Here is a 126,104-nt window from a genome sequence, read left to right on the forward strand (position 1 = left end):
GAAATCAAGCGTTGTAATTATTGTGTTTGACAATTAAAACATAGTCAGGAAAAAAAATATATGCAATGTTTAGTAAAACGGACTACGCGAATATCGTGGACCAATACTGTACAACGCATGGTAGCATCGCCATGTCGTGGTTACTGCAGTAAGCACCTGTATGCGGCACTGATCGTAGTCGCGCTTGGGGGGGGAGGTGGTGGCGGTGGTCGAGGTGGGTGGCTCGCTGGTGGCAGGGGGCGCTGCAGTCCCCGCGGCGGGGACCGCCTCCGCTCCAGTCGTCTCTCCGAACTGCGCGGCGACAGCGACGGTGTCGACGTTTACGCAGCACACTCGAGAGCCAACGATCGACGACAACCACCCTGCAGACTCCTACATCTCCTTGCCTTCCTCTCTCAAAGCTCACCTATTCTCTGTTGCCTATTCTCTTCCTCTTCCCTCCCCTCCTTCCCGTCCCTCCCCTACCCCTTTGTGATCCCCAAGTACTTGTGGGTAGTTTTAGGGAGTGGTGGCGCAGCGGTTGGTGAGCTGCGCTATGAACCTGACAGAACGAGTTTCATTCCCGCCCATGGCCAGCACCAGGGACAATTATCTGAACTGGTCTTGGGCCTCCCCGAGGTCGACTCGGCCTCAAACGAGTAGCTAGTAGGGTGTGTCAACATCGCCACTCGGGTGACGTGCTGGTCTTCATAGGTGTTCGCTAATAGCACTTGCCCCTACAGTCTAAGGGGATCTTGGTCTTTGTACAATCTGTTCTCCTATAATGTGGTAGTTTTGTTCCTGAACGCTGCGTTATCGAAAAATCGCGTTAAAATAAATAATAAATAGGGTAAAGCACAGTCCGCGATAACACGAGATGTGTATGCAGGCTGAAGAAAGACCGAAGTGCATGGGTAGCATCTAGAAGCATCCAGCAGCACCTCGCCTTGTGTGATGCTATGCCGAGGCAGCCGTACAACCACTTGATCCTACTCGCGCGACATAGGTACGTTTACTCAATAGCGTTTTATCCAATTTGCATCCGAGTTGTAAAAATGTGTTCCCTAATACATTCGTCGCGTGAAATACAATTCGCGTTATAAAAACATGTTTCATAGGAGAACAGACTGTATGTGTGTGTACATATGCAATTCTATTCCGCAAAATCAAGTCCACGAAGATGCCGCCACCGCAGAGCTCACCTTCCTGGCTCTCTCTTCCCTGTCGCGAGCGATCTTCTCCCGCACTCGCTCCCTAACAAAACACAGCAGCAGCGATCTCATCATCAGCAAACAAGCAGCGACGCACTCGCCGCTCTCACGGATAGGCAGGTGGCATAGTAAAGGCAACACAGGTACACGGTGAAGGGGAAAAAGAAACAAACTCAGGTTTAAATCTCCCGGCCTCAATGGGCGAGTAAAAATAACAATAATGATTTGCAGGCTTTGTCAATCCATTGCTAGATAAAGCGGGCTGTTTAATCATACTTCACCACGCTGGTCAGTGCGGTTGGTGAAGGCGGAGAGCATATGCATGAAAACAACAATGGATTTTGCGACAATGCCCTCTGACTCATTTAAGAGTGACCTTTGAACCTGGTAAGCAGCTGCCCCACACAGCGATGACCGTGGCACGCTGGGCCTGTGCGTGTGCTCGCGTGTATCTGGGTACACTGGGGAGTCAGCCATCTCAGCCAGTCGGCCCACAACACCTGGGTCTGTCCCGTTCCCTCCCTACCAGCCGCGAGGCTTCCACACTTCACACGAATGCTTTCAAGTGAATCTGTCCTGGGACAAGCGCTGTGGTGACACTGCCATCACTTCGCGGTGAATGGTGGCCATTGCCATTGTGTGGGGGCACGTCTGTGTGTGCGCGCTTGTGTGCACGTGTGAGTGCGTGCATGTGTGCGCACGTGTGAGTGCGTGCGTGCGTGTGTGCACGTGTGTGCACGTGTGAGTGCGTGCGTGTGTGGGGGGAGCGGGAGTATAGTAGTTAGCGCACTGTGCTACGAACCCGGTGAACCGAGTTCGATTCCCGCTCATGGCCAACACCAATGACGATTATCTGAACAAGTCCTGGGCCTCCCCTAAGTCCACTTAAGTACCAGATGCAGTGTGCAAAATCATCGCCTTGGGGGAGACAACAGCGGCCGAGCATGGTTCTGGCTACCCAGCCCCTCGTGTGCCATGCCGGCCTAAAAGCACTTGTCCCAACAGTCTATTAAGGCTATACGGAGGATCTTTGTCTTTTGTGCACGTGTGTGCACGTGTGTGCACGTGTGTGCACGTGTGTGCACGTGTGTGCACGTGTGTGCACGTGTGTGCACGTGTGTGCACGTGTGTGTCTGTGCGCACGAGGGCCGCTCTCACTTCGCCATCCTCTCCTCGTCCTTCTCGCGCTTTCGCTCCTCCACCAGCTTGCGCATCTCCTCCTCCTGCATGCGCGTGCGGATGCTCGCCAGCTCCTGGCCGTGCTTGCGCCGCTGCTTCTCGCGCTCGATCTCCTCCTGCCGCTCCTTCTCCTCGCGCTCCAGACGCTTCTGCCGCAGCTTCTCTTCGAGTCTGTGGCGTGGTGGCATTACGGATGTCAACGTACGTGCGTGGCGCTCAAGGCGTGTCACAATTACCCCCCCCCCAACCCCCTGGCAATCTGATACTATCCTCACGATTCAGGGTTGCGATTCCCTTTAATAATTAGTTTTTGTCTCCAAAATACTTCCTAGTTTGCTTCGTGTCAGTTTTGCTGTCTCAGTTATACAGCCTCAATCGCTTCACTTCCTTAAATGTAGCAGCAGCAAATCATGTACACACGTTTGCATACATCGCAAATACTACATTTTTCCACGTGCACTAATATTCATGTAAAGCGTGTACCGTGAGCTCAAGAACCTGACCTTCCTTTTTAAGTTAAAATTGTTCGAGCGTTGAAATCGCTGCTGCACATAGAGAGATGCCGCCATCTACAGCTACCTCCTCCATAAGTGGAGAGTCGAGGTGTCTCCTTGGACCGAGGTGAATGCAACCATCACTCACTGACCACTGCTCAAAACGCACACTGGGACTCCACAAAGCAACATCACTCCCGACTGGCAGGCTGTCCGTCTGGGAAACATAGCGCCTTCGTGATTGCACTACGCTTTAAGAATTGTAAAAATGTACTCAATTATAATTATTATTATAAACTCGTTATGTCGTTTTTCAAATGCCGCACGAAAGCAGAACACCACCTCTGCAGCTGCTGCTGGCGCTCCTCCTCGGTGAGCATCTTCTTAGGCTCCTGTCCCTCGGCACCGTCCTCGGACTCTGTGGTTCAGGCATATTCACCACACCGTGGGGACGCTGCGAGACGTTGCACCGGCACCGCGCTTGGACCGCACCGCGTGGTGCAGCCGGGCAGCTCGGGGGTTTAGGCCGGCACCGCCAAGACGATTGGAATCGAATCCGGTCGAGGCAAAGGACCCGATCTCGTGCACCCTGCTGCACCGTGCGCCGATTTGGGGAGTGCAGCGTTCCTCAACTCTAATCCACTCAACTCCCCCCCCGCCATTCACCGTTTCGTGATGACCAATCTTTTCTGTTCTTATATTCAACCTGGCATTGTCCCCACTGTGGCAGGTCTGCCTTCCCAACCCTTTTCCTGCACTCCCTCCCATCCTGCGGTCATCCCCATGTCTACTCCACAGTTATTCACATATCAGTGCCGAAACTGCCCAGGTAGGACTGGAGGAGTCACGGCGCGATTCACCCTCGTCTACCGGTGAACCGTAAAATATTCGGCGAGAAATTAAGCCCCGGTAAACCATGGAAAGCTTCACCGTGGGGAATCCCAAGAGGGTGTCATTAAAGGGGCTCATTAGAGGGCTCGTTAGAGGGCTCGTTAGAGGTGGTCATTCGAGGGCTCATGAAGAGGGGATCCTTAGATGGCTCGTGTGAGTGCTCGTTAGAGTCGTGGTCAATACCTCCGGGATCCCCGTCCCCCTCTTGGCGCTGGGCGGCGAGTGCCGACTCGGTGGACAGGCTGAGTGTGGGCGGCGTGGCCGCCGCCGCCGCCGCGGGGTCCACGACATTCCCCTGCGGCGGAACGTACGGCTCGTCGATGTCCGCGTCCTCCGAGTGCTCAAACAGCCTTGGGGGGGAAACGAGCGCGGTAAAGGTGCAGCCCTGCAACTGCTCGCTCGCGCCACTGCTGGTGGAAGGTCCTCTAGCGATTCCCCTCTCGGGGGTTATTGGCCTGCTTTTCCATGCTAGAGGAGTAGCTCGTCTTGGAAGAAGTGCGAGTCCCACAGTTTACTCCACCACACGCGACCTGCCGATTGCCTGCGGTGAACCAATTTACACTGTTGGGTGGACAAAGGGCAGAGCATTTAAGAAACTTGCGTCATTGTTTCTACTGCCGCGCCGGGAGATCAAACCGGCAACGTCCGGATTGCAAGTCCAGTGTGCTAACCAATACCCCACGACAGCCTCCTGGGGAACGCACAAAGACAAATATCCTCCATAAAGCCCTCAAGAGACAAGTGGGGCAAATAGTGCCGTTTGTCTTCTTTCCTCTTCCAAGCCACGCATACCCAATTATTGCAAGAGGCACAGAATACAGGAACATGGCCCCAGGTGTGGTTAAACAAATGTGACAAACCACTGGGACAACAGCAGTGGAGTTTGTGCTGTGTTTCGGTGTTGTTCGGCACGCTGTCGGACACCGTGCCGAACTGTCAGAATCTTTATTTATGCTGGAGGAATCCGATGACCTATGAAGCTCTTTTTCACAGATGTCCAGCAGGGGCTGTCAGCAAGTTACAACAACAGCAAACAATACAACAACACGCGTGGAAAACCAGAAAACACATCAGAGGGCTACTCGGCACAACCGCGAAAACCCATGCAGCAGCATTACAGCAGTGGATTACTCGTGGCTGATGATGACAATGGTTTTGCGCGACGTACCAGTCCATGGCGAGATTCACTCCTTGGTTTCCGGTCACCGCCAGTGCTTTCTCTCTGCACAAACATCGACAAGTCGTTATCCCAGATTGTCGTCCTCTTCTCTGCGGTCACAGCACTCCACTGGCAAGCCGACAGGCTCACGAACAAATCCAGAGCGCGGGTCGACTCGCCCAGTATTCATTCGGGTCTGATAAAATAGCTACCACTTTAAAGGAAATCACCAGCAAAATCACGAAGCACAACACCAATTTAAAATGGAAGTGGCCAATAACACATAGAGCAAATTCTATGGGTCTCCATGCGAGTCTCTATTTGAGTCTCTGGGGCTCTATGCAAGTCAATTGGTCTCTATGCGAGTCTGTCCGTCTCTATGTTGGTAAATAAGTCTCGTGCGAGTCTGCGAGTCAATATGTGAGTGTACGGATCTCTGTGCGATTCTACGGGTCCCTACGTGTGTCAATATAATGCAATGTGGATTTATAGAGCGTATAAATGTGACCACACCTCGAGACGCTGTACAGGAGCATTGTTATTTTGTAGAGAGAAGCAGAGGAATAATTGGGGAGGTCTTGAGTTTGGGCTTCAACGGGGGATTGGAGTCCACAGCTTGGAGGGCGTGGGGAAATTCATTTAAAACCTCGATTTAAAGCGTTCGTGACTGCAGGGATTCATCTTCTTGGTTCTTTCGGTAAAGTCACGTAGAAGGGAAATAATAAAATTAAAACATAATAGCGGCTGCTTGCGTTGTGGCCGAAACGTCGTGAGAATTATTTTATTATGTTGTATTTTTATTATTTTATTATTTCCCTTCTACGTGACTTTACCGAAAGAACCAAGAAGATAATTTAAAACCTAATCACGCGGCCGGGTTCGCGAGGGGGAGATTTGCCAGGAGAGGAGTTTCCACTGCCTGCAGGGTGCCCAGGTGAAACAAAAACTAAACTATAGTACAGTAATCCCTCGCCACTTCGCGGTTCAAGTTTCGCGGCCTCAGTGCATCGCGGATTTTTCGAACTGATTTAAAGGCCTCATTATACCTGTGCAGTAACACCATCATCATCATCATTCATCATCACATTCATCGAACTGCACAGTTCTGTCATCGTCGTCATTGTCATTGTCATCGTCGTCGTCGTCATTACTGGAGTCAAGTCTCAAGATACTACTGTCATTGGTGAGTGTAGAACACCATAATACGTATCGTATGAGAGAGAGAGAGAATGTATAATATTAAGGTTTTATAATTAAATACATTTAAGTAAAATATATATATAAAGTATAAATATACATATTTTAAACATTCTGGTACCCACACACACACATATACGGAAATTCCTAGGTGGCCAATCCTACTTCGCGGATTTTCACCTATCGCGAGGGGTTCCGGTCCCCATTAACCGCGATAAACGAGGGATCACTGTATAGTTTTTATTGACCAGGTAAGAACCACTGATTTATACAGCTCTGTTTCAGAAGCGACCTGGTCACAATTGATAGCTCAACGAAAGTGGCTTATCATGTGGAAATCTATAGCAGTCAAACACTCTAGATGCACGCGGATTCTAAATTTTAGAAGGACAAACCAGAAGACCCGGAGAAACATCCACATGACCACGGGGAGAACATGCAAACTCAAAATATACAGCAGGCGTCAGGGTCGGGATCGAAACCACGACCCCCTGTATACCAGGCATGGGATTTAATATTTCTTCTTTGGTTCTTTCGGTTAAGTCACGTCTAAAGATAAAATAATAAATTAAATAATAGCATATTACGACGTTTCGATTGCAACACAAGCAATCATCATCAGGCATAAAAGAAATAGCAACAAAAATCTAACTAGAAAACTATAGACAGACATACAAGCTCCAAAATTAAGATTTAACATTTCGCCACCAGGTGAGTGGAGGGTGTGGGGGGAGGCTCACGCGCGGTTCCTGGGGAACCCCATCTCCATGAGGCTGTCCAGGGACGTGGTGTCACACATGGTGCCGGGATCTCAGCGCCCACCCCGGGGGGGGGGGGGGGGGTGCAGTCCAACACGCTGCTAGGCCCTGCTGGTGAAAGCGACACGGGGGCATGGAGCAGCGTCAAACAATTGGACATTCTGAGCAGTGATATACGAGAGGGTTAAGAGGCCCGGCCTTGCAACGACTTGCCACTGCTGGTACAAGGGGCCTCCGCTAAAGGAGGTTCTAGAAAGCCCTCCCGTCCCGCCTCTAGAGGGTACTTGGTCTACTCTTCAACATTGGCCAAACGAACTGGAAGAGGTACCCACATGTGTATCTTACCAGGCGCGACCTGCCGATCGAGTGTGGTGAACCCATTCACACTGCTGGCTGGACATGCGCGGGTGGGTGGGAGTGGGGAGATTAAAGAAACGCAACCAAAGGATCGAACAAACGACCTCTGGATCGCGAGTGGAGTGTGCCCCGACTATGGCACCGCTGTGGCAGCATCCCCCGGGGCACCACAAATACACGAGCTGGTTTCGATGCGTTAACAACACAGCAATCCACCCGGCGACGGCCTACAAACCAGAGCCGCTTTCACCGTTCCATCTCCACGGTGGACGTAATCCCACCACAGTACACGTGTGTCTTACTCCTCGGCTGCTCACTCCATCGTTGATGTTGTCATTATGATTGACTCTTGACCATCCAAGGCATCACCGCTCCCCGGCCTAACCCCGCTCATCGTTTCGAGAGAGTTTAAACAACTGCAGTGCACGTGGCGGCACGAAGCTTCTGTTCCATTTTCCTCTCAGACCCCGAGACCGATCGGACCGAACATAAACTCGCGCGGGGAGAAGAAGGAGAGGGAGGGGGGACGAGGCCTTCATGTGAAGTGGCGAACAAGAGTTCGGGCGGCGGTGACAATTCCACGTTTATATGGCAAGAACCAGTCCATCCATAAGGCCAACACGTCACCTCCACACCTGGTGTCCCGGGAAACCCCCCGGCGCGTCTTGCTCACCTCACTGCGGTATCCTCCTCGTCGTCGTCGTCGCAGTCGTCACGAACAGATGAGGTGGTACCGACCCTGCTGATGATCCCACAGATGACGATGAACAATGACGGTGATGAGGAGAGGCGCGAGGTCGGAACACGAAGAGCCCGGTGCTCGGTTCCGCACGCGTTTCCAGCCGGATGGGGAAGCGCGGAGGACCCGCGGGGGAGTGGGGGGGTGAGATCTCGCGAGACTCCGCGCGAGACGACGCAGTCGCGCTTCGTGACGTCATCGATGTAACCAGAGGACGCGATGACATCGGTGTAATCAGAGGCGCGTTTATGACGTCACCCCCCGTGTTCGGTCCCGTCTGCGACACCGCACAATGACGTTGGCCAAGATGACGTCATCGCTCGATTGCGCGTCCGTCCAAATATTCAACAGGACCCTTCAAATAAATGTTAACACTTACATGGGACTATCGTTTTTAATGGTTAAATAACGTATTATAATACACTATAACATGATAACAAATGTATGTTAATAGCTTCAAAGAGTCTCACACTTACATTTTTATTTAAAGCTTTCGTGACTGCAGGGATTCATATTATTGGTTCGTTTGGTAAAGTCACGTAGAAGTGAAATAATAAAATAATGAAAATACAAAACAATTAAATTCTCGCAAATATTTTTTAAAATAATTTTATTGTTTTCCTTCTACGTGACTTTACCGAAAGAACCAAGAATATAAGTCTCCCACTTGTTCACCATTAGCAGCACATTTCTCGTGGTATTGTTGCAAAATTCTCAGAAGTGTTAACTTTGTTTTTTAAGCACCCTGCACAAAGCGCAAGTGTCCGTCAGACGCGTGTACAGCCAACAATGATTTATCTATATGCTTTGGGTCTTTCGGTAAAGTCACGGATATAGTTCAAAGAAAATAACAAAAAAACTCCTTTTAAAAAGTTTTTTTTTTAAACAACGATTTTATTTTAGAGTGCACTAAAAAGTAAATAACTCGATTGGACAAGGGGGGAGTGGGCGACTTATTGGTTACAAGCGACCCTCGCTCTGGTGAGGGTTGGTTCAAGTTCAAGTTCATTTATTAGGTTTAGCCCTGTGAGCCATTCGGCTCTTGGGTGAGTGTTGGAAGCCTCCCCCCTTTGCCACTTGGAGGCGCCACATAGTCGGGCAAGGAGGAGACACAGACCACGGCGTGGGGGGAGGGGGGTGAGAGCCGTGACGCTAACGTCGGTGGCAAGTGATAGCTGGGTCTCCCCTAGGTCGACTTAGCCATAAATGAGTACCTCGTGCAATGTATAAAACCTCAGCACTGGGGAGACAAAAATGCGGCCGTTCGTTGTTTTCCGGCCACACCACCTTCTCGTGCGCCGTCCCTACTTTCAGCCGACAGCACTTGTCCCCAACAGTCAATTGCAGGCTACATGGGGGAACTTTGTCTTCTGTGCCATGATAATGTCTAATAATTCTATTTGTTTATCTAGGAGAGCATCATTGAGTCTCAAGACTCTTTATATTCACAGTAGGGAGCGGTGGTGCCGCGTGTGCGATCCCAATTGAGTGATTTGTGGGGTGTAAATGTTTCATAATTGGGAATGTTTTGGCAGTACCAGTTCCACTGTGTGTGTGTGTGGGTTTAACTATAACGATAATCCGCGTGTGCATACTGACCCCCAGCAATGCAATTATCAGGATCTGGAGAGAAACAAACATTAAAGAATCGACATTTTGCTGTCTCTATTGTACAGTTTTGTTCGCCCCATCGCCCTAAGTGGAACAGAATGTGATCCGCATATCACCATCACATTCGGCCGTGATCCATCCACTGCTGGATGAAGGCCTCCTCCCCAAGCCGCCGCCATCTCTCACGGTGCCGTGGCGATGTAACGATCCACCAAGCACCAAGCTGCACACGAGCGGATTTCATCGGTGGATTGCCTCCTGGGCAGCCTCTCGTCGCGATATATCCTCCTGCCTGAGCGCACTCTTCCTAGATGTCTCACCTGTGTATACTCTCTAAATCCACGTCTTTCAAAGCGATTTTGCCCCAAAGCAATGGGAGCAAGAAATTGTCCGCGAGATGGGGTTCCCGCAATAACATTACATTTTCACCATTGGAACCTCATTTGCCAGTAGCAAACGATGATAATTGGTTTTTTACCCTTTTATCTGGCAACAAAACTGACACCTTTTTTCATCGCTCCATCTTCCTCGGAGGATGGCCTCATGGACAACCTCTCGTCGCGATATATCCTCTTCTTCCTAGATGTCTCACCTGTGTATACTCCCTAAATCCACGTCTTTAAAAGCGATTCCGGGGATGTCGCTCTCTATGCCCTCCTCGCGCACCGTCACAGCTTTTGTTCCATTTTCTTATTTTAAGTGTCCGTGTTTCTGACACATCATCGGACGTATGCACTGATTACAATCTTTGCCGTGCATAAATAAATTGACACCTCCCGTCTCCAAGTTCACTCCCCTCTCGGCTCACCCACCCGCTCAGCTCACTCCTCACACCTCACTGAAGTGAGCAAGTTGTGGTTTTTCAAATTTGTTCTTTCCGAGACCGACTCAAATTGGCAAAACAATCCAAATTAGCCGCTCCGGCTGCAGGAAAGTGCGTGTCCGCGCGTGCGTGTGTGTGCGGTGGGTGAGCGTGGTCGTGTAAAGTCACCAAAATGCGTGGTCCGATTCTAATAAGTTTATTTTCAGGAACATTTTTTTGCAGAACTTGTTATGACGCCGCGACCACCTGCGGAAATGTTTCTCGTTCGCGTGGAAATGTTTAACAGCGCCTGGACGGAGAGACAGTCTCATGCGAGCTTTGGGTCTCCGACTCTTAAGAGGGATTTGAGTCTGGATGGGGCTTGGATGGTGAATCGCGTGTGTTTTCTGCGGGTGTTCAATTGTCCTTCTGCCACGTGTACACTAAACATTCATCATACATTGGCCGAAACACATTTAAAAATAAACACCCCAATCGAAGTCTGGACCGCACCGCCCTAATCATTAAACCACCGCTCCCCCGAACGTACACACGTACACGTGCGCACTGCGCGCAGTGACGCAATCGCAACGCGGATTTTTCCAGGAGATCCGAGACTCGTCGGGCGTTTGGTCACTTTTACGGAAGAGACTCTGACTCTACGGAACACTCCACATGAGCGGTCCCCATAGGCAGACTTCAGCAGTGACTATGCTGTACTACTGATGAGTCATAATGACGACGAAACCGCTCCACAGTTATCCGGCTCCAACAAATGCTGCCTGTCAGTCGGTCACATTTGTTAGAATGTATGTTTATGGTGATTTGAGGCAAGAGGATAACAATCCAGTTCTTCAGGAATCGCTGACGTCTTCTTGGTTCTTTCGGTAAAGTCACGTAGAAGGGAAGTAATAAAATAATAAAAATATAATAAAATAATTCTCGCGGTGAGAATTATTTTATTATGTTTTAATTGTATTATTTTATTACTTCCCTTCTACGTGACTTTACCGAAAGAACCAAGAAGATGAATCCCTGCAGTCACGAAAGCTTTAAATCGAAATTTGAATCGCTGACGTTTGTGTTGTTTGCATAATGCCCCAAGGCTGAGTGCAGTTCGCACGGTGTCGAGCACCAGCAGCCTCAAGAGTCGCAGCTATCAGAATCAGATTCTTTATTTAGACTGGAGAAGGAATCCGATGATCTATGAAGCTCTTTTTCACAGATGTCCAGTAGGGACAGCTGAGAAAGTTACAACAACAAACAGTACAATACGGACAGCAAGGGGCACATTCGACAGCAGCAGCTGCTCCACCGGGACGGGGCCATCGCCTCCGCCGAGACGCGAGCTCCAAAGTCCACATCGGCCGCTTCTGGGCAGCAATTAAAGTCACTCGCTCAGTCCCTTTAGTCCAGGCCAGGTGTAGAACCCACTGCGTGGGGGAAGGGGGGGGGCGGAGTGATTAGCGCGCTCCGCTATGAACCCAGCGACCATGCTTCTGAGTTCGAGTAAGTGGCGAGTAAAATATAAAGATATGCTACTCTTGCCTTGTGTGATGATGATGATGGCAGCAGCAGCGGTGTTGTGGTTCAGGAGCTCGATGCCAACAATGTCGAAGTCTGCTGCTAATGCTGGCCACGACGGGAGGGCTTCAGCAGAGAGAGAGTGTTCGTGTTGTTTTGCTTTTCCTCCTCCTCAGTGTTTTTGTGAAGCTCTGAACAAGATTTTCCCCCTCCCCCTCCGCGAACAACAGCAACAAAAAGCCAAACAAATAACCCTGGCCAGATGCGCCTGTCATCTGGCGCTTTGGAGGCGAGGGTTGGTGGATCAAGCAGAGATTTGTGAAACTCCCTAAACCTCGCCGGGCTGCGAGATGGCCAAAAGAAGTACAGTACAACAGCTGCATTGATTGATTCCATCTGTGCGGATATCTCGAGTGTGTTCCCCTCGTATTTGTAGTGAGGTGTTCTCTATGACAGGGCTCTCGCGATGAACGAAGCTCGCCCGTTATTGTATCGGGCTCGTCGAAGGGCATCGCTTTTCCAATATCGTTGCCGTTGAAATTCCGCGCAGGGAACGCAGCGAGGTCGGAGATGTCTCGACGTGTCGAGCGCGTCTCAGCCGAGAGCCAGACGAGACGCGCATACGAGGCGACGTCACCGATGAATGAATCACCCCCCCCCCCCACGTTGACGCAGGCGCTTGGAGGCCCCGGGGCGCGCCAACTCGCTCACTAATCTCCTTGTCCCGCACGCAGCAAAAAAGCTCGTTCAACACGGCCTCGTTCATCAACACGCTCAACAGCCTTCATCATCAGCAGCAGCAGTGCATTGATTATAATGGAACGCCATAGGCTTCATCATCATCGTCCAGACCACCACCTTCATCATCACCAACGCCGCCACTTCATCATCCAAGACAAAAATCCCCCGTATAGCCATTTAAATGACTCTTGGAGCTAACGCTGTTGGCGTGCACCTATGAAGGCCGGAAGGGCACACCACGCCCGGCCGCCTTTGCCTCCCCAGTGGTCATGTTTACACACCATACCAAATATTCATTTGAGCCTGAGCCGACCTAGGGGAAGGCCCAGGAACGGATCAAATAATCGTCACTGGTGTTGGCCGTGAGCGGGAATCAAACTCGGGTTGCTGGGGGGGGGGAAAGGGAACTATCGCTCCCGACATCATCATCATCAACAACCTCACCACAACCCACAACCTCCATCACAGCAGACACCACCATCACGCCGCTGCCCACTACATGTGTTCTCTCGCCGCTATCACCGCGCGCCAGGGGTCACGACGGCATAGGGGTGGGGGCGGGGGGGCACGGGGAGGTGGGGGGTAGGAAAGAGAGGAGGGGTGGATGTGGAACAAGGGGGGAGAGGGGGGGGGGAGAAGCGGTGGCGGGGGGAGGGGGGCACGGGGCAGTACAGAGGAAGGGGAGAGAGCGGTGGTTGGGAGGGCCCCGGTAATCCCCGGGGATCGCTGCCTCACATCGCTCCCAGAGGATTATGGCGGTGGGGGGGGGGTGCAGCCGGGCATGGAATGGCAGTCCAGGGGAGGGGAGGGCAGCGCAAGGCAGGGGAGGGTACAGGAGGGCAGTGCGGAGGAGGGCAGCAGGGTCCGCGTCTTGGAAATGCGGCCAAGTGTTGCGGGAAATGACGCAACATCGGCGTCTTTCCATCACACCCACATCACCACCCACATCACTCCCATCACCCTCATCACTTACATCACCCACATCACCCACCACCCCCCATCACCAACGACCCCCATCATCACCCATCACCCCCCATCACCCACCATGTCCATCACGCGCATCGCCCACCACCCCCATCACCCACCACCCCCATCATCCCCATCACCCACCATCCCCATCATCCCCACCACCGCCTCGCCCATCCAGCGTTTCCACGCCGCGAACTCAGGCACCCCCTCCTCCGCACAATAGTTCCCCGCCTCATGTCAACCCCCCACCCTCACCGACCCCCACCCTCACCCCCCCACCCTGACACTCCCACCCTCACTCCCCCCCACCCTCACCCCCCCACCCTCACCCCCCCACCCTCACCCCACCCCCTACTCACCCCCCCCACCCTCACCCCACCACCCTGACACTCCCACCCTCATTCCTCCCACCCTCACCCCCCCACCCTCACCCCACCCCCTACCCTCACCCCACCACCATGACACTCCCACCCTCACTCCCCCCACCCTCACCCCCCCACCCTCACCCACCCCCTACTCACCCCCCAACACCAACACCCCCACTCCCCCACCCTCAAACCCCCGCCCACCCCGTACTTACCCCCACCCTCACCCCCCCACCCTCACTCCTCACCCCCACCCACCCCATGCCTTCCTCCCCCGCCCCCTCCTCCCCGTACACGAGCACGTGATGTTCCCTTGTGCGTGAGCGCACGCCAACAGCAAACACGCGCGCGTACGTACACACACACACAGACATACGCACACAGACACACGCACACAGACACACACACACAGACACACACACACAGACACACGCACACAGACACACACATAAAGACACACACACACAGACACACACAGACACACGCACAGACACACACAGACACACACACACAGACACACACACAGACACACAGACACACATAAAGACAAAGACCCCCCGCCGTGTAGCCTTTAACAGACTGTTGGGGCAAGTGCTGTTAGCGAGCACCTTTATGAAGGCCAAGACGGGCACACGAGGGAATGTGTTGCCAAAAGTACCACGCCAACCCGCCTTTCTCTCTCACTTGATACAGTAAATCTGGCTGTGACGGTCCCACCTGATGACGGAGACTTGTGTTGCCTCCGAAACGTCGTGATTTATTATTTTATTTTTATTATTGCTTTTATTAATGTAAAAAAATTTACCTACGTGACTTTACCGAAAAAACAAGAGTATTTCTCTCTCCAGTTGCTGAAGTTTACTCATTTAAGGCTGAGTCGAACTAGGGCAGGCCCAGGGACCGGTTAAAGATATTCGTCACCGATGTCAGCCACGCACACATAGACACACATACAGACATAGAGACATTCGGAAAGACACGCACACGGAATTAAACACACGGACACGCTCAGATACGAACAGACACACGGAGACACACACACACAACGATCGTTTAGACATTTGAGCGCAAGTGCTGTTAACGAGCACTCATAAAGGTCGGAATGGCGCACTAGGGTCTGGTGTGACCAGCCCCCCCACGCCGGATCACCTAAAGTCTTAAGAGAATGTTGGGGCAAGTGCTGTTAGCGAGCACCTTTGAAGGCCGCCACGGCACACGAGCGGGTGGGTGGCCAGCATCACACCCGGCCGCCTTTGTCTCCCCAGTGGCGATGTTTACACACATCAGGTGCTCGTTTGAGGCTGAGCGGACCTAGGGGAGGGCCAAGACCGTTCTAGATAATCGCCCTTGGTGCTGGCCGCGAATGTGAAAAGCTCGGGTCGCCGGGTTCGTAGCGCAGCGCGCTAATCGTTGCTCTACCGCTCCCGGCACAACGCACTCATCCAATCACACAACTCACATTCACGGACGGTAACACACAATGGCACACACACATGACGTCCGGGTCAAGGTGGTCAACGTCGCTCACGACTCCTCCCCCATCACCCTCACCCAGTTGCTGCGGCGCCGACACCGCCCCAAGAACAAAACACAAATGTCGAGCCACCAGCTGGCCCCTGACTTGCTCCGCTTCCAACAATTCGACTTTAAACTTTCGTGACTGCAGGAATTCATATTATTTTGTTCTTTCGGTAAATTCACGTAGATAGAAAAGATAATGTCAAAAGCAAAATAACTTTTTTTATTATTTTTTTCATTATTTTTTTCTATCTACGTGTCTTTACCGAAAGAACCAAATAATATGAATTCGACTCTTAATTCGCCCGGCGCCTATATGGCGTCCACCTCGCTGCCACCCCCCTACACACCCCCTGTGCAGGGGAAACTTTCTCTTTCCCCTCCACTCGCCCCGCTTACGGGAACCCCCTAACGGGGCACGGGGGCGGGCGGGTGGGTGGGGGGGTCGAGAGAGTTTATTATGGTGATCAAGTCTCCAGATTCTCCTCCTTGCTTCGCAACCCCCCCCACCCTCTCCGTTTCCACCGGGGTAGAGAATCCAAACGCACACTCAACGGTGCCTTATGTCTGCGCGATATTTTACGATGTACCGCGTTGACGCAGTTGTTTTTGTGCTGATTTATATTCGCTTAATTGCTGTGGTTTATTTGTTTTGATTTTTGTCATTTTGGGTGACTCAGGTCACCGTTTGCAATCGAGACTCCTCTATCCCTGGTCTCGTGAGTTCTCACCCTGGGTCAACAAAAGCAACTTGAAATCTGGAACAAACCTCCACTCGGCATCCGCCTTCCATCACCAAACGAACTGTTAACCGCCTCGCCTGGTATGCAGGAGGTCGTGGATTCAATCCCGACCTGATGCCTACGTAATCACGACCTGACACACTTCTCTTGAGATGGCACACTGCAACACCCCTAAGTCTCCCGCGTATCTCCCTTATATATAAACCGAGCCCACGCCTCCCTTCTCGATCATTCTCGCAGACTCTGGCCGCTCGCTCCACCGGAAGACTCCACCGTCCTCTTCCGTCACCTGACCACGCTCCCTTCTCGATCATTCCCGTAGCCACCAGTCCCTTCGCACTCACAACTAATACCCCTGTCATTACCTCCCGTGGCCACGAGTGCATTCGTATTGTCGGCTGACCTCCCTGTCATTAGCTCTCGTGGCCACTAGTCCCCTCGCTCCGCATGCAGGCTCTCCTGTCATCACACCTGTATATTTGTAGTTTGCATGTTCTCCCCGTGGTCAAGTGGATTTTTCTCCGGGTCCTCCGGTATTTTTTCCCTACTATAAATTTTCACGTGATAAGCCAGTTCGTTGAGCTATCATTTGTGGCCAGGTCGCTTCTGAAAAAGTAGCTATATAGCTCAGTGGGCCTTAGCTGGTAAAATAAAAAAAACAATTAAAGTTTTAACTCTTCTAGCGCGTGATGGCAACATCAATATGTTCAGGAACTCGACGAGGTCTGCTCGCCATGACGAGAGGGCTTCATGAGAGAGAGAGAGCGCGTAATTTTACTGCTCCTCCTCCGTTGAAGCAGCGCAGGCCACAATGGTTTATTTACTCTATGGTCCAAATTTTGGGTTGCACGGCCCACACTGTTGTTGTGCCATTAATTTTCCATTGATGACGGGATGTGTGGTGTAGAATCGGGCTGCTGATGTTTTCGTGAGGTTGATGGTTACAACAGTGTCTTTGAAGAGGAGGAATGTCAAAGCCAGGAGGTTGCGGCGATGTTTGGGTCTCGAATGAGGAGGGGTTTATTATTATCGACGTCCGCGTTGGTGTTCCACTCTGTTTACGCAGCAGCAGCGTTCTTCCGGATCTGGGTGGTGACATTCTCGGATGGTGACAGCAGCAGCAGCAGCGGCGGCGCAATCCCAGAAGGGTATGCGATCTGGACTTGAGTAGGCGGCGACGAGGTGGCATTGTTGAGGTCTTGGTTGATGGTGAGGTGGTTGTCATTGGCAAGTAACTGTGTGTACTTCCGCGCGGTATCAGACTAGCTGGAACCCTATGGAGGATACATTTTGGCGCGGTAAAGTTAATGATTGCCCAGAACCCGACCCCTCCCCCACGCGGGGGGGGGGGGTCTTACACGCAAACAGAACTGTGACCATTAATCCCGCGAGATTGAGGCTCACGCGAGCCTCAAACTGACACCTTACAGCACGAGCTACGATGCCGTGATAGGCGCCCACGACTCTGCTGGTTGTCAGCCACTGACGCAGCAGCAGCTGAAGCAGCAGTAGCTGCAGCCGTAGCTGCAGCAGGTCCACGCGTGTGAATTTGTCGGCTTATGCTACAGCTGGGGGATGGAGGGCTTCATCTAGTAGTGGATTGACAATGGCTGCTGATGACGACCCATATATTCATACAGAGACCCATAGACCCACACAGAGACTCATAGACTCACAAAAAACCCCATATACTGACACAGATACCCATAGACACTCCGGGCATGTATCTTTGTTCATGTCACACACACCTAAAATCCCATCTCTTCACAAAGTTTTGGAGTTACTCTCCCATCTCAAGCACAATGTGATGCTGAGCAGCCGATTCTTTACGATAACTTCACTTGCGATTACATTTGACTCGTGTGTCACTTGTTTGTTTACATATTCGGACTATAGTCGCCCTATTTCTGGTTAATGTCCAATGTTTCTGTGGCTTGGCCCGGTAACTTGTGCCCTGTTCAACCTGGAGGTCATCTACCCGAGTCGAAATGCGCTGCAGGGAATTCGTGTCTGTACACTCTTCTCAATTCCTCATCGTGTAGCGCAGCAGCAGCAGCAGTTGTGTTTTGTTCAGATTTTTTCATTCGTTTTTTTGCTGTTGTCATTTTTGGTGAACCGGGTCACTCCCACAAACGAGACTCGTCTCCTGGTCTATTGAGTTCTCACCTGGTTCAACAAACGGCTCTTGGTACTTGAACTCACCCACCACTCAGTCCCTAATCCACCCAATCACTCACCTGCATGCCCACTTACCCACTCACCAACTCACCAACCCACTCATCAACTCAGAGCACTTGAACCCTCACGGATAAGAGTCTTGAACCTCGGTAAGCATTTTCTGGACAATGCGTGGCATTATAAACTACTTTTGTATTAAATAGCGGCACCAAAATAGTTGTGGAACATAAAAAAAACTTGATTTGAAGCTTTCGTGACTGCAGGAATCCATACTCTTTGGTTCTTTCGGTGAGTCACTCACTCCCACCTGAAGACGGTTGCTTGTGTGGCGATCGAAACGTCGTGATCTATTAATATTTTTCTTTTACCTACGTGACTTTACCGAAAGAACCGAAGAGTACATTATATTAAAATTAACGATTCGTTAGTTGACCCAGGAAAGCCATCCTGAGTATCAAGACACAGGAGGTTCCTGTTCATCATGCCCGGTCACGTCCTGATTTGTCTCCACACGTGGCTGGGATGGCCAGTCATTTTTTTGTCGATCGATACATCGCAGAATCTCGAGGGATGGCAGCGGCTTGGGGAAGCTTTGAATCGAGCAATGGATTGTTCATGGCGATCGTGATGATTTGAATATTTCGAACACGTGGCCGGAGAAAACTCACACGCACGTATGGGTGGGGTCATAACTCCACTTTCGTAATCGGTGCTGCATGGTGGCGGTGGGTGGTGGCGGTGGTGGTGATCATACTTTTCCAATGGGACAGACGCACACGCACTGCTGCGTACACGGTCCGTGACCAATCAGGAGATGTCACAGTCCAATCAGAACCCCCTCACCCTCCACGCGGAGGTGGCTACGGACGTGGCTGAACGTCATTCGTGGCGCGTGACCTGCCCCCCCCGCCACCTGCGTTTCTAATTACCATGGCCGTAACCTCTAGAGAGGACGGGGTCACGAGTCATATGCAGCGGCAGCTCACTCGTCACGGATATTTGGCATTTTTGCCGACCACCCCCCAGCACTTCAAATGTCATTCCACTCGCGCTATCGGCCTCGTGTGTCACGAGAGGAAGTCAGGAAGTAGCATTCGGACCTATCGCGTCACCCTGCTTCAGGGAACGGCCCGCGGAAGCAGATATTACAGAACTAGTTCGGAGATTCCTCCCAGTGACCTCTTATCTGTCTACACTGAGAGATGGTCATCATGTTTAAACGGAAATGTTTTATTATATTTTTTTGCAACAGTTACACATGAGTTACATCTCGCGAAAGGGAAACATTTCATGCCGTGCTGGTTTTGTGCAGTCACTGGCGGCCGGGCGGAGACCGTGAACTCACTGCGGTCGAGTCACGTGCGACCCAAACGCGGGGTCGAACCCACGTCTTCAGAGTTGCCGGCTCACTGCTCATACCGCTGAGCCACCCAGCCTCCTGGCGTTTGTTGTTTACTCGTCATCAGCAGACATGATCTATCCACTGCTGGACGAAAGCCTCCCCGAGCCGCTACCATCTCTCACGGCCATGCGTTAATAGACGCGATTGGAATGAAGATCGATATCTCATGTGTTCCGTGTACGTGCGTGTACACGTGTCCCACGTGACGCCGGCAGCGTTAATCGCTCAGCACGCCACGCGGGACGTCTTTAACAATTATCGTGCAGCGTGAAACGAGTTAATTTTGTATTTGAATGGGGAGGAGAAAATTGGTAAACGCAGAGAGACCTGGTTGCGTGGTGGTGGGCCCTGAGGACTTGAGTTTGGGGGGGGGGGGGGTATTCTACCCCATTGGCTCTCTGGACCCCCCCAATATTACCTTCCTCATGCCCCACAAGAATAAGAAGAATATATTATCGATTAATTCTAGATTTGAAGCTTTCGTGACTGCAAGGATTCATACTCTTAGTTCTTTCGGTAAAGTCACGTAGGTAAAAAAATGAAATAAAATTTAATAAAAAATAAAATAATAATGATTGTATTACTTTATTTTTATTAAATGTAAAAAAAAAATGAAATAAAATGTAATAAAAAATAAAGTAATAATGATTTTATTACTTTATTTTTATTAAATGTAATTTAATTTTTTTACCTACGTGACTTTACCGAAAGAACTAAGAGTATATTATCGATTAGCCATTAGCATTTGTTCCGAGCGAGCGACGTCAAAATTGGCTCTATTTCTTCACGAGCACAAACTTTGCCAACGTCATTCCTAATTCCGTGGGTCTAAACATAGTCTCGCTCTCATTCCGGAGTGGGAGCTACATCTGGAGGATGTTATCTGCAGCAAAAACAACCGCGCACGCGGCGCACACGAGCCTCGTTTGATCCATAATAGAGGTTTTGGTTGTTGTTGTTGCGCGTGTGTTATTTGTGAGGAAACTATTTAAATGAGCATTCTTGCTGTGTGACGAGCCTTCTAATTTAGTCACTCGTTCTCGATATAGCCCGGCCGGAGCACAAACAGCCGAAGCACCGCCCCCCCCCTCGCTATTTATGTCCCCGAGCGAGGCGGGGAGGGTGCACGGTGCCAGTCTGGCCCCAACGCACGGGCCTCTCACTGCGCCCATTCATCGCCTCGCTCCCTTCGCGGCCCAAATTAACCCCCTTCTTTCTTTTTCCCTGCGAATGTGACTCACAGCCCAATCTTCTTGGTTCTTTCGGTAAAGTCACGTAGAATGGAAATAATAAAATAATAAAAATAAAATATCATAAAATAATTCTCACGACGTTTCGGCCACAACGCAAGTGGCCGTCTTCAGGTGGAGAACAGGTCTGTCGAGGAGACAGAGTCTGAATGAGTCATGTTTATTTTTATGATTTTATTCTTTCCATTCTACGTGACTTTACCGAAAGAACCAAGAAGATGAATCCCCGCAGTCACGAAAGTTTTAAATCGAAATTTCACAGCCCAATGTTATTTGTCCCAATTATTAATTACGTATGTTTCATAATCACCACTATCATCATCATCATCACTCACGTGGCCTGTGACGAACTGTTATCAAGTTAAGTTGTGCGTAAGCTAAATTATAATAATTCACAATTCCCTGAATTCTCTGGAATTTAAGACGAAACGGAAACTAAGACGCACCCACAACCCTAACTTGTGTCCGGTGGTGTTGATGGAGTTCGATACAGATCAGGTCACCAGATCTACTCAGAGGCACGGATCGCGAGACCTCCCGAGTGGGGTGTGTCAAGGTGTTATAAATAGAGCACCCCCCCCGCCCCCTACATTCATCCCAATAAACATCCAGCGTGAAATTCTATTTATCAATGAAACATCAATTTCCGGCATCTCAACGGCGATCGGCCCCTATACACCCTCTGCCACACCTCCCCTCCTTGGATCCACCACCGCTCCTACCGGATTATAAGACACACACCCAATGTTTGGAGCGATACAAAAATGATAGAACACACACACGCGCGTGCGTGCGTGCGCGATGATAACCACACAATGATGGGTGCTGATGAGAGCGGGCGGGCGAGAACAAGGGCGGAGTGGCAGACAGAGAAGGAAATGCGTCCACGGGGTTTGGTCGCCACGGAGACGGAGCGATGAAATCGGCACCCACGTGCAGGTGCCCCGGTGACGAATGGCGGCGTGGGGAGGAGACCTTCATTCAGCAGTGGATTGACCATGACGCTAAGAGACGCTGCCGTGGCGAGATGTTAACTACCTCGCCTGGTTTATGGGAGGTCGTGGGTTCGATCCCGACCCTGACGCCTGCTGCTGTATATTTGGAGTTGGATGTTTTTGTCCGGGTCTTCAGGTTTTCTTCCTCCACATTCACAATCAACGTGCGTTTAGAGTATTTGGCTGCTATAAATGTCCCCGTGATGAGCCCACTTCGTTGAGCTATCCTTTGTAATAGCCAGGTCGCTTCTGAAAAACATATCTACACACCTCAGTCGGTGCCTTACGTGGTAACATTGAAACAAATATAGTTTCTTTTAGATCTTCTTGGTTCTTTCGGTAAAGTCACGTAGAATGGAAAAAAAAAATTAAACATAATAAAATAAGCAGCCGTCCTCAGGTGAAGAACAGGTCTGTCGAGACCTGTTCTTCACCTGAGGACGGCTGCTTGCGTTGTGGCCGAAACGTCGTGAGAATTATTTTATTATGTTTTATTTTTATTATTTTATTATTTTATTATTTTATTATTTCCATTCTACTTGACTTTACCGAAAGAACCAAGAAGATGAATCCCTGCAGTCACGAAAGCTTTAAATCGAAATTTAATTTAGATCGTCACCCAACCCCAGGATGTCGCGGGGGTTCCTGTGGTGGATTGTGCGGGACTCGTTCTCTCGCGTCGCTAGGAAATCCCTGCGCGCGTCCACGCGCGCGCGCGTGTCCGTGCGCGCGCCGCGCATACCCACGCCTAATATGGGCACGTACGTCACCGTTTCCGGGCGGACCCCTCGTCTCTTAAAGGGGGCAATGGGGGGGGGCGACACGTGGGCGTGGGGTCTTACTGCGTTTTACACGAAGGTTATATAAGCGCACACAAGGCAAAGGCGGAGACGCGCCGCGTATAGCCTCAGCATAGTGTCGGGGCAAGTGCCGTTCGCGAGTACCGATGAGGGTCGGCACGGCACGTACGACGGGGGTTGGGGGTGGCCAGAAGCACGCCCGGCCGTCTTTGTCTCCCTCGCGGCGATGTTTACGCACCGCACCAGGTACTCGTTTGAGGCTGAGTCTACCTAGGGGATGCACAAGACTGATTCAGACAAAAACGCTGCACTGCCGCTCTCCACAGTCATTTGCACTCACACGAGACGCTCAGACACAGGCAAACACACACACATTGAGACGTGGGTACACACACAACCACGCCCCTACAGACACACCCAAACACACTTAAAGTCAACGACACAACTTCCAACAACACAGACACACACGCAACCACCCACACTCAGTTACACAAAGACAACCGTAGAGAGACGCTTGGGATCAAGTGTTGTTAGCGAGCGCCTATTAAGGCCGGACGCGGGGGGGGGGCCTCCACTGCTACACCAACAACACAATCACGTAGGCAACTCACACACAGACACCAAGACAAACACTTGGACACTCAGATTCCCACCCCTGCCAGGCACACAGATACATGTTCCCGTATTACCCGAACAGACTGTTGTGAACAGACTCTTGTTAGCGAGCACCTATTAACAGACGCTTGTTAGCGAGTGGCACCTATGAAGGCCAGAAGGGTACACGATCGGGATGGGGATGTCTACACACCGCACCAAGTACTCATGTGAGGCTGAGTCGACCTCGGAGAGGCCCAGCACCGGATCAGATAATCGACACTGGTGATGACCGTGAGCGGGAATCGAACTCGGGTTCGCCGGGTTCGTAGTGCAGCGCGCTAACCGCTACCCTACCGCTCCCCACGGACACGGCTGGGCCGTGAAAGCCACCCCCAACTCCCCCATTTGCGTCATAGGAGCGGGGCCCCGCCTCCCCCCTCGGTTGACGTTTGAACAAAAACCCGCGCCCATTCCTCGAGCCTGAATCACTCCTCGCTCGCTGCTCGCGCACGCGCCGGAGGAGGAGGTGTGACGGCGTGGCTCGGTCCAGGAACTCGCGGCGAAATTTTGTGGATTCCGTGGCCTCGGGACTCGGAGACTCGTGACCCACGGGCGGACCGGCTCAGGTTCACGAAGCGGGCTGCCGGCACGCGGTCAAAGCCGAGAGGATTCGGGGATTAAGCCTCCGGCTGACGCCTTCACCTGGAGGCTAAGTCGCACCTTGACAGGTAGGGAGAGAGAGAGAGAACGGGGTAGGTGGAATGAGTGAGCTGAAGGAGAGCGAGTGCAGGAGGGTTGGCTCACCGCTCACCTGCTGCACCTGGTAGGGGGGGGGGTCGAGATCGTCGTAGAGGAAGGGAGAGAGGAGATAGAGAGAGAACCTGACGTCTCACCTGCGCGCAGGTGTGAGCGCGGTCATGTTCCGGGACTCGGCGAGGGAGCGCGAGAGTTCGTGCAGCGGCTCGCCGGCAGCGTCGCCATACCTGTCCCCCGCCTCCAGCTCCTCCTCCAGCTCCTCCTTCTCCTGCAGCCCCGCCCTCCCACAAGGCGCACAGGTGAGACCCCCCCTCCCCCCCGTTGTAAACGTATCACTGTCTTACAATCGAACTGTATTAGGTGCCAACGTTTCGGGCAATGGCCATTGTTTGCAGGTATCGAAACCGGGCCCACGTTTACGGTCCAGGCTGACCCCTGTTCCATCACCCACGTGGCCTAACTGATGTACTAACGACCTGGCAGCTGATTCGATTTTTGTCACGATTCGATGTTGTAGTTACGTGTTCTTGCCTTTAAATGCCTTATTCGTTTGTTTAGTCTTTCGGAAAAAATATCGAAAAATATCAATAATCGATTTTGCCGCGCGTGATGCCATGCGTGTCGACTACCTCTGGCAGCTGTTGCTGCTGCTCCCTCTGTCTCTGACTCACATCGCCAGGCCGCGTGGCAGAGCGTGCTCGCTACGCGCGTTCCATTCCCATCATCCCCCGGGGACCGATAAAATAACGCACCACAATGAGAAGAATGTTGTCTGAACAGGTGGAATTCCGTACATCTCACTACCGCGAAGCTCTCGGTAGGGTTGGGCTGGTTCCTCTGCCTGTTGTTCGGCACGCAGTCCGACGTTTCGCTGCACGTGCTGGGAGCGTATTCAGCAACCGAGATAACAACTACACAGAGCAGATACACAGGGCAGGACACGGATCGCCACGATTTACGCAATAATATCGGGCGCTACGTTTGTGAATTGGATAAATGATCCAGCACGTGGTGGAGCGAAACGTCGGCCACGCGGTACAACCCGCATATACACACGGCAGCGTCTCGACGCGCACGGGCATGGTCGACATCTCGTGGTGTTGTTCCGTGGTAGGGGGTGGTGGACGCGGGGAGAAATTCGGGGCCGTGGTTCGGCTCGGCTCGACCCACCAAGGCTCTCTGCGTGTATCTCGGAGCCAGAGGTTCTAGCAACGGAAATATCCGGCTGTGGAGTTCGGTTCACGCGACGGCGAGCAGTGGGGCGGGGGGGGTAAGAGGCGGAGCACGTGGGTGGAGGAACAGGGGTCGCCGTGACCTGCGGCTCGGCCCTGGCATGGAGGGGTTGGCGGGGACTGCCGGGTGTGGTCACGGCTCCCGAGTGTTGAGTGGTAACCGGGTGTAGCGTGGTGTAGGTGTTGTGTATCGGTGGTGCGGTAGTTTGACGTGGTGGTTGTGGTGGTGGTGGTGTGCTGGTGGTGTCGAGTGGTGTGCGGTTTAGTGCGGAGCCTGATGGACTGGGTTAGCTGTCGGGGTAGCGTGGGTGTGCTTATGTGGAGCGTGGTGCAATGCGAGGCGTGGTGCAGGGGTGTGGTGATGTGGTTTTGGGATAATTAGGGGGTTGGTTCCGGGTGGAGTAGTGGGGTAGTACGAAGGGTGTCGTGGTGTAGCGGCGTTACCGTCGGGGGGTGTCAGCCGTAGTTGCGGTGGAGCGCTGCGCGGCCCAAATCCTAATGCACATACTTCACCTCGTGGGAGAAGAGGATCAGTGTTCAGTATTAGACGGAGGGTTGGGTGGGGGGTGGTCACCGAACCTAGGGAATGCGGGGGAGTGAACGGGATCTGTACCCCGCTCTGAGCGAAACTTCACCACCCACGCTCACCCGGTGGTGAGCAACCCGGCTCAAGGACGCGCCCCCCCCCACCTCCGCCAGGTGCATCCGACCCCCCCTCCCCAGGTGGGTCCTCTTCCTATGACAACTTCCCCCGCGCCTCCCAGCGAATCTCAATAACGGTCTCACTCCGGGCGCCCATGGGGGCACTGATTATTCATTCATCAGCAGCCATGCTCGATTCACCGCTGGATGAAGGCTTTCTCCCCTAGCCGCCGCCACTGTTCATTCATTCGCGTCCGTTACCCATCGCGGAGGTGGGGGGGGGGGCAGCCGAGGGCTGATGGGGCTAGGGCAGGGTACGCGTCTCGCGGCCAGAGGGGGTCGATGGGCATCGGACAAGAGTTCTCAGGAGGGAGTGAACGACAAGAAGGAATGGGACGGCGCAGGATCGTGAGATGTGGCGACGGCGTTGGGGAGCTGTTCACCCAGCAGCTGATTGATGATGGCTGATGATGGCTATGAAGTGCTTCTGTGTCCCCACGTGTATGTCTCACCGCCTTCAACAACCCGCACTGACCGGCGTGGTGAAGTATGGTCAAATTCCCACGACCCGCACGGCGTGTGGAAGCATCCAGCAGTGGAGTGACTCGCGGTTACCGGTTCGCAATTCCACCAGTGGCCGCCGCCTCCCAGATAACGGTTATCGATTAAAACATCGATAACATTGCGGCGAGTGTAGCGACCTCCAGTGGCTGGGGGATCACGTGACCCTATTACATACAACACATTCGCATCGCGACGAAAAAAACCCATTCGATTCTTGCTCGAGCACGTGATTCGAACGCGAAGCTCGTCGTGAGGTCCAATAATCGATAATTAATTGATAATCGATGCTTCGATGCACCGGGACACACAGCGCAACGCGGTGGACACGTGTCCGATGACGGTGATGAACTGGCGGTTACGCAACTGTCGGGTGCTCGTCGGCAAAGAACACGGCAGGCTCTCTCAGCCCACTTTGCATGTGCGGGTGACGTCACAATTAGACACACAGAGTCTTGCGGTCGGCGCCACCAGAACAATCTCCCCCACCCACCAGCCCCCTCCCCCCCTCGAGTGCCCCCTACCCACACCACCCCTCGCCTCCGCACTGGGCCCGTCCTGGCAGCTAGCAGCTTCAGGGTCGGGGCCGAACATCCGCGAGCACATCTCTGGAATGTCATAAAGCGACTTGCGCAATGGACTGTGGTCGCGGCTTGGACCACGTGCGCGCGAGTGGCGGGGCGGTGGGCAAACATCGCCGCTCGGGACACGGAGGTTGGCCCGGCGTGGTGCTGGCCGGCCACAACCTTCGTGTGCGCCGTGTCGTCTTTCATAGGTGCTCGCTAACAGCACTTCGTCGCAAAAAAAGTTTGTTTTAGGCTACACGGGGGATCTTTTTCTTTGGTGTGTAAACATCGCCACGAGGAAAACAAGGGTGGCCGGGCGTGGTGCTGGGCACCCATCCCCTCCTGTGCCATGCCGGCCTTTATAGGTGCTCGCTAACAGCACTTATCCCAACTGACTGTTAAAAACTTTACGGGGGATCTTTGTGTGAGTGATTGGGGGTGTGTGATGGCACCTGGGTCTGTCCCGTGAACACACTTCACGTGGCGTCAATGTGCACCTAGCCTGGCACAAGCGCCTTGGTGACGTCACTGCCACTTAGTAACGAATGCCAGTTGTTTTGTGATGGGGTGAGTGTTGGGTGTATGTTGTGATTCGATGTGTGATGGGGTGAGCTGCATGATGTGGTGTCTGTTCTGTATGTGTAGGAAACTGTAGGATGGGGTGTGTGTGATGACGTGTGTGTGTGCCAACTGCTGTTGGCACAGTAGGGAACACAGGTGGTGCATCGGCCAGTCATCTCAGTCAGTCGACCCGTGGCACCTGGGTTTGTCCCGTGACCTCCTTGCCAGCGGACGTTCGACACTTCACGTGGCCTTAACGTGCACGTAGCCTGGCACAGGCGCCGTGGTGACGTCAACGCCACTTAGTGGCGAATGGCGTTTGCTGTGTTCATTACTGTGCATATCTCTGGGTGTTTTGATGTCGATGTACGTGTTGAGGGTGTGTATGTGTGCGTGTTTATAAGAGTGTGTGGGAGTGTCTGCGAGTGTAAACATGTTTTGATCGTGTGTGCATGTGTATGGGGAGTGGTGGCGCAGTGGTCGGCGCGCTACGGTACGAACCCAGGAACCCAAGTTCGATTCCCATTTCTGACAAACGAATATCTGATCCGGTCCTAGGCCTCCCCTATGTTGACTCAGCCTTAAATGAGTACCTGGCGCGGTGAGTAAACATCAGCACTAGGGAGACAAAGGCGGTCGGCCGTGGTGCTGATCACCCATCCGCTCGTGTGCTGTGCCGACCTGCCTTAATAGGTGCTCGCTAACAGCACTTGCCCCAACGGCCCGTGTAGGCTATACGGGGGACCTTTGTGTGTACATGTGTGTGAGCACGTGCTCCATGGTTGTGTAATGAGGGGTGCGGTTGGTCGCGTCACGCCCTGCACGTAATCATCAGTAAATACACAAAGGCAACGAACCCCCGTATAGCCTTGACAGACTTTGGGAGCGAGTGCCATTAGCGATCACCTGTGAAGGCCGGCATGGCTCACGGGGGTTGGCCCACACCACGCCTGGCCGCCCTATTTCTCCCTAGTGCTGATGTTTACAGACCGCGCCAGGTACTCATTTGAGGCTGAGTCGACCTAGAGGAGGCCCAGGACCGGTTCAGATAATCGTCACCGGTGTTGGCCGTGAGCGGGAATACTCAATAACCTGGAGGGGGGAGGAGGCCTCGGACCGGCTCAGATGAATGTCGCTGATGTTGGCCGTGAGCGGCAATCAAACTCGTGTCGCCGGGTTCGTAGCGCTAAACTACCACATCCACACACAGACACGCACCCCCCCACCCACACGTCGAGACAGACTGACACATGGACACAACGCAGACTGCTGTGAATTCTGGCAGAACTCCTTGCGGTCCGCACGGCGAGACGTGGGAGGTGGTGGCGGTGGTGGGAGGTGGTGGGAGGTGGTGGAGGTGGTGGGAGGTGGTGGTGGCGGTGGTGGGAGGTGGGGGTGCGAGATGAGCAACTGCAGCGCCTGTCCCGGACGCTGTTCTGGCGACGGACTCCGTAAGCCCGGAGTTGAGCTCTCGCTGGAACCGTTCGGGGTGGCTCACCACCCGCCCCCTCTCCACAGCGGTTCCGATTTCTCTGCTGGTGGCCAATGGGCAGTGAATTGTGTGGTGACCCGTCTTTAAAATTATTGAGTTTTTTTTGTTTTACCATTTCGACATTTATTTGGCCGTTAAAAATACGGCGCGACTAAAGTTCCTTGGTTTAGATGGTGCGTGAATAGTCCTGTGGAGTTACCAGCAGAGACGCTGGCGAGACAAGTCAGCGTGGAACTCACAAAGAGAATTGTTCCTCATCTCCCTCTAGGACTTCTCGCTGCCCTTCGTGCCGACCCTCACCGCCGTGGCGAGCAGCCCCGACCTCCGCTGGATGGTCCAGCCCAGCGTCATCACCTCCGCGGCGCGGCCCCCCGGGCCCCCCATGGGCTACGCGCATCATCAGCCTCGTCAACATCAGCAGCCTCATCATCATCAGCCTCATCATCATCATCATCAGCAGCAGCAGCAGCAGCTGCAACACGCTCTGCAGGGGGTTCCATCGCGTCCGGGTGTCATCCGCATCGTGGCCTCGGCGCCCACGCGGAGAAAGAGGCCCGCAGAGGAGGTGAGTGTGGGACAATGCTGTCTGCTGTGTGAATAATAGAGATGTGACAATGCGCTCAATCCCTCCCTGTCCCGCCGTCCCACGATTCTATTTAGTAATCGGTGTAATTTTTGTGTAATTGTTACCATTTAGTTTTTTGTCCGTGATATTACCCAATCGCCAAGACGTCGCCGCGTTATGTGTTTCCCAGAAGTAGCTCTGTGATGTCCACTTCAGCGGTACGTTTGCTAACTCGAGCGGGTTGCGCTGCTCTGCGAGAGTTCTGCAATCGATTCTTCCGTCCCGTGACATAACACCAGTGACACAGCCTCATCATCAGCCATGGGCAATCCACTGCTGGATGAAGGCCTCCCCGAGGCACTGCCATCTCGCGATCCTGCGATGCGACCGATTGCAACAACTGTCATAATTGTAGATTCATCGATGCATCGTTACGCGCCACATTGGGTAGTCCTCGATGTTTTATAAACGCACGCGTGAGCGACCCGCCACGTGGTGTGAGAAGATTGCTGGCAAGTGGAGGGGGTTGCACAACACTGACCGAGGGTTGCGCAATGGCAGCGTGGGTGTTTGTGCAAGGAGAGGGGAGGGAGCCTCCTGCGGTGTTACTGGAATCTCTGGAGTCTTGCATCACCTCCTCCCTTCCGAGCACCTGTGGCCTCATACGAACAACAACACCAACACCACCACCACATCCTCCACGTCAATGCTCACCAACACACTCACCGGCTTCATCTATCACACTCACCACACGCACACACTCACCATTCACATACACTCAATAACCAAGACAAAGATCCCCCGTATAGCCTTAACAGACTGGAGGGGCAAGCGCTGTTAGCGAGCACCTATGAAGGCTGGAACGGTACACGAGGGGGTGGGTGGCCATCACCACGCCCGACCGCCTTTGTCTCCCTAGTGGCGATGTTTACACACCGCACCAGGTATTCATTTCAGGCTGAGTCGACCTAGGGGAGGCCCAGGACCGGTTCAGATAATCGTCACTGGTGTTGGCCGTGAGCGGGAATACTCAATAACCACGCACAAACTCTCCCGCACTCCTCGCCCTCTGCTTCCGTACTGCGGCGCCGACACCGACCCACCAAAAAAAAATAGTCGCCAGATTCGACTGTTTGCTGCGCATTGCCGCTGCCGACTCGGGCAGCGCATCCCTCTCCCGCCCCCTAGGAAAGGGCCACCGGGGGGTCCCCATCCACCACCACCCTTGCTAGACCGATATCACTCACGTCACAGACGTCACACTCGCACGACCCCACACCTCAACCCTTACCCCTCACCCTAACGCTCACCCTAACACTCACCCTTCTCCTTCAACCCTCTCCCTTCGCCTGCCCAGCTCAACCCCGAGGAGGACGAGAAGCGGAGAGTGCGGAGGGAGCGGAACAAACAAGCGGCGGCGAAATGTAGACATCGGCGTCGTGAGCTCACGGACACCTTGCAGGCGGTAAGTGGACCCCTGCTCCCTGCACTGCCTACACCCTGCTCCCTACACCCCTGCACTCCCTAAACCCTGTTCCCTGCACACCCTACACCCTAGTCCATGCACTCCCTAAACCCTGTTCCCTGCACTCCCTACAGTTTGCTCCCAGCACTCCCGACACCCTGCTCCTTACACCCTAGCCCATGCACTCCCTAAACCCTGTTCCCTGCACTCCCTACAGCTTGCTCCCAGCACTCCCGACACCCTGCTCCTTACACCCTAGCCCATGCACTCCCTACACCCTGTTCCTTACACCCTGCACTCCCTAAACCCTGTTCCCTGTACTCCCTACACCCTGATCCCTGCACTCCCTAAACCCTGTTCCTTACACCCTACACTTCCTACACCCTGCTCCCTGCACTTCCTACACCCTACACTTCCTACACCCTGCTCCCTGTACTCCCTACACCTTACACTTCCTACACCTTGCTCCCTGCACTTCCTACACCCTACACTTCCTACACCTTGCTCCCTGCACTTCCTACACCCTACACTTCCTACACCTTGCTCCCTGTACTCCCTACACCCTACACTTCCTACACCTTGCTCCCTGCACTTCCTACACCCTACACTTCCTACACCGTGCGCTCCCTACTGCATCCCTACAATCCCCTACATGCTGTCGCGTGCTCCACCTTGGAGCTCACTGAGTTGGGGGGGTCCCTGTGCCCCCTCGCAGGAGGCCGACAAGCTGGAGGAGGAGCGCTCGGCGCTGCAGTCCGACATCCGCCTCCTGCAGAAGGAGCGCGAGGACCTGGAGAGCGTCCTCAGCGCACACCGCGCGCTCTGCCGCCTGCCCCCCTCCACCGAGGAACCCGACAGCTCCCCGACTCCTGCAGGAGACCCCCAGGACCTCCTGGAAGAGCAGCGGCAGCAGGAGCGGCGGCGGCGGCGAGGGGATACCCCCCGGGGTCCCGACCCGACTCCGCTCGTCGCCGTGAAGCTGGAGCCCACGCAACTTGCGGATGAGGTGGCGAGGAACCGCGCGTCGCGTCTCTCCTCGCCCGAGCACCCGGGCGGGGAGTCCCACTCGTGCGCCACCTCCTACCGGCGCGGCAGCGCGGGTGGCGGCCAGGGCAGCCTGAGGAGAGCCGGTCGGGGCGAAGCGGCGGCGGGCGCGCTTGGCTCGCGAACGCTGATGGCGCTCTAGCGAGGAGAGGGGGGGGGGTACACGGGGGGGGGGGGGAGGTGTCGCGTTTACACGAGTGCAGCAGGGCTTCTTAGCTTCAGCCGGGGCGGAGCTGCGGAAAATATTTCATGAGAAATGAAGCCTTTGCCTGGATGTGTGGTGGTGATGATGATGATGGCGTGGTGGTGTTGGCTGTCGTGGTTTTATAATAGAGACGAATTATTGAGAAGTGTGGGGGGGGGGGGACGGGGGGGCAAAGTGCATCCTCGCTCGAAGTCGGGGCCGGCGGTCGAGATGCGTGACGATGTGGCAGCCGAGGGATGAAACGCGTCAGAGAGGATCTACCACTGAGGAGGAGATGGAGCGATGAAATCCCCCCCCTCCCCTCCTCCGTTGTGGGTGGCTCTTGGTGGATTGTTACATCGCCGGATCGTGAGAGGTGGGGACGGCAGCTCGGGGGAGGCGTTCATCCAGCGGTGGATTGAACATGGCCGGTGATTATTTGCTGTAACAATCACAATCACGCGTCGCCGTCTGTTTGTAAAGCTAAAAGGGAGAACGCATTCCAAAGGCCAAACTTCTGACCTGTTCGTGCAGTGCGTGTGCGCGTTTGTTTTCTATGTAATAAGTTATGTAGTGTACGCTTAATTTGCTTACAAGCGGGGAGGGAGAGAGGTGGGGGGGGGGTCATAATCTTTATTGAATGAATGATGGCGGCAATGAGTCTCGTGCTGATTGGAGTGAATTAGTCATCCGTGCGTAGGAGATAGCGCAGCGATTCTAGGGGCGCGTGCTGAGTCAGCGGGGCTGACGCCGTTTCGCCTGGAAGACGGACGGGATAGTGGTGGGGGACCGTTGCGTATGATGATTACCGTATTCTCTACCGTATAAAGACCCCCCCCTGTATTTGCAAGCAAACGCTGGGGGTGCGTCTTGTAATACGGTAGCTGTGTATAAGACCACGTTTGTGGAACGGTAATGGCACCGAGGGACACAGGTTTGGAGTGCGTCTCACTTTTTCGGCGACTCTTGTAATGCAGAGAACACGATCATTCTTAGGCACGTTCACGATGTGGCAATTGATCGATTGGAATCGATTCGCGGGATACGTGGAACCGAATGGCGCGAATGTAGAATGTCTTAAAGAGCGTGCAGTGTTTGGAATGTCTGCGGATGTCATTTCTGATGCTACGTAGTATACAGTTCTCGTGCAAGCGGATGAGTCCCCGGTGAGACTTGATTTACAGAGAAAAATGCAAACGAGACGATACGAAACGAGTCCGGGAAACGACCCCACGCGCAGTTGGCGGAGTGGGCGAAGAGGCTGTTGCAATTGAGCGCTTCTATTAAATAGCTCTTCTGAGATTTGATTTACAGCGAGATGTTTTTCACACGTATTAAAAATGTATATTTTTTTGTTCTCATATATATACTGTACACATTTGTTCGGGCCTCCGCACCGTCAAACAGGACGAGTTTGGGAACTCCTGGACAGGCAGTGGCTTGGATGCTAATTACAAAAAAAAAGTACAATATTTGTCTTGACAGCACAGCCTGGTGACCGACGGGCAAGGTCCCAGGCCTCGAGAACAGCCCCGCGATCCGCCTCTCCACGATTGCCGATGTTGCTCCATGATCTACCATCTGAGTCGTAACGCGCCGTACGCGCCTGATGGTCTCTGTCCGCCCCCACCCCCCGCGTGGCATAAAAAACAGCGTTAATTAGGAGAGCTCGCGTGGAGTAAATTAGCGCCCTCCTGGTATACACCGGGGCGTCTCGGCTCCTCTCAACACATTTGAAAGGGAACCCCCATTGGCAGCTGTCCCTGTGCGCCACAAGGCGACTCGGCACCAGACCTGCAAACGGGCATTAGTCTGCCGGTAATTAAGTAATTTACGGTTACGCGCTGACTCCAATTAAGATAGAGCTCACGCGTGTGTGTACGCCCGTCTCAGGCGGTGCACAGATCGTTCCTAATGTGCTTCAATTGGCATTCTATCACGTCACAGGAGCCGTGTATAGCAATCATCGTGCGCGTGCAGCGCGTCACCGCCGATTCAATGTGTCTTTGGACGGGAGATTGGCAACCGCGGAAAGGGGTGAGCCGTGGTGGGTCACAAGGACTGGCGTTTATGAGAATCGCTGGATCGGAGCAAGGAGGAGTCCCGAGTCAAAGGCTCGTCGCCACGAGTCTCACTCGCATCGCCCCGCGGTCGCTGATTCTGAAGCCATCGTGGGGAGGTGGAGGGCGGGAGAGGGAGGAGGAGGCACCACTTTGTTGGGCCGCGGGAAGCGAGCCCCGCGGGTCTGCTGCTGATACCAAAAATCAAACTCGCCACATTCGCCACAAGCACTGCCTTTGAAAGAAAAGCTGTTTTTGTATAAAAGGCGACGGTTATAGGCAAACAGGCCTCCTTCACGGTGCGGCCAGAGAGCACGAGTGGATGTTGCAGAAACGACACTGATGTTGTTTGTTCATAAAACAGCGGATGTTGGTGGTCCCTGCTCATTGTTGTGGGGTGACCGTGAGCAGCGGGAAGGCCTTCGGGGGACCCGTGAACTCGAACCTTCCAGATGCCGGTCTCCAGACGCACGAGCGAACCTTGTTCAGCAAAGGTTAAGGGTGTCCTTGAAGTCGACAAGTATGGGATAAGATGTATACTGTATTCCCTTTTGTGATGATGATGAACGACGACGACGATGATGGCGGCGGTGGTGATTTTGTCTCGTGTTATCTGTTTTTTTTTACATAATATATAAATATATATTTTATATATCACGCTGTGCCGTCTGAAGGTACAACACGTGCTACGCGCAGCTACGACGTGACGCTGACGATGGTCAGCGCGCTGAGCTTAGCGGGGGGTGTGGGGGGGGCGAGGTAATTACTCAATGAAGCTCAACGACTGTTTACAAGAGGAGCGTGGCGAGCTCTCGTCACGTGGCACATCCATCCCGGAGCCGGCAGGACGCGCGCGATGGCACCCGCGCACGAAACCTATTCGCGACGACCACTCGTCCATCGACACGATCCAGACCGGAGCACCGACTCGGAGCGGGTCCCTTGGAACGTGAATAGTCAGGACTCGTCGTCAAGGGTAACCGCTAAAACGTCGGACGGAAGAGTTGCACCTCTCCGATGCGTTCCCGCGTTGTAGCGCACACGTCGTTTGCCATGACGTCCGACGTTTCGCTTCACGTGCTGGTAGCTTCTTCAGTTTCTCATGGTTGCCGGCAGGGTGGCACGGGGTGCGATCGCTGCTGATCAAGGACAGTCGAGCACGGGATAAGAGATGCACTCTTCTCCACGACGATGATGTCTAGGGTCGTTTGTTATATATGTCGGTGGCATCCTTCGTGGCTTACCGTATTACGCTCTGCGTAGCATCTCAGGTTCCAGCGTGTGGATGCGAAACGTCGGACACAGTGCCGAACAACAACAACAAACGATCTGCGCGGTGCAGCACGGAAACACGTGGCCGGGGAGTCGCGCTGATTGCCCGATCCGAAATCACAGAATCGCCCCGCGTGCCCTTGTCGCCCTCGGCGAGGTCAATCGCCTCCTACTTGTTGACGTGGTCGCGTCACTTCTGTTCAATCAGACGGCTCTCCTCTTTGTTCGTTGTTGCAGCGGGGCTTTTGCAAACGCTGCATGCGCCGTGGTCCAAAATTTTCAAGCGGTGCCCTCTGTTCGCGTCTGTCGAACGGAGCGAAAGCAGCGCCCCCCTGTCAGTCCACTGCTGGATGAGGGCATCGCCACGCCGTGCGGCTCGTGCGGCTTGTGTTGACCGACTCCCATTGACCACGCCGGTCAGTGCGGGTTGCTGAAGTCGGGGAGCATAGCACAGTACAGTACAACACCAGCGGGTGTTCTGCGTTGCCCGCAGCGCGCTCCCCGATGCTGCACAGCGACAAGCAAGGCACGTCGCGTTCAGTTCCGCTTTGTGGGAAACCAACATTCATTGTCCAGTGGATATCGAGTGTTGTTTCGTGTCATAGGAATGTGGAATTTCCAGAACTCGTTCGGGGCCCGTCAGAAACTCGCACGGCTGGTTTGCGCGTGAAGAGAAATGGACACGGGCTACGGGAAAGCCAGCGTGTTTGGCCAATTCCTGGAGTGTTTTACTCCTTGTTCACCTGAAAAGAAAATACCAGAGTGTCCGGAGAAACCCCTCGCCCTAACGAGGGGTCCGTGGGTTCGTGAGAAGTCTGCAGAGGTTCGAATGGCGCGGATGAGTGGGGGGGGGGGGGACGTCTTGTGGGGAGTGGGAATTACCGGCACGCTGCCTCCTGCACATCGACGTTACGCGACTCCGACAGCGCACGTGTCCCCCCTCCTGTACCTTTACACCGAATAATAAACGCGAGACTGAAGCGGAGACTCTTGCCCGACAGCTGTTCGTTGTAAACGAGGCTACGCCGCCACCTCGTGGCCGCGTTGTGTAATCGCAGGGGGCCCGCGGTGCGAGCGTGCCACTCATCTCAAGTTCAGTCAACCCAAGGCGCCTGGGTCTGTCATGAACGGTGGTTGATGTTGTTGCCGAATCAGCCTTAAATGAGTAAACCTGGTGCGTTGTGTAAACATTGTCGCTGGGGAGACAAAGGTGGTCGGGCGTGGTGCTGGCCACCCACCGCGCTGTTTCGGCCGCAGTATGTGCTCGCTGAAGGCGCTTTCCTCAATGGTCTCTGTACGGCTGTCGTAAAGGGGCATCTTTGTCTGAAGCGTGCGTGCCAAGGAGCGCCCGCAGAGCAGAGAGAGCCACACAGAGACGGTGGCTGGGTGAACATCTGTCCGCGAGTTGCATTCTTTGGAGCGGCGGCGCAGTGGTCGGCACAATGTGCTCCGAGCCCGTTCTGGGCTTCCCCTAGGTCGACTGGGACTTAAACGAGTACCTGCTTTGGTGGCAATCAGCACCTCACACTTTCGCATCAATTCGCAACCCCAAGTCGACAGCACCTGGCAAGCCTTGGGCGTGGTGACCGACCTAAGCACGACCCAGGCTCAAGCCTGTTTAGCTTCCAAGGTGCTGACGGGATGGGATGAATTCCGGGTGATTCGGTCCATAGGCTGCATTGCATCATCACCGTACAGCTGATACACACACAAACAAAGATCCCCCGTGTAGCCTTAACAGACTGTCGGGGCAAGTGCTGTTAGCGAACACCTATAAAGGCCGGCACGGCACACGAGGGGATGGGTGGCCAATACCACGCCCGGCCGCCTTTGTCTCCCCAGTGGCGATGTTTACTACACACCGCACCAGGTACCAATTTGAGGCTGAGTCGACCTAGGGAAGGCCCAGGACCGGTTCAGATAATCGTCACCGGTGTTGTATCGAGCAGACACAGCTAGGGATTGCTGCATTAGGGCTTAACATGTGGTCAGAGACGTATTAGGGTTCATTATGGACAGACGTACAAGGGTCACGGTTCAAGATTACGGGAGGACAGGGTTCAGTTTGATCAAGTTTGGACATTAAATTTCGATTTAAAGCTTTCGTGACTGCAGGGATTCATCTTCTTGGTTCTTTCGGTAAAGTCACGTAGAATGGAAATAATAAAATAATAAAAATAAAACATAATAAAATAATTCTCACGACGTTTCGGCCACAACGAGGAGACCTGCTCTCCACCTGAGGACGGCTGCTTGCGTTGTGGCCGAAACGTCGTGAGAATTATTTTATCATGTTTTATTTTTATTATTTTATTATTTCCATTCTACGTGACTTTACCGAAAGAACCAAGAAGATGAAGTTTGGACATTGTTAGGAAGGTTAATGTTTTGCCAGGGTTAGGTTTAGACGAGGGTAATGCTTGTTATGGTTAGTTATGTTAATAGTTAGGATTAGGCAGGGGTACGGTTAGACTGGTGACTCGGGTTATGCCCCCACCCCCTACCCCGTTCCCCCCCCGCCCCTCCTCCCCGGTCACAGTGACCCAGGCTGCTAGCCAGGACCCACACTCCCCATGCCCGGGTACATTTAAAGGCGGTGGAGGGGAGGTAGGGAGGGTCTGGGGCTTTGCCGCCATTCACGAGGCCCGGTGGCCTGGGGCCAACGCTGCCAACGGAGTGGTGTGTGCATGTACATGATGTACTGTATGTCAGGGATGTATGGGGGGCGGTAGTGTAGCGGTTAGCGCTGCGCTGCGATACGAACCCGGCGACCTGAGTTCGATTCCCGCTCACGGTCAACATCGGTGACGATTATCTGAACCGGTCCTGGGCCTCCCCTAGGTCGACTCAGCCTCAAATGAGTACCTGGTGCGGTGTGTAAACATCGCCACTGGGGAGACAAAGGCGGTCGGGCGTGGTGCTGGCCACCCACCCCCTCGTGTGCCGTCCGGCCTTCATAGGTGCTCGCTAACAGCACTTGCCCCTACAGTCTGTTACAGGCTAAACGGGGGATCTTTATCTTTGTCTGGGTGTGTTAGTGTGTGTGGCTGGGTGTGTTAGTGTGTTAGTGTGTGACTGGGGGTGTTTGGGTGTGTTAGTGTGTGAGGCTGGGTGTGTTAGTGTGTGTGTCTGGGTGTGTTAGTGTGGGTCTGGGTGTGTTAGTGTGTGTGACTGGGGGTGTTAGTGTGTGTGTCTGGGTGTGTTAGTGTGTGTCTGGGTGTGTTAGTGTGTGTCTGGGTGTGTTAGTGTGTATGGGTGTGTTAGTGTGTGTGGGTGTGTTAGTGTGAGGCTGGGTGTGTTAGTGTGTGTGTCTGGGTGTGTTAGTGTGTGTGGCTGGGGGTGTGTGTGGCTGAGTGTATTAGTGTGTGTGTGGCTGGGTGTGTTAGTGTGTGTGTCTGGGTGTGTATGTATGTCCGGCAAAACAACCTCCTACCTCCTCGCGGTGCCGGACGGGCAACACTGTCGTGGGCAGTGCTGTGGGGGGAGGGCCAATGCCCATTGGCCTCTCCCCTCATGGCGTCTGTGACCACCACAGTGGCTAAATGGGGGCTCTGGACGGGTGCGAGGGGCTGGTAACCCCTCCACCTTCAATTAACCACCACTAAACTACGAATTAAACATAAACCTGTAATTAATAAGCTTGTGCCGGAGGCCCCGGGGGGTCAGGCTTTTATGACGTCTCCTGGCCAAACCCCATTTGGCGGAGCCAGGAGATTGAATTTTAACCCTCGGGGCTTCTCCAGAAACAACGAAAAACCATTGCGGATGGCCACGTGGAATGTTCGAACGCTCACTGCGGAGGAGAGGCTGCCACTCCTCTGTCGGGAGCTGGACCGGTACCGCCTGGATCTCTGTGGCATTCAGGAGGTCCGGTGGACCGGTTCTGGCTCCTGCCACCATGAGGGGTGGACAGTCCTCTACTCGGGGCAGGAGACTGCCAAACAACAGGGTGTGGCTCTTCTTCTGAACAAAAGAATGAAGGGGGCGTGGGAGCGTGGCGGTGAGGTGTGGGAAGCTGTAAGCCCCAGGATACTTTGGGCTCGCCTTCCCATCAACCAGAGGCGAGGAGTGGTGGTCGTGGTTACTTATGCCCCCACCGAAGACGAACATCCGTGGAGGGATGCAGGCAAAGCCGATGAGTCGGACGCTTTCTATGACCTCCTGTCACAGGTGCTGGCTAAAGTGGCCACTCGGGACAGAGTCATCTTGTTGGGTGACTTCAATGCCCGAGTTGGTCATGATGCTGGCACCTGGTCTGGAGTGATTGGAAGGCATGGGCCAGATCAGCTCAATAATAACGGTAGGAGGCTGCTAGATTTTTGTGCAGCCCATGGGCTTGTAATTACCAACACGCTCTTCCGGCATCGGCGCATCCACACAACATCATGGATGCATGCCGGGTCCAAGCAAGAACATCTGCTGGACTACATAGTGACGGACCAGCGGATGCGAGCCCATGTCCTTGACACCAGGACCTACCGTGGAGCTGATCTGCCCTCTGACCATCGACTAGTCATCTGTAAGATGCGCCTGCCATTCTTCCACTCCGGTGGTGGGTGTACACCCAGGATCCCATTCCAACCAAAAGTGGCCTGGTCTAAGTTAGCTGATGAAAGTTGCAAGCGAGAATTTCATCATCGCTTGCAGCTGGGGTTGGCATCGTCCCCCACTCCACCTGATGTCGAGGGTAAATGGGCGAGGTTTAAGACTGTGACTCATGCAGCTGCAATGGCTGCTTTGGGTACGCGGTCCAGACCTCCCCGGGAACCCTGGCTGACGGAGGAGGTGTTCAGGTTAATTGAGAAAAAGCGACAGGCCCACTCTCATCGCCTACAGCATCCCACGTCAGAGAATGAGGAGGTTTACCGCAGTCTTCGCTCGGAGGTTCGGAGAGCCGTGAGGCGCTGTAAGGATGGGTGGTGGTCGCGGGTTGCTGAGGAGATGGAGTCTGCCTCAGTAGCCCGCGATCACAAATCACTATTTAACTCCATCAAAAAAGTAACCTGTAGCGCCACACCTATTACCATCATTAGAGGAAAAAACGGTGATCCAATCTCCGACCCCCAGGAACAGGTTTGCAGATTTGCTGAGCATTTCTGTGAGGTCCTGGGGGAGGGAAAATCTCTCAGCCAGGAAAACATCATGGCACAAAGTGGGGATAACCCTGCTGAGGCTGCGGTGCCTCAAATATTGGAAGAGGTCACCCCCTGTGAGTGGCTGGCTGAGGTACCAGCTGTTGAGGAAGTACTGAGGGCGATCCGGAGTCTGAGACCAGGGAAGGCACCGGGCAGAGATGATCTCCCAAGCGAAATGCTGAGGGAGGGTGGCGTTTGTGCACAGACTGCCCTATATGACATCATAACAACAGTCTGGACCACTGGACGGGTTCCGCAGGACTGGAAGGATGCCCTGGTGGTCCCCCTCTTTAAGAAGGGGGACCGTACCGACTGTAACAACTACAGGGGCATCTCACTCCTCAGTGTGCCGGGTAAGGTCCTGGCAAGGATTATTCAACATCGCCTTGCTAGGCATGCTGAGGAGAGGCTTGCGGAGCCCCAATGCGGTTTCAGGAAAGGGCGGTCCTGCACAGATGCCATATTTTCTGTCCGTTTGCTACAGCAGAGGTGTAGGGAATTCCAAAAAGACCTACATCTCTGCTTTATTGACCTGGTCAAGGCCTATGATACCATCAGTAGGACTGGGCTCTGGGTTGTTCTTCGTGCTTTCGGAGTCCCTGACCCTCTGCTCACGATCATTAAGGACCTTCCTGATGGTGAGCGGGCCCGGGTAAAACTACGTGGCCGGGAGTCGGAGCCTTTCCCTGTACACCTTGGGGTGCGACAGGGATGTCCTCTGGCTCCCACATTATTTAACATCTATTTCGACTGCGTAGTTCGTGAAGCCTTCAATAGCTGTACCGGGGGAATTACCATTTGGTACAGATATAATGGGAGGCTGATCGACGCCCGGGTGCGATCAAGGGATGGCTCCCTATTGGTCAACCACGTTATGTATGCCGATGATTTGGTAATAGCTGCTCATTCAGAAGAGGAGTTGGAGACGCTGCTGCTGAGACTAGAGTGTGCCACTAAGAGGTGGGGCCTTACCATCAGCCCCACCAAAACTAAGCACCTGCCTGGGTATTTTGTACCATCGGGCACTCCACCCCCACAACTCCCAATCGGTGATGGGGCAGTAGTGGAGAGAGTGGAGAGTTTCCCATACCTGGGCAGTGTGCTCATGACCGGCTCCAGTTTATCAGCAGAGGTCTCACTCCGAATCAGTCGAGCGGCAATATCTTTTCATCGGTTGCGTAACGCTGTGTGGAAGCTACCTGGTCTGTCGCTCCGCACGAAGCTTCAGGTCTTCTCGGCCACGGTCATTCCCTCCCTTCTCTACGCTTGCGAAACGTGGACCCCCCTAGTGGAGCATCTTCGCCGGTTGGAAACATTTAGGCTGGCCTGCCTACGATCCATCCTGGGTTTAACCAGGCTGGATTGTGTGAGGAGCTCACAAGTCCTTGAAAGATCTGGGCAAAGTCCCATCAGTGAGCTCCTCCGGCAGGTAAGGCTGCGTTGGCTGGGTCATGTAGCCCGCATGCCCAGCCACCGCATGCCTAAACAGCTTTTGTTCGGCCGGATCCAGGGGGCTAAACGGGCGCGACACGGGCTAGAGAAGAGATGGAGTGATGTGGTACAGGAGGACTTGGAGCTGAGTGGACTTGCCTATGACTGGTACCAGCGGTGTCAAGATCGGCCTCAGTGGAGGAGGCTCGTGAAGGACGCTACTGGGCAGTTGGAGGCAGTGACCCTCCAACAACAACGGAGGGCGGAGGAGCGACGCTCACAACAACGAGCGGAGCGCCGGGTGGCTAAAGCACAGCAAGTTGGCACAGTAGGGGGCACAGGTGGTGCATCAGCCAGTCATCTCGGTCATCTCGGTCAGTCGACCCGTGGCACCTGGGTCTGCCCCGTGACCTCCTGCCAGCGGGCGTTCAACACTTCACGTGGCCTCAGGGTGCACATGGCCTGGCACAAGCGTCGTGGTGACGTCACCGCCACTTAGTGGCGAATGGCGGTTGTTGTGTGTCTGGGTGTATTATCGTGTATGGCCTGAACAGTGTTGTTTGCAAGTGGCACGTATGAAGGCCTCCACGGGTTGGTGACCAGCACCACTCCCCTAGTGACCATTGCTTACATATCGTACCAGGTACTTATTTGAAGCTGAGTCGACCTAGGAGAGGCCCAGGACTGGTTCAGATAACCGTTCCTGGTGTTGCACCGTGAGCTCGGGTTCACGGTTCGTAGCGCAGCGCGCTAACCGCTGCCCATGCCACTGGCGCCGAGCTGAGGTCAGTCGTCTTCGTTCAAATATAGATTCAGTTGTCTTCGTTTGTCATCTCTGGAACCTGAAAATTCGGTCACAGTTCCTATGATCACTGTTTCATTGCTTTTATGGCTTTATTTTGGTGATTTTCGAAAAGTTTTTTGGTTTGGCCATGTTTGTTTGTTGTAGTACAGAGTTAGACTGATGGCCTTAATCTAAGTTGTCTTGTGGTTGTTGTTGTTGTTTGACTTGCATACCACTGGGATTTTTGCACACAGTGTTGGTGTACGGTGCTTTTTCTGCAATATTTTGCTGTCTTGTCTTGGATTTTCTGTTTGCACATAGTCACTTTAAGATGTTTTCTTGTTCATGTTTTTGTTTTTTGTTTGTTGCGGTTGCACCCGATTCAAGAGCCGAATGGCTCACAGGGCTAGACCTAATAAATTAACTTGAACTTGACACCCTTAAAGTGAGCCCCCGACCTCTCTTGCCCAACCGCACTGCGATAGGCGACGCAATTCGAATCCCTCGGTTCGGGGGTGGGAAACTCGTGTTTAATGCGTGGCCAAAATAAACGTAGCGCACTGCCACAAATACAAACAAGACAATGCGGTCATTGAACCAAGGTGTATACGTATTTACATATATATTTACCCAAAGGTCACAAGGAGTCCGGTTACCTTTTCAAGAGGGTCCTGCAATGGGACATTTGGTCAACACCAATTGTATTATTGTATGTCATTTGAACCAAGGTGCCCTTGGTTCAATGACCGCTGCACCCTACGCCTCCCTGCAGCCGATTCGTCATTCGCCTTGACCCATTCTCCACCGATCCTGCGACCCGACTCCTACGATTCAGTTCCGCGAGGATGGGAGACCCCAAGTCAACCTCCGCTTGGTGTGAGGCCGTGCCGTCGATCCCCCCTGCCCCTGCAAACAGGCAGCTTACTCCCAGCCGTCCAAGCTGTCGACTTCAAGTCCCTGCTCAAATCTCGGCTCAAGAACTGTCTTCTCTTCTGCCTACAGCGATCTCGAATTGAATACCTATAATCTCAGGCCACAGTTGGAGGCATGGCTGGTTTTTTAAATATTTGTAATCGTGGAATGCGTTGACGTCTGCCGAACAAGTCGTCCGTGAAAGCGAGCTTCTTATCCCAGTGGGCTTCACTCGGTGGGAAATAAACTTCTGTGTGACCACAATTGTATAACTTTATTGACACCAGGCACAAGCCTGGCGTGCATCTTATCCAGATAATGTGGCACTGTCAATACTTGTGCGAATCAACATCTGCATGATGCACATGCCACTGCGTAACAGCGCGTCCCGAGGTCCAAGAATAGATTGTCTTTGAACTTGTGGTTTCGTCACATTATTCCAAGGGTTACCATCTTCATAGAATGTGCAAGCAGTTGGCTTAACGAATCATAAACAGTCGACTGTATTTATTCATTAAGTGTCTAGTCAAGTCACTCGGACGAGGTGCACATATTTACCCAAAGGTCACAAGGAGTCCGATTACCTTTCCAAGAGGGTCCTGCAACGGGACGTTTGGCCAACAGCAATTGTATTTTTGTATGTCATTTGCTCTGGGAGGAAACCCCCATACAGACCGGGTGAAAACGTCCTCGCTGGACACACAAATCGCCCGTGCCAGGTGTCACACCCAGGGCGTTCTTGCTGCGAGGTAAAAGTGTTACCATTGCAGCTCCCTGTGTGAATGAGCGCATGGTCTGTTTCCAACCATGGATTGGTATTTAAAGACGCCAGCCAATTATAGGACAAATTCTCGCACCTGCCTTTGTTACACGTGAATGAACACAATTTTAAAGTTACGATCAGGCGCGCTGCAGGAATGCCACCAATACGTCACTCCCCTATACATTGGGTTCGAATGTCACCAGCGATGTCACAAAAGCGCTGACCTTCATGGAAACGCGTTTTTAATAAGCGTCAATACTCGTCTCGGACAGCCAAGGACACAACGCCTAGATGAAGGTCTTGAAACGATTCTTTACCCGAATCGGTGATGACACAATACCACTGCATCCTTAGCATGGAGCGAGATGTATGCAAATGAAGGTTAATTACGGTGCCATATAATCTGAGCACAAATCAACGAAGCAATACCACAGAGGAGCCCGTGCACAATCTAACTACTCTGAGGGCCGCACGCATTTTCAAGCGTTGGCACCCCAGGCTACTCAGGTACGCATGTCCTTGTCGGTTTACATTAGTACACACATCACCCAATGTTTCTGCAACTTAATTTCTCTGCGATCAACGTAAACAGGCTTCTCGAGCCAACTTACGCTATAGGGAATTAAATGTTCGTGAATTTCTCACGTGACACGGTATGGATTCCTGCAGTCACGAAAGCTTCAAATCAAGACGAACCTTTTTCATGTTTCTGCTCCAATTTCCATTTGCTTCGTTCTACTTAAATTTTTGGCTCGTAATTTTGGAGGCCCATGTCACTCTTGCAAATGGGACTATCCTTGAGCTTTTCTCATCCGACTTAACAAACTTGAAATATTCTAACGGTGCACTCATTTTAGCAAGGTTTTGACAAAGGTGCAGTTTCGAGTATCACGACTTGGAGCAAGGCGAGGCTTTGGCTATATTTCCACATGGTAGGGTTATATTCCAAGGGATGTTTTCTTTAGGGAAAATTTTAACAAAGCACATGGTGCAGCTTCCACGACCGCCAAGACCACCCAGTGGCATCGTTTGCGGTCACCCAGGTGCGCATTTCCCAAGCAGTGGTTTCAGTCCCACGAAAGAACGAGTCAAGCTAGTACGCACAACTCGGTGGCATTAAAAGCATAATTAGGCGACAATTTTGGCCTACTCTTCCACTGGCTAACCCCCCCCCCCCCGTTTGGAAATCACAAGTACCCACATTAGCCCACCATTCTCCTTGCCGATTAACGCGTCCACATTTACGGCTGGAAAATGGAGCAGAAATCGAATTTCCGTTCAATTCCCAACCGTTGCTCGAGCGAGTTAAATCTGCAAGATTCTTCTTCCACCCACACCAGCAGTTCAACCACCCCCCACCCCAAGGTTAGCCTCATCCAGCAGGGGATTGACCAATGATAATTTGTGAATTCAGACTGCATCAACTTGAGCGTGTACCATGCTGAATATTAAAATCGGTGTCCATTTTCGAACCTCGAAGTATCGTAATTCATAGGGGCAAAAGTTGACATGGCACAATACCAATGCAGAAAACGCATAGCAGCAGACAGTTCAATGAACATAGCAGATTTCATTAGCACAATTTTTTATTCAGACAGAAGAGATTGCCAAGCAGCTCGGTTTACTCAGTAACGCAAACAGGCAAAATTTTATTTGTGAAGCATTCATAAAAGAAAAAAAGCACTTTCTTCCTTTATACCATCACCGACCTAGAAGTACATTAACTACAATCAGCAACACCGTTTACGATTATCAAAAAACACACAAGTACTCGACTAATAATAGCCATGCCACCAGTTGTAAGCCGTGGATGCAGGGGCGAGAGAGAAGGGAAGGCAGGCGAGTGAAGGGGCCTGGTAGCACGAGAGAGAATGCAGAATCCGGAGTGTGGTGGCACGAGATAGCCACGCACGTTGCAAGGCAGCGGGGGGGGGGGGGGTCATGCCTGTACGGGCATCATGCGGAAGCTATGTACGCAGCAGCTTGTGAGCCTGCGCTCTAGACTACAACAGCGCTAGCGAGCGAGGGAGGGGGGGGGCAACGGTGGGGTGCGCGACTCTCGTGCTGGCGGGCACCACGCACGCAGTGGCGCCTTCTGCCACTGCGCGTTGTGTGGGATCCGTTCTGGTTGCGCACGCTGCGGGTATCAGATAGCGTCTATGTCGACATCTGCCTCCTCCTCCTGCACTGGCTTCTTGATGGTTTCCACCTTCAGGTGGGTGGTCTTCTCGTCGTACACCACCTGAGAAAATGATATGGGGCCATTAAGCTCTAGTCAATGCTATGCAGCACACAAGTGGTTTAGTCAATCGCACGAAACATTATGTTGAATACAGTTGTAAGAAGGCCACGAGGTTTGGTGAGAATGAATCACGTCTCACAAACACGGTAAAATCCTCCTGTTTCTCTCCCTGCCTTAGTAATGGCCAAGCGATGGAAAAAACACTTGGCCACTTTCGAAAGCAGGGTTCGCGTGGCCCTTAACACGCGTCCGTTGCATTAGCCCCACACCCATGTATACGTGAACGCGCTGCTCGAACCTCCACATCCTTGTCATCGTCATCTTCATCATCCTCGCCATCCTCAGACTCCTCCTCAGCCTCCTTGAGCCAGTTGACAAAGGGGGCCGCCTTGGTACGGATGTCCTTGGCCAGCTCTTTCGACACGTATTTCTTTGAAACCTGCACGAATGTGCATGCATCTCTCGTTAAGCATGACGCTCAGACATCATAGTTTGACAATGGGTAATAACCAAACGTATAAAGTGGGCGCACTGAACACCCAAAGTCGACTATGAAGACCAGGTCTAACGTAACAGAATCTGGGGCCCTTTCCAACAGCTGTCATTCAAAAGCCAGTACCACCCTTACCTTATCGTGCCAGCCAAGGATGGCCTCCTCCTCCAACAGGTCCGAGTCGTACATGTCCTTGAGAACGTGCGCCACCTTGGGCAACAGCTGGTCCCGGTGTACACGCACCACACACTCAAACCCGCCCAGAAGGTACTTCTGGGCCTTCAGGTTGCGGTGGCAAAACTGCAAAGACAAAGCCACGTGATCAACTAAAAAAAAATAAACTACAACATTTGAGGGCACAGATGATGATGGGTGCAAAGGTCTGCAAGTGTCGTGTGCGCTGGCTGCTGTGGCCTGGCCAAGCAACGGTGCGTCTTGCTGCCACTCGCAGCGGACGTACACGCAGGAAGTGGCGCTTGTACTTCTTGAGCTGGTCGCGGATGTTTTCGTCGAGCAGCAGCTCTGACAGGATGAGTGGCGCCATGTTGCGCACCTCCAGCCGCTCTGCCTCGGCCACCAGCTCCTTGTCTGCGCCCTCTAGGACGCCCTCATCGCGCTTGTGCTGCACACGCCACAACATCGCCACAGAGCAAGCTGAAACATTGTGGCCATAATCACAGCGCTTACCCCTCTCCACTTGCCCACATGGTGGCCAGTCGAATCCCTATCAGTTGATTACCACTAGTGGCTGTGTTTCAAGAACTTCAATTCCACTTATGTTGAGGACCATCCACAAGACGTGACCGATTAGTCTCATTCATCTTGCATGTGTTAATTGACCATATTAAATGCAGGACAAAGCAGTTACTGATTATTTTTTCGATTATATGGCTCAATAAAAAAACCTATTTATTGCAAAAAAAAAGTAATGTTTCTGTTACTCATCATTTAGCAATGAGGCCCCAGCACTCAGTAATCGTGAATTCAAAGAAGGACCATTGAAATTGAGAGAAACAGAAATAACTTTAATCGCTCAGACAGCTACAGGCTTAGTGTGGCCTGGAAGCGTATTATTAAATAAGATATATTACAACTCCTTATAAGGGAAACAAACACTAACTGATTACTAATGTTGCATAATCACAATAATCCCCCCCCTCAAATCTTTGCACCTGATGAGTTAATGATGACGTCACCCTGCTGCTGCTCTATATAAGAACGGGAGACAGCAGAGCCTCACCATTCTGGCGAATTGCCCGATGATGCTGGATGCAATTACCAGCGAAACGTCGTACTCAAATTGTAAATTGTTGTGGTTTCACGCTTCAACACACCGGTGGGCTAAAGCAGTGAACTAATTGTCTTTTGTCAACGTGACACTTTTTTACTGATTGGCCGTGTCGGGTGGTGGAGGGTTACGACACATTTATAAATAACGCGATCTAAACCCAAAAACGTTGATTATGAATAACGATTTTCTATCACCAACAAACAGGATTAGTTATAAATTAAGAATCCATCTCCCATTACAAAACTCATCATTTTTCAAAGGTTGCAATAATCCAGTTAGTGCATTGTGGAGGGGGCACCCGTGCCAATGTCTGGTACCTTGACAAAGTCATAAAAAATGTTGACCCTCTCCTCCAGGGGCTTCTCCAGGTCATCGGTCATGGTGAGAATCTTGGCGTGCTCACTCATCTCGTCCATGCGGCGCCGTTGCGCCTCCTCAGACGTGTCATCGCACCAGTCGTCGTCATCGACTGTGCCAGCCTGCATAGGTGAGGCCTCGTTAAGAATCAGGTTTTCACCTTCCCTAACCAGCACTCACGACTTGCCCACAACCTGCCCTGATAAACAAGCCTAGCTATAGCCTCATACATTCCAGCCCCAAATGAGCCCTAATACAACCCCCATCTCCGCTCAAATCTCCATCCTACCCACACAATATGCACCCCGATGACAGCCTTCGTAAAGGCACCTACATCTCACCTTGCCCAGCAAGCCTTCGTAAGAGCCATTTATTCCATGTTGCCAAATGAGAACATGTTAAGACAAAGGCGGAGCCAGGATTTTCAGGTAGGGGGGCAACCCCTTCAGCAATGAAAAATGATAGGAGTTGTCAGTAAGGACTTGTCCCTTGCTTTCTATTCGACGCGTGTGCAGCGATGGCGCAAGACACCACCATCACTGTCCAAGTCGAGGATCCAATACCTCACCCCTGCCACCTAGCAAGCGGGCTCTATATACATCCGCAAACCAGCCCTTTCTAAAGAAGCCCTCGTAAAACACCTACACATCTCACTACACAAGCATGTGCCAATAACCCACACTCGCCATGCCTCGCAAGACCTGGTTTGACCACACAACCCAGTGTACAATTAACACCTTACAGACGACCCACCTCATTACAAACATCCATACAATACAGCCAACGTTTGGCTTGCGAGTCATCAGCCATCTCTTTGAGCGCTCACACGTTTGTTCTGGAGCGGCAACAATGCTAGGTCATAATTAGACCTGACGATGCGTAGTTTTTACCAGCGTATGCACCATTACATGACTGGTTTGCGCTGGCCAAGCGGTTTTGATCTCAGGGGCTTTAAAAAACAATGGTTCCACCACAAACAACTAATCTGTATTCTTTGGTTCTTTCGGTAAAGTCACGTAGATAGAAAAAAAATTACAACTTTCCTGCCTCGGGTCACAGAAATGAAATGTTTAAAAACATGACTTGGGGGGAAATTTTCTGTGTTCCATTTAAATAAAATCCAAATACTGAATTCACTGTAAATGATTTCCATACTGAATCTTTGAAATGCAAATCACGCTACCATGTGCATTTCACTATAGATATTACTTGCAATAGGCTTTTTCATCTGCGAGTCGCAAAGATCGATATTTACGCCCGTGACCCACAAAACACCCCCCTCCCTCCCCAGTGCCCAACTTGACAGCGCCACTCACCACCTCAGGGACATCGATGTCCTCTCCGTTGGCACGCTGGTTTGCGTTCTCCGCCGCAGCGCTCGAGACTGAGCCATTCTTCTCGCCTTTTCCTTTCTTGCTTTCCTTCTTGTCCTTTTTGGCCGTGCTCTCGCTCATCTCTGTTCACACAACAAACCGTTATACAAAGTCAAAATTCTGAACCCATTCCCCCATTCAAGGTCAGACATGCCTCTATTCCAACTATAATTCACTGCCGTCTACAACTCATTTTCAGCTTGCACTGCAATTGTTTTGTCCAGAACCACCACTCTTTTGTACAGCCGAGACACTTGTATTTTGATCGATTATGAATTCAATACAATTTGGGATTGTAAACCTGAATGTTACTGCATCAACAAGACTATACTGCATTCCCTATAGTAACGTGAAGCCAATTTTTACACGACCACATACTAAATTACCAACATAGCGCTACAATCTCAGCATGTTTTAAAAGTCCCAGTAAACAATGCAGCAGCCTCATGTGAAGCATTTGTTTACCGGAGCATGTTGTGTCTGCATGGAGTTTACCAGGCGGGTTCTTGAGGATGAAGGTGCAGAGCTTGTGTTTTGTGTCCAGCATGCCACGGTAGCCACATGCCTTGCAGGATTGACTGATGGTCTGCTTCTTGTGGTTCACATGCTGTTGCACAAAACAAAATATTCCTTGAAGAACACGCAATTGTGGAAAGTGTTGTGAGGAAGCACATATAAAGGCTCGAACAGCAAACAAGGGACCTGTGTGGTTCGTACTATACTGGCCACCTTCACCGCCCATAATGCTGGAGTGTAAATGGCTAATCATACGCCACCGCTTCCCACAATAATTCCACGATTGCTTTCATTGCACAACATACAGCAGCTTGCCTGTCTGAGCAAAGCAGCCTAAAGCTGTTTGACAGTCACTGCTCTCATTTTGTAATGATATTGGTCAATCTAATCTGTTCTTCGTGATCATGTGTCAACTCAAGATTGCCGTCAGATTGTCAGCGTTATTTTCCACTCCGTAAAGTGACGAACATCCCCAAACCTCCTCAGCCCCCCCACCCTACACTGCCCTCCAACTCCACCCCCAACAACCACTCACCAAGTCAGTCTCAGGGTTCTCACACTCTGGGCAAAGGACGAACTTCTTGATGAATCCGTCGAGCATGTCCTGCAGGCGGTTCGACTCGTGCGAGCCATTCACTATGTAGCGCTCGTTCTTAGCGTCAAACTGGGTCTGTGCCCCCAGCTCGCAGCCGAAGTACTTGGTTGGATCTGTGACGCGTACAGGGGTGGGAGTGGTGAACAGTTATTGTCAGGTGGACGACGCAACCACTCCGGTTGGAAGAAAATGTCTGCGTGCAAGTTTCACGTGCAGTTACACAGATCCACTTACATGTTGGAGGCCGATTCAAAGCCTTGGCAACATCAACCATGTTCACAACCACTGTCTTGATGCCATTTCCCTTTCCTTCGACCTGGAGAGGGAACAGTGAAACGCAGGTCCAGCAGACATGTGCATTTGGAACCCACCATTTTAGCAAACGAGTACCAATTACGCATTTAACCATAAGAGGTAACAATATCAAAGAATTCAACATTGTGTGCAAACTCGAGCACAAATGGTATAGGCTAAATTAGACTACCAGTCAACACGCAGCCAGTGACTGGTCTCAAACAGAACCATTGACTAGTTGCTTTGTTTAGCAGAACTTGGGCAAAAGTGAATTAGTTGACATTCACATGGTACGTTATAATATATAATTGCTAGATATAGAACGGCCAAACTAAACAAACACTAAGTTAAGCTTTCTCCTCAACTTCAGGTGAAGGTTATACCCATAGTTTTTCAATGTGGACAGCCACAGCCGTATTCGATTCATCTTTAGTTATTGATTTGTGCTGGGCCAAGGATAGCAAACTGGCACTGCTGGAATGGCTAGCCTGACATTGGGCAATTACAATCATGTCATGTTTGAAAAAGCTCATTTTAACAAACTCCAAATAATCATGTTGGCACTGCTGCAATTAACATAAATCCATATATCAATTGGTCAAATATATCGCTCGCTTCTACATTCCAGTAACATACTGTACATCTGTGAAAAAGCTTTAAAAGCCCATCGGATTCCTCCAGTATAAATATTCCGATTGACGCTAGTGGGTCTCGGAGTCTCACTTCACCCATCACACCAGCATGTCTAATGCCCACACACCCAAGCCCACCCCAAACCGACCTTCGCTATAAGTCGTGGCATCTTGTAGCGGTAGAATTGGTCGGACACGCTGCGATTAACGTTGAGCGCCATGGCGAGTGGGGGCGCGCGGCCAACGGCGGGCTGTGACTGTTGCTGCTGCTGTGGCTATTGCTGTGGCAGTGGCGGTAGTAGTGGCGGCGACGCTGGCGGGCGTGGGGGGGTGGGCTGAGCGGCTCTGCGGCGGCGGTGGCAGCTGCTCCTCTCCGGCTGCGCGGCTCGCTCTTCTTACTCTGCTGCTGGCGCTGCGTCTCGGCGCTCGCTCCACACACACAGCTGACGCGGAGCCTCGGCTCGGACATGAAAATCTCTTCCGCGCCGCGGTGGCTCTGCCCAAATGCGTCGCCTCTCGCTCCACTTCGGTTGCAATGGCTGCCAAACAGCTCTGTTGGAGGGGAGAGAGGACGCGTGGTGGGGGGGGAGGAGACAGGGTTTCGACGCGACCCGACGTTATTATGCGCGAGCCGCGTCACTGCGGATGCAGTCCGCTGCTGCTGAAATGGCCGTATCCCCTCCCTCTATACGCGCCCATCAACTCATTAGGCGGCGCGTTGACTCATCCATTGACGCATTTAAAAAACGACCCTTTTCACTCAAGTATGCATCAATTACTTGCTATGCGTGATATATGCCGATTGCATGCCGGTGACGCACAAAATACGGCGGCATAAGCAGAGCTAAACGTAGTCAAATTGAGGCGAATCCTCGACTCCCGCGTTAGATTTGTGGTTAACTTCATTGCACAGATACCTGTACACGATGCGCGATTTAATCGGCCCATACTCAAGTCGTTCACTTTCGTGCGCATAGGCATTACCAGTTTATAAATAGGAGCATGCACTGATAAAACCATGCAAGTACAGGCAACAGATTAAACCACACGTTGCAACGCTTAGGACTTAAGGACAAAGGCGCTATACATCGAAACCGGGCAGACCGTGCTAGGCACATGTACAGTACACACTGCGGAGGATACCACGTGGGTGCGGGTGGATTGGAACGAAGGGCCCTCCAAGACTTTGCCCTTGGGAGTGTCTAGACCCACGTGTAGACATGTGGGGCCGACTAAAAGGTGGGAGTCGTTTCCCGCTTGGGCTGGGATTAAACATGATCGACAAGTATTTTAAAGTACAGGTTGGTAAAAGCCACCCCCCCCCCATCAACACGGCTACATAAAGCAGGGAGGTCAATGACCACGTTATAGGCCTAGGGCGGATGATAAAATACTAACGAATTAAGCGAAACCACATTTAAAATCGCAAGAATTGAGACAAAGACTACGAGGTGTTAACAGATTAAGTGGAATGGAGGCGCGAAAAAGGGGCGAGCGAACTTGAGGGATTGGCGAGTCATACAGCAGATGCCCGATAAGGTGTGGGGGGGGGGGACACGTGGCACGAGTTCGTGTCCGTATAATGGACAAGAGCAAGGGGCGTGCGCTCACCCAAGGCCGAAGACTGGATTGCACACGTGGCCGAGTCCGTGCGCACGTTTTACACACACCACGTGGGCGAACACAATTGTCTTTTGTTTCAGGAGTACACGCGCCAAGGATTCGTTCGCCACAGGAGAACATCTCGGTTACACGCGGTCGGGGTCACATGAGTGGCGATGATGGGAGGCGATGAGGAACGATAGACCACCTACGCACACCTCGCTACGAACCGCGGCGTCGTTCAATCCCCCATCCGCTCCGCATTAAACACTTCTCTCGACCTCCTTACCCACCACCACCCCCGCCCTTTAACCCATCCCGCACCTAGGTGGACTCCGCCTAAACAGAAACAAGGACGAGCAGCCGCTCACGTCCGCCTGCGTCATGCAGCGTGGACACCACCACCGCCGCCGCCATCTTGTGCGGAGGCCTCCGGCCATGTTGGGTCGCGTCGACGAGACGCGGTTACCCCCTCACCACCACCACCATCACCACCCCCACGACGTTAATAGCCGTTGTCGCCTTCAACATCAGACCTCTTTAACAACCACCGGTCGCATCTCGGCGAAGCTTTTCTTTAACAAAAACCGCGAACCGTCGACAGCGCGCGCCATCACGAAACACGTCGAAATCAGCCGCCAAGGGGCCGCGTCAACAGGCAGGCAATCGACGACGAAGGCGTTAAAACTGCGACGGCTTATTCTCCACGACAAACGCGAGCGAGTTTCATTAGTAAACCGGGGGGAAGGGGGGGGGACACGTACCGTGTTCGCAAAATAAAGACATAAAACCGCCGGGTCGCGCGAGAGCGAGGAGACGGAGGAGGCGGAGGCAGAGGCGGCTGCTGCGGCTGCCGAGGTCCCGACGCGCGGCTCCGTGGAGCAGAGAGAGGGGGACTCAGACCTGCGGCATTAAACAACCACCAATAATTACCTTGGGAAATTAATTCAATTAAATATCATTAACAGGCGTGCTTGGTCGAATACCGAGCAGGCGCCATAATAACAGGCTGCTTGAAAGATTAACACAAATTGAGGAGAAAAAAAATATTTAAAATTAAAAACCTGATGTAAAAAATACTTGCAGAGATATCGAAGTTACCTAGAATGTTTAAATATAAGTGCAATAGCGAGATATAATAATAAAGCGGGTTATGCTGCTGAGGGGATGGAGGCAGAGCTGCGGCTCTCACCTCGGCGCGGGGCGGGGACTGAGCGCGGGAGGGCGCGCGAGCCCCGGATATGGCACCGCGTGACGTCACCGCGGGACCGGACGTGACGTAACAGGGCGGGGCGGTGGGGGGAGAAAGCGAACGAGGGCGGTCGCGCGCGCTCTCTTCCAGAAGTTTCCCGCGCAAACTCCGCCCCGCCTCCCCTCCGCATCGAGACCACGCCCACTACTCTCTTCTCCTCCCTGCTATTTGGGCTCCGCCCCTTTTACTGGGTTAGAAGGCGACGCACCGGATTATAAGACGCACCACCAAACTTAAATTTCGATTTAAAGCTTTCGTAACTGCAGGGATTAATCTTCTTGGTTCTTTCGGTAAAGTCGTCACGTAGAAGGGAAGTAATAAAATAATAAAAATAAAACATAATACAATTATTTTATTATGTTTTATTTATATTATACAATTATTTTATTATGTTTTATTTATATTATTGTATTACTTCCCTTCTACGTGACTTTACCGAAAGAACCAAGAAAACCACCAAACTTGTTAAACCACCTTGGTTTAACACACCTACACATATGTACCGCATAATGAAACGCACCCCAAACGTCTAACTTTAGAATGCATGGTTAAGTGCGTATTGTAATCCGGAGCATAACCGCGTGACTCTATCTGCATGGGCAGTTGATGTGTTGCTCGTGCGGTTCGTGGGGAGTGATCTGACCAACAAGAGCCCACGAGGCAATGGGTGGACGTCACCCGCCACAAATCCGGCTGGTGACGTCACCCGCCACGAATCCGGCTGGTGACGTCATCGCGCGGATGTACATGGTGACGTCACCTCCGCGCCCGCGTTGCGCGGGTGGGGGTCAGCGTTCAGCCTGATGACGTCTACCCGTTGTCACTTCAGCATGTATGGTGACGTCAACGCTTCAAAGTGTTGAACACGTGGTTGGCTTTCGAGACCAATATCATAAGAGGTTTAGTTGAGTTAGATCGTGTAAATATAAATGTGTCGTTAAACCCGCCACCACCCGATACAGCCAATTAGTAAGGTTTGTCACGTAAACAGAACGTGCCAATTCGTTACAAGTACAACAACAGCGGTGTGTTGGAGAGCAAAGCCACAACATTTGCAATCTGAGTACGACGTTTTGCCAGTAATTACAACCGGCATCATCAGGCAACAGCCAGATTGCGTTGTTTGAGGGACTCTTTATCAGGACCCATACCTCTCAACCCCTTATCAGTGCCTACCGTATTATAGACCAATTCAGAGCTTATTGGCCACCCTGGGCCCTTTTATATCTCAACGTTCATCCTACAAAGTCCCATCACCAGAGAAAAATATCAAATGTTAAAGAAGCGCTACGATTAAATGGCTACAATAATGCTCAAATTAACAGCATTGAATGTCAAAGCAAGATCGACCGAAGATCGAACAGCAATACTGCTGAAAGCGATCAGGTTATTAAAACAATTAAATACTATATATTGCAGAAGTAATTAACAAATTAGCTAAAGTTTTGAAAAAAACTAAAACATCTGAGTCAAATTTGGCATGGTATACAAAATAAAATAAAAATAGCATCTTGTACTAAAGATTAATTTCCTAAGTTATCAACAGAAGGTGTGTAATCAATCTAGATTTGAAGTTTTCGTGACTGCAGGGATCCATACTCTTTGGTTCTTTCGGTAAAGTTACGTAGATATAAAGTAAAATAAATTATATCACATTTCGATTGCAACACAAGCAATCATCATCAGGTGTGACAACCACACCAAGAACATTTTTACTGATTAATTGCTTAAGTGGCAGATGCTATATTGGACAGACGAGACATAACAGCGTAAAACTAAACGAACACCAAAGAAATATCAAATACTCTCAAACACAACTGTCGGCAGATGCAGAACATGCTTGCCAAGGACACTCAATTGATTTTGATAACGTTGAAGTGTTATGTAAAACTAATTATTACTGGCCGAGACTAATTCTAGAATTCATTGAATTGAGAGACAAATACATGTAGCTTTAACCCCTCTGACAGCTACAGGCTGAGTGCGGCCTAGAAGCGTATTATTAAGTAATACATCTTACAACTGCATTCCTTATAGAGGAAACACATGCTAATTAACTAATTACTAATATATAATTACAATACCCCCCTCCTCCGCCTCTGAGCTCTGCATCTGATTGGTTAAATGATGACCTAATCTTGCTCTATTTAAGACCAGAAGCAGGTGGATTGCTTCACTATTCTGGCAAATCCCCCGATTCTGGTTAATGTAATTACCAGCAAAGCGTAATATTTAAATTGTAAATGTTGTGGATTTACACTCCAACACACTGGTGGGCTGAAGTATTAACTAATTGGCGCTTTGTTTACGGGACACATTACTGGCTGTGTCGGGTCGTGGAGGGTTAAGACACATTTATACTTACGAGATCTAACCTAAAAACTTTTATTATGAAGACAAACATTTTGTTGTTGTTTCTCGTATTGAAACGGCTGTACGCCGTATGGACCTGAAATCTCAATTCCCCTGTACAAGAATATGGTTAAACCGTATGGGTTGACAGCTGATGACCTCAATTACCTCTCTCGACAAACTGAATGGAGTTAAAAATAACTCGCAAACACTTTGTGAAAGACCCAACGCAGATCACTGGATTTGATCATTCACGAAGCTCATGGTAGATGCGGATACCTGATGCACAAAAGTAAACTTAAAAGCACTCCAGTGCGTGACTGTGGTCACCCAGGAGAGACCGTCCACAATGTATAACGACGCAATGCCCAATCCACAAATACGAAGGAGACATCATGGCGATACAACTCCGCTGATCCTTGGACGATGTTGCCTGGCTTGGCCACCTGAATGTGAAATTGTAGTTGTTACTCTGCAACAACATCAGCCACACGAAACAATGGCGAACCCATCTTCCGGAACATTTTGGATCCCATTGTTATTTGGGAAATTCGGCAATTTCCCATGCCTGTCCCCGGCAAGAGAAGACTCATTCTCGCCTTAATGCGTATTTTTTCCTCCGAGATCGCTTGACGGGCACTGGCTCATTATTGATGCTTTCTTTACCACTGTGGTCAGCATTAATCATTATAGAACTTGTACCGCGCGGTAATTAACGCAGTGCGTTAATCGAGCCAATTAAATTGAAGATTGAGATTTCAGTGTGTGCGTGCGCACGTGTTACACGTGACGATGCCGGCGTAAATTGCATGGCGCACCACGTGGCACGCGATTACCAATCATCGGGCGGGTGCAGCGTGGAACGAGTTAATTTGTATTTGAAAGGGGAGTAAATTGGTTAAACGCGTGGTGGGTCGCGAGGAATTTGGGAAACCCTGCCCCATTGGCAGCTGTTCCTGTGCAGCACAAAGGTGACTCATGGCATGGCTCAATTATGGGCAAGCCTCCCAGAAGGGGGCCATAATTGTGAAACAAAGCAGCGGACGAGAGTGGCTCCAATAGTGTCGATAATGGTTGATGACGATGATCAATTCACTGATGGATGAAAGTAGTGTTCGTCTTCGGGGTTGGTTGAAGGCAGTCGCTTTAAACTGCAGTGAACAGAACCATTGTACAAAGAACTACAAGCCGCGCAAGGGAATGTTTAAAATGTATTTATTTTATATTCCAACATATTTCACACGACCAAACTAAATATAAACACCCTGCCTAATGCAAACCAGGGTACACAATACTATGTACTATGCTCTGTGTGCGTGTATAACTGTTGCCCAACTTACATACACGTTGCACTTAACATAGAAGGCAAATAATTCGCAATCGGCTACAGACAACCCCTCAGCCAAATGGTGGTGGTGGTGGCAGTTGCAACAAAAGCCACAGCTCTGAGATTGCGAAACACTGTTGCCACCAATGCCGTCCAGTTCAAGGAGTTGAACTCCTTTGTAAAATTATATTTACCAGGCATTTTGTCTGGATCAAAAACAACGATTTTTTTTTGTTTAAGGCCAGCAAGGCCAAATAACACTTCAAGTGGTTGTTAACTTGCCTCCGCAGTCCTAAATTTGGGACACCACACCCCATTATAATCCCGACACAATTATTCTCAACACGTTTTATAATGAACACCTGGCCTTGGGAGGAGTCAAATTAATCAAACTATATAATCAGCCTCATGAGGAGTATAATCGGTGAGCCTCTCAAGACACATACACACACGCTTATGGTAAAGGAAAAGGGGCAGGACCTGCAAATGCTTTCTCACACCACTGCTGGCCAAAAGGCCTCCCTACGAGATGGAGCCCTAGTCGAAAGTCCTTTGGAGGGTATTTGGCCTACTTTTCCATGCTGGCCAGATATCTTAGAAGTGAGAGTACCCAAACTTTACCTGAATAAACAGGACCTCCTGTGGACCAACCGTGATGTACCTATACTGCTGGATGGACAGAGGATGTGGGGGTTTAATAAACTTTACCCAATGGTTCAACAGCTGTGCTGGGAGATTTAACCGGCAACATCTCGGATTCTCAGTCCAGTGTGCTTACACCACGATGGCATCCTGACGCTTATGAACAGGGGTTTTTCTGGGACCATTCGATATTAAGTTGGTGCCATTTCAATTTCACTGCATGCACACCTTGATAAATCCCGACGAACATTACTTGCCTATGACCCATGAGACACTGCATCTTGTACTGGTATGCACAGTTAAAATGTCTAAATCGGTATCTGAACTGGCCATTTGGATATTTACTCACCATGTCAGCTCTGCGCTGATGTAGGGACATTGCCTGATACGTTATTACAAAATTTTCTCAGGCAGTGTTAATGATTAATGTGGCATTTGTTTCCTGGACTGTGATCATGACAAGTCCCTTGGTGATTTGTTCCACTGAAATAAATATATATAATTATGCACACTGTCTACACAGGAGTGGGCCACCTACATAATGTGACTGGCACTCACTGGAGTTTCAAATCTGAATAAATTACTCCACGAGTGAATGCAACTCTTCTTACTCACTGCACCCTAAATGTAAAAACTTGAAAAATATGTCAGTCTTGAGTGACAATCATTACAGGTCGTCTAGCCATTGCATTTTCAAGAACCTAATTTTCAATCAAAAAAACTGCCTTTTCAAGAAAAAGCATCACCGGCCATGGTTAATACACTACTGGATGAACAAATAAACCCAGCAATTGTATGGTCCCAATCACCTTCCCCAATAAAATTATCAGCGTAGAGTGATCTGCCTGGGCAATGGGGGCACCTCATGGCCCGAGGCTGATTTCAGGCACTGTGACCACAAACTGGCCAAGAGTAAAATTGCATTCACCTCCACCTGGCACAGCCAATTTGTAAGGTTTGTGACGTGAACAAAACGAAGAGCAAGCCCACGTCTACAATTGAGGATGTTTTGCTGGTGATTACAACCGGCACCCTCAGGTATTTTGGCAGAAGTGTGAGGATGTCTTCCTGTTTTTCGGTCTTAAATAGGGGAAGGTGACGTCATCAACGTGTGCCTCCACGTGCGAAGGACCCAAAGGGGTTAATGTATTTGTATTAATATATATTATGTTAATATACAAATATACATGTAACGCATTAGGCTAGTCACAGTTAACATGCTTGATCTTGGGGAGACTTTCATCCAGCAGTGGATTTATGATAGCTAACGATGAAGGCAAGGGGCAAGGCAAGAGGGGACAATTTGTTCCGATCTGACTGGAGCAAGAGGTGTGAACAATCCTACATTGTACAGCCTATCCAACGCAACGTGAAAACCGTGCACGTTTCAATAAATATGGTGTGTTGACACTTTAAGCTGCTCCTAAAAAGAAACATTCAGGTCGAACTGTTTAATTATAGAATTGGTGCACTGCCAAACAATTTTAATATTGCGCAATTGCTCGAGAGCTGTCCTCCGAGGCATCAGAGTGCGTGAGAGACTCGAGACAAAATGTTTTAGGAGCGTTTCGGTACTAGCTTATTTTAGCCAAATTCAGAGGCATGTCTGACTAACGCGATCCATCAAGCAGCACGGATCATGCAGGTGTGTGCGGCAGGGGCTCCGAGCGGCATCATGCCTGGCCCTCGCTAGTTTAAAGCAACTAAACCCCCCGGCTACCGCCTAACGATCGCACTTTCGCCACCTGTTCATTGCTAAAGAAAATGCATCAACACATCACTGACAGCTACCTTGTACACATAACACTTTACCCTCTACCACTTAATAAACATATAGGGTAAACCAGCCAGTTTACATTTAGTTTCATATACTGTACGTCTTAAATCAACTAAATAAATCAGCTCAGCTAACATTAATTGCCTATTGACAAATGCACTCTAGTGCCCGACATTCGAAGCAACGTTCGATGCAGATACGTATAAAAGATGTATATAATGTATGTGTGTTGCTGTAGATCTAGATACCAGACTAAAAAAAGTGACTGAAGGGCAACCGCATAAATCAGGAGGGAAGTGCAAAGGCATGCAAACGACTGCAGTTCTGCAGACGTCGCCAAACCGCATGCTCTGCGTCTTGATTTACGCAAAATTACCCCGCGTTATTAAGAGCTATGCAGCCAATGAGCCCTTGTGTGTCAGGCAAATAGAAATATGCAGAAGCGCAAAGTTCAAGCTATCAAAACATCATTAATTTGAGTCGTTGCCCATTTTATAAAAATGAGGCAAATATGTCTCCACATTTAATAAGTTAAAATGTTCTGAAGCGAGGTTCTGGCAGCGCCTGGAACTGTAAGTTGCAAGAGGAGTCAGGTTTCCCTGAGGGTTTTTCCTGTCAGAAGTGAACGTATTCATTGAAACTAAATGGGGAAAGTATCTTTCAACTGGCCGTACGGAACAGCAAAATCAATGCGTGAGGCTGGTGGAATGCCCCGACTGACTCTACGAGCTCCACAATGCGAAAATTTAGATTTAACTCAAGGGAAAAACCTGCTTTCGCTTCCAGACACCAACACCTGAGGCTTAGTTTCTCACTGAACAGTTTCCCACTTGCTGGTAGCCTGAAGTAGGTGGCACATAACATCCACAGCCATAGGAAGAGGTTTACCGGTTGCAGAAACATTTTCTAGGTCGCTAACCCAAACAGACCTTGCTGCAATTAAGCCCTGGCCTACACGATTTGCTAAACCAACGTTACTGCTTCCACAGATAACCATTGACCCTGTTTGTGTGTTGACGTGCGTTTGTAGTTGCGCGTGCGTGCGACGGTGCCCTCCCATCTCCCCTCACGAGCCGTCGGCGGGGACATGCTCCTCGAATCCCTCGCTCTCTCGCACGAGAGCGCGCTCCAGGATCACGCGGCCCTCCTTGTAGCGTTGGTTGTCCTCGGTGGCGAACTCGTACATCCAGCCCAGCTTGCTGTTGCAGTTCTTGCAGCTCACGTCGCGCACCATGTGGCGGCCCGTGAGCATCACCCGGTCCTGAACCTCACTGAACGACAGGTTCACCACCTGCCCGGGGCATGCGCCGGCACACAACGCAGGGGTCACTCATTGTCGGCGCTTTAAGGGTTACACCAACAGTTGATTTGTCTATGTTGCAGATGTGGGTGTTATAATCCTGGGTCTGAATGTCATGTCACCTATCACCCAAGGTCGGGTCTCAGTTTGTGTATCGTCGTTTCAGTCAATAAACCCATTACAGCTGGATCTGTTCCATGATGAAACCTCCTGGTGTGTAGGTGCCGTGTCCCCGAGTTTCGTTTCTCCCATCGGCCATTATGTATTATTATCCTAATGTCGTGTTCTCAGGGATTCATGTCTCACAGGGTATGTCCATCATGTCTCTCAGTGCATGTGTCATATCCCAACATGTTTAATCGTAACAATTTTGTACGCCATGTCTCTAATTTGTGTGTGTCATGCCTCTAAATGTAGTGTCATATGCCCCATTGTGTGTCTGATATCTCCCAGTGTGTTGGTGGTGTCTCCCAGTGTACGGGTCGTGTTTTCCAGTGTACGGGTCGTGTCGCCCAGTGTGTTGGACGTATCTCCCAGTGTACGGGTGATGTCTCCCAGTGTTTTGGAGGTATCTCCAAGTGTGTGGCTCATGTCTCCCAGTGTGTTGGTCGTGTTTCCCTGTGTGCGGGTCGTGTCTCCCAGTGTGTTGGTCGTGTCTCCCAGTGTGTTGGTTGTGTCTCCCAGTGTGTTGGTTGTGTCTCCCAATGTTGGTTGTGTGTCCCAATGTGTTGGTCGTGTCTCCCAGCTTGCGGCTCATCTCACCCACTGTGTGGGTCGTTTCTCCCACTTTCTGGGTAGTGTGTCCCAGTGTGTGGGTCGCGTGTCCTAGTGTGTCGTATCGCTCAGTGTCCGTGTAATGTACCCCCACGGTGTGTTCGTTCTATCCCCCTTTGTGTGCGCCATGTCTCCAACGAACTCAAAGACAATAACAAAAGCGAGAGGTCGCATTTTGAACCCCACAATCGTATCCCGAAGTGCGTGTGGTCATGGGGCAGTACAAGTACTTTATTGAAGAGGAAGGCGCGTCCCGTGGCCCCTGTGAATCTCGTGGAGATAAGCTCGGAGCGGTTCGTCAGGATCGTATCGCAGTTCGCGCACGAGAAGAGCCGAGTGCCGCCGATGTGGTCCAGGAAAATGCGACCCATCCTGCCCGCACGCGCCACACAACGCTGTTAGTTAATACGGTTACGAAACCACTCTTTGTACCACGGAAACACCGCGATCCCCCACCGCAGCCCAAACAACCACCGTCTCCACGCCCCAGCTCTCCTTTGATCTCAACGTCAATAAGCGACGTGGCTCTTTAAAAGGAACAAACAACGATTTAGACATCACCACAGCCGCAACCACTCTCACAGCGAATCACAAACCAACATTAGCACATCCGCGTCGACGACATCAACACGACCGTCGCCGTTCGGCACAGCGTCACTGCCGCCAACGAAGCGGCTCGAAAGCTGCGAGAAGCGGGCAGACAACACACGGGGGCCCGTATGAAACCAGGCCGCAAAGGCCCCGCGCGCGGCTTGGCGTCTCTGGGAGGTGCCGACTGTTCGCGCCGCGCCTCACGAACTCGCCTGGGAGCTGCGGATCAATGGACGCTCGCGTAATCTCCGTAAAGAAAAATAAACCCCAAAATATAAATCCCAGAAGTCGCCTGGCGAAGCTCTCGGTCCGAGGCGGCGAAGACGGCGTCGGCTGAGCAGCTTTGTGATGGCCGCACCATATAAGGCAACGTCAACACGATGACGTCACGCCCAAGCGCCGCGCCGATTGGTCGGTGCGCGTGCGCGTGACCGCGATCAGCTGTGAAAAATCCGCGAAAATAAACACGTGGGGGCGGAGCGGATTTGCGGGGTGGAGCTAGAGTGGGGGAATCAGGGACTCGGTGATCTCGAAGGGGTATTTATAGAAATGCATTTATTTATTTTCTTCTTGCCGGATTGCCCAGGGAAACCTCGCCGAGTCTCAAGAATCTTCTCAAGCAGAGTCCTTCACTGGAATGGTTGGCCAGTGCCATTAATGAGTGACTGCCGTCCTCGTGTGGGAGGGAGATGGACTCGGTGTGATGCTATGTTTTTCGCAGCAGTGACCTTTGAAACAAATTAACTATGTAATCCTCCATAATAGAGGGTTTTGGGTTAAGCAAAGCAAACTCGGCTGTAATCCTCGCTGAATTTAAGGCAAACATAATCAGAACCCCGTGCTGTGTATACAACAAAAATATATTTTCTTATCAGACAATTGCCTTTCGAGATAAATATTGATCATAATTTGTTTAAGCAAAGCAAACTCAGTTTAAACCTTCGGAGTTGAAAGGCTACTCTTCAAGAGGGTCCTATCGCTTTGAGATGTTTGGACAATTCCCATTAATGAGTGCGGGAGTTGAAATGGAACACTCTTTGTCCTCGTTTGAAACACAGCATATAACAAAACATTTTTTACTACAGTACCTACAAAAAAAGTCTCACTGAGTCGCAAGACTATCTGTCAGGAGGGTCCCCTGGCACCGAATGTTACGATTTGCTTACCTCGATAATAATCAATTACCACAATTCAATTAAATATAATTTTTGTTTAATTTTGGTTAACATCATCATGTCAGGATGAGTCACACATCTTTGACGTAGAATTGGGAAAACATCGAATTTTACGCAATTCGTTCACATGTACCGTGAGCTTAAAGGATCGATTTGTAATAATTTAATCGGCGCATCGTTATAAGGACTCCCAGGGAGTGACGGACTTAGAGAGAAATCTGAAGGGGATTTGATGTCCTCATCAGGTTTCTGACTCCAATCTGCATCAACCTTCACATCGCTCCACAGAGCAGCAACAGCCACGTGGCAGACACGGAGGCAATGTAACCCACAGGAGGCGCTCGCGTCGCCTCGAGCCCGATTAGGCAGAAGTTGAACGCGTTTGCCTATCTGGGCGTTCTGGTGTCCGGCCCTCTTGCACAATTGAGTAACTCTGCACAATGATGTTATTGTGCAAGAGAGACGCTTACAAGGATGGCGAAGTATTAATGCAGCGTGTGACGATTATGAATGCTATAATGGCTTAAATAACGAGGCTTGTTTCCAAAAGGGAAAGTTTAATACAATGACTGTTTTGCTTTAGTGTAACTAATGCATTGCAATGACAAAGTATCATTGCCATTGAAACATGTGAATCACGGCTTCTTTTTCAAGGGCGTCCTGGGTTACACCAAGTCAAACCCCAAACACAAACCACATAACCAAGAACCCTTAATGCTAACCCCAAACCCAGACACAAACCCAAAACCATAACCCCGTTCCAAATAACTAACCCTTAACCCAAACACTAATCCCTAACCCAAACACTAATCCCTAACCCAAACAAAAACCTTTTACCAGAAAACTAATCCTACCCCAATCACTAAGCCTAACTTGAACACGAATTATAACCCGAACCCTACAGTTAAACAAACTATAATTAAAACCCGATCATTACCCCTAAAATTAAATCGAACCTTTATTGAAATAATAACACAAACCAAATCCCTTACACTTATCGAAGCCCTAACTCGATATTTAAACCCCAACACCAACCCTATCCATAACCCAGATTCTGACCCCTAGCTCAAATTCGAACTCCTAAGCCACACATAAAATGCCCCCCACCCGCCAGGCTATGAGGAGGGAAGTTGTGTAAGGTTCCTCTTACAACACCAGCTCAGCCACACCCAGTGAGCAATGACCAGACCCAAGTACTGTAGAGAAAACACATGATCTGAGTGATGGTAATAAACCAGTACAGCCCCTCTGTCAGTCCAATCCACTGATATACAGGGGCGTAGGCACTGTGGGTATCGTGGATGTCCAGACACCTCGACATGTTTAGACATGGCTAAGAGACACCCACAGTATGTTCAGATGTGGTTAAAAGACACCCACAGCATGTGTAGATGCGGCTGAGACCCCACAGCATGTGTGGATACAGCTAAGAGACACCCACAGCATGTGTCGATGCGGCTAAGAGACATCCACAGCATGTGTAGATGTGGCTAAAATACACCCACAGTATGTGTCGATATGGATAGGAGACACGTGAACATTTTTTTACATAAATCATGACATATTGAGTATGCGTATTTCTCCTTTCAACAAGGTGAAAAAACTGCCGATGGTGCCGATGATGGAACCATTAAGTAGAAAGCAGCGCACGCACAGTCGGCTTGGCACCGAGGCCACGGATCCCATCTGCAGTCGACCCAACAACCACTCTGAACAATGGCCTGGAGGACAACCAAACCCCAACGCCTGGATGGGGCCTCTCCACACCGTGCGGGCCGTGGGTGTTACATATGACCATACTTCACCACGCTGGGCAGAGCGGGTTGTTGAAGGTGGGGAGCACCGTGAATTTTGCTACACCACCCTCTGCTGCCCAGTACGTAGCCCTGCAGTAGCCGAGTACACCCTGCTGTGCATGGTGGTTACCCACCCAACAACATAACCAGGTTCAACCCGCTTAGCTTCCAAGATTTAATGGGATCGGCCGCATTCCGCGTGATTTGGTCATAGGTCTGAATAACGGAAATACGTATTCACTTTACAGTCATACGCTTTACTCAGAAAAGCCTCGCTGAGTCGCAGGACTATTTTGATGTTGCCAATGGACACGGGAAATAAATCCAAACATTCCAAACAAATCTTTCTGCTGATCGAATGAAACATGTAGACACTGAGCAGGCATAGGCTCACAAGGGCAAATAACTCGAAGCATTTTTCAGGAACATGGCCTCATGAGAGATATACTGGTAGAAACCTCCTGGTTACACCAGCCCACAGGGGATTATTGTGTCCGTCGTGCAGGGAGGGGCTGGGTGGGGAGGGTGGGGAGGGGCTGAGTGGAGAGGGCTGGGTGGGGAGGGGCTGGGTGGGGAGGGTGGGGTTGGGTGGGGGGTGGGAGGGGTGGGGCTGGGTGGGGTGGGGCTGGGTGGGGAGGGGCTGGTCACCCCGTGGTGCCCTTATAAAACTCAACGTTTAACCTACTCAGGCCGGCTTGTGCCCGCCCTCACAGTCGGGCATATTTGCGGAATACCCCACGCCGCCGTTGACCCTGGCCATTGACCGAGCAACCGAACGTTCCTACCAGCTCCCTCCGCAGGAATGTGTTATATTGGGATACTTGGTCAATTCTATTCATGAGTTTTAACTTCGTGTTGGCGGATGTCTGGAAAAAAACCCACGCTTGCGAGTGGGTATCTCTATCCTATACAGATGAGCCATCTGCAGATAAGCCCACATTTGCTGTAACGCATTGTCCTGGCTATTCCTCGTATGCATGTTTTATTCCTCGGTTTTATTTTTCCGCTATGACGTGAGGCGGCACGAAACAAGAAACAGCCCTGACGACATAAAACACTGCAGTGGCGTTTCCATAAACAAGAGGAATTCCTCTCGGGGTTGATTTAGAGATGCTTTCGTGCGGACGCAAATATCCCCGGACAGAGACGGACCGCGTTGTTTTTTTTAATCACGACAACAATGTCTGCAATGTGAGACTCGCGACCTCTCGACCCAACAGACCCGCCCGTCACCTCCCTCCTCTCCACGACCTCACACACTCGCGTTTCCACAGTTAATCTAAAGGCTACCAAACGCCCCCGGGAAATTCTAGATTTGAAGCTTTCGTGACCGCAAGGATTCATACTCTTAGGTTTTTTTTCGGTAAAGTCACGTAGGGGGAAATAAATAAATAAAACGCATTTTTAAACTAACATAAATAATAAAATAAGGCGAATAATATAATAATATTAAATATTATTTCTATTATTTTATTACTTATTAATTATTTTTACCTACGTGATTTTACCGAAAAAAAACCTAAGGGTATGTATGAGTCCCCGGGAAAGTATGTGTATGGCCCATCAACGTCCCACGACTTTCTCCACGTGGAGTGGTGCCCTAATCCAGCAGCGAATTGGCACAAGGGCCGTTGCACACGTGTACACTACGTGCGCAAGTGCTATGCGACCTCAAATCACTCATTAATCGAATTCACGAGCAGACGTCCTAAAATTTATCCGCGGGACCCTCTTGAAACGCAGCGGCTTGAGACTCAGTAAGGCATCCCTGGGTAAATAAATAAACTGCATTGTACTATTTGTGGCATTCATGGGTGCCTCGGTGGGAATGGGGCCGTGTGGAGCCCGTGGCAGCTGCAGCCGTGGGAAGAATTGGGGATACGACGAGAGGGAGTTCCTGGGTCCATGTGGTCGGTGCTGCCGGAGTGTCGGGGACGGGACCCCAGGGCGGGGTGACATGCGTCTGTCGTTGCGACCCAGGCTATATTTGACAGCAGTCGAGCAGGCGCCCGGCTAAGTCTGTCCCCTGTCTGCGTCTATCTACGTGTGTCTGTGTGTCCACGCCTGTCTGTCTGTGTATTTCAAGCTGTCCATATCTGTCCGTGCCTGAATGTGTCTGTATGTATGTCCGTGTTGTTATCCCGGTCTTCATAGGTGCTCGCAAACAGCACTTGCTCCTACAGTCTATGGCTATGCGGGGGATCTTCGTCTCTGTTGTTTGTTACGTGTCCGTCTCTCGGTCTGCCTGTCTGCCTGTCTGCTCGTGCCTGTCCTCGTCTGTGAGCGCCTGTCCGCCCGGGCTGACTGCGTGGGAAGAATCCCTTCGCAATGACCCACGCGCGTGGGGGAGCGGCATGGAGGGGCTGAGTGTGGCGGGTGTGAAGAGACGGGGTGAGGATGAGGTGATGGGGTGAGGCGAGAGAGTAAGGGTGAGGGAGGGAGGGAGGAAGCACGGAGCAGGATAAGGTTTGCGAGTTAGCCAGGAGGGTGAGTCAGGAGGGTGAGGAAGAGTATGCGAGATGAGGGTTTAGGGTGAGAAGAGGGCGAGGGGTGAGCCAGGAGGGTAAGGGAGATGGTGAGGGGTGAGGGTTTAGGGAGGGGAGAAGGGTAAGTCGGGAGGGCGAGGGATGGGTGATGATTGATGGGCTTGAGAGGGAAAGTCCGCATTCCGCTGCGAGCGTGGGGAATGTATCTCTGCTCTCGAGCAGAGCCGCCACATTCGACAGCGAACTAATAATTATCGTGATAATAATAGCAACAGTAATAAAACTGTACCCGTATAGACATCACCAGCATAATCATACAACTAACTACCCACTGAGCCAGCAGCAGGGTGAGGCCCTCAGGGGACTGCGGCCGCAATGACGCCCCTCTGTTCGGTAGCTTCGTACCCGACTTGTCCGCGAATTATCTCACAAGTACACACTGAACACCGAGGCGAAGAGCCACCGCTATTATTGGACTCTGTCAGTCGTTCAATACAAAACATTTGAGAAGAACGGGAAACGATGTTAGCCGCCAGGTGGAAATCGCCGTTGAGTGATTATGGAGTTGTGCCGCATGCGATTAAAGCCAACGCGGACGCAGAGCTGGGGATGATGAAGATGATGGTGGTGGGTGATTCAGTCGGCACAGGACAATGACACGTGTGAATTCTGCGGACATGACGTCACCCGCTCAGCTGGGGTGACGTCACCCTAATTAATGTTAACGACGTCATCATTCGCCTGGTGTGTTGGGATTATGGCGTGAATAAGCAGTGTGGCATTCAGATAAAACATGTAAAAGTAATTTAAGAAAATAAATATAAAAGTATGTACTGTGCTTCAAATAGTATATTGTCTCGATTTAAAGCTTTCGTGACTGCAGTGATTCATCTTCTTGGTTCTTTCGGTAAAGTCACGTAGAAGGGAAATAATAAAATAATAAAAATAAAACATAAAATAAGAAATAAAATAAAACATATTTTATGTTTTAATTTTATTATTTCCCTTCTACGCGACTTTACCGAAATAACCAAGAAGAAGATAGTATATTGTCATTTAATTATTTATTCAAAACAACACTCAACAAATTCCGTATCAATGAGACTGCGTGTGTGGTCTTAAACTTAAAGGATCAAAAATATAATCGGCGACGTTTCGGGCAATGGCCCTTCTTCAGTAGCACATCCATTAATGTATACAGTATTTACATCAGCTCTCGGACTCGATGGTGAGGGGTGAAACGATTCAATCTATTCCCAGGGGGAGAATCTGCAGGGGATAATCAATTCCCGTGATTGTATTGCATTCATAGAATCGCGCGCGTTTAAAATCAGTTGCGCCCGATCCACGTGGTCACAATAAACTGTTTACGTTTGTTGCATGGAACCTGCAACTGCTGCAGCACAACTGGATTCAGTACTCGATACTAAAACTGCGATTACAACTGGATCGATTGTGAAATTTACTCGCTATCAGCGATACGATGAATCGAAACTCTGTTGTGGTTTATGGTGGCGATACTGCTGCGTTGGCAGTGGCGCACGGGCACAGTAAATTAATTAAACTCAACACGTTCCGTTGCCAATAAACGCTGCCTTAAAGTATATAACAAACGACGTTTCGAGCAATGGTCCTTCATAGCATTCCCATGTCAGAATCAGAATATTTTGAAAAATCCGATGAGCTGTGAAGCTCTTTTTAAATGCATGATGGCCAGTAGAGGGCCACTGCCCGAAACGTTATATTTTCCTCCACAAGCCACAGAGAGACGAACGTGTCGAGGGAGAGAGGGGGGGGTCGAGTTCACGCGCAGCATTCTTCTCCGCCATCTTGCTCAGGGAAGCTCCGCCGTGTTTTTACGCGGCGACGTCACGCCGCTGACCCCCCCCCCCCCCCGTTACAGGGTCAACTGCTGCGCCTCTCTCCCTACGCAACATGGCCGCGCGTCGGCCGGCAGGGGTGGTGGGGGCGAGTGGGGGCGGGTGGGGGAGCGGTTGGGGGTGGGGGCGAGTGGGGGGTGGGTGACGTCATCGCCGTGGTGGGGCGGCCCCCATCGGTGCCCGGCGAGGGGGTCCCGGGCGGTTCGCAGAGACGGCGGCAGTGGAAGCCACGCGGACAGCGGCAGTAGCAGCAGCAGCCAAAGCAGCGGAATTTGAAGCCACAGCGGTGACAGCAGCGGCATTTGTTTGAACCAGCAACAGTATCTGAAGCGGCAGCAGTTGACAGCCAGCGGTGGAAGCCGTAGAAGCATCCTCAGCAGCAGCAGTAGAAATCTAAGCAGCGACATCGGCAGCAACGCAAGCTTCAGTACCAGCAGCAGTAGCAGCAGCATAAGCCGCCACCATGTTCAGCTGGTCAAATAAGGACGCGACGGACGGCAAGAACCCGGAGATGTTCCAGACGGTGTCGGGCGGCCTCAAGAAGCTGTACCGCACCCGGCTGCTCCCGCTGGAGGAGCACTATTCGTTCCACTCGTTCCACTCGCCCGCGCTGGAGGATGCAGACTTCGACAACAAGCCCATGGTGCTGCTGGTGGGGCAGTACTCGACGGGCAAGACCACCTTCATCCGCTACCTGCTCGAGCAGGACTTCCCCGGCATCCGCATCGGGCCCGAGCCCACCACGGACTCGTTCATCGCCGTGATGCACGGAGACACGGAGGGCACCATCCCGGGCAACGCGCTGGTGGTGGACCCCAAGAAGCCCTTTCGAAAGCTCAACGCGTTTGGGAACTCGTTTCTCAACAGGTAACCACCCCTGGGGGTGGGTGGGTAGGGTGGTGGTCGTGGTGGGGGGGGGGAAGATGGTCAGCCTGGGGGTTACAACTGAGATGGTCAGGTGGGGGGAGGATGAAGAACTGAGATGGGAAGGTGGGATGGGACTGAAGGAGGTTCGGGAGCGACGGGGAAGAGGGTGGATGATGAGGGAGCTGTGATGAGACGGGATGAGAAGAAGGGCTGGGAATAGAGGGATTTGATGTGGTCAGGGTAGACGGGAAGGGAGAGGTGGGAAGAATGTGGGGGAAGGAAGGATGAGGTGAGAAATAAACGAATTGTTTGGTTATAAAGTACTGCGGTGGGCTTAATGGATAGTGAAGGACGAGATGGCAGGCTCTGTGAATTCATCGGTGGAGACGCATCCATCGTGCATCATGTTGGGTGTTGCGAGGTTTGTGCCGTGTGATGGGGGCTGTGGGAGATACCTTCGAGACTGGGGGTAGGGCGGATTGTGGGGGGCCAGGGACGGCAGGAGGACGAGGGAACGTGGAGTGGACCGTTGTATTGAGTCACGGGGTTCTGTGTCATCAGGGGTGTGCAGGGGTACGTTATGTAACCTCGTTATGCAATGCGGTGTTTCTCACCTGGGCAGGTAAGGGCAGGGATGATGCACACCTGGGTGGGGTAGTTGACCAACATCCCACATGTGTAGACAATCCTGAGTATGTTATACACCAGAGATAAATAACTTGGGTTAAATTTCGATTTAAAGCTTTCGTGACTGCAGGGATTCATATTCTTGGTTCTTTTGGTAAAGTCACGTAGAAGGGAAATAATAAAATAATAAAAATTGAACGTCGTGAGAATGTAATTGTTTGATTTTTATTCTTTTATTATTTCCCTTCTACGGGACTTTACCGAAAGAACCAAGAACTTGGGTTAAGCCAAGTTATTTTATCTTTCTTGAGCGATTTAATTAATTAATGCTTTGAACATTTGTCCTTACGGAAATGTTTAGCTGGGTTCCCTACTGGGAATACAGGGAACGGACATCCATATCCACAATAGAGGAAGTCATTTAATTTGCAATAAAATAACCTATTTTAAAAAAAATCGTCTTATTTCTGAAAATACAAAATTCTTGTTTTATAGTTAAAAATATATATACAGTATATATTTATGACCCTTGGGCTACACCCATTTCAAACCTTTTAAAACAGTCTGCCTGAGCAGCAGACCATGCTTTCCCACCCGATGATGGACGCTTGTGTTGCGCCCGAAATGTCGTGATTTATTTTATGTTATACCTACGTGACTTTACCAAAAGAACCAAAGAGTACACACAGTATTTATTCTTAAGGCGCTCACTCGTCCGTGTCACTCTAACTTGGTGGCCCACCTACCCCTCTGACGCACACTCACGCACCGCTTCCCTGCAACCCCCCAACGGCGATTCAATGAATTGTCGCGAATTAGGGTCATGATTTTTTGCTTCAATAATATAATCATTCATCCCGTTTAACTTTGTGGCGAACAAAAATAATAATTGTCAGCCGTTTGTCAACCCACTGCTGGATGGAGACTGTGTCAATCGTGCGGCTCGATTGACTATGCAGTTACCGCACGTGTGATCTATGTGGAACTTCTTTCGCATGATACGTCGCCAACCGTGCTAATCGGAGATCGAAACGGGGATGAGGTTCACCTTTGGGAAGGGGACGGTGGAGGGGGGCATTTGACCACAACACCGCATTTTCAGGTGACCTGGTCTGTGAGGGGTGAGGCAGAGGTCCGAGCACCCTTCTGACATGTCCCGCGTAACTCTGAAACCGACCAACCTCGTCCTTGACACGCAAGATGAGGTTCACCTTTGGGAAGGGGACGGTGGAGGGGGGCAGTTGACCACAACACCGCATTTTCAGGTGACCTGGTCTGTGAGGGTGAGTCAGAAGTCCGAGCACCCTTCTGACATGGCCCGCGTAACTCTGAAACTGACCAACCTCATCCTTGAGACACGCAGTGGTGCTCAACTCTGGAACTCGTCGCCCTTCACAGCTGTCTTTCTGCCCGATTGCAACACGCAGTGCCAGATTCGTCCAAATCACCGATTCTCTCAACGGTTGGTGACGGAGTCATCAACGGATTGTCGCCAAACATCTGATGAGGAGGAACCTTTGGCCAACAGATCCGTGGATCACTTCCCAGAGTCTCCAGCCAACAGTCGCCCGCCACCCCTGGTCTCTGTGGCGCTCATGGTAACTGTGTTAACAATAGAGCTCGACTTGACGTGGTCAGCAAATCTCTGTTGGAGATTATACGAAGAACACGTTATCAGGAGACGGCACACTGATAATGGAGCACTCGGAGGTGTCGTTAGGGTGTACGGTACCCCTCCTTATCCCATGCCCATATCAGTGGCATATTTCCTGATGGGGGTAAAGTCATACTTCCCCAGGCCCCCAAATCTGTTTTATCCCTTGTATATCCACATACAATGCCCTCTCTTCCCTCCCATCAGTCATCACAATGGGGGCTGAACAAACGTCGTCTTCCACTGCTTGCCGTCTCTGGTCATGGCGATCGCTTCCTGTATCGTCGTCAGAAAAGCACAGGCGACAAAGGCTTGTTGGGCCAACCAGAGTGTCCACATATTGCTTCCTGCAGACCTCCGCGTTTCTCTGTTAAGTCCTTCTTTGCGCGGTCAATCCACCTCTTGTGTGGATTGGCCTCTAGTTTCTCATTTCACATGGTAGCGCAAGGCCATTTATGGTCATTTGTTTGGCCTCCATTCTCCGTACGCATCCAAGCCAAATCATTATTGTGTCTTTGTATAATTTTGCACCGGTCTCCTGCTAGTTTAGCTCTTTCCTCTTGGCCGCATTTCTTAGTCGCTGTAGTTTCGACCCAGGAGATTGTGGTGTTAATCCCACGTCGCTGTGTTGATGATGCCAGGTGAAGAAATAGCAGAATTTTGTTACACTACGATGCGAAGTTTTGATAGCCATTGAAGAGCTTTGGGAGATGCGGAGTGAATTTCGGAGGTGTTGACGGGCAATGAGTAAGTAACAGGGGACAGTTCTCGTTCAATTGTTTGAAGTAGTTTACCACAATCGCTTTGTCTGTGGAGTGCCCTTGAGTCTCCATTGATGCATGATGTACCTCCTCTTTTGGAGGTGCGAGTCTGCCACTGACCACCCAACCCCACCCTTTACCAAATATAGTAGGTTCCGTGCCTGGAGGCATTAGTTACAGAGATGTGGAGTGTACCATCGCTCATAGGGGTGGCACCCAGCCTTCCTGTGTCTGGCCCTGGCAGTGAAGCAGGTAGCATTTGCTTTGCAAGGAGGTGGAGGTCACCTGTGACAATGGCGTGGTCAAAATCGGTGTGTCAGCGCGATAGGGTTTTCCTTGATTGAGTGATAACGTTGCCCGTGTGTCTCCGTGCGAGTGTGTGGTGTGTGTCCGTGCGTGTGTATGTTCAGTCACACCCCAAATTCCAGTCAATATGTGAACATAACCTCCAGTCGCCACGCCAACAGCACATACAGTACAGTAACGCCCCCCCATCCCCGGGTCCCGACAAACTTATTGAGAGAAAGAGAGTGGCACTGTGGTGGAGGCGGCGCCGTGTGGTGGTGTGTAACCCAAGCAGTGCAGGGCACGGCGTGTCCGTGTGTCCGTGTGCGGGGAGCGGTCGCGTAGTGCGTTACAAACCCGCTAACCCGACTTCGAATTTCCACTCACGACCAATAAGAGTGGCGAATATTTGAACCGGTCCTGGGCCTCTCCGCCATAAATGAGTAACCCTGCACTGGGGAGACAAAGGCGGCCAGCCATGGTGTTGGCTGTTTGCCCAAACAGGATGTTAAAAGCTACACGGGGGGGGGGGGGGGTTCTTTGTTGTGTGTCTGGGTGTGTGTGTATTTGTGTGCCACTCGGTGTGTGTGTGTGTGCCAAGGTGTATTTATGTGTGCCCTAACGTCGCATGGACACGTGTTCACGTGGTAAAATTAAATCAACCCTTGGTTTTCACTGTGACGCAGAGTCGGTCTAACCATCACCACCACCACCATGCGGAAGGGGAAGTCGCGGGTTCGGAAGTCGCTTTTCATTGTCATCATCGGCCCCATTAACGGCGTTTATTGATATTGGGACCCACACAAGTATAAGACAATCCCCGAAGCGCCAAAACAATTACAAAGTACAATTGAACAGAGCACTGTACCCACAAAGTTAGAATAGGAAAAAAGTTTCCAAGGCAACGAAAACATGTTGTTTATTCTGGGCTCTATAATAAATAGCTTAGAAGGGGTCGTGCACGGTGGCATCATTGTTTGCTTCAGATTGACTAATTATTACACAATTTGTCAAACAATAGGTCAGAGCATGTGAGCTGCGGTATCGCTGAGCCCTGACACCGCTGAGATCTTTCCTGGGTTTGAATCCAGGCACCTGCCTGTGACTACACCGGGTCCTCTTTACAGTATTGAGTTGAGATGGTCTCAGCTCGGTCATTAATCAAATATAATCGCACAGACAAACATCACATTCAATTTGAATCAGAGAATTGCCAATGTTGTTATGGACTGTCATGTGCTGTCCTCTGCTGTATGGAGCAGATGTCAACTTAAGGCACCTCAGAAGTAGTTGCGTGATATTTTCCTGCATGGGTTATTCTTTTACACGAAGGATTCCATCTCTGTGCAAGAGTTCCGAATGAATGCTTAACGCAGAAAAAAAAATATCCATTAACATAGTAATTTTGTTCTGGACAGCATTTGGCTAAATACCATACTGTTGTGATAAACATTACGACCATATTCAGAGTGGGTGGGAAAGTGCTGCCCTCTACGGCGTGTACCAGAGGTCACGGAGTTATATCATAAGTAGTTCTGTGACCTCTGCTTCTGTTGGCTTAAGACTAATACGAAGGGTCGTACTGCTCTGAGTTTTCTGAATTAATATTTTTAATCCCTTGATATGGTACCAAGAGTATAATTGGTATTAAATTGTAGGAGAAAAAAACTGACAAAAAATGTTTCGAGCGAAAATCATAATTTGTGATACAGATGCCAGCGGCGGAGTGGTGTGCTGCCGCCCTCTCTCGCGACCCTTTGTCGCGACCGTCTCGCCCGTGATGTCCTTCTCGCTTCACGGGTTCCGGGTGGAGCGCGCCCCCACTCCCCAACAAACCCCCACACTCCCCACGCATCGTCATTCAGTGACTCGACACGATCGATCCAGGCTTATAATTCGGTTCAAGAATGTATTCCTCTTTGAAATACGTTGCGGCGATAGTGGTGGCTACTAGCGGGTGTAAATAAAGGTCACATTAACCCATTATATAGGCAGTGTACGCATCGGAACGCACATTGATGCTTAGGGACGCATGTCCGTTGCGCGCGTCGTGTCGTGCGCTTTAAAAATTGGTTAATTAGTGCGTCATCACTTTGTTAAAGCCATAATAACTTGCACTGTTTCGCTCCACAGAAAATGTTTTTATTGGCTATTGTTGGGAGATTCATTCAACAGTGAGAAACAATCTTGATTTGAAACTTTTGTGACTGCAGGAATCCATACTTTTTGGTTCTTTCGGTAAAGTCATGTAGGTAGAAAATAATAGATCACACCGTTTCGATCGCAACACAGCACACCGGCCGTGGTTGTTGTATGGATACTTTGGTCCCTGTCATTAAAATGTGGATTCCCATTCCTGGTACAGCACCACTAATGCACGGATGAACACGTGGAGTCCGTTAACTCTGACCTTTAGACGAATGTCACGAATCTCAAACGTTAATATTGGTCTTTTGTTGCGTAGCCCTGAAATCTACAGCTGTTGATTGTGAGCAGATGTTTAACTTCCCAGTGAACCCTGGCTCAGTGGGTGAGTCACTCATTCTCTTCTGGTATTCCGTCCCACCTCTGCCCCCAAGGGCTGTATACTTCTACTTATTTACTCCCTGGCCTTCCTTAAACTCCTTCACGTCTCACTGGGCCTCTTACCTGTCATATGCACACTCGTACCTGTATCACGAATATGTATCGATTGACCAACATCCCTGAAATTCGATTCATTTTTAGAGTCGTAATCAAGAATCGATATGTGTTTATGTTTTGTTGCATTTGTTCCACGTTTGTTACGTCTCGTTTTGGATATCTAGTTTGTATTTTCTCTTTGCTTTGTACCGTCTCGTTCATTCTGTTATGATAACAGACACGTGCACAAACTTGGCAAACATCGACAATAATCCATTCTGACAAGCACACAGTTCCTGATTGTAATAATTGATGTCGAGCAGTGAACCCGTCACACGCCCACAGCAGGAAGTCTGAAATGTCTCAATCGAGCCCCAGCGTGGCCCCAGCAAGATAAAGGTCCCCTGAGTCAGGCTCATAAACACCTCCGTGAGGGTCAACATCTCCTTCGCGGCGCACGTTAACAACGCCATTCGCGTCGCCACAAACGTGCGTCCACCCCTCTGCCATTCGTGCTGTCCACTCCCTGCCCCCTGTTCAAGTCCAGGCAGGTTCCAGAGCTTCCACTTCCCTGCCTTCGCCCTACTGTCGCTTTCTTTTCCGTAAAGCAAACGTGCCCACTGGTATTGTACAGCATCTCTCGAGATGTGGTCACGTGTAGACGCTATCAATCAACATTGTTCCTGCATTGGGGTGTTTTTTTCGAGGACCACAGAAGTCCCCATGGACTCGCATGGAGATCCATGAACGCAAACACTCCAGAGATCCACGGCTCGCACAGAGACTCGGGACTCCATGCTCCTGTTAAATGTCAGGCTTTGGCTCAATTCCCACCTTTCTCTTCCAACGTCAGACTGCCTCTTGCTATAGACTAAATATGCCACTGTGTCTGCACACCATCGAGAGATGCGGTCGCATGTAGACGTTCTAAAATCCACCTTGCATTGTAATTGACCAACCAGAGTTTCGTGGTATCGTGGTCGGGTTCACCTGTTTCTCAGAGACGTAAAGGTGTGAAGGCCACGACACTGCCGAGTCGACGGCGATGTTTGCGAGCGACATTTGTGGGCGACGTTTGCGAATGATGTTTGTTGGCAATGTTTGTGGGTGATAGTTATGGCCGATGTTGGCAAGCGATGTTCGTGGGTGTTAAGGGGGGGTGGGTGGCATTATTTTGGGACCCCGGTGGATTGGCAAACGTTCGAGGTGGAAACAATCGTTTTTTTTTACAAATAGTTCTTTGCAAATGAAAAAAAGAACCGGTTTTTCGACTCTAGCCTCAAGGTGGATCCGGAAGCCCCCCCCCCTCCATACACACAGCGATGAGCTCACTGCGTGGTCCACGTGTCGCGCTCGCCTCCACTGTACCGTCGCCAGCCGCTGCGAGTTTTTGGAACCCTCCTTCCCCATCCGTGTCATGAAAATTCGACGAAGGAAAACTGTTCCCAATTACACTCCACTCGCGCCTATGCGAACCAGCTGGCATTCAGACGGTTTGCAAGTTTCTTGGGAGTGACTCGTGGAGAGACTCAGTCCCGCCATACGTATGTTGAACTTCCACCACTGGCTTAGGGTTGCTCATTTGAGCAACACATCTGGGTTATTTATGTATTAGTGTGTTGATGTGGGTGGTCAGCGCACTGCATTGTGAACAAGCCGGCTTGAGTTTGATTTCCGGCCACGGCTAACATCAGAGTGTCTGCGTCCGTCATGGATCCACTGCCTTGGCCAGTCTGTACTGACCAGCCTGGTGAAGTATGATCAAACAGCCCACATGACAGATACGGCCTGGGAAGTGAGTTGACATCAGTGGGTTAACAAAGATGTAAGCTCATTATTATTGTTGTGCTGACATCGGCGTCGTGTCAGAGATAATGGCCCTGGCAGATGATGTCACGGAACTACAGTAATTCTAAGTCACTTCAATCTGCCTCTATCCACAATTAGGTGAACATATTTCACATTCCCTGCAATGTGTGGTCATTGCATGGTGATACAACTTAATTTATTTAACCCTCTGAGATAGAATGTATCCAAAGTAGGTGAAAACCCATGTGGTACCATCAACTGGCTCTTCCGGAGAACCCGGTTTAATCATAGCTTTATCAAGGTCTATGGGACTCTATGCAAGTCTACGGGTTTCTATGCGGGACTGTAGATCTTTCATTTAAGTCACTGGTCACTGAGCTGAAGCCATCAACTCGCTGCACCTCGAGGACCCGGTCTTTAAATCGGCAGCGGCTGGAACCCAGAATTGAACGCAGCTCTCGTGTCTCACCTGAGCGAGCGCGTCTGTTGCGCGTGACCGTGGCGAGCTGTGACGTTAATGTTTCACGTGGGTCCCATGAGCTTCAGGTTCTCTGACATTTACCTGTACGGTATTTTAATAGCGTAATGTCCTTGTGATGCAAGGCATGTGTGTGTGTTAGAGGACAAGTATGTGTGTGTGTGTTGGAGGCCAGGCAAGGTTATAGAGTTTTTAGGGTTTTAGAGGACCGGTATGTGCGCCGTATACTACACAGGTGTGTTGTAAGGTGTTGGGTAGGGTGGTGACATCGTGGTGAGTGCATTGATGTTACAAACCTAGCAAACCTGAGTTGTATTAATTCTAGATTTGGAGCTTTCGTGACTGCAAGGATGCATACTCTTAGGTTTTTTTTGGTAAAGTCACGTAGGTAAAAATTAAAATTAATAAAAGTAAAATAAAAAATCACGACGTTTCGGAGGCAACACAAGCTTTCGTCTTCAGGTGTATTACTTGATACAGCAATCGTGCTGTGACGGTTCCACCTGAAGACGGAAGCTTGTGTTGCCTCCGAAACGTCGTGATTTTTTTATTTTACTTTTATTAATTTTAATTTTATTTCTTACCTACGTGACTTTACCGAAAAAACCTAAGAGCCTGAGTTGTATATCCGGTCACGGCTAACATCAGTGGCCAGGGATGTAGACTAGTCCTGGGCCCTCCCCCCTAGGGTCGACTCAGCTTCAGTGTGTAAGCATCAACAATGGGGAGACAAATGCGATCGCCTGTATTGATGCCTGTTAACAACACTTGCCCCCAGCAGTCTATAAAGATGGATTTTAGTCTCAAGTCCTGGATTGCACAGGTGTATGTGTGTGTGTTCTACGGATGGTAGAGCATAGCGAGTCCATTGTCATGCCTGTACGTCTTGGCTATGTGTGTTGTACAGTACACGCATCCATTACCACCACCATCATCATCATCAACCCTATCATCCTAATCGCTGTCACGGTCATAGTCGCCGTTCGCGTAGCATGTCTGGAAAAATACAACGGCGATTATCGCCGCGGCAGCAAAATGCTGCACGCAGGTGCGCGGGCAGTCGGCAGCAGCGCAATCGCCTCGTCGTCAGCCGTGCCCGATGCAAGTGAATGACAATCTTAACTCGGCGTGCCAACCCCTACGCCACGATGATCATGGCGTTACGTACAGGACGATCCATTCGTAGATAGCCCAGTAGACATTTTCGGGAGATATTTATTTACGGAGAAGGCAACTTTTTTTTTGTTACATCTCCCCCCACCAGTCTCACTGCACTCATTAAACTGTTTTAAACGCTCTATTCTCTCGGAAACAGATCCATCTCTTTCTCAACATTCAATTGGCTGTAGGCAAGGCATCAAAGCGGGCCATTAGGAATCAATGGAGTATTTTAAAACGGATCACTTTGTATAGATTAAAAAGTCACTCCCTTGAATTACCCATAGATCTTCGCCGAGTTTCAACACTCGTTTTTGGGAGGGTCTTGCTGCATTGGGACGATAATCTGATTTCATTGATAAAGGGTGAGGCCGGGATGTAGCACACGGGTGACTAATGACTGCACGGTGGTGTGAATATGGTGAGTTGTGACTCCACAGTCTCACCTGTGCTGACTCACAACCAACCACATGTGCCATCTGTTTCCCCTTCGTCTCCGAGGCTCACTAGCCCTCCTGCGGTGTCGTTGTGCCTCCCATGGGAACCATAGCCCGCGCAGTTACATAACGCACACACGCGCACACCTACATACCCACATACACACAAAGACAAAGAACCTCCCCGCCATATCATTTTGAGGCTGTAAGCGAGCACCCATACACACAAAGACACCAATACCCGCCAATCGCCACGAAGTGACGGTGACGTCACCATGGCGCCTGTGCCAGGTCAGGTGCACTTTGAGGCCACGTGAAGTGTCGAAGGCTCGCTGACAGGAGGTCTCGGGATAGACGCAGGTGCCATGGGTTGGCTGACTGAGATGGCTGGTAGATGCACCAGCTTTACCCCCTACTCTGCCAACTTGCTACATTTTATTCGCCCAACACTGTTCGTTGTTGTGAGCATCGCTTCTTTGCCCTCCGTTGTTGCTGGAGGGCGACTGCCTCCAACTGCCCAAGTAGCGTCCTCACGAGCCTCCTCCATAGAGGCCGATCTTGACACCGTTGGTACCAGTCATTGGCAAGTCCACTCAGCTCCACATCCTCCCGTATCGCATCAATCCATCTCTTCTCCAGCCAATGTCGTGCACGTTTAGCCCCCTCTATGCGGCCAAACAGAAACTGCTAGGGCATGTGGTGGCAGGTATGGGAAACTTTCCACTCTGTCCAGAACTGCTCCATCGCCAATGGGGAGCTGAGGGGGTGGAGTGTTTGGTGGCACAAAATAGCCAGGTAGGTGCTTAGTTTTGGTGGTGACACACTCCAGGTTCAGCAGCAGCACCTCCAACTCCTCCTCTGAGTGAGCAGCAATCACCAGATCATCAGCATACCCATAACATGGTTGACCAATAGGGGGCCATCCCTCGACCACACCCAGGCATCGACCAGCCTCGATACAACACCTACAATACTCACAAACCTACAAACAGGTGCTCACGTACATTATGTATGTATACAACAACAACTGCCATGCATAACTAAGTTGCAGGGATGTCACCGTAGCGCTTGTACCGGGCTAGGTGCACTTTGAGATCGCGTGAAGTGTCAAGGTTCTAAACTATAAACTATTTTTTACTTTACTACCTGGCCACAAATGATAGCTCAACGAATTGGCTTCTCGTGTGGGATTTATAGCAACCAAATACTCTAAACGCATGTTTCTAAATGTGGAGGGGAAAATCCGGAGGACCTGGAGAAAAATCCACGTGACCACGAGGAGATAGACGTGCAAACTCCAAATATACAGGTGTCAGGGTCGGGATTAAACCCATGACCTGCTGTATACCAGGCGAGGCAGTTATTATCTTGCCCTTCTCGCCACCGTTCTGCTGGCAGGAGGTCACGGCACAGACCCAGGTGCCATTGGTTCACTGACCAAGATGACCGGCAAATGCACCACCTATGCTGCCCACTGATCTAACTCGCTGTCTACTAAGCCACACCTACAAAACATATTCACACCCCCAAAATATATCATGTAGTAGGTACATTCACCCACACACGTATATATACTGTGTACATAAATATTATAGCCAAGTGAGAGGAACCCTTTGAGACAAAGTCCGCCTTGCAAGGGAGATCTGGGTTGCAACAAAAGCACGCTGTTGAAAATCGGGGCAGACAAACGAGAACACTACAGTGGCACAAATCAAGGCAAGTTGATTTTGTGTTGTTGTAACCAGGTGAGAACTCATAGAGACCAGGACGAGGAAATAGAGATCGGTCTCAAAAATCAACTGCGTCATCGCAAGAGAAATCGAAAATCTTGCACAAACACTAGCCGGTGTTATATAATGAATTCCCTGTAACGTAAATAGGCTTGGGCAGATTACTTTAAATCAAGAGTAGAATCTTGTTTCTCAGCACAAGCAGTGCAATTCATACTGTTGTGGATCATTTGAGAGATGTCTATCTTTCTGTTTGTAACTTGAGAACCAAATCTGGCACATGGATGAGTAACGCACCAAATCATGGAGTTGTCTTTTCGAGAGAGGGCGTGACCTGCGCTGGAGAGCTGACGATCACCTTTCGTTGAGTCGGTTGAGATTGCTCACGAGTGACACCTATTGATGGATGGCTACATTGCAATGTTTAAAAATGTTCATCGACTTATTGATATTTTTCACGAATATTATTGAATCGTGATTATCGTAATCATACGACGATTGATGTACATACAGAACAATGTTTGCGATTGTGTTTTTAATTTGCGAATCAAATATAGTACAAGGATGAGCGCCGCACACACGAGCTGATTTCGTCGGTCCATCTCCACGGTAGACGTACTGGGGTGCGTTCCCTCCTTTGGCCGCCTCTCAGACTTTAATCTCCACCGCCGGCCAGCGTCCCTTTTAGCCACGTGTCCTGCGCAAAGCCCCACCTATCCTCACGGTCAACGTGACGCACCCTCTATGTGTTCTTTAATCCACGTGCTCCTCTTCCTGTCTTCTGCTGTCATTCCAAGCGTGTGTGTCTCCGCGCTTCTGTGTGCACGTTCAACTGTGCGCTCTGCTTGATTTGTCAATGTCTGTTTGTGATCCGTATGTCGGAGCACGTAACGTACCAACTCATTCACACGTTCCTCTGTAACAACGTTGTGATGTTGTTTTCCGTTAATAAGCTTTCCAAAATCACTCCAAACGGCTTTCTTTTCCCCCCTCGTTATGTCATCGTTTTGATCTTGGCCCACTTTCCGTAACTGCCCTGGATACACACACACTCTGCTGTGTTCCCCAGTTGGCTTCCTCCTCCACACTTTTTTACGTACTTTTCAGGTTGCGTTCCGTTGCGGTTACTTGCGAAGCGATATTGCGCAGGTATTGCTGCTTTCTGCCCGTAATGGTGGACGTGTGTGCCCGCATGACCCCTGCCCTCTCGTAGGTTCATGTGCGCTCAGATGCCCAACCCCGTTCTGGAGAGCATCAGCATCATCGACACGCCGGGCATCCTGTCCGGAGAGAAGCAGCGCCTCAGCCGAGGTGGGCTCACACAGAACAAAGACAAAGATGCCCCGTGTAGACCACACTCTCTCTCTTGTTCGTCCATCATAGTTGATGATGACCATGGCACGTTTGTCATTTTGTTGGGTTTTGATGAGTGCGCAGATTGGCTGAACAGGCCAATCCGAGCCCGGGATTCTCTGTGGCATAGGCTGCTCTGGAAACTGCTGTTAGCAAGCCATCTACGAAGGCCAACATGGCACATGTGTGGGTGGGGCGGCCAGCATCGCGCCTCATCGCCTTTGTCTCTCCAGTGCTGATGTTTATCACACACTGCACCAGTTGCTCATTTGAGGTGGTTGGCGTATGCACATCCTGACACACACGGGCCCCAGTTCTTAGCTGAGGGGGGGGGCGATCGCTCCCAAAGACCTTCAAAGCAACCGCACAAATCTGAGTGCACAGCGAGGAGAGCATCGGCCAGAGCCAGGCTCTCGGTGAGACCGTTCTGCTGACGGATGTAAATCACGGCCAGCCACAGAGAGGTCACAGAGGCGACGCCGCCGCCGTGTTTGGCTCCTCCGCAACGTTCTCGATCACAACCGTGACGTCCGCCGCACAAACGCCGGACGGGGGGAACGCACGTTGGCGCCGCGTGGAAAACAAAGTTGGCACTTCCTGTGCCGCCTTGCGGCTTGGATGTTATCCCATCCTGGTAGACGTGTGGCCGTTGTATTAATAGCGGTGGCAGCGCAGAGGAGATAAGCAGATGGGCACTGATGCTGGAATTCCCACGGATCACCTCTTCCCCTTCCTGCCATTACCTGTCTCGCTCGTGCGGCAGAGGTTTTGCCGGAAGGATGGTGACGGCGTTGGGTGTGACGGGAGCGCCGAGGATGAAATGTAGCCTTTGCGTGACTGGGAAAATCTTAAAGACGAAACTAAATATAGCACCACTTGAATATTTCCTGTGCGCCGGCCCACCTCCGCGCTTGAGTTCGAACGGCTAAGCCGCACGCTGGCGGTACCATGAGGCATGTGCCGTGTGACTGTGATTGTTCCGCGAGGTCGCGATGCTGCCGTAAACAACACCAGCAACCGCGGAGGGGCTGTGTGGAGTATCGGGGAGGAGGAGCGAGAAGTCTGGACGCTCGGCGCAATGCCCAACCAAATGCTACGAGTACTTAACCCTCGCAGAGTAGCTACGAGTACAACCTCTACGCCTAACCCTAACCGACTAGCCAACCAGCTACTAGAACTCGCTCTACTCCCAACAGTAACCGACCAGTCACTCCACTGGTTCTAGCTCTACTCCTAATCTTGTCCGACCAACAATCCAGCCACTGCTACTCACTCTAACACGGACCCTAACTGAATAGTCAACCAAGCCAGTAGCGCTGGCCCCCTGACCCTAACCGACTACTCAACCACCCACGAGTCCTAAGTCATCTGACCAGTGTAATTTCAGTCACCTCTGTCTGGGTCGGCGACCGAGAAAATATTTACGCACCCAGCACACCACGTCCAGTATACCTATCGTTATGGCTGTGGCTACTAGCCCTATGCATACACCAGTCGACCAGCAACTCATAACATATCCAGTGAGAAACGAAGTCCTGCTTCTATGCTGGTCGCTGTGATGCTGTACCGGTTGCTGTGCTGGATGGTGTGCTGCTGCTCTTCTCGTTTTCTAAGTGCATGTGAGCAGCGGTGGTTCCCTGCCCCTCGTCTGCACGCAATAAACACAAGGCTGCTATGGCTGCTGTGGCGCAATAATTTTCCCCTCAATCGACAATTTTGCCAGGCTCTTTGCACGAGCTTATCCGCCATCAAGTTGGCCTCATTGCTGTGTGAATGTTTTTTTATTTCCTTTTGAGTTGCACCATCATGCTGTTACTTTACCGCTCCGAGCCTGCCTGAGACAAGTGGGTACTGGCAGTTGGAACCAATCAATCAGATGAAGAAGGGCCATCGCTATGAAGAAGGGCCATTGTGAAAGACGTCACCTTTTAGTTTGGGGCAGTGTTTGTAATGAATGTATTAAGATTTTGTAGTTTATGCCCTGCACTACTGCCAATACAGTACATCAAAAAATGTGTTCGAAACCCAGGCGAGGACCAGGCAAGGTCCAGGTGAGAGCCAGATGCAGGCCAGGTGAGCGCCAGGTGAGTTAGATCCAGGTGAGTGCCAGGTAAGAGCCAGGTGAGGGCCGTGTGAGAGTCAGTAGAGAGGCAGATGCAGACCAGGTGAGGGCCAGGTGAGTTAGATCCAGGTGAGTGCCAGGTAAGAGCCAGGTGAGGGCCGTGTGAGAGTCAGGAGAGAGGCAGATGCAGACCAGGTGAGGGCCAGGTGAGTTAGATCCAGGTGAGGGTCGTGGGAGAACCAGGTGAGAGCCAGGAGAGGGCCATATGCAGGCCAGGTGAGGGCCAGGTGAAAGTCAGATACAAGCCAGGTGAGTGAGAACCAGGTAAGACTGAGCGTCTTTCTCAAGTGACACTTGGGTGACTGCTGCAGAGTACAGTGCACACATGATTCTGGGCCAACACAGCCGTCGCGTGTGTGGTTGGAATATCAAGCGATACAGAAAAAAAAACCATTTAATTAGCGTGAAACATTACGTAACAGTTAACATTGTGGAAAAACATACAACTAAAAACGATTCAAACAAGATACGTGGAAAGTTTATGCCATTCATGCGCTCGCGTGTATTCACGTGTGATGTTCATACCATGTGTGCTTCATGCGTCACGTTCATGCCGTGTGTGTGCTTTGCATATGGTATTGTGTTCACGCGTGACGTTCATGTCGTGTGTGCGCTCGCGTGTGTTCATGTGTGATGGAGCAGTTGTGGAGAGTTTCCCATACCTGGGCAGTGTGCTTATGACCTGCTCCGGTTTGACAGCAGAGGTCTCACTCCGAATAAGTTGGGGCGGCATTATCTTTTCATCAGCTGCACAATGCTGTTTGGAAGCTACCCAGTCTGTTGCTCCGCACAAAGCTTCGGGTCTTCTTGGCCACAGTCATGCCCTCCCTTATCTATGCTTGGACCCCTCTAATGGAACATCTGCACCGGTTAGAAACATTCAGGCTGGCATGCCTACGATCCATCCTGGGTTTAACCAGGCGTTGTGGTGATGTTACCGTCACTTAGTGGCAAATGGCGGGTATTGGTATTGGTTCATGTGTGATGTTCATGCCGTGCGTGCGCCCCCACGACCCCCCCAGGCTACGACTTCACGGCGGTGCTCACGTGGTTCGCCGAGCGTGTGGACCGCATCATCCTGCTGTTCGACGCGCACAAGCTCGACATCTCGGACGAGTTCTCCGAGGTCATCCGCGCGCTCAAGGGCCACGACGACAAGATCCGCGTGGTGCTCAACAAGGCCGACCAGGTGGGGAGAAGGAGGGAGGGAGGGAGGGAAGGCATGCACGGGCTGCTGCACAGTGGAGCCCGCGACTGAGGGCTCCTTCCGGCCCATTCTCTGTGTCCAGGCGATGACGAAAACTAAACCATTTTTTTTATTACACCAGGTAAGGCCCACTGAGCTATAGAGCTCTGTTTCAGAAGCAACCTGGCCCACATGATATCTCGAGGAAGTCGCTTTTCATTGTGTGGAAATTTATAGCTGCTAAAAATACTCTAAACGCGGGATGTTGATTTTAAATGTGGAGGGAAAAACCGAAGGACCTGGAGAAAAATCCACGTGATGGTTCCATTGCGTTCAGCCAGGTGATGAGGCCCCCCCCCTTGCCCCCCCATTCTGCCTGGCCAGCATGTAATGACCCCCCTCCAACCCCCACCCCCCCTCCAACAGCCATCAGTTTCCAAAATCAATTATTTTAGTGATGTTAGCGCCGTCCCATTCATATCGTTTTTGCTCTTTTATCGCTTGTACACTTTGGTTTAATTCGCCTAAGGGTAATGCGAGCATATGATTTACGTCAATCGTAACTGCGTGATTTTCACGTGAATCGTCCGGTGAACGTATCGTGAGCTAAATGATGGATTTTATCAACTAATCCCTGCAGTCACGAAAGCTTTAAATCGAAATTTAATCCAAGTGGGTTTACATCTGTGACTGGCAGCACCGTCACATGGCCTGGCAGAGACACGTCTTTGGCTTTGGGGAGATAAGTGCGCAAGGCAGGTTTTGCAAGTTGATTTTGCTGCACCAGGCGAGAGAACTCCAGAGACTGCGGGATCCCCGTAGGACCGGCCTGAAGGTAATTGGCCGTGGAGCGATTCGTAGGTTAAATTTGCTACTCGCGCTCACGCCGACGTGCACCGAATCGTATGCGTGTGAAACGGTTGTTCGAGACGATTCATGGAAATGACACGCAGCCTGTGTGCGTGCTCCTGCTGATAACGTAGTGAGAAATACTTTTAAACTGATCTGTAAAAAAATGTAATTTAAACACAAGACACACTGACCAGCGTGGTGAAATATGGCCAAAAAACCCCCCAAAACATTACACGGTGTGGTGAGGCATTCTTTCTGGAGCGGATTGACAGATTGATGTAAATTAGTTGTTTTTGTTATTATTCTAACCGGAAGGACGCATTGCGCAAAGCCGTGCAGCGCCTTATCTGGAACGATCATAACAATGAAATCTCGGTGGTAGGCGTGGTGGTTCGTTGTTCCGGCACTACCAGCCACTACAGGTTAGGGCGGACATGTGTGCAGTGTTGCTGTGCTGCCTCGCGTGGCATTCCAGCGGCGAGTAGCTTGCAGGTGCTCTCCGCATGCAGCCGCTCCATAACAAAGGCAGCGGTGTTCACCACCACCTCACCACGAAGGGTGGGGGTGGGGGCACAGCTGGATCGTCATGGTGACGAGTTGTGCCGATGACTGCGTGGTCGCGTCATGCCCAATCGCCACCATCGGCAGCATGACCACTGGCACATCACCACCAAAGACAAAGATCCCCCGTATAGCCTCAACAGACTGTTGGGACAAGTGCTGTTGGCGAGCACCTATGAATGCCGGCACAGTCCACGAGGGAGTGGGTGGCCAACATCACGCCCGACCGCCTTTGTCTCCCCAGTGGCGATGTTTTTTTTATTCACTGCACCAGGTACTCATTTGAGGCTGAGTCGACCTAGGGGAGGCCCCGACCAGTTAAAATAATCGTCATTGGTGTTGACCATGAGCGGGAATCGAATTCGGGTCACCAGGTTCATAGTGCAGCGCGCTCACCGCTACACTACCACTCCCCATATCACCACCAGTAGCAACAGGGACAGCACCTTGACCACGAGCACCACCACCACCATAGGCACCACCACTAGCACAGCCATCCCATTACCACCATTACACCAGTACCACCAACCTACATGGCCATTGCCATCACCGCCACCATAACCACTTTGACAACCACAGCTACAGCTGGTGTGGGCGGTGCAAAGCGTGTGTGCTCGTGTTTGTGCAGGTGGCGTCCGCGGGCACATGCTGCGCGTGTGTGCATGTGTGTATGTGGGCGCATAGCCTCGGCACACGCTCGTTATTCCTGGAGAGCGGGAAGCGTGGAGAATCGCTCCGTGGCTCTGAGCCCGGTGTTCAGGGAGATGGAGTCGCAGTTGACCTGCATCCCGCTCGCAGCTGATCAGCGGCGGGTCACGGATTGCCGGCACGCGACACAGACACGCGAAACAGACAGTCCAATCCGGACTGTCTGGGTCAGTGACCCAGGAAATATTCCCCCCTCCCGGCACACCACGTCCAATATTCCTCTCGCTATGGCTGTGGCTACTACGAGTCGCGTGCCACTACCATCCTGTTTTTAGGCCAACTCAGGTCTTCTGGCGAGTATCGAGTGAGAAGTGACTCCCTCTGTTAGACCCTGGTTTGCTACACGAGTCTATATAAGGCTTTGGGTCTTTGAGACCAGGGCCATGTCGGTGACCCAGAAAATATTTCTTCAGCCTGCACACCACATCCAGTATACCTTTTTGCTTTGGCTGTTGATAAAAATGACTGTGGCTATCCATCCGTGAATGCTTCTGACTGCCCGCCCGCCCACCATCCGTCTGTCCATCTGTCAATCCAACTCTCCCTCTGTCCTCCTGTCTGTCCATCCGCTCGTGTGTTCATCCGTCCATTTAATCACCCCGTCCGTCCGTCTCTCACCGCCGCGGGCCGCAGGTGGAAACGCAGCAGCTGATGCGCGTTTACGGCGCGCTCATGTGGTCGCTGGGCAAGGTAATCAACACCCCTGAGGTTGTGCGCGTCTACATGGGCTCCTTCTGGTCCAACCCGCTGCTCATCCCCGACAACCGCCGCCTCTTCGAGATGGAGGAGCAGGACCTCTTCAAGGACATCCAGACGCTGCCACGCAACGCCGCGCTGCGCAAGCTCAACGACCTCATCAAGAGGACGCGTCTCGCCAAGGTGGGAGAACCGCTGATCGCGGCCGTCGGGCTGATCGTGGCCGTCGGGCTGTCCATCTGAACGTCCGTCTGACCGTCTGTCTGTCTCTCCAACTGTCCATCCTACCGACTGTCCATATTTCCATCTCTCTGTCTGCCTGTCCATCCGTCCATCTGAATGTCCACCTGAATTTGTCTTATCCATCTATGTCCATCCGTCTGTTCAGCCCTCTGAATGTCCATCTGACTCTTGTCTGCCCGTCCGCGTGTGTGCAGATAGACACATAGACGGATTCATCGATCGTTGTGTACTGTCGCCATGACATGCGGTTTAGAAACATAGACGTTGAGAACGGAACAAAAACTGAATAGTGGGTGAAGAGGCTTGGAGGGAGCATGCTTGGAATTACACCGAGAAGAAGAAAAACAGATATTGAGGATCAGAGAACGTATTCAGACTAAGGAGAACATTCATAATAAAGGCTTTTGGGTTAGATCGCATAAGTATAAATGTGTCGCAACCCTCCACCACCCGACACGGCCAATCAGTAAAAAATGTGTCACGTTAACAAAACGTCAATTAGTTACTTCTTCAGCCCACTGGTGTGTTTGAAGAGTGAATCCACAACATTTAGAATTTGAGTTCGACGTTTCGCTGGTAATTACATCCAGCATCTTCGGGCGATTTGCTAGAATCGCGAATAATACTGGTCGTGAAAGCCTACGTGTTAAACTAAGGAGAAAATGTTGACCTATTATTATCAAAGTATCTGAACTTCAGCACAAGAGAGACAAAAGTGGCTGTGCGTGATCCAGTCCACACCACGCCCATGTGCAGCATTTCGGCCTTAATAGGTGCTCTCTGACAGAACTTGCCTCTGTAATCCATACGACAACAAGGGGTGGGGGGGGTAGGGGTACCTCGGTGTGTGTGTGTACGTGCGTGGTTATGTATGTGTACGCACGTGTGTACGTTCCTGGCTTCACTCGGAACGACAAAAATGGTTTCATTTGTCACGTAAAACTAAACAGACATAGAAATGGCAAGACGTGAATAATGTGTTCCGCAAGTGGGGAATCATTTTGTTCAAAACCTTGTTGTCGTAAGCGCTCCCTTTCCCGCGCACGGTTACTGCCGCAGGATTTGGCGAGCATCCATCATCGGTTCTCCTGAAACTTCTTAAACAAACAGAAAAAAATCAAAACTTTGCAACTTTCCATCAACTCGACGCGCCAGGCGCCGTGAAGTTGTTGGCGTAGCCCTGACCGGTTGCGACCGGGCTCGAGAGCTGGGCGTGAGATCGGAGGGAGCAACGCGTTTTCCTCTCCGACGCAGCGCCAACTCAGAGTGCAGTGTTGTTATCGCACATGCACACACAAAGACAAAGATCCCCCGTGTAGCCTTAACAGACTGGGGCAAGTGCTGTTAGCGAGTAGCACCTATGAAGGCCGGCAAGTCACAAGAGAGGGGGTGGTTGGCCAGCACCGCATCTGACCACCTTTGTCTCCCGAGTGGAGCTGTTTACACACCGGACGAGGTACTCATTTGAGGCTGAGTCGACCGAGGGGGGAGGCCCAGGACCAGCTCAGATTATTGTCACTGCTGTTGGCCACGAGCAGGAATCGATCTCGGGTCGCCGGGTTCGTAGCGCAGCGTGCTAACCGCTGCACTGCCGCTCCACGCACACACACACACGTACACACACGTACACAAATGCTCAGACACACGCGCTCGTGGTGTGTTCTGTGCCCGGGGTGAGGGGGGGGGGGTGTGCTGCAGGAATTTACTGTACGATTGAGGAAAACACCTGATAGCCCACAAGGTGTCATTGTTCAGAAAATGCAACACGTTCCATTTCAATTACGCTGTGTGCGTGTGGCCTTAAAGAGACGTTTCGGGCGATGACCCTTCTTCATGGCAGATTGCTAGGCCACAGAGATTTCGAGTTGGACAATGAGAGTTGGAGATAGCACTTGTTTACACCATGAGGTCAGATGAGAATTATATTTTAAAAATATCTCTTCCGATGAACAGTTTTCAAATAGGCATATAAACACTTACCTACTTGTAACAGACAACCCCTTCAATAATCACAAAGTGTTACTATATGAGCTGTTCAGAAAGTATGCTTTTGTCGAGAGTAGACGGTTGAAGTGGATGGAAAAACGTAAATGATTGAGTTTCTTTTGCGGCTGTATGGGGCGAGACGAGGAAATAAAACCCGAAGCGGCTTGTAAAGTGGCGTGGAGCCCTCTCTGGATCGCGGGTGCATGGCACCGCATCTCCAGATGCGTGGCACCGCATCCAGCCACGTTTAACAAATGCCCACGTGGTCCCTTGCTAGTGAACTGCTGCCATAGGCGGCGAACGCCCCACCACGAGGCTGTGTCAATACTAAACTAAACTATTTTTTTCTTTACCAGGCAAGGGCCCACCGAGCTATATAGCTCTTTTTCAGAAGCGACCTGGCCACAAATGATAGCTCAACAAAGTGGCTTCTCATATGGAAATTCATGGCAGCGAACTACTCTAAACGCATGTTTCTAAATGTGGAGGGAAAAACCGAAGGACCCGGAGAAAAATCCACACAACCATGGGGAAAACACGCAAACTCCAAATATGCAGGCAGCAGGGTCGGGATCGAACCCACGACCTCCTGAATACCAGGCGAGGAGGGAGTTAACATCTCACCACTGTGTCACCACCCTCACTCGCATGTGTGCCCGCGCGTCTAAACCACTTCCACGCCGAGAAATCATGTCTCGCTTTAAATTAAAATGTTAACAGAACTGCGTCAGCTGATGCTGCGTTCCCTTTGCGGTCTCGTTCACATGGCTGGGGGTTTGCAGCTGGGGCGAACCTTTACGACCACTGTGGACTCCGTTTGTTTGTTCACTCAAGCACGTTAGCAGGAGAGAGCCCTGTGCTGGCCCCTGCCTCCGTGTGCCGTAAACCCACTGATTGAGTTGCACGCTCGTGAATTGTCTGCTTCACTTCTGATGATCCGGAATTTAATTCGCAGTCTGCGCTAGCAGATCAGAGCGAACCCAGTGGCCCGAGTTCGATTCCAGGCTATGACTCACAGCAGTGTGGAGTGATATCTGAACCGGTGCTGGCCTGACCTTCCCCTGCCCCCTTCACCAACTGGTACTGATCAACGTGGTCAAATATTCCGCACAACCGCCACAGCGGAAGGTGGGGAGCATAGATAATGGAGCCTAGTATGGTACAATGGCTATTTTTGCTCTGCCTTCTGCTGATAACGCAACCTCATAGGGCAGCAGCATCAGTAGGAGCCGCCTACTACACCTGTGTTATGCACAGCGGTCACCCATCCAAGCACCGTCCAGGCTCAACTTCTGCTTAGCTTCTAAGCTCTAATGGTATCAGGTGACGTGGTCATAGGGAAAGCAGGTCTGTAAATGTCACACTTTAGACTTGTTTCCTGATTGGTGACTCCACAAAAACAAGATTGTTGACTTGCACCAGGGCCGCAACACATAGCCACAATGGGGGAAGGGGGCGAGGTGGTGGGGGGCATTGTCTTTGGCTGCACAATCGTCCGGTCCGGTGCTGACTGCGTGTCCTCCGCGTGCCCGCCTAGGTGCACGCGTACATCATCAGCCACCTGCGCAAGGAGATGCCAGCCGTGTTCGGCAAAGAGGCCAAGAAGAAGGAACTGATCGCCAACCTGGGCGAGATCTACACGCGCATCGAGCGTGAGCACCAGATCTCCGCCGGAGACTTCCCCAACCTCAAGAAGATGCAGGTAACCGGGCGTGCCAGCACCGCCCATGCCGCCTGTCCCGCCCGGTTCTCGGTTCACCACGGGGCCCGGTGTCTGTGTTCCATGATCCGCCACTGAAAGGGGTTAAGGCGAGGGTAAAGGCACAGCCCTTGCAACCGCTCGCTCGCTCGCTCCACTGCTGGCAGAAAGGGCCTCCGCGCGTGCGAGAGGAGGGCATCTGGCCTAACGCTTCCACGCTGGCCAAGCGTGGGAGCGCCCACACTTTCACCCCACCACACGCGATCTGCCGACCGACCAACTGTGGTGAAACCCATTTACACTGCTGGGTGGACAGAGGCAGAGGGGGGGATTTGAAGAAACCTATGCCGCTCCGGGAGATGAAGGGCTTAGAGGAGGCTTCTCTGGGTGAACTTAGGCGTGGTGATGATTAACACCAGCGAGTGAAACTTCTGCCGGAGTGCAATTGGCCCTAAACGGGAATTATTGTAAGAATCCATCCTTGTGACGCTGCAGCCGTGGTGACCTCTTGAGTGCCCTTTAACCCCTGACCCCTACACGGCCGCCCCCTCCCCCGCGCCTCCCCCCCCCGTGTGCGTACGCCGTGTCGCCCGCCCACAGGATCAGCTGCAGGACCAGGACTTCAGCAAGTTCCACACCCTCAAGCCGAAGCTGTTCGAGAAGGTGGACGAGATGTTGAGCCAGGACATCGCGCGGCTCATGGGCCTCGTGCGGCAGGAGGAGGCGCGTGTCCCTTCGCAGGCGGTGCGCGGCGGCGCCTTCGAGGGCACCGAGAACGGGCCGTTCGGTCGCGGCTATGGCGAGGGCGCGGGCGAGGGTGCCGACGAGGCCGACTGGGTCGTGAGCAAGGACAAGCCGGCCTACGACGAGATCTTCTACACGCTGTCCCCGATCGACGGCAAGATCAGCGGCGCCAGTGCCAAGAGGGAGATGGTGAAGTCGAAGCTGCCCAACACGGTGCTCGGCCGCATCTGGAAGCTGGCGGACGTGGACAAGGACGGCATGCTGGACGACGACGAATTCGCCCTCGCAAACCACCTCATCAAGGTCAAGCTGGAGGGGCACGAGCTGCCCGAGGAGCTGCCCCTGCACCTGCTGCCCCCCAGCAAGCGCAAGCTGGCGATGGCCGAGTGAGCGGCGCCGCGCGTGCGAGAGCGGGCACCCGCACGCGGTGCTGCTCGTCGTGAAGCGTCCCGCGTCGGCTGGGAGCCGGCGCCCACTTTTCAGTGCGGAGCTCCGTGCCTCTGCGGAGTTCTTCCACGGCTGGCTTTGCACACTGGGCTTTGCGCGGGGGCCACTTAACCACGCACGTGACTTTGTCTGCACGCGTGCGCACGCACGCACACACATGCACGCGCGCGACGATGGTATGAAGAGCAGGCCGGGAGAAAGAACTCCAGCTCGCTCGCCGTGACCTGCTGGCTCGCGCGTGGTGGCGAGTTCACGCCCGTCTTCACACACATGAGCACTTGTCAACGCGCTTGTGCCACGGGAGCGAGCGTGTACACGCAGCCCACGTGCGTGCTTGCTCGGGAAGCTCCCTTCTGCCGACGCCGTCTCGCCGTTAAACGCGTCTTGTGTTCACCGATGTAAAGTTTAACTCGTAACATAACTTAAGCCGTCCCATGTCGGCACACGTACATAGAAAAATATTAATGCTTTGGAAAGGAATATATACATATATATGAAAACTAAACAAAGGGACACTTTCCGTAGATTCATTCAATTTAAACACTGTTGAACAAAAATGCAGAAGTTGTCGAGTGAGATGACATTTGCGTGCTTGTAAAAGTTTATTATAAATATTAGCCGTTGGCTTTTCCGCCAAAATACAAAAAAAAACTTCTGCATTTTGCCCCTGGCTCTCACCACACGCTCGCCCTTGAGAGACACCGAGCACCGCTTCCGGTCGGGAGCAAGGGGAGTGGGCGACCTTGTAGCGCACGGCCATTGTGAAACCCTCCAAAGGTCACCTCGAGGAACCCGGTTCCCCTGTCCGAGACTCGCATCACTTATAGACTGGGGGTAGGTGGTGCAAGACTGGCAGTAGCCACGGTCCGTAGCAGGAGGTATACTGGATGTGGTGTGTGCCGGGTGGCAGTCCGAGTTGCCGTCCTGGGTAAAATAAAATTGAGACAAATGTAGAATTAAAGTGATGTAAATTAATGGGTGGCCAACTGCCCCGCAAGCCACTGTTGAGATCCTGGGTTTGAATCCAGGTTTCAGCTGCCCGCGATGAAATTAGATTCTCAAAGCGTGCAGCAGCGAGTTTATATTCTCAGGCCCGGTCACCAATGACAGGGCAGATAAACATCGCGTTCAATTTGCATCTGAGAATTACCAATGCTGGTTTAGACTTTGATGTGCCAAACATTGCCATCTGTGGCATAGTGACGTAAAAAACCCGATAGCACGATCGGTTGCGATAAAATTTCAGGACGAGGACATGAAAATTAGAAGACAAAAGAAAAACAGCACGACAAAACAGTGACACGAGTAGGAGGCCAACAGTTAGCAAAGAAACGCGACCTTTTTGGCGATGAGAAGCGAGCGTTAACGAGCCTCGTTTCTACTCCTTGACATTGCGAAGAGAGAGGGCCTTTAATTTGTGTGCCATGCCGTGGCTCACCTGGGCGGGTGGGGCCGCACCTGGGAGGCGGCGCTAGCCGTGCGTTAATTTGCCTTTGTTTGGCACCACGAGCCACGGGTGGGTTCGTTTATAAACGGCGTGGCACACGACACGGCGGTCGTGGAGCGAGGCTGCCGTGCACCCCGACACCCCATATCCGACCTAGACGGTGTGCCCAGGAACCGGGGCGGTGTTTCCGAGCCTTAATCCGCACTGTTCATGCCTTGGTTACTCCAGCCGCGCTCTATGGACGAGCAAACACTCCAGTGCCACCGCAACACTCGCATCTGGCTGTCTTGGCGTCCGTACGCATTTTACTCCACAGTGGTCTTTACCCGGCAGTTGCCGGTTGGAGCCAGTGTGTCGCCACACCTGGCGGCAGTGAGCTGGAGTTTATTTTTGGTTGGCAATGACAGATGATGTTTGTGTACCCGGGAAAGCCCCGCCGCATCTCGAGACTCGTTTTCTCAGCAGGAGACGGTGTTGCCGTTTCCCCCAGCTGAGTAAATCTGCAGGTGAATTTCTTCCAAATTTGGACCGCAACGCCGGCACATGTGGCCTACACTTTTTTGACAAACGGTCACGTAACGAAAAAACCTCTCGCGTCCACTGCGAAGCGCAAAGCCTGCGGATCTTTCCGGCGACCGCATCCTCTGGCATGTTACCGCCTACCCGCCCGTCCGGCTGCTGCCCGGCGGTCGTGGTGTGCGAGTGGCCAGGTGTTCGCTCATCCAACCCCGCTCTATTCTTTCCCCTCTGTCCAGCCACGAGGTGTATTATTGACTATGATTTCTGTTGTTGTTTCTTAGTGTTTGTTTTTGTTGTTCATGGCGTTACAGTAGAAGCTGAATGTCGGTCTGCTCAGGCCCATCCAGGGCCTCCTAAAGGCCCATTGTGGGGCCCTCATTTCTGTGAGTCCCGGAGAAAATTGCCCCCCCCCACTCTGGGCGGCCCTGTGCATTCCTCTTGGGAGCAAGCACTCCTGTGCTCATATCCGAAGTAGTGTGCTTGTATCAGATGTTCTGTGCCCCCTCCCCACCAGTGTGAGGATTCGTTGCTTGCTTCAGACCTGTGCTTACACGAGGTGTAATTATGTCCATCTTCTACTGTACTCTTAGCTATGTCCAGTTGATTCTTTCCCGTGAACTAATTCGTGACGGCAGAGGTCAAGTTTCATAAAAAAATAAACTGCGACGTCATTCCCAGAGAGGGGCAGCTCTTGTGTTGGGGACGGCTGGTTGGAGCCCAGCTGCGGGCACCGTTGTGACACGTGTCGGCCCGCGTGCAGGCTGGTGCACCAGTTCGCTTGACACCCACAGAGACAGCTGCCACTGGGGGGGTGGTTGACACATTTCAAATGGCTGTGACGGAGATGCAATTCGCTTGTGGCGTGTCGACTGCTCCATCGATGACAAGTCGTCGGTGCGTGTCCCCAGTGCCCCCGTCCATTGGTATCCCCCCACCATAGCCTAGGACCGGATGAGCACACGGACACCTGCCCTGTAGACTCGCACGGTGAAGGATCTCCAGTCCATTGGGCCCTCGTCCGCTGCTCTCACGGGCCGGGTGATGGGCCACATCCGTGCCCGTTCTTGCACCGGACGCGGGAAAGGCTTCCCAGTCCGCTTGGGGGGGGCTCTCGATCTCAACCGAGCCACACACCGGCCCCGCGTCTCCCACTGCCGACTAACTGGGTTGAGAGAGGGTTCTGTAAGAGGGGACGGTGTTCCTTCCACCTCGATCCTTCTCCGTATCAACTGTCGCCCCCTCGTGGCCCGCTCCTTCAGCTACAGCCTCTTTTTTTCCCACTGAGCGACGCTCCATTAAAATGTTACACAAATTCATCACGAGCGTGGTTGTTCGTGATGGTTGTTGGTGATGGTTGTGGTGGACTTAGAGGACGGCGTTTTTTGTAAGAGACGCGAGGGGAGATGGGCGATGCCAATTCGGGCGGCGGTGACACCGACCCCTCAATCCCCCCCCAACTCGGCAGCCGCGGCATCTTCATCTCTCAGAGGCCCAATGAGCAGTATAAGCAGCAGCAGCACCTGCACCCCTGATTTTCCGCATGAGGTGTCCTGCAGGGGATAACTTTCCAAGCAGTTGAGAGCGGCAGTCATCGGTGCGAAGTCCAGACGGCGTTGGTGGTGGAGGCGGCCCGCGGATTGAGGCTACAATGCCTTTGGGAAGTGCGAGATAAAACGAAACGTCCTTCACCGCCGCGCCCACGTGCTGCTGCTGGGTGCGTGGGTGGTGGTGGTGGTGGGGGGAGCGGTGGCGCAGTGGTTAGCGCGCGCTGCGCTACGGACCCGGGCACCCGAGTTTGGGACCCGGGCACCCGAGTTCGATACCCGGGCACCCGAGTTCGATTCCCAGTCACGACCAATAAACTAAGTGGCGACTTCTTAGGTTTTTTCGGTAAAGTCACGTAGGTAAAACATCAAAATGAATGAAAATAAAATACCGAAAAAACCTAAGAAGATGATTCCTTGCAGTCACGAAAGCTTCAAATCTAGAATTAAGTGGCGACTATTTTATCGGGGTTGTGCTCGGCAGGTGAAGAGGAAACGAGGCGTGTGCGCTCAGTCGGTTCGCAGTACCGACTCTGCGCGTGTCCCATCGCCCACCCCTCACCCCCCTCTCCCATCGCCCACCCCCACCCCCCTCTCTCACACCCAACCAGCCACCAACAAGAGATCGACAGCCACACACGCTCAGTCAGCCTCACACTCTTGACACACACACACGACACGTACACAGCATCACACACATATACATTGACAGTTTCGCACAGCCTCACAGGATCACACACACAGTCTCAAACACACACACAGTCTCAAACACACACACAGTCTCACACACACAGTCTCACACACACACGCGGTCTCAAACACGCGAGGCGCGTCACCCCGGAACCTTCCGAACCCCGAGAGCTGGGACCCAACATCCCGACTCTTCACCTGCAGCAGCAGCAGCAGCCCCTGCGGTGAGCGAGAGGACCCTGAGTGAGGAGACCGGGTGAAAACGGGAGGTACATGCGCAGCCCGGACATTTCTGTACTCACGACACAATTGGCGGACGAGGCCACCACGCGCGAGAGAGCTCACCTCGTGTGGCGGGTGGGATACCCACACTTTTACCCACCGATCGGTGTGCAATTGGTGAACCAATTTGGTGAACCAATTTACAGCGCTGGGGGACTTGGGGAAACTTGCACCGTTGTTTCAACTGCCACTTCGGAAGATCGAATCTAAGGGGCGATGATGTTGTTGATAACACTGGTCAACACACTTTTTCTGGCATAAGGTATTCCAACGGTTACAAGGTAATTTTGGGGTGCCGATTCTAAATCTGGCATCAGTTTTTGTCTATCACATCAGGTTTTTGAGATATCAAATATTGCATTTTCAATAAAAACTGCAGAAGAAAAATATTAAATAAATGTGGATATCTACATAAAATTATATTATAAACACACTATCCTAAAATACAGCACCATATTTTAACACTAAAGCAGTCACTGGCTCGCAACAACTTGCAATCATAAGTGACAGAGTTAATTTCGGGTAAAATCAATGAAAATGGGGTATGCCGATAGCATAAAAAGGAGATGTGATAGAGCAAATATGAGATCAGATTTGGAATCAGCACCCTGAAATTAGTCTAAAACAGCTGCAAAAGTCCAGGCCTGAAAAAAATGTTTTTTTTGTTGACCAGTGTATAATCGTAGCGCCCTCAATCACTGATTCTCAAGGACCCCCTTTTGCTACATTGGGGTGTTCGACCCATCCACTGCTGGATGAAGGCCATGTCGGTAATGGGGGTTTGACCCTACTTCACCACGCTGCGGGTTGGCGCAGTGGGTACGGGGAGGGGGAGGGCAGGACCGGTTCGGAGATCCCCAACATCACTCGTGGCAGGAAGTCGAACTCGGGGATGTAGCCAGGAGCACAGTGCGATAACCACCACGACGCCACCGCTACAGCACGTGCATTGATTTTGCTGGGTTAAGGGGCCATCCATTGAGTAGGTGCGCAAAAATCTGTCAAAACTTGACCCCCCCCCCTCCCTGTACGCACGCGGACTTTTTACACCCTCCCCCCCCCGAATCCTATAGAACGGCCGATATTTAATCCACGCAGGAACGATAAAGGATTAATAATATTAGCGTGTTTAAGTAAACAGATAGTCCACCGTCGGACTATCTAACTCATTTGAAGGCCAATGTAGACACATTATTAACGAGGCTTCACCCCCCCTCCCCCCTCCATGCGTGCGTACTAAATGGATGGCCCCGTACTTCATAATTATAAGTGGTCGCGCCCACGCTATGCGCGCACGTCTGGACACGACTACAACAACGACTACAACAACAACGACTAAAACAACTTCAACTACAACAACTTCAACAACAACAACAACGTGTCTAGGGTTGAGACGCCGAGGGGGGGGGTTCACATTGGGTCGCTCCATGGAGCCCCTCGAATGGGTATTTGGCCTACTCTTCCACGCCCGCCAGACGTCTCGGAAGACGTGGGACAAACCACACTTTGCCCCACCCCAAGCGACCTGTTAACCCGTTCAAACTGCTGGGTGGATAGAGGCGGTAAGAGGAGAGGGGGCGCGGGAGGTATTTTGTAATCTTGCTCCAGTGATTCAACTTGCCGCCCCGGGAGATGGCATCGAACCGTCGACCCCCCTGGGTGACGGGTCCATTGCGTTGCTCACCGTTGCGCCACCGTGGCTACGTGTGCATGACTCCGCGTGATATTAAGCGAGGGGGGCAAATATTAAAGTGCAAAGTTCACCTGCGGAATGAGGCATAGGGGTGGAATGGTGGCGCAGTGGTTAGCGCACTTCGTCCTTCTCAGTTCGATACCCGGACTCGGCTAGCATCGCTAGCGGTCGATATCCGAACCGGTCCCCTTGGTAGTCACCCCCCCCCCCTTGCCCTTCATGAACCCACACTGACCAGCGTGGTGAAGTTATGGTCAAGCAACCACTGTGACGGACAACACGGCGTGGAGGAGACCTTCATCCAGCAGTGGATGGACCCCGTTGAGTGAAGAACGCATTGTGGGGGATGCTGCACTTGCAGCGGTGCACATGCACAAGTAACAACAACACAAACACAGATACGGTAACAACTGTTGACGAATGCGTTGAGCGTTTTTTGTTGTTGTAAATAAACAGATATATACACGAGGAAGAGATTACAAAACATATACAGTTTACTGGATATGAATGTTTACATCTCTGTTAACCAAGCGAGTGGCGTTTCACGACGCGGAGACGCTCTTCACCCAGCTAGTGGATAGACCATGGCCGATGACGACGATGATTCTGTTGATGATTATAATTATATAATCGGCAATGTAACACCAAGGCTTTCTATTCATAATAAAGTTTGTTGGGTTAGATTGCATAATTATTAATGAGTCCGTAAACCCAATCGATAAACGTTGTGGGTTTATTATCCAACACGCCGGGTGTGCCGCCGTCGTAAACTACTTGGCACGCTTTGTTGACCACGTCACTAACGTTACTAATTGGATGTGTCGGCTGGAGGTGGGGTTTACGACGCATTAATAATTACGCGAAATATTTTTACAACGTTATTTTCAATTTTTACAAAGCAAGTCAGCATAAACATAACGCTGACTAGGCAAGCGATACAGCCGGGCCCCCGCTGTCTGTACCGAGGGCCCGCGAGGGCCAGGCCACGTGGACCGCGCAGCCACGCGTGGCGAATCGACAACCAGCGTTGGCCTCAATGCGAGCAGTGAAGCCCTTCGGTAGCGTGACATCGTTAGCAGATCAGAGCCACCCCACCACCCGCCCGCCCGTGCACGGATCGCCACAATTATAAGCGGGCATCGGTGGGAGCGAATCTAGGGAATGCACAGCGATGGAGTCTGTTCCGTTCTTGCGAGTGATGGCAACGTGTTCGCGCGATAAGTGACGGCGTCCAGGTCTGATCGCCACGACTAGAGGGGCTTCAGGAGCAGAGTGGAGTGAATCTGTAGGATCCACAGTGGGGAGTGAATCTGTACACAGCACAGCCTCACAGTTGTGTGACTGTAGACTAGACGATGGAAGTGACCCTAAATAATCCACAGTGGTACCAATCGACAGAATAGATGCATTAGAATCAACCCGTGTGGATCGGAAATGTCCAATTCCCTCTCCCGTGCGTTGAGTCTCATTGGCGAGGCTTGGGGCGAAGTTGGTGTAGCGTCCACGCGGGGAAGATGGGGTGCTTTTTTGTCCGAGTTGCAACTGGTGGCTCGGCGTCTCATGTGGTGGTTTCATTCCCCTCTTGTCTATTCATCCCCGTTAATATTGTATTATTACTACGTAGACTCATCGCCGTGGGGGGGGGGGGGCACACAGGTGATGGGGGTTATTTTGGGAGCATCTCTCGTGATGAACCCGGCACGGAGCCCGGCCCCCATCTTCCAGCCTTCGGAGGTGCCCCCCCCGCCCTCCATAAATGTCTCGAGCGAGGTTGGGGCGAGTGGCTCGTGAATCGAATGCTCTGAGCCGGCACCGTGCAACGATGAAAGATCAAATCCTATGCCCGGTGTAAACGGATTCATTTAATCCGTGACATTCCGGTTGAACGAATTCGGGACGTGCGCCTTTACAGCGCGGTGGGGGGGCGGGGGGGGGCGGGGGGGGCGGGAGGAAGCCCCCCCCCTGCCCCACCCCCGGGGAGGCTCTGTGACATCATCTGCCAAGGACCCGTTCTCAGACGCGGGGAAGATGCACTGCTTGCTGCAGAGTTCCGATCGGAAGACGTCTCGTCTCGTGACCACACTCGCGCCAGGCGTGTGTCAGGGCGTGTGAGGTCAGGGGAGATGGAGGGGGCGGGGGGCAGTAGCTGGGAAGTGGAATTTAATTGGTGAGTCTGGTGCGCGAATAAATTCAATTAGGTTTTCCAAAAGCGAGGGAGCGAATCTGACTGCGCACGCCTCTCTCTCTCTCTCCCGGGAGGACCGTCCTCGCGTTGAGCTGTGGGAATCCGCGAGGCAGCTCCAGACCGTAGCACCACGTGAAGATGATCCCGGGTGGCTCAGAGGTTAGAGCTCCGAACCGATCACCGCTCAGACCCTGGGTTAAAATCCAGGTTTAATCCAATGCCTGTGAATTAAGCCAGGTTCTAAAGGGGACCGAATTGATGGTTTCGGCCCGATCACCAATGCCTGCGCAAACAAAAAAAACGACGATCACATTCAATTGGGGTTCCACTCTTCATTTGACCAAATCCAGCTTTGAGTGTTCTGAAATATCGGCGTGGCTGTCACGCGACAGGCATTGATGGCCCTCAAGTTCCAGGGAAGGTTGAGGAAGTGCTGTCGTGTAGTTGGTGGAACAGAGGTCTAGAGGCCGACTGAAACTGAATTTCTGGTTTCGGCCGAAACCGAAAGTTAAAAATTGACTTTTCGGCCGAAACCGAAAGTTAAAAATGGACTTTCGGCCGAAACCGAAAGTAAACCGAAAGTAAAAATTTTACTTTTGGCCGAAACCGAAAGTTAAAAATTAACTTTTCGGCCGAAACCGAAAGTAAACCGAAAGTAAAAATTTTACTTTTGGCCGAAACCGAAAGTTAAAAATTAACTTTTCGGCCGAAACCGAAAGTTAAAAATTGACTTTTCGGCCGAAACCGAAAGTTAAAAATTGACTTTCGGCCGAAACCGAAAGTAAAAAATTGACTTTTCGGCCGAAACCGAAAGTAAACCGAAAGTAAAAAAATTACTTTTGGCCGAAATAGAAAGTAAAAAATTTACTTTCGGCCGAAACCGAAAGTTAAAAATTGACTATCCACCGAAACCGAAAGTATGCGAAAGAGGCCATTTGACAACTTTCGGCGCCGAAACCGAAACCTAATTTCGGTGGGCCTCTACAGAGATCACACGAAGGGCTTCCCAGTGGCAGCTCCGCGATAGCCGCTTCCACGGGCCGTTCTCTCGAACAGGAAGGGGGGGGTCGCCGCACCTCTCCGCGAGGTTTCCGATTCTTCGTCTCGCGAAGGCGGCAGCGGCGCGGTGAACAGAGCCGGGAGAAAGTGACCCCCTGTTTAGCAAACGACAGAAAGGGTCCCCGCGTGGATCATTGCACACAGAGCGTGTTGCGTAACTGCGGTAGATCTGCGGACCTATGAACCCCCCCGCACCTTTGTTTTGATTTATTTTGCAATGTGCCAACATAAGTCCCCCTACACCGCCACCCCCCACCTCACAACTTCTCACCCCCCTCTCTCCACTCTCCTCTACCTTCCCACTCCTTCTCCTGTCCCCCTCCCCCTCTTTCTCCCCCCCCCTCGTCCCTCGCTTGTCTCCCCTCGCTGTTCCTCTTCCTCCCCCCTCTCTCTCATTCCTCTCTCTCCGCTTCGTCCGTCTGCGTCCACCACTCTCCCCCCCTTCTCCTCTCCCTCAATCAGAATGAAGATGAGCAATGAGGATCAGCGTTGTGGGTCAAGGCCAGGGTCATTTAGGGTCAAGGCCAGGGTCCCTGCGAGGGTCAGGGTTAGGCTAAGGGTCGGTGTGAGGGTCAGGGTCTCTGGTCAAGGTTCGGCTCAGGGTCTCGCTCCGTCACCTCCTCGCACGCTGCTGCGAATTTCCCCGGGCCGTTTCATCAGCACCATCATCATCATCGCCATCAACAGCATCACCATCAATAGCATGAGCAGCATCATCACTGTCAGCAGCAGTGTCACCATCATCACCATCACCTTCAAAACCATCAGCAGCATCACCATCAATATCATCAGCATCATCATCACCGTCAGCAGCATCATCTCCATCATTATCAGTAGCCATGGTCTATTCACTGCTGGATGAAGGCCTTTCACCTACGCCGTGTTGCGGTCACCCATCGCACTCCGTCACTGCTCTCACGGTGGTAATTCTTTAGTGTTCGTTGGGTCATGACCCCTTTACAAAGACACCCCCTCGTGACAGGGGCCCTGTTGTTGTCATATAAACGCCGCTCTCTGAGTGTAAACACGGCAGTAAACGTGCGAGAACTAAGATTAGGCTGAGGTGATGCGGGAGGGACTCGCAAATCGGTTTAGGGTGGCTGGGGTGGGTCGTTGTGTGTGTGTGTCGGTGTGTGTGTGTCGTTGTGTGTGTGTGTGTCGGTGTGTGTGTCGGTGTGTGTCGGTGTGTGTCGAAGGAGCGGTGGCAAAGTGGTTAGCGCGCTGTGCTGCGAACCCGGCGACCCGAGTTCGATTCCCGTTCATTGGCGACAGCGAATATCTTTACTTATGTCCTGGGTCTCCCCAACATCGACTTGGCCTTCAATAAGTACCTGGTGCGGTGTGTAAACAACAACAACACAACCCATGAGCATTTGGGGGACACAAAGACGGCCGCACAGGCGCTACTCGCGAGCCGGGGGACGACTTGGGCGACGGTGCTGGAGACAGAGGGATCCAGTCAGGGATGAGGCCGGGTCCATCACGATGATGCTGTTGATAATGATGCTGCTGCTGTTGTTGTTGATGATGATGATAATGTTACTGCTGCTGTTGTTGATGCTGCTTCTGCTGCTGTTGATAATGCTGCTGCTGCTGTTGATAATGTTGCTGTTGTTGTTGTTGATGCTGCTGTTGATAATGTTGCTGTTGTTGATGATGCTGCTGTTGATGATGTTGCTGTTGTTGAGGATGCTGCTGTTGATGATGTTGCTGTTGTTGAGGATGCTGCTGTTGATGATGTTGCTGTTGTTGAGGATGCTGCTGTTGTTGTTGATGCTGTTGTTGTTGATGATGCTGCTGTTGATAATGTTGCTGTTGTTGAGGATGCTGCTGTTGTTGATGATGCTGCTGTTGACGATGTAGCTGCTGATGCAACTGTTGCTGCTGATGATGATGCTGCTGAAAGATGTAGCTGCTGCTGCAACTGCTGCTGCTGCTGCTGATGATGCTCCTGCACCCATTGAATCTCGTCGACCACCAGTCTCGCCCCAAGAGTCACCACGGCGGTGATCGGAACCGGCAAGGTGGCCCCGGCGGAGACGGAAGGTGGGGGCACGGCGGGGTGCGATGGCCCGCGGGACAGGTGAGGGGCCTCACACACATAGGCGCGGATCACGTGCTGACAGGGTTGTACCGCCTATTGGGAGCTTCTCCCAGCGCGCGGAGCGAGATGTCGGACATCATGCCAAAGCAACACGCGGTACAACCCGGAAAACACATCGGAGAGGTGTACAGCAAGTAGGTTGCGTTGAATCAACGGCCTATACGCATGAACATCCGAAACTATGAACACCTAAACTCATGGACAGGCACACCCAAACTCATGAACACATGATCACCCGTGCACATAAACACCTGTACGCATGAACACCTGGGCACGTGAAACACTTGTGTGCAGGTTTAAAGCGGTGTGGATCATCTTCTTCCTCCTGGGTCTGGGCACGCTCCTTCCCTGGAGCTTCTTCATCACAGCCGAGGAGGTGAGGACGGGACTCGGGGTGGGGTGCGGGTGCGGGGATGATGGCTATACAGGGACTCCTCTGCTTATGAACAAGTTAGGTTCCAAAGGTCTGTTCGTAAGTCGATATGTTTGTAATTCCAACTTTACTCCTGTCGATTGCAAAACATGCTGTACGGAATGTACACTAAAACACGGGGAATGGTTTTAAAAGTTGTATAATCTCCCGTAGATGTAGATGCCACTGGTTCTTCACGTTCTTTAGATGTAGATGCCACTGGTTCTTCACGTTCTTTAGATGTAGATGCCACTGGTTCTTCACGTTCTGCAGATGTAAATGTCACTGGTTCTTCATGCTCTGCAGATGTAGATGTCACTGGTTCTTATGTTCTGTAGATTCCACTGGTTCTTCATGTTCTGCAAATGTAGATGTCACTGGTTCTTCACGTTCTGCAGATGTAGATGCCACCACCGCCATCTATTGCGCGGCGGTTAACCTTACGACTCTCGGTCCGAACAGGCAACTGGACATATGGACAAGTTTGTTCGTATCTCTGAAAGTTTGTAAGTCGAATATTCGTAAGTAGAGGAGGCCTTGTAATCGACAACAAACCGCCTCGTCATGATGACGATGGTGATAACGTCTGGAGTGATCACCGCACAGACACTCTTACAAGAATCCCATCCCATCGTCTCATCCCCCTCCCCCCCCCAAGCCCTTTCAATAGTAACATCGCACAATCCAAGAAACGTGTCGCTCCACTCCCTTATCGAGTACAATCTTAATAGTGCTGCTTGTTGCCGGCTGCTCGGCGTCTTGGCCCGTAAGTCCTTCGCTCATGCGATCCACGCAGCAAAGTTGGCGTGAGCGAGCGAGGCAAGTTGCTAGCCGTGCAAACGGTATTTTTTTATGTGGTTAGACATCAGATATGGGAAGGCTACGGATCATCTGCTTCTGCATAGTGTTCGTGCGGTCGGCTGCCCGGCCATGACCTCGCCTTTCCCTCTTACTCCCGCACCCCTCCCTCCCCATACCCCCCACCCCTCCCTCCCCATACCCCCCCACCCCTCCCTCCCCATACCCCCCACCCCTCCCTCCCCATACCCCCCACCCCTCCCTCCCCATACCCCCCACCCCTCCCTCCCCATACCCCCCCACCCATCCCTAGTATTTCAAGAGTCGTCTGGCCCAGCGACACGTGAGTTCAAACGCCTCGGGACAGCCGGGGCTCCAGGGGAACGCGAGCGAGGTGGGGGAGCACCACCCCGCGGACAGCTCCCTGGAGCGCAACTTCAACAGCGTCCTCACGCTGTGCTCCATGCTGCCCATGCTGATCTTCACGTGCCTCAACTCCGTGCTCCACCGGCGGTGGGGGCCGCGCGAGGGGGGAGGGAGGGGCTATGGGTGAGGGGAGGGTGCGGGCAGTATTGCCAACCCACCCCCCATTATGTATTAAAGAAAACTCGACAATAACACTGTTGTCTATAAAGAAAAACATTTATAACAGACGATGATTCGGGCAATTGTCCTCCCCATAGCACATACCTGGGGTGGGGGGGGGTAAAGTATTTCCCGAACCTTCGTCTAGTATAGATTTTATTTTAAGGCCACACGCGGTGGTGTGCTTGACACAATGTGTCGAGTGTATAGTTTGTTAACTGTGATTTTGCCACACTGCCAACGCAGTAGCAGCAGCAGCAGTCGATCATTTGCCCCACGAAGCAATTTCCTTGCCCTCCCAGCTCTAGCCTTGTGCATCATGGTAGCAGCAGCGATGTGATCCAGCAGCTAAACGCCAATGTCGCGAGGTCTGCGTAAGTTTTCGCTGCTCCTCTTCCTCCTCCATTGAAGGAGCACGCGGGTCCCGTAAAGCTCTCGCGGTGCCAAGCAACGCCCGGCAGCTGTGGACGAGTCAAACCAGTCCGGGCCACTGCCTCCCCACCGGCGGCACCTTGAAACTCAAAAAAGCCCCTTGTCCGCTCCGTGATAGCTGTGACCAGATCCATCTCGTAACACACGTGTTGCACGTGCTCACCCGCGCCACGCTCCGTTAACCTGTGCGTTGACCTGCGCACGCCCTCACCCGCGCCACGCGTCGTTCCGCCTGTGCGTTCACCCGCGCGATGACGGCGTTCGCCCGTGAGTCCACCCACATGGTGTTTACCGATGTTGGCGGTGTTGCTGCTGATGCTGATCCTGCTGCTGCTGCAGGATCTCCGAGCGCGTGCGCATGCTGGGCAGCCTGGTGGCCATCCTCATCTTCTTCGTGCTCACCACGGTGCTGGTGCACGTGCACGCGCTCAGCCACCAGCCCTCCACCTTCTTCGCCATCATCATGGTGACCGCATTCCTAATCAACTGTGAGTCCCCCACGCGGACCCCTGTGGACGGCGCGATGTATCCGTATGTACGTAGGTTGAACTTCTTTCGCACCGTATGTAGCCAACCGTGGCTAATCGGAGGTGCGGACGGGCAGCAAAGAGGAAGGCCTCGCAGGGGTTGAACTATTCTACTGAGTAAACAGTGCGTGAGAATACAGTTGTAATACTCTAGCAGTAGAAATCAGTGTGGCACATTAGGAATGGATCACTCGTTTAATTATTTCCTTGTGCAGCAAGGGAGTAAAGTGTGGTTCTGTGAAAGTCCTGATGTGCTGTGCAGTGCATCAATGCATGTGTGTACAGCAGCATGCGATGACTGAGTTGGGCCTGTAGGTGGCTGGCAGGGTTATTGAATAACCGCACTTGCACACCAGTCACGTGGTTAATGGCGACTCGGTTCAAGAATTGCTGTGTGTGACACCACGTGCTGTAGCATCTTACAGATTGCCACAATAAATGTGTTTGCCCTCTATTTGGAGCACCTGCCCACGTCCTTCATTTCGAGTGTGCAACCTCAGACTACAGTCGTCGGCGATGAACTCTCATATCGATACTTATTCTCAACTCAAAGAGGCGCTCTGAAGCTGTCCTGCTCTCTTCTCTGGCCAATTGCTAACTGACTGCCCACCTCCTCAGCCGACGATGACGGTGATGAGAGTAACGATAGTGTTGTTGATGATGATGTTGATGGTGGTAGTGATGATGGTATTGTTGATGGTGATGATGATGTTGGCGATGATGATGTTGTTAATGGTGATGGTGGTGTTGGCGTGTCGCCATCGCAGCTTTCGTTGCGGTGCTGCAAGGCAGCATCTTCGGCCTGGTGGGGCTGCTGCCACTGAACTACGCAGTACCTGTCATGAGCGGCCAGGGCATGGCCGGGATCTTCGCCGCCGTGGCGATGATCTTCTCTCTGTTGCGTGCGGCTCGCCCACACACACTCACCCACCAACACACACTCACCCACACACACTCACCCCCACGTGCTCGCCCACATACACTCACTCGCACGTGCTCACCCGCACACACTCACCAACACGCGCTCACCCACACACACTCACCAACACACGCTCACCAACACACACTCACCCACACACACTCACCCACACACACTCACCCACACACACTTACCCACACACACTCACCCGCACGTGCTCGCCCACACACACTCACCTCCACGCTCACCCACACACGCTCGCCCATGCAATCTCCCACGCACTCTCGCCTGCACATGCTCACCCCCGCGTGTTGACCACAGCGACAATGGAGATGTGTCATTCACTATGATGGGTCAGAGTGTCGGGGTCAGGGTACAGGAGTCAGGGTGCTGGGGTCAGTGTACGGGGGTCAGGGTGCAGTGGTCAGGCTGCTTTGTCTCCGTGCTGTGTGCAGAAGGGAACGACCACAGTCACAGCGCCTTTGGCTACTTCATCACGGCGTGCGTCACCATCTTCATCACCATCATCGCCTACCTCGCCATGTCCCAACTCGTACGTTGCCCTCACCACCACCATCAGAACTTTTTCTACCATCATTAAATACCACAACCTTCTTCATCATCGTCACCGTCATCATCATCATCAGCACTGTCGTCTCCACCACTCCGACCGTTATCATTGTCTCTGCAATCATCATCATCATCGCCACCTCATCTTCCTCCTCAATGTTGTTATCGTTGCTGATGATCTCGTTGCTGTAGAAGTTTGCAACGTTTTACTTTTCGAAGAGGGGTCGAGGCCACGAGGCGGAGGAGCCAGAAGGGTACAGCGTACCTGGTGAGTCGCAGCCTCGCTCACTCACCTAGTGAGTTCTCACCAAAACCCTCGCCCTACTAACGACTATAGCCCGACATGACAACCTAACCCCAACCCGTAACCCTAACCTCGACACCACTTTGACCAATAACCTAATCATAACCTTGCAGCCACCCTCCAGCTTTCCCCTCCACGTTAAGAATCAACTTGCATTTAGAGTATTTGGCTGCTATACATTTCCACACGGTGATAAGCCACTTCGTTGAGCTATCATTTGTGATAGCCAGGTGGCTTCTGCAAAATAGCTACATAGCTCAGTGGGTCTTAACTGGTAAAATAAATATTCTAGTTTAGTTTACTCCTCTCTGAAACCGATAGCCCTACACTGACCCTAATCTTACCCCAAGCCCTACAGTAAATTAACCCCTTACCATAACCTTGACCCCATTCCTACTATAACCTCAGCATTGACCCCTAACCCTAAACCTCTCCTACCCCCACCTGCGCAGAGGGTAATAAGCAGCCGGACGGGGAGGGCCCCGATTTGGAGTTGGATGCAAAACCCGAACCCAAGATCATGGAACCAGACTCTGTGCTCTCAATCTTAAAACAGGTGTGAGCCACCATCTCCATCACCACCATTCAGTAGCGTAACGAGCATGGGGGCAGGGGGCGCCTTGCTCCCTCCCTTGGTGGCCAACGCTACGAATTGGGGCACCCTTGAAAACAGTTTAGTTTAGTATTGGAAGCAGTAGGTTTATTTTACCATAAAGAAATGTAATGTAAAGTAACGAAACGTAATTTTATTTAAATGATGGTAACTTGAGTAAAAGAACATCGGACATAGATCTCCTTGTCTGGGATATTTGTGTCATTAGATACACGTCAATTATATTGCAAAGAGGTTCCTAGGAGCTGTAGTGGCTGCATTTACAGGTAGGAACATCAGTCCCACACTGCCCACCAGGGATTATTTGTCTGTCTGTCGTGCATAGCCCCTCCCAAACATGCACGCTCTCGGATTGGTTGAAGTGTGTCACGTGACCGCGAGCCAGCAGCCAACCAGAGGTGCGCCCCTCTCAAACATGTACGCTCCCGGATTGGTTGAACCAAGTTCCTACCTGTCCACTCCGAAGGAACGTGTTTTCGAAGACGGAGCGCCCCCTACAGCGTCAAGTGTTCGAGACCGTGAGCGTAATGATGCGATTAGGGCAAGAGGAGCCGAGATATATAAAAGCTGAGGTGCGACCGTGCGAGAAAAGTCAAATATTGGGGACCCACCTGACCGTTTGCAGCACCCACTGAGCTGATAATGCCATTACTACACCACTGCCACCAGCGTCATCTTCATCGCCACATCCCCCTCCACCACGTGTGACGATGATGGTAAGAGGGTGTCGTGCGTGGGGCGAGCTTGGTTGACTCTTCGATAGCCGAGGTCAATGTTGGTCCCACTGTTCCAGTCACATGGCAACGTCGGTCAACGTCGGACCAACATTGAGCCAACGGTTCCAACCACATGCCAACGTTGGGCTAATGTTGACTGGGGAGTCGCATATCTATTGCTCAGGAAAGCCTCAATGAGCCTCAAGACGCACTGCGTGGAGGGTGCTGCCTTCGTACCACTGGGCGCAGGTTAATAGTCGAGCGTCCGTTTTTGCCCCGCGGGGCGGTAGCGGAAGTTCCCGGGGAAGCTGCGTGGCTGACGGGGGGAGGTGTACGCAGATCTGGATGCCGGCGCTGTGCGTGTGCCTCACCTTCACCATCACACTCGGCGTGTACCCCGCCATCACCGCCGACGTCGTCAGCACCAGCGCCACCCCGGGGAGCCGATGGGGTGAGCGCCATACTTCACCATTCTGGTAAAATTCACACCCACTCCCGACCGCCTATGTGTCCTTCAGCTCACCACATCCCCATCGTGTCTCCCTCGTGTCTCATCGTGTGGTCCCCGTGTCTTTCCCGTGTTGACGTGTCCCTGTGTGTTCACACGTTTCTCCCCGTGTCTCCTCCCCGTGTCTCTCTCCAGAAATCCTCTTCATCCCCATCTCGTGCTTCCTGCTCTTCAACCTCCTCGACTGGGCGGGACGAAGCTTCGCTGGAGTGGTGACGTTTGTGAGTCGCGCGCGTACGCACATGCACAGAAACAAAGGTCACTCGTGTAACCCACGCGGGCTGTGGGCGCAAGTTCTGTTAGCGAGCAGCAGCAGCAGCACCTATGAAGCCCGGCTCGGCACATGAAAGGGTTGGTAGCCAGCACCACGCCCGGCCGCCTCCTTTGTATCCTAGGACTGATGTTTACTGCACACCGCACAGTGTGCCTATGAAGGTCTTTACTGTCGACATGACCAGTTTATGACGATGACAACGACGGAGGACAACGCGGGGCACATTGAGCAGCTCCCGCGGGATCGTTAACATCCGCTGTGGAGCGGTTGGTATTTTCTACGGTTAACACAAACCGCAGAATTAACCGGGGCGGCCGCCAGACTCGAACCTCAAACACCTCGCGCAACGAGCGGCGAGGAAGCTGCCCACTCGCGACAACGGCGACAGTGATGCTGGTTTTTCCGATGATGTAAACGGTGATGGTTTTATGCGAATGCTCTCACAACCAATGTCGTGCTACATAGCGAGTTACTTTTGGGTGAGATGGTAGCGCCACTATGATGCCAATTGGCAGCGGTGCCCTCCTCCACCCGATGGAGCCAATCTAATGAAGCTGCCACGTGGGAGAAATGACCCGATTGACTCGACTCTTCAGCAAACTGGAGGAGATCGAGTTGAGGATGTGGAGGAGAGGACATTTTCTTTGACAATTTATCAAAATTGTCCTTGCTTTTCAACATTCCTCCTCTGATTTACTGTACACCGAAAGAGTAACCAACGACGACTCTCAATGATGACGGCGATGATCACGATGATGTCCTCATTACCCTCCTCCCCCGTGTCGCCCCCCCCGTGTCCCCACCCCGTGTCCCCCCCCGTGTCCCCCCCCGCCGCCGTGTGCTCCTCCTCTTGTCCTCCCCGTGTCCCCCCCCCCCGTGTCTCCCCCCCCCCCCCCCGTGTGCTCCTCCTCTTGTCCTCCCCGTGTCCCCCCGCGTAGCCGCGCATCGGGAGCCTGTGGCTGCTGCTGCTGCTCGTGTGCGCGCGCGCCGCCTTTGTGCCGCTCTTCATGATGTGCAATGTTCACCCTCGCGGCGCCGCCGCACTGCCGGTGCTCTTCCCGCACGACGCCGTCTTCATCGTCCTCATACTCCTCTTCGCCTTCAGCAACGGATACCTCGCCACGCTCGCCATGTGCTACGGGCCCAAGTGCGCGCGCGTGCGGCGGCATCACATCGCAACAGCAACATCATCGCCGTGCGGCTGCATCACCACCACCGCCCGCCCGCCACCATCACCATCACGTAGTGACATCGTAATCATCACCACGACATCGCCCAGCAGCGTCACCCAGCAACGTCACCGTGCGGCGACATCACCCATCTCCTCGTGTGTCACAGTGCCGGCCTTCAACGGTGCAGCTCGCGAACAGCCCTTGCCCTCAACAGTTTGTTGTGGCTCTGTGACGGATCTTTGCCTTTGTGTGTGTGTGTGGATGCAGGAAGGTGTCTGGCCACAATGCCGAGACGGCCGGTGCCATCATGGCCTTCTTCCTGTCGCTCGGCCTGTCGCTCGGCGCTTCCATTTCCTTCCTCTTCCGTTCCCTCGTCTGACCGCCGCTGCCCTGGGCATCGTCGGGCGGTGGAGTCGGGCGGAGCACGGCGGTGGACGCGTGCTCCTCAATTGGGCTCACGAACCCGTCTGTGCAGACCTCCCAAGTGTTATCACCCTCCGGGGGGGGGGGCCTTGGGGCCTCGGTGAGGCTCCACTGGAGGAATATCGACACGGTCGTCACCGTCCTCGCTCTGCTCGTCATCATCAATTTGTTGTCATCATTAATCAGTCATCATCAACAGCGTTGTCATCAATCAGTCGGAGCTAAGTATGAGTCTTCATTAAGTGCCATCACCTCGTCGTCAGTCGTCGCTGCGACCTTTGCCGCCGCACGGCTGTGGCAGTGTCGGGGCTGGAGGGTCACGTGGTTGAGTGTCTGGAGGGTCACGTGGTTGAGTGGCTGGAGGGGCACGTGGTTGAGTGGCTGGAGGGTCGCGTGGTTGAGTGTCTGGAGGGTCACGTGGTTGAGTGGCTGGAGGGGCACGTGGTTGAGTGGCTGGAGGGACGCGTGGTTGAGTGGCTGGAGGGACGCGTGGTTGAGTGGCTGGAGGGTCGCGTGGTTGAGTGGCTGGATGGTCACGTGGTTGAGTGGCTGGAGGGTCACGTGGTTGAGTGGATGGAGGGTCACGTGGTTGAACTGGCGCAGCAGCAGGCCCGGGGGAGACCTCCTCGCTTCCCTGTGGTGGCTGTCGCGCTCGCCGAGGCCCTGCTTGTATCAGTCTCAGATCAGCTTCGTCATGAACACGCGGCCTCACTTCGTTCATCCATCGCTCCACAGTGTACCGTGACAAGCGGTCCCGTGGAGCGGCGCTCTCCGTACACGCGGGGGGTGACGCGGCCAAGTCGGGAGTGGTGCCGACAATCACCGCAGCTGTCTGCGTCGTCATCATTGCTGGATATCTGTTGCTGCTCTGCCTGTGCGCGCGCGCGCGTGGTGGTGCTGTGAGGTGAATCGACGTCCCAACCCGACATCAAACACCACGTTTCCGCCACAGCAATAATCGCCGATTGACTGCCGCTGCGGTCTGGCCCGGATCGGTCGATCGGGTGGCCACCGGTGCTCGTGTGGCCCAGGATTGTTTTCGAGTTGGGGAGGCTGCCACTGCTGTCATGGGAAACCCGGACTCCGTCTTCTCTGCGACATTAAACGTCCCTGTTTTAGTTGCGTTCAGAATAAGAACCGGAATGCAGCCCCCACGGTCTCCCCGATCTCGTGGGATATTCCTCTTCCCATGACGTGTGCTCCGTTTCTGTTGTTGTTTTCACCTCGGAGGCAGCAAACCAAGTAGCTTGGGTGACCCAGAATTTGTATTATTATTATTTCGGCCTACCACATCCAGTATAGCTCCGCTCGGTATGAGCCGTGGTGAGTGCTGGTGGCATGCCACCGACACCGCCGGTGGACTCCGAGCGACCGGGGAAGGATTGAGTAAGAAACTCTGCCCCTGGACGTGATTGTGTTCGGAGATGGCTCTGCAAGACGGAGCTCATAAGGTAATTTTCCGTTCTTGAGAAATATAACAACAAACAACGTTCATTCCCTAATTATGGCGCTCAAACCACGTGAACAAAGGTCTCGAGGCGCCGAACGGGCGGCTCGTTTTAATGGGAGACTTCAAACAGGAATCTATTCAAACAGTTCATGTCGCTTCATCGTTCTGCCTCCCACCTCCCCCCCGAAGCGGAATAGATTTATCCGCGGCGGTCTCTGGTGGCGTTGCGTGTGCCGCTCTTCGTTTATTGCTCCAACTTTCTGACGCGTCCCCTTACTGGAGATACTGTGACAAACAAAGAGCTTCACAGCTCATCGGATTTCTCCAGATTCTGTTTCCGAGCCAACGTCGACCGTGGTGGGTCGGGCCTGCGGTTGGGCCACGGGGTCGGTCGCGCGCGCGGAGCTTTGTGGCCTTCAACTCTAAACGAGGGCGGGCTCATCCCGCGCGCGAGTTGTGCACGCGCGCGCGTTCCATTCCACCGGTCACTCTCGATTTGTCCCATTGAGTACAATGTTGAACGCGTTAAGGCGGCGGCGGTGCCGATTCGAATGGACGCGCGAGCCCCCCCCCCCAACCCCGAGCCCCCCCCCCCTATCCCCGAGCCCACCCCCGACTCTCTCACGAGACGAATCTCCAACGAGTGGACTTTCTTAAGAACCGACTCTGTAACGAAGCGACTCTCTAACGAACCGACCCACTGCCATTGCGATGTTTCTGCCACTGCCAACCCGGCCTGGGCTGGGCTCCACACCTCGTCGGGTCGTCGTTCTGTTCTTGCTGCGTAAATGAAATAAAGTCTACGACTCTTTAACTACAATCTCCACTCGCTCGGGGTTGTATTTGTATTCTTACCAAGTCGGCAGTGAATTGGGCTGAGGCCAAAACCTCGCTGACTGCACTCATGAACGTTGTTTAACCTTTTTTGGGCTATATGAGGGAGGGCCATTGCCCGAAACGTCGCTTATTATATATGTCCGCGGTGTCTGTTGACGAACGCATTGAGTTGTGGTTGGAGATAGCCCTTGTGAGCCTTGGCACGTGGTGCGTGCGCGCGTGCTCCCAGTGACGTCGTGAGCGTCGATTATAATGAACAAACAAAACAACTACTACACCGGTCGTCGATAAGACTGCGGCCCTCAAAAGAAAGAGAATATAATGGGCGACGTTTCGGGGCAATGGTCCTTCACAGCACGTAGATAAATGCAGCGTTAATTATTCATACCTGTCAACCCCTTATTACAGACCAATTCAGACCGTATTGGTCACCCCGTGCCCTTATAAATCTCAACGTTCATCCTACAGACCCATCACAAGGGAGAAAAACAAATTGACAAAAAACTTGCTGCCCGAATTGAAACGGCTGTACGGCCGTATTGACATGGAAACTCAATTTCCCTGTACAAGAACACGGGTAAATCGTATGGGTTGACAGCGATGATTATTTATAGATTGACACCCTATCTGAGATCATTCACTCTGTGTCCGAACGGGAAGCGCTGAGATGATAAACACAGGGCTGCTCTGCGTCACGGGGTTAGTTGAACGCTGTCCCACAGCTGATGCGTCAAAGAATACCGACACAGCTGGCAATGGTAGTAAACAATGTCGACAATACGGCATCGACCTTGTTGCTGCTGATCATCAGCAGCCGTGCGTGCGGCAACGCTGAGTCAGGAGAAGGTTCACTCGGGCTCAGAGGGGTGGAGGGAGCAGTCGGTGGTGGAGCACAGCTCGATGAAGCAGTAAACTCGGTGGCCGAAGCACCAAATTGGGTCCGGTTAATCGCTCACGCAAAGCGAGCCAATCTTAGCGCAACGAGCACTCCACGGAGTTGGTGGTGTTAACTGGCTAGCGGGGTGGGGGGTTATAAAAGAGCCGATTCGGCTCAGTCGAGAGCGAGCATCCGACCCAGAGGAGGTTCGGCAGCCAGGAGAAGCAACGGGCAGCAGCAGCTGCTTCTGCAGTAGAGGTCGACCGAAATTCGGTTTCGGTTTCGGCGCCGAAAGTTGGCAAATGGCTTCTTTCGGCATACTTTCGGTTTCGGCCGAAAGTCAATTTTTTACTTTCAGTTTCGGCCGAAACCAGAAATTCAGTTTCGGTCTGCCTCTATTCTTCAGGGGGCTCTCTTCCCCCCCCCCCCCTCGTCTCAGGCCGAGTTGACCCCGGGAGCTAAAATGTTCGCGTGAGCGTCGGAATTCCTGGGTCTGAGATGCTCGGGCGGTGTGCAGCAGGTGGTGGCGTGGTACGCCTCGTGTCTACTGCTGTAGATCCCTCTACACGACCACCTCTGTTATAGACTAATCGCTTAACGACGGACCTACAGATAGGCCTCGGCAAGGTAAGGCAATTTACCCTTTTTACCGGGTAAAAGGGTTAAGGTAAAGGGTCGGGTAAAAGTAGTGCGAAGTATTACCCGGCAAACACCCTGTTTACCGCTCGCTAAAAGCTCCGTGGTGCAGTCCGTGGCCTCCTTTTAAAATTGGAATAAGCGAGTCTTCAAAATGAATAAAGCGCTCTACCTAGCATGTACCTGTTATAAACCTTGTTCATGTGTATTACCCCAGTAATTACCCTGTAATCGGGTAATTTGTATGGGGTGAGGGTAAAAGGTGGGGTAAAGGTAGGCTCGTTGCTTTTGACCTTTTACCTTACCGAGGCCGACCTACAGATCCCAATGTGTAGTGTAGAGTGTAGTCTACAGCAGTGTCGTGTATAGTAGTGTAGTGTATAGTAGTGTAGTGTATAGTAGTGTAGTCGACAGCAGTGTCGTGTATAGTAGTGTAGTGCCTCCATAGTCCAATGTGTTCACATCTCGACCATTCCCCTGTTAACGACGGGATGTTGTAACTACGGTAAAATATTAATGAATGCCTTGATTAACCGTGCTTCTTTGAATGTGTTTATAATGTTAGTATCTTTGCTATTAATAGCTATTACTTAAATATTATAAAGTACGTTTTTGGGTGAAAATGGTCCCTTTCGATGCTCTCTGAACAAATTAAGCCTTTCACATGTATCTCTTGTACTCGCTTAACGCCCGGTTTCGGGGAACCAATTGCCGTCGTTAAGCGGGGTTCTACTCTGCAGTGGTTGATGCAGGCGACTGGAGTAACTTGCCCGCCAAGCCAGCCGTGCCGTGGGCTTGCGAGTAGGCCTCGGGCAAGGTAAGGTAAAAGTTAAACGGTAAAAAAAACAAGAGAAACTTTACCCTACCTTTTACTTTACCACAATACAATCGCGCTACCCTACCTTTTACCCTTTAGTAGGTAAGGTAAAGAAAAGAACGAGCCTACCTTTACCTTACATTTTACCCTTATCCCATACAAATTTCGCGATTACAGGGTAATTACTGGGGTAAAAAACATGGACATTTCTTTTACGATAAATGCTAGTTAGAGCGCTTTATTCATTTTTCGATTTAAAGCTTTCCTGACTGCAGGGATTTATCTTCTTGGTTCTTTCGGTAAAGTCACGTAGAATGGAAATAATAAAAATAATAAAAATAAAACATAATAAAATAATTCTCACGACGTTTCGGCCACAACGCAAGCAGCCGTCCTCAGGTGAAGACCAGGTCTGTTGGGGAGACAGCGTCTGAATGAAACAGCACCATGCTTGGAGCGTATATTTAATCTGGGTTGGAAGGGGGGGAAAGGGCGCCTTGACAAAATAATTTGCATATCAAGAGGAATTTAGCATATTTATGGGAAATGCAGGTATGTTATTAGTACTACTTATGCCCGTGCATTATGCAGGATTAGCAGCATCAAAAGGAAGGGGATATGGGAAATGCAGATATGTGATTAGTACTACTTATGCCCGTGCATTATGCAGGATTAGCAGCATCAAAGGGAGGGGATATGGGAAATGTAGGTATGTGATTAGTACTATTTATGCCCGTGCATTATGCAGGATTAGCAGCATCAAAGGGAGGGGATATGGGAAATGCAGGTATGTGATTAGTACTACTTATGCCCGTGCATCATGCAGGATTAGCAGCATCAAAAGGAGGGGATACGGGAAATACAGGTATGTGATTAGTACTATTTATGCCCGTGCATTATGCAGGATTAGCAGCATCAAAGGGAGGGGATATGGGAAATGCAGGTATGTGATTAGTACTACTTATGCCCGTGCATTATGCAGGATTAGCAGCATCAAAAGGAGGGGATACGGGAAATACAGGTATGTGATTAGTACTACTTATGCCCGTGCATTATGCAGGATTAGCAGCATCAAAAGGAGGGGATAGGGGTAGCATTAATAAAGGGAAGGAGTGTTAATAGTATGTAGCTGCAGTAACTAAAACCACCACGTAAACAACTAAAGTATAAACTACATAGTATCATCAGTATACTAAATATACTCTACAATAAGCTGAGTTACTAACAGTAAGTAATACATTACAATTCTACGTCGTAAAAAATATAATATGCTTCCATCTAAACTTTATTCTCTTACATCACACGAGTCTACACCGTACTATATACTGCCAGACAAATCCAACATTAAATTATATACTGTATTGCTATAAACCACCTTACACATTGTAATATTACACTATGTATTATTCTACCCACCCTAATGTATATCATACTGCTGTATATGGTAGTGTATAATAACAAATAGTATAAAATGTATATGCTTAATACAATGTACAAAGTAATATATAGTATCGTAATTGTATAGTGAAGGATTTGTATGGTGCCAGGATGTAGAGTGGAGTTTGTCGAGTGCCAGGATGTAGAGTGGAGTTTGTATGGTGCCAGGATGTAGAGTGGAGTGTGTATGGTGCCAGGATGTAGAGTGGAGTTTGTCTAGTGCCAGGATGTAGAGTGGAGTTTGTATGGTGCCAGGATGTAGAGTGGAGTTTGTCTGGTGCCAGGATGTAGAGTGGAGTTTGTCTAGTGCCAGGATATAGAGTGGAGTTTGTATGGTGCCAGGATGTAGAGTGGAGTTTGTCTAGTGCCAGGATGTAGAGTGGAGTTTGTCTCGTGCCAGGATGTAGTGTGGAGTTTGTCTGGTGCCAGGATGTAGAGTGGCGTTTGTCTGGTGCCAGGATGTAGTGTGGAGTTTGTCTGGTGCCAGGATGTAGTGTGGAGTTTGTCTGGTGCCAGGATGTTGTGTGGAGTTTGTTTGGTGCCAGGATGTAGAGTGGAGTTTGTCTGGTGCCAGGATGTAGAGTGGAGTTTGTCTAGTGCCAGGATGTAGAGTGGAGTTTGTATGGTGCCAGGATGTAGAGTGGAGTTTGTCTGGTGCCAGGATGTAGAGTGGAGTTTGTCTGGTGCCAGGATGTAGAGTGGAGTTTGTCTGGTGCCAGGATGTAGAGTGGAGTTTGTCTAGTGCCAGGATGTAGAGTGGAGTTTGTCTGGTGCCAGGATGTAGTGTGGAGTTTGTCTGGTGCCAGGATGTAGAGTGGAGTTTGTCTGGTGCCAGGATGTAGTGTGGAGTTTGTCTGGTGCCAGGATGTAGTGTGGAGTTTGTCTGGTGCCAGGATGTTGTGTGGAGTTTGTTTGGTGCCAGGATGTAGAGTGGAGTTTGTCTGGTGCCAGGATGTAAAGTGGAGTTTGTCTAGTGCCAGGATGTAGAGTGGAGTTTGTATGGTGCCAGGATGTAGAGTGGAGTTTGTCTGGTGCCAGGATGTAGAGTGGAGTTTGTCTGGTGCCAGGATGTAGAGTGGAGTTTGTCTGGTGCCAGGATGTAGAGTGGCGTTTGTGTGGTTTATAGCAATACAGTATATAATTTAATGTTGGATTTGTCTATGGCAGTATATAGTACGGTGTAGACTCGTGTGATGTAAGAGAATAAAGTTTAGGTGGAAGCATATTATATTTTTTACGACGTAGAATTTTAATGTATTACTTACTGTTAGTAACTCAGCTTATTGTAGAGTATATTTAGTATACTGATGATACTATGTAGTTTATACTTTAGTTGTTTACGTGGTGGTTAGGGTTAGGGTTGATGCTGCTAATCCTGCATAATGCACGGGCATAAGTAGTACTAATCACATACCTGCATTTCCCATATCCCCTCCTTTTGATGATGCTAATCCTGCATAATGCACGGGCATAAGTAGTACTAATCACATACCTGCATTTGCCATAAATATGCAAAATTCCTCTTGATATGCAAATTCTTTTGTCAAGGCGCCCTTCCCCCCCCTTCCAACCCAGATTAAATATACGCTCCAAGCATGGTGCTGCTTCATTCAGACGCTGTCTCCCCGACAGACCTGGTCTTCACCTGAGGACGGCTGCTTGCGTTGTGGCCGAAACGTCGTGAGAATTATTTTATTTTTATTATTTTATTATTTCCATTCTACATGACTTTACCGAAAGAACCAAGAAGACACTTTATTCATATAGAATACTCTCAAATCGGGCATTTAGGCTGTCGACGACACCGTCCTCCATAACCTCCTCGTCCCAATCGTCTTGGTCGATGGCGATCTCATCAACAACCTGATCAAGTTCGTCATTGCCATCATCCTTGGACGGACGACAGGCAATAAGATCCTGTGCCGCTCCAGCCCAGTTAGACGGAACCTTCAGGCAGCCGGCCGTAATCCATGAGCGCAAGCACATGGACTTTATGAAGAGCGTCGTTGACAGCGACTGGCGAACGCATGTGAACTCCCGCCCGGCTCCGCTATTCGCACGTTCACAGGGAGTTGACGTCGCCGGCGCTCCCAAGTAGTCGCAGGCCATCTTGTAGTGGACGGGGAGCAGCTCTTTGTGGAGAAACCACCACTGCATTACGTCAATGAAGGCGCTGGCGGTCGTGACGCCCATGCTCAGAAAACGATCGACTTCATCGCCGTCGTCTATGGAATTGCCGACGTTGCTGAACAGGGTGCTGAACAGCGACCGCTCCTCCATATGGGCAGCAACTGCCGTCGGCGAGATCGTGAGCACGTCTGAGTAGCGATGCTGCAGGACAGAGCGGATTGTGGCCTTCAGTGTAGCCAGCTCGTCTTGGTCTGTCGTTTTCGGCAGCTGTGGATTCAAGTAGGATGCCACAATGGCGGGTTCCTGAACCAGTAGGTGGCGGTACCGCACCAGTTCGGCCTTCATCCCCGTCGCAGTCAAGGGCTCATCGATCGCTCTAAGGGCGGCTTCACCGTGATCGCAATGACGGACGAGGTGCTCCATCATCACCAGCACGAGATCCAATGTCGAATTGTGGTCCGCCGGCAACGAGGCCATGACCTGGCGCGGCATTCGCAGGAATGCTGTCACGCCCTCGATGTTTGCCCACTGCAGTTCAGATAAAGCACCGACACCGATCACATCCTGGAAGCGCGCCATGATAATGTCCAATGGGACACGCTTCTTGATGGCGTCGTCGCCCATGTCAAACGTCGAATGCCACCTGGTCGGCGAGTCCTGGTGCGTCGGCTCCTTGCTGGCGAGCTTGGCGATCTCAGCCTCGCAGCGGTACGACTGCCGGACGACCTTGCTGCGCCTGATATTGACAAGCGCCTTGCGCAGTTCGGCATTTGTTGACTTGATCAGTTTTAGAACTTGGACGACACCGATCTGGACGGAATGATCCGCACATCGAATATGGTGGCAAGCCCGCAACTGCTCATATCCGGCGTCCACGTTGACTAGGGCGAACAACGTCTTGACAGCACTGTTCGCATCGGAGCCATTGTCGCTGGTGACAGCGAGCAGCTTGGTCGAGATATTGTGCCCGAGGATTTGGAGGTGCTCAGAGCGGCCCCAATGCGCTTGCCGACACCCCTTCCGGACTGCACATCGAGGATTGTCAACAGCATGGATTTTGACGCACCAGATTTGCTGTCGATCCAGTGCACCGTGACCATCCAAAATCCCTTCAGGTTGCGGTTCAAACACCCGTCGATGGTGAGCGAGATGGCGACGTCCAGGTTGGAGAAGAACGCCCTGACGATGGGCAGCATGATGGCGTGATGCTCGACAATCCTGCGAATGATGGTGCGGGTCGATGGGCCCTCGTATCCCTGCGTCAATGTGTTGACCAAGGTCTTGAACTTGTCGCTGCTGGCGGCTCGCAAAGAGATTGCACCTTGGATAACAAAATCCACCACCGCGTTCTCAAACTTTACCAGGAGGCGATCCGGGATTGCTGGCCGGCTCAGCGTTTGCTGTATTAGGCGGCTCGCTGACGCCGACGTCCCGACCTCGCTGCCTGGGGCGAGCACGTTGTTTCTTGAGGTGGGCTTTCCACCCCGA

At 51.7% G+C, this 126,104-nt stretch overlaps 6 protein-coding genes, 1 long non-coding RNA gene and 1 other non-coding gene across 13 annotated transcripts in view; 3 read left to right on the forward strand and 5 right to left on the reverse strand.

Moving 5' to 3' along the window:
* The window catches only part of UBXN1 (UBX domain protein 1), a 10,851-nt gene extending 2,676 nt beyond the window's left edge, over positions 1–8,175 (reverse strand). The window contains exons 1-8 of one of the 2 annotated variants that reach the window (XM_078606086.1): positions 7,899–8,175; positions 6,851–6,976; positions 4,923–4,976; positions 3,938–4,104; positions 3,206–3,281; positions 2,349–2,540; positions 1,182–1,233; positions 157–291 (exon numbers count right to left, since the gene is read on the reverse strand). In XM_078606086.1, the coding sequence (XP_078462212.1) occupies positions 157–291; positions 1,182–1,233; positions 2,349–2,540; positions 3,206–3,281; positions 3,938–4,104; positions 4,923–4,976; positions 6,851–6,909 (735 nt within the window). In that variant the 5' untranslated portion in view covers positions 6,910–6,976; positions 7,899–8,175. Of the gene's footprint in view, positions 1–156; positions 292–1,181; positions 1,234–2,348; positions 2,541–3,205; positions 3,282–3,937; positions 4,105–4,922; positions 4,977–6,850; positions 6,980–7,898 lie in introns of both variants that reach the window. The other variant, XM_078606085.1, reaches the window with a different exon arrangement.
* A 14,390-nt stretch (positions 8,176–22,565) lies between these two features.
* Positions 22,566–24,476, reverse strand: LOC144727345 (uncharacterized). The gene is made up of 2 exons (XR_013587369.1): positions 24,353–24,476; positions 22,566–24,179 (listed from the first exon to the last, which is right to left on the reverse strand). It is a non-coding gene; the product is annotated as an uncharacterized LOC144727345 (long non-coding RNA).
* On the forward strand, positions 22,963–32,518 carry LOC144727335 (fos-related antigen 1-like). 5 transcript variants are annotated; one of them, XM_078606079.1, is made up of 5 exons: positions 22,963–23,108; positions 24,363–24,514; positions 29,538–29,834; positions 31,192–31,299; positions 32,015–32,518. In XM_078606079.1, the coding sequence occupies exons 1-5, from the start codon at positions 23,009–23,011 to the stop codon at positions 32,483–32,485; spliced, it is 1,128 nt and encodes a 375-aa protein (XP_078462205.1). In that variant the 5' UTR covers positions 22,963–23,008; the 3' UTR covers positions 32,486–32,518. The 5 variants fall into 5 exon arrangements, with proteins under 5 accessions (XP_078462205.1, XP_078462206.1, XP_078462207.1 ...); XM_078606081.1 differs by lacking the exon at positions 22,963–23,108 and adding an exon at positions 23,132–24,187; XM_078606080.1 differs by lacking the exon at positions 22,963–23,108 and having other exon boundaries at positions 23,131–24,514.
* Positions 32,519–46,452: 13,934 nt separating this feature from the next.
* LOC144727334 (eukaryotic translation initiation factor 5-like) lies at positions 46,453–55,540 on the reverse strand. The gene is made up of 12 exons (XM_078606078.1): positions 55,472–55,540; positions 55,044–55,182; positions 52,827–53,229; positions 51,986–52,067; positions 51,692–51,864; positions 51,136–51,247; positions 50,584–50,723; positions 49,228–49,389; positions 48,080–48,241; positions 47,755–47,919; positions 47,425–47,565; positions 46,453–47,126 (listed from the first exon to the last, which is right to left on the reverse strand). Exons 3-12 carry the CDS (start codon positions 52,896–52,898, stop codon positions 47,031–47,033), a joined length of 1,305 nt encoding a protein of 434 aa, XP_078462204.1. The 5' UTR covers positions 52,899–53,229; positions 55,044–55,182; positions 55,472–55,540; the 3' UTR covers positions 46,453–47,030.
* On the reverse strand, positions 47,222–47,352 carry LOC144727539 (small nucleolar RNA SNORA71). The gene has a single exon (XR_013587417.1). It is a non-coding gene; the product is annotated as a small nucleolar RNA SNORA71 (small nucleolar RNA).
* A 3,542-nt stretch (positions 55,541–59,082) lies between the features above and the next one.
* Positions 59,083–64,667, reverse strand: LOC144727342 (protein yippee-like 5). Its single transcript, XM_078606091.1, has 3 exons — positions 64,507–64,667; positions 63,934–64,075; positions 59,083–62,920 (listed from the first exon to the last, which is right to left on the reverse strand). The coding sequence occupies exons 2-3, from the start codon at positions 64,072–64,074 to the stop codon at positions 62,696–62,698; spliced, it is 366 nt and encodes a 121-aa protein (XP_078462217.1). The 5' UTR covers position 64,075; positions 64,507–64,667; the 3' UTR covers positions 59,083–62,695.
* Positions 64,668–71,806: 7,139 nt separating this feature from the next.
* LOC144727330 (EH domain-containing protein 1-like) lies at positions 71,807–99,938 on the forward strand. The gene is made up of 6 exons (XM_078606073.1): positions 71,807–72,498; positions 85,273–85,370; positions 88,557–88,723; positions 91,475–91,720; positions 95,304–95,468; positions 96,066–99,938. The coding sequence occupies exons 1-6, from the start codon at positions 72,095–72,097 to the stop codon at positions 96,597–96,599; spliced, it is 1,614 nt and encodes a 537-aa protein (XP_078462199.1). The 5' UTR covers positions 71,807–72,094; the 3' UTR covers positions 96,600–99,938.
* On the forward strand, positions 99,503–116,485 carry LOC144727509 (equilibrative nucleoside transporter 1-like). Its single transcript, XM_078606384.1, has 14 exons — positions 99,503–99,545; positions 100,618–101,080; positions 108,057–108,158; positions 108,474–108,555; positions 109,703–109,902; positions 110,746–110,894; positions 111,701–111,835; positions 112,308–112,405; positions 112,615–112,690; positions 113,179–113,282; positions 114,395–114,506; positions 114,699–114,784; positions 115,776–115,984; positions 116,277–116,485. The coding sequence occupies exons 1-14, from the start codon at positions 99,503–99,505 to the stop codon at positions 116,386–116,388; spliced, it is 1,971 nt and encodes a 656-aa protein (XP_078462510.1). The 3' UTR covers positions 116,389–116,485.
* Positions 116,486–126,104: the final 9,619 nt, after the last annotated feature.

The sequence above is a fragment of the Lampetra planeri genome, chromosome 25 (assembly GCF_965212315.1).
Source record: "Lampetra planeri chromosome 25, kcLamPlan1.2.h2, whole genome shotgun sequence".
Taxonomy (NCBI): Eukaryota; Metazoa; Chordata; class Hyperoartia; order Petromyzontiformes; family Petromyzontidae; genus Lampetra; species Lampetra planeri.

What these genes read in the sequence shown, in the direction of transcription:
- LOC144727335 (XM_078606079.1), top strand. Translation starts at nt 23,009, where the DNA reads ATGAGGGTCGGCACGGCACGTACGACGGGGGTTGGGGGTGGCCAGAAG. An exon ending in CCCTCCCACAAGGCGCACAG is followed by an intron (nt 24,515 to 29,537) that starts GTGAGACCCCCC and finishes ATCTCCCTCTAG; the next exon opens with GACTTCTCGCTGCCCTTCGT. An exon ending in TCACGGACACCTTGCAGGCG is followed by an intron (nt 31,300 to 32,014) that starts GTAAGTGGACCC and finishes GCCCCCTCGCAG; the next exon opens with GAGGCCGACAAGCTGGAGGA.
- LOC144727334 (XM_078606078.1), bottom strand. Translation starts at nt 52,898, where the DNA reads ATGGCGCTCAACGTTAATCGCAGCGTGTCCGACCAATTCTACCGCTAC. An exon ending in TTTGAATCGGCCTCCAACAT is followed by an intron (nt 51,865 to 51,985) that starts GTAAGTGGATCT and finishes TACGCGTCACAG; the next exon opens with ATCCAACCAAGTACTTCGGC. An exon ending in TCCTTGGCTGGCACGATAAG is followed by an intron (nt 47,566 to 47,754) that starts GTAAGGGTGGTA and finishes ACATTCGTGCAG; the next exon opens with GTTTCAAAGAAATACGTGTC.
- LOC144727342 (XM_078606091.1), bottom strand. Translation starts at nt 64,074, where the DNA reads ATGGGTCGCATTTTCCTGGACCACATCGGCGGCACTCGGCTCTTCTCG. An exon ending in GCGCCTTCCTCTTCAATAAA is followed by an intron (nt 62,921 to 63,933) that starts GTACTTGTACTG and finishes TGCCCCGGGCAG; the next exon opens with GTGGTGAACCTGTCGTTCAG.
- LOC144727330 (XM_078606073.1), top strand. Translation starts at nt 72,095, where the DNA reads ATGTTCAGCTGGTCAAATAAGGACGCGACGGACGGCAAGAACCCGGAG. An exon ending in GGGAACTCGTTTCTCAACAG is followed by an intron (nt 72,499 to 85,272) that starts GTAACCACCCCT and finishes GCCCTCTCGTAG; the next exon opens with GTTCATGTGCGCTCAGATGC. An exon ending in AGAGGACGCGTCTCGCCAAG is followed by an intron (nt 91,721 to 95,303) that starts GTGGGAGAACCG and finishes GTGCCCGCCTAG; the next exon opens with GTGCACGCGTACATCATCAG.
- LOC144727509 (XM_078606384.1), top strand. Translation starts at nt 99,503, where the DNA reads ATGACAAGTCGTCGGTGCGTGTCCCCAGTGCCCCCGTCCATTG. An exon ending in AACTCCGTGCTCCACCGGCG is followed by an intron (nt 109,903 to 110,745) that starts GTGGGGGCCGCG and finishes CTGCTGCTGCAG; the next exon opens with GATCTCCGAGCGCGTGCGCA. An exon ending in GATGATCTTCTCTCTGTTGC is followed by an intron (nt 111,836 to 112,307) that starts GTGCGGCTCGCC and finishes TGCTGTGTGCAG; the next exon opens with AAGGGAACGACCACAGTCAC.